The sequence below is a fragment of the Puma concolor genome, chromosome E3 (assembly GCF_028749965.1).
Source record: "Puma concolor isolate L17-30 chromosome E3, mPumCon1.1.hap2, whole genome shotgun sequence".
In the NCBI taxonomy this organism is placed as follows: domain Eukaryota; kingdom Metazoa; phylum Chordata; class Mammalia; order Carnivora; family Felidae; genus Puma; species Puma concolor.
In genome coordinates, this window is record NC_141682.1 from 18385886 (window position 1) to 18525015 (window position 139130).

Below are 139130 nucleotides of genomic sequence, written 5' to 3' on the forward strand. Positions count from 1 at the left end.
GAGCTGAGGGAGAAGGTAGGAAAAAGCAAGAAGTGAGTTGCAAGGCTGCGCAGGGACTAGGGGATTGCAGGCCTCAAAGGGCAGGCTGCAGAGTTTGGACTGTGTCCTGAGGGCACAGAGGAGTCAAGGGAGATGTGGAGATGGCAGGAGAGGGCAAGGTGACTCTTGCTCCTCCCCAACCTGTCATACCTCACCAACCACCAGTCTCTTTGCTCTCTCTGCTGGCCTTGATTGTTCCTGAAAACGGTCATGCCTGCTCCCACATGAGGGCCTTTGTACTTACTGTTCTCTTTGCCTGGAGAGGTAGGGGTACAAATGGGGTTGGGCTTAATACTGGGGTCAGGGTGAGGATCTGGTTTGAAGTTCACATTTATCTGTTCTGAATAGGTCTCATTATGTGACCTGCTGGGTGACACTAGGGTCATGCTTCAGTGTCCTGGGAAAAGGACAGGACAGATCTCTTGGGAGCATATGTATGGCCTGTGGGGACTGGCCTCCAAACATGGGGTTGTGCAGCATCAAGGCTTTTGCCATTGGTTGGAGGCTTTATGTGCCATTGGGGTAACCCTTGGAGGCCTGGGAGGAGCAGGGGTCAAGGCACTTGGTGGGTGGGGTCAGTGAGAGCCCAGGTGGTGGGAATTATTACCCCGTTTGCAGATGAGGAAACAGAGGCTCAGAGAGGTTGGGGGTTTGGCCCCAACTAGCAATGGACAAAGGCAGGACTCGCATCCACGTCTACTGGCTCCTAAGTTGGGGGGGATCCCCGGGCAGCAGCTTTTGGTGAGACCAAAACAGAGATGGAAACAGATGGCCTGTGAGGTGGGGCCGGACAGGGTGGCAGAGCTGATGACCTTTGCCAAGACAGACGCCTTGGGACAAAGCCAGGCCTGGGCTGGGGGCCAGTTCCTCCAGCTGCAAAGGGAAACTAGGGGTCCAGAGAGAGAAACCCCCAAGAGAAGCAGGACGTGATAAGGTCGGGTGAGGGTGAGCCTGCCTTCTCGAGTGAGGCCCAGCCCCACGTCCACTGTCCACCTGTGAATAGCACCAGATCGAGTATCTGCCTCCCTCTTCCCCTCCTCCTCTCCTGCCCTCCTCCTCTGCCACCTCCCCCTTCATTACCTGGCCTGGCCTACGCCTCAGTGCACCCACTCAAAGGGCCTAGGCTAATCCCCTGACATCACTGTCTGCCTAGCACAGGCCCCTTCTGGCAGCCCTGGCAGCTCCTGGCCTCAGAGACCCAATTTAGGATCCCCCACCCCAAAGCCCATCTTTCCTTCAACTTCCTCCTTCTTTCAGTTCACAGTTCTGAGGGGACAACCCAGATCTGGTCCCAAGTTGGGGGGCAGGAGTCTAGGATCTGTTCTGGCCTTGCTGTGTGACTCCAGGTAAGTAGCTGTCTCTCTCTGGGCCTCAGGCTCCTTATCTAAATCTCCTCAACCCCACCCACCCCCAGCCCCCCACTCCCCAAGCTAATCACATCAACCTATTTTGGCTTCTTCTTAGCACTTTGTCGCTTCAGGAAATTTTGTTTTTTATCAGTTCACATGATGTTGTTGTGAACTCTGGGCTGTGCACCCTGCGAGGTGGGTGTGCGGCCCATCTTACGATTCGCCCTGGTACCAGCACACAGTAGAGGCTCCATCGATATCTGCTGATTGAATGTATACATGAGTGAATGAGTAAACAGATGTATCTCCTGCCTTTGTAAGAAGGGTATGGGCCTTCTTCCTCCACATGAGGGAAGAAGGTAGAGCAATATTCCATCCCCCAACAGGATAGAAGCAGGGTAGGGGCCTGCCTGAACACTCTGACCCAGAGGGTGGGCAGGTGCTTAGAACTGAACAGTGCTTCCTTATGGAGAGACTGGGAAAGCTCTGAAGAAGGCCCAGAACCCAGCACCTGTCTGCCCATAGTCCTCTCTGCCACAAGGCTTCCCTAGCTGGAAAAGGCCTTAGGTATATGTCTATGTGTCTGGCATGCGCTGTGTCTGGGCAGAAGGCAGCCACTGGCCCAAGATCTTCCAGGACAGCAGAGACTAAAACGTGGCTAGATCTCAGGACTCCTGACCTCCCGCCGCATGTGTGTCTGTGTGCACACACGTGACCATGGTGTGTGTACACCCCATATATGTACATGTCTGCTCCACGCACGTGCCTCTGGTGGGGCCCCTGGGTGTGGCTATGTGTTCACCTGTCTGCATGCATTCGTGAGGACACGTCCGCACTTGTGTGTCTGATTCTCCCTGTGTAACGTGTAGGCCTGGCAGGATGTGTGTGATTCAGTATACGTGTAGCCATGTCCACTAGAGTGTCAGCTCTCTGAGGGCAGGGGTTTTGTTGGACTTGTTCCGGTCCTATCCTAGCACCTGGAACAGGGAGTAGCACAGTCGGTGTGAACACGTACTTAAATGAATGAATGTATGCAAGTGTGCTCACACGTCTGGTGTGCACCCGTGTGCCAGCCTGTGTGTAGACGTGCACATGTTCCTATGTCTAAGGGTGTACCTGGGTGTTGGCGATGCTGCTCACATGCCACCACTCCCATCCCTTTTCCAAACTCCTGGGGAGAGGGAGCCAGAGCGGGCAGCGCCCAGTCCCCATGGGGCGGGGCAGGAGGCCGCCTCCTCACGAGAAACTGGATCCCAGGACGTGAGGAGCAGCAGGGAGCAGGGCGGCCCCTTTGTCCCCCGATAATCCCCTCCCCGCCTTTGACCCCTCCCTCCCAGCAACCAGGGTTTAAGGTCGAGTTTGGGGGCTGTAGGGGACTAGGGTGTCACCTTAGTGTCCCCTTCCCTGCTGTCCCTTGCTTCTGGGGCTTCTGCACCTGCGCCCCCAACACACACCCACCCCAGGGTGTGACTCCTTCCCTCCCTCTCGGGCGGTCTCAGGGCTCAGCCCAGGTATAAAGCCACCTGAGGGGCAGGAGGATAGGTGCCCCAGAAGAACCCAGAGACTGGAGAGAGGAAGGAACCAAGGAGGGAGCATGAGCTATCTGCTAGGTGAGTGAGGGGGACAGAGTGCCAGGGCCTAGAGACCAGGAGGGAAGGGGTACTCACTGGCCCTCGGCCCATATGACTCATGCACCTGGCTGTCTGCATGCTAGGAGCCGCCAGATCCTTACATGCAGAAGGCTTTGTTCATCATTCATTCATTCATTCATTCAAGAAATATTTATTGAGCGCCTATTATGTGCTAGGTAGTTTTCTTAGCACTTGGGGATACAGCAGTGAACAAACAGACAAAAATCTATAATCTCATGGAGATTTCATTCTGCAGACAGACAATAATGTCCTAAGTAAGGAAATTATAATGCCTGTGTGATCGAAGGTGAGTGCTAAGATCCAAGCTTGTTGAATGAATGGATGAATGAATGGGCCTTCACTATCAGTCTTCCCTTAAGTTCTGAATTTAGGGGACTCGGGAATGTAGAAAGGGGAACAAAGGAGGCATCCTGATTTGCCTCTCCTCTCCATTGCTTCCTGCTGGTGACCTTAGGTAATTCTCCTCCTCTCCAAGCCTCACACTGGGAACAACTGGGCCTGCCCTTTAAGGGGACAATTGGCGGCATTTACTCAAATTTAAAATGAGCACATCCTCCAATCCAGACATTCCCTCTTTGAAAAAGTGCCCAAAGAGCCTGGGATAAGGATGTTCATGGCAGCATTCATTCAACAAATATTTATTAAGCTCTGTGCTAGATGCTGGGGAACCAGCAGCTAATGAACCAGGGGGAGTTTCTCCTTTCCTGGAGCCAACATTCTAGGGGGAGAGACAGTAACAAACAAGTAGACAAATAAATAAAGAGAAATAGCAAATCTCTGAAGACTATAAATCGGGGAGAGGGAAGGGGCTTTTGATATGCAGTCAGGACAGCTCATCTGAATTGAGGCCTGAAGAACAAGAAGGAGCCAGCCTTGGAAAGGTTTGGGGGTGGTCCTGCAGGGCCCAGCAAGGGCAAAGGCCTGAGGAGGAATGCTTAGAGAAGATAGGAGGCCAATACAGAGGGGCTAGCCCTTGTAGACCACTGGGGGCTTTGGCTTACACACTTTCACAGTGTGAGGTGGGAGCAGAGGGAGTGTTCAGGCAGAGGAGGGATTTAGCTGGACTGAGGAGTTGGAAGGGGTGGGGGGTGGGGGGGAACAAGGGTGAAAGCAGAGACCAGGGGTGAGGCTGCGGTAACAGTCCAGGTGAGAAGTGCTGGTGGCCGGGACTCAGGTGGTAGCAATAGGAGGGGGGAAGTAGGTAGATGCTGGATCCATCTTTTCAAGTTTTAAAACTTTTTATTGAAAATAACAAATATAAAAGTGTACAACTCATTAAGTGTACAGCTCAATGAATTTTCACAAAGTGATCATATCCTTGTCATGAGCACTCAGATCAAGAAACACAGACCTGCACTGGCTACCTTTTAAGGACAGAGCCGATAGGATTTACTGTGGGGGTGAATGTGGAGAGCAAGAGAGAATGACGCATCAAAGAGAGGACCCCACATTCTGACCTGAGCAACTGGAAGAACGGAAGCAGCTTTGCCTGAGAGGGGGAAGACTGGGGGAGGAGGGTAGAAGGGGAATCGAGAGTTGAGTATTAGACATTTTGAGTTGAGAATCTTATTGATATCCAAGGGAAAATGTCAAGCAGGAAGTTGAATACACAGGTCTGGAGTTCAGGGGAATGTTCTGGGCTGGAAATAATCTACTTACAGGGTGATTCTGTCCTGACTTGGATACACAAGATTGTTGCAGGCCACAAAGTCTGTGGCCACTTGAAGAGTTGTTACAAAGAGTGAGTGAACTGGGGCGCCAGGGTGCCTCAGTTGGTTAAGTGTGTGACTCCTGGTTTCAGCTCAGGTCATGATCTCATGGTTTGTGAGTTCAAGCCCCACGTCAGGCTCTGCACTGACAGGGTGGAGCCTGCTTGGGTTCTCACTCCCTCTCTCTCTCTCAAAACAAACAAACAAACAAACAAACAAACAAACAAACAATTTTTAAAAAATGAATGAACCAGCAGGCAGGCTCAGGAATTTGATCTGACCTCCGATTTTCTCTGACAGCCCCCCTCTGCCTGCTGACCCTACTGCTGCTACCCCTCAGTCTTGGGGCTCCCATCTCGCCAGCTGAGCCCATTAGTCAAGCCTACAGCCTGGCCCTCTACATGCAGAAGAATACATCAACACTGCTGCAGACTTACGTGAGTGACACTGGGCATAAGCAGGGGATGAGGGGAGAGGGAAAGTGCCCTCCTTGCCCAACTCTAAGTAGGAGAAGCAGAGCAAGGCCAGGAGAAGGCTCCCCCATGAGTCTGAGGGCACAGGGGCTCTGTCAACTAGAGACTCACTCAAACACTGTCACTGATAGCTGGTGACCTTGGGCTGTCATTCCTTCTCTCTCTCTCTCTCTCTCTCTCTCTTTGTGGGTCTCAGCTTCCTCATCTGCAAAATGGAATTTGTGATCCTGCTTTTGCTGACCTTTCAGGACTGTTACAAGAGTCAAAGACAGCACATACAGAGAAAGACTTTACAGGGTCATAATTATTTCTACAATCACCTCGCGCTATGTGCTTACTTGAGCCATGTGCTCGGGCTGGGCACTCTGCCCATTATCTTGCTGACTCTTCAAACAGTTCTGAGAGATAGAATCATAATCCACTTTACAGATAAGGAAACTGAGTTTTAGAGAGGGTGAATAATTTGCCTAAGATCACACAGCTAATCACTGGCAGTGCCAATCCTCCCGCAACACCCCTACACTGTCTAGAAGTTCAAACTAGCAGCGGCCCGCTAGCTGAATCTGACCTACAGATGTTTTCTGTTTGGGCCATGAAATCCTTGTTCAAATTTTGAACATGACTGCCTGTCTAAAACAGGCACAGGGACCCTCCTGGCCCCTCCTCACCCCATCTTGGTTCTGCCTTCTTCCTCCAGTTACACAATCCATCTGGTTCCTGGAGGCCCTAGGATTTGTGACTCCTCCCCTGTGCTATATTCCAGGCCCATGTCAAGTTTACTAAATCTAGTTTCTTATGCCATAGCTGCCATCATTCCCTGGGTGGCTTTGGGCACCGTGAGCCTCAGTTTCTTCACCTAAAATAGTGATGGAGGACTAGGTGGGCTACCAATTTGGGGATTTATCAGTGCGCACTAAGATTTTGTGGGTCTAGGTTTATGGAGGCAAGAACTTTAAATTTTTTTTTTTTCAACGTTTATTTATTTTTTGGGACAGAGAGAGACAGAGCATGAACGGGGGAGGGGCCGAGAGAGAGGGAGACACAGAATCGGAAACAGGCTCCAGGCTCTGAGCCATCAGCCCAGAGCCTGACGCGGGGCTCGAACTCACGGACCGCGAGATCGTGACCTGGCTGAAGTCGGACGCTTAACCGACTGCGCCACCCAGGCGCCCCTGGAGGCAAGAACTTTAATGGAGAAGGCACTCAACTAAATTTAATAATGTTAACAATTATTTATTAATGATTATAATAAAATTAATAAGCATAAACAACTAAATGCTATAAATAAAGATACATATAGACTATAACTACGTGGTCAATAATATATTTAGACTGAAAATAGTATAATAAATAACACAATCATAGTGTCATGATGTCATGATATTAATGTAATATAGTGGCCTATCATGCCCTTATTGTATGCCAAGTGCTGTGCTAAGTGCTTTATATATACTACTTCTTATCATTTTTACGCATGGGAATTACTGAAGCTGTGATTCAAAGTTGTACAATTTATACATGAACCTGGAACCTAACAGAGCCCAGGCTCTGTGCTAGGACATCCCACTAACTCCTCCCCCTGGGAAAATGTCAGTCTTATGGAAGGCAGATGTGAAGTCAGCACCACTTCCGTCCCCGCATTCCTATCTGTCTCTGTTTCTCATGCAGCTCCAGTACCAGGGCAGCCCCTTTAGCGACCCTGGTTTCTCAGCCCCTGAGCTTCAGCTCAGCAGCCTGCCTCCTGCCGCTGTCTCCTTCAAGACCTGGCATGCCCTGGATGATGGGGAGCGGCTGGGCCATGCCCAGGGGGCCTTCCTGGCCTTGACCCAGCACCTCCAGCTCGTAGGGGATGACCAGAGAGACCTGAACCCTGGCAGTCCTATCCTGCTGGCTCAGCTCGGCGCCGCAAGACTCAGGGCCCAAGGCCTGTTGGGCAACATGGCTGCAATCATGACTGCTCTGGGCCTGCCCATTCCCCCGGAAGAGGACACTCTCGGTGTTGTTGCGTTTGGGGCTTCAGCCTTTGAGAGGAAATGTCGAGGCTATGTAGTGACCCGGGAATATGGCCACTGGACAGACCGAGCTGTGAGGGACTTGGCTTTGCTCAAGGCCAAATACCCTGGATAGATGAGGCAGGACTTCCTGCCAGAAGCTGCAACACTTCTTTCCCAATGGACTCTTTCCTGCCTTGCTTCTTCGCTAAAGGAGACACATCTTGTCTAGCAGACAGGGCTTGTTTATTTGGGAATATTTCCTAGGAACCAGGCCTCAAGTCCCTGTTGCCTGGGTCTTTCCTGCCTAGGTCCTATACCTCCCTTCCAGATCTGGGTGGGACTCTATGGGTATCACTTTGTGGATTCTTTCAATCCAGTGGTCCTGGTTGCCCCCATCTTGGGTGGAAAGAATGCCAGGGCTCTCCCTGAGACCTTCCTTTTCCTGTAATTTTGAGGAGGTCCAGGGGCTGCCTTTTTGTTTCTACCTCATTTTCTGTATGAAGCTATGGGCTTTCTGAGCAGATAGGTCTCCCCTTCTTGCTGGAGTTCATTGCCTCCCCTAGTCTACTTTCCTGACTATAGCCACTGTTCCAACTTTCCATCTTGAGGGACTTCACTTCCCAATCAATGGAAGTCCAAATGAAAAAGTACTCATATAGATGTTTCCAGCTCAGGACACATCTACTTCCTGTTCTAGAGTGATGGACAATATCCCTGGCCTGGGGGCATTTGTTAATCTCCTATTTATACTGTAGCTTTTGGGTATGTCTGGGGGACCAGATTGTGCCCCAAGGATCCTCTTCTCCCCAAAGGTGTCTCCCCATTTTCGGCAACTGTATATACTGGTAACTTTAGTGTTCTTTTTTATTTTTAAACATTTTATTTACAAAAAATTAATTTATTCTCAGGAATAAAACTGTTTTAAGGTGTTGATTTTTTTTCTCTCCATAGATTTGGCTTGGTGGGGGGATGTATGGGGATAGGGCAGAGGAGGTGAAGGAGGCAAAGGACATCAAACGGAGAAGCAAGCAGGGGGAGTGATGCACTGTGGGAAGGTGGCTGAAATTTGTCTGGAGTAGCCCTCCCACCAGGGCTGGCAGCCAGGTCCCTGGCCAGGAAAGGACAGAGACAGGCAGTGAAAGAAACAGAGTTGATGAGGTGTCCCCTCCTTGAGATGAGGTGGAGAGGTACACCTGCTCACATGGGGCCAAAGGGAGACAAGAGATGGAGAAAAGGGAAAACAAAGAGACCCCCCCAGAGACAGGTGAAGGGGGAGACCAAGAGAGACGGAGGCAGGCCCAAAAAATGGAAAAGAGGGGGGAAAGCAAGAAAATGATGAACATGGGACGTCACAGACACAAGGAGATCCGATAGAGAAAGAGACATGGAGCGCTTACAAAGCACAGAGAGATGGCAGAGACAAGAGAGACGCAGACAGTCCGCCCTCATTAGGCACCGACAGAGACGGACTAGGAGGGGGTGACAGCAAGCTGCAGCCCCGCGCTCAGGCCGGGCCACTGGGCACCAGCTGGCCCAGGTCGCCCTCGGTTCGGCTCACCCACTCGCGGTAGAGGCCACACACGCGGAGCCCCAGAACCTTGGCAGGGAAGACGCCTGCGCCGGTGGCGGCGGCGGCGGCGGCGGCGGCGGCAGCGGCGGCGGCGGGCTCGGGCCGGGGCCCGCGAGTCTCGGTGCCCAGCGCGGCCAGCACGGCCTCCACCGCGGCGCCCAGGGCCCGGGCCTGGCGCGCCGCGTCCTCCAGGCGCCGCAGCAAGCGCGGCGCGCGCGGGTTCAGCTCCGCCTGGTGGCGCCGCACCACTTCGAGCAGCGGTGGCAGCGCGGTCAGCGCCGCCGCGTCCAGCCGCAGCCGCTCGGGCGCGGGCAGGCCCGCGTGGCCCGGTGCCGGGGCGCTCAGGCCGGCTACTGGCAGCCGCGGGGGCGAGAAGCCGGGCAGCCCGAAGGGGTCTCCCTGGTGCTGCACCTGCGGAGACACGGCAGTCAGGGGGGCCCCGCCCTTCCCCGAGAGGCGCCGCGACAGAATTCCTCCACTCTCCACTCCTCCCGCTCTCTGGGGCCTTAGTTTCCCCACCTCGCAAATGACACATTCCTCCCAACACAACTGTTGTGTTTGATACGACAACACGATCCCCCCCCCCCCCCAAAAGTGGGCTTTACACCAGTGCCTTTGTTTCCTCATCTCTAAAATGGAGATAACAGTATCCACTTCACAGGGTATTTCCGAGCATGGAAAAATGCTTCCAGCAGATCCTGGCCCACTGGAAGGGCACAATAAATGTTAGTTCTTTTATTAATGCCATCTTTCAGACCGGGGCGCAAATCCTGTCTCTGCCACTTGCTAGCAATGCAGTTTCATGCAATACCATTTCCCTTCTCTGAGTCTTACTCTTCTCATCTGTAAAATGCGGGATCAGCTCCCTGTCCTGTCTTTCTACTAAGGATTTCCTGAGAATCACACAGAGACTGCTGAAAACCGTCTGTTTCTCTCTCTCCCCCCATCCTCCACTATCTCTGCACCTGCAGGGGGCTCACTGAATAACTGTCATACAAATGAACAAATGAAAGATAAAAGAGATTTGTAATTTGTAAACATGCTACAACTGTACCATTTATCCTTTGCTGACACTTGTCTCTGGTTCAGGCACTGTTTGCTGCTTTAAACACACTATTTCCTAATCTTTCCAATAATGGATGTGATGATTATGATGATGCTGATTTTATAAATGAGGATATTGAGGCTGCTGAGGTAAATTGACTTGCCCCAGGTCATCTATCTAGGAAAGGACAGAGCTGGATTTTGAACCAATGTTCACAGAATTACAAAGCTAGTTCTCTCTCTGATTCCACTTTCATAATTGTTACATCATTCTTTTTTCATGTTACCATTACTGTCCAAGGTCACAGCAAGTTAGCAGACCTACAGTCTTTCTGATTCAAAGCTATACCCTCCTTCCACTACACCAGAGTAATTGGTGGAAATACCCTCCTTCCTTGGGTAGTGCCCATCTTTGCCTAACCAAAGATGGTGGCAGATCCCCCTCCTCTGTAAAAGTCCCTTCTTGGACTGGAATTTTTGCCCCATGTTGAAACCCCTTCTTGATCTCTCTGTATAGCACAGGTAGATGAGTTTACAACTCATCTTGTTAAACTGCCTCCTTTAATAGCTGGGGAGACCAAGGCCCATGGTGGTAAGGTGACAAGATCACAGAGAGCCTAGAACCTAGGTTTCCTGACTCACTCACTCAATTCTCTTTACTCTCTCTGCCTCTGTCTTAATGCAATGTGGTAGGGGAGCCTCCAAGCTGGGGCAGACACAGGGGCATTTGGGGCACAGAGAGGGGCCAGTTCCCCAATTTGCCAGCATGGCAAATTGTGTCCCATTTTTCTGCAGCTGGGAAATGAGGGTGGAAAAATGGGTGGTCAGGAACCTCTGTGATCTGTACTTCCCCACTCCTCAGGCCTCTGGCACCCCCATCCCCATTCCCACTCACATATTCCTGGAGCAGCTGCTCAGCATATTTGGTGAGGAGGCGGGCAAGGCTGTGTGTCTGACGGATCTTGGCCTCCAAGTGGGGAAGGAGTGAGATTGTGGAGTCAGCCTGTGGGTCTTCTGGTGGGAAAAAGGGGTAGGGATGAGGGCAGCCCAAACCCCTACGCCTTGACCACTTCTTGCAGGCTGGCTCTTCCTTCCTGAATCTAGAAGCTCTGCTCTGAATTCTCCAACTTTTAAGCCGGGCAGGGTATGTCCCATTCCCACCGATGGTAAATGAGGCACCAGACATTCGCCAAACAGTTGTCCTACCTGCAATGTATTCTCTGATGCCAAATCATTGTTGAAATCCTATTAAAGCCAAATTCAAATATTGCCTCCTCAGTGCAGCCTCTGGATTCACCCCTCTCTTAAATTAACTTTTTCCTTTTATTTTAGGCCATTTACTCATACTTCCAAGGTAGTTTTTTTAATGGCTCCTTTATTTGTGTGAATCTGCCTCAGTCTGGGAGCCCTTTGAGGATAGGTTTCACATATCTCGGTACCTCAGTGATGGTGAAGTTTAACATCATTGAAGCACAGAATTTCAAGTCGGAATGCTCCTTTAAGCCCATTCTACAGACTGGGAGACTGAAGTCCCATTTCCTCCCCAAAGGACCTTCTGTGCAAAAAGCTAGAAAGCCGCATCATCCACGACTAGCCTTTCCTAGCGTAAGCTAGAGGGTGGAGCCCCGGAAGCATGACTACATTTCCCGAGCTGCACAGCGCGCCTACCAAGGCATGCTGGGGAATGTAGTCCTGGCCCGGCAACTCCCGCCCCGCCCCCCCACCCCAAGTCTTAATTTCCCACCGCCTGTCCCTATCCTTAACAACCTCGACTTTCATCTCCTGTTGTCACTCACTGGTTCCTGTGGTCCAAAGAAACTTCCTTCCCTAACTCTATCTTTCCCTCTGGCCCTCAACTCTGATTCTTTCCCAATACTCAGAGGATCCAGGCGTCCAAACCCAGCTCCCAGTCCTCTCTCCCAGGGTGTACTCGAACCCGTGATCTAGAAACCCTGAGCCCAAGTCCCTGTGAAGGCACAGCCCAGGCCTCCGCTAAACTCTGGCTCTTGTCCCTTCCCACAGCTCACCCACAGCTCACCCGCTCGTTACCTGACACCGGGGCCCTGCTCTCCCCAGTTCAGGCCGCTCCCATCCCGGACCCGGGGTGGCTGGGACACTGACCCCAGCTTCCAGCCCTTCAGACCCCTGCTCCCCACGGACACTCGACATCCGGCCCTTCAGCCCCTTACCCAGACTTCCCTCCCTCCGGCTCATGCTGGCCCCTGGCTGATCCCGGTTGCCTCCACGCCCCCCTTCCGAAGGGGGGAGAAGGGGAAGGGGTAGGGGCGTGGCCCGGGCTCAGCCAATCAGGGCTCAGACCCCAAACAATCCCCCCCCCCCTCCCGCCCCAGGCAGGATTCCTTGGCTCTGAGCTCAGCTCCCTACTTGCGCAGCCCAGTCAGGAAAGGGGCCTGAGAAGGGTTAGCAGGTTGTCTGCGTGGTGGGTTTAAGACCTTGAGGCTGGGTGTGCCGGGGCCCGGAGGCAGCCCTGGTCCCGCGGGGAGGAGGAGGCTCAGGCTCTGACCTGGTGCAAGACTTAGGGCCGGAGCTTCTTTTCCGAGAAAGCTGATGGGGGATGGGGGATAGGGGTGCGGGGTGGGGAGGGATAGGAAAGGGTGGAGCTGGCAGGACAGGAATGTGCTGGTCCTACCTCCTGTTTGGGGGAAGAGGGGGAAACCGCGATGAGGGCCCTCAGGCTTGGGCCACACCTGCCCAGACAAATACCTTCTGGTCTTAGATATTTTCTCTGTCTCTCTCATTATCTCTCTCTCTCTCTCTCTCTCTCTCTCTCTCTCTCTCTCTCTCCCTCCCCCTCTCTCTCATTATCACACCTACTAGGAGTGTGACAGATACACCGGCTCACTTCACCTTACCAGGCCCAGTAAGAGAATCCCTCCCACTTACACACATCTACTGCATGTAGACCTTCATTCTCACCCAGGAACAAGGTACGGGGGGTCATACCGACATGTCCACCCCACTCACCTGATGCAGATAAACGATGAAAGGTCTGTACACACTTACAACCATAAATTGTTCCCAAGTACCTACTTGCCCTGGGCTCCGGGACCCAGGAATGATCCATATTTGGTCTCTGGCCCCCTGAGGAGCTCGGTCTGATGTGGGAGACCAGAGCAGGTGATGGGGTTTGTGAGTGAAGGGACTGGGAAGGAGGCCTATGTGTCTGTGAGGGTATTGCCAGAAGCAGATAATTGCCAGAATAAAAGAAGGCATTAACGGGCAGAAGCCATAGCAGGTACAATCGAAGCCAACTGTTGGTAGGGGTCACAATCACACACTTACTAACAGCGAATATTTATTGGGCATTTCCTATGTGCAGGCATTGTTCCAGGAGCTACATTACATATTAACTTACTCTCATGTTATAGCTGAGGGAATAGAGAGATAAGTGAGTTGTCTAAGGTCACTGGACAAGCAGAGCTGGGATTTTCCGCAAGGCAGTTTGGCTCCAGAAATTTGGTTATAATCACTCTCTTATACCTTTAAACCCTCTGGCCAGAGTCCCACCCTTGCAACACACACACATAGCAACCCATGTCATATCTGCTGGCAAACACAGCTTCAAATAAAATCAACCTAAACACACTCATTTGAAGTAAACTTTTAATTGAAGTATAATATGCATAGGGAAAAGTACATTCATCCTAAAGTGTACAGTTCAGTGAATATTCAGAGTAAATATGTTGGGGGGAGGGGACCAACATCAGATTAAGAAACTGAACATGACCAGTCCAAGAGCTCCCTTTTAGCCCCTCTCAGCCCTAAGGGTGACCACTATCCTGACTTCTCACACCACAAATCAGTTTTGTCTGTTTTGAACTTCATATAAAAGGAATCATACAGTGTGTGTTGTTGTATTTGATTTCTTTCATGAGACTTGTCCCTATTGTTGGATGTGTAGCAAGACATCACTCTGTGCTGTGTCCACTGTGTGAACAGGCTACAATTCATTTTCCACTTTCCTCTTGATGGGCTGTTTCCAGTTTGAGGACATTATCGACAGTACTATGAACATTCCAGTACACACCTCTTCGTGCTCATACCTGTGTATTTCTGTTGAGTGTTGATGACCTAGGAGTAGAATTGCTGGAACGTGTAAGTTCAGCTTCTCTAGAAAACTGCCAGTTTTTCAAAGCGTCTCTACCAGTTTCCACTCCCCCAGAAATGAGAGCTCTGCTTGCTTTACTTCTTTGTCTACACTTGATATGGTCTGTTGTTCTCATTTTAGCCATTCTGGTAGGTGGAGACCTACTCATATTTGCAGCGTCTGGCCGGTAATGGGCAGTCAGTGAAGAGACAGCTGAATGAATGGCTGGAGAAAAACAGTCTGGGAGCGAGAGCCAAGGGAGGCTGGACACATACTCTGCGCACAGCATTCGGGGCCGCCCCCGCGCAGCTCGCCGGGACCGTGACCCCCTCGCGCCCTCTGGCGCCCACGTGGTCTGAACGCACCGCCTCAGCCCAGCTGCGCGCGTCTTGGCGCCGAGCTGTCCCCAACCCTCCCTCTTGGTGGCGGGTAGGGGGCGCTGCGCGTCCGGGCGCCCCGAGGGGGCGGGCCCGGTCGGGGCGGGGCCGGCCGGCTTCCAGGCCTGGGCTCTGGCCGCCCGCGCCGCCCGGCCGCTCCGGGGACGGGCCGGGGCGGGGCGCGGCGCGGCGGCAGGAAGCGGGGCGGGGACTCGCGGAGGCGTTGGGGAGCGAGGGAGGGCGCGGCCAACTCCCGGAGGGACGGCAGGCGGAGAGAGCGGCGCCCGGGTCTGGCGCCGAGCCTGAGCCCGCCGGACGGGAGGCGGCCCAGCCGCGGGCTCGGCCTCGGCCCCAGCCCCGCCAGCATGGCCGGCCGGACCGTGCGGGCCGAGACCCGGAGCCGGGCCAAGGATGACATCAAGAAGGTGATGGCGACCATCGAGAAGGTCCGGAGATGGTGAGCGCTGCCCCGGGGCCAGGGACGGGACCTGGCGGGGCTACTCCTCTCCCAAATGCGTCTACCCTCCCTTCGCCTGCCGTGGCCCCCAGGTGTTAGGTGTACCCCCCAGCTGCGCCCTGGAGCTATAGGGCTCTGTCCCCCTTCTGGCTACACCCTAGGGTCTACAAAGCGTGTTCCCAAGCCTTACCCTCATTTATGCCCCGCCCCCTAAAGCTTTGCCACTCCTCCCTCAAGTATGCCCAGGATCTTCATTGGTGTGGTCCCCGGCTGGGTCATTAGTCTTGCTCTCTTGTATACCCCAGGGGTCTGCAGAGCTATGGCCCCAAGCCACACTCTCTTTCTAGAGGCACCCCCACGTAAGGCCTGGGGTCTGCAGGACTTTCTCCTTCTAACTATGCCCCATTAGCAAAACTGCACCACCCCTACTTCTGCAGGTCTCCCCAGATGTGTTCAGCTCCTGGGGGGGCTCTCTCCTCAGAACTTTGACCCAGTCCCCCCACCCTCCCACAGGGAGAAGCGCTGGGTGACTGTGGGCGACACTTCCCTTCGTATCTTCAAGTGGGTGCCAGTGGTGGACCCCCAGGAGGAGGTGAGCAAGCTCTCCCACACCAGGCCCTTCATCTGTGCAACCTCAGGCGAGCCCCTCCCCACCCTGGCCTCCACCTCCAGTCCCGCTCTGAGACCTCAAATGCAGCAGCCAAGACAGATGTTAACAATTATTAGCAACTCCACCCCCTTCTCCTTTTTTCCTGCTTCCGACCCCTGAGTTCAAGACCTAACTCACTGTGCCACACTCTGTCACCTCATGCAGGGTCTTTTGCTTCTCTGTGCCTCAGTTTACTAATTTGTACAGTGGGGGCTTTGCAAGCACTAACTGGAAAGCTGCCACTGACCCTCACCCCTTTAACCCCCAGGAGCGGCGGAGGGCAGGTGGTGGGGCAGAGAGATCTCGAGGCCGGGAGCGACGGGGCAGGGGCGCCAGTCCCCGAGGGGGTGGCCCTCTCATCCTGCTGGATCTCAATGGTATGTAGGGATCCTGGAATTTCAGGGGGAGGTGTGGGCTGTAGATGAGGGAGAGAACTGGGGCCCTCAGGCCCAACCCTCTCGGCTTTTGCTCCCACAGATGAGAACAGTAACCAGAGTTTCCATTCGGAAGGCTCCCTGCAAAAGGGCACTGAGCCCAGCCCTGGGGGCACCCCTCAGCCCAGCCGCCCTGTGTCACCTGCTGGACCACCAGAAGGGGTCCCAGAGGATGCTCAGCCCCCACGTCTGGGCCAAGAAAGAGGTAGGACCAGGTGCCTCCCTAGAGCCCTCTCCTCTGACTCTTGTCCTCTGCAAAGTTGAAGCCACCAGCTTACATCTACCAACACCTACTCCTCTCCTGTGTTACCCGCTCCTGGAAGTCTTCCCTGATTCTCACAGAAAGTCACCATCCTACCTCCAGCGACTGTCTGTCTCATTCCTCTGGCTTCTTTGGGTCTTTAGATAACTAATCATCGTCTGAGATTTTCATGTAAATTTTTTTTTTACTATTTCTCCCCCCAACCCCCACCTCATGTCAGCTTCCTGAACCTTGGGTCCACGTTGATCTTGTTCATTACTGAATTCTCAGAACAATGTGGGACACATAGAAGGTGCTCAATAAATATTTGTTGAGGACTAAATAATAGCGATATTCCTGAAGGTGGTTAATAAGTGATAATAACAGCCCATACCTATCGAGCTCTGACTGTGTGCCAGATGCCCTTCTGAATGTGTTGTAGGTCACGTAATCCTCATAACCCTATGGGGGCTATCACCCCCTCATGTAGATGAGAAGCTGAAACTCAGAGAAGTACCCCAAGCTCACACAGCCAGTGAGCCCATATCTTGGGCATAATTCCTCCTCACCTCCTCTCTCTTCTGTACAATCCCCTGTCTGGTCTGAACCATGTCCCAAATGTGTCTGCCTTCCTAGAAGAGCTGTCTCTTACCCCCACCTGGCTCCAGCCTCCTTATGGGTCTCCTCTCCCCCAGTCACCTCTGCACAGCTGCCAGAGCAACTTTTTCTAAAGTACAAGTTTGCCAGGCTCATTTTTCTGCCTCAAAGCCTTCAATGGCTCCCTATACCTTTGACTCCTCCACTTGGCATTCTGGGCCCTTCTTGAACTACCCCTGCTGGTCTCATTATTCCTTTCCAAGAATACCATGACTTAGGCTTATGGGCTATGTTTAGGTTGTGCCATGCACTTGTGCACCTTTACTAACATAAAAATAATAACAGGCATTTATTGAGCACCTACTATGTGCCAGATGCTTTACTAAGGGCTTTACCTGTATTATCTCACTTAATCCTCACAACTGTCCATGTGGTGATTACTTACACTTTACAGATGGGGAAACTGAGGCCCAGAGGAATTAAGTCACTTGCCCAAGGTCAGGATTTGAACCCAGGAGTCCAACCTCAGAATCTGTATTCACTAAATATATGTCCTGTTTGCCTAAAATGTGCTCCACTCCCCGTTTGTCTACCTGATGAAATCTTACTCACCTGTCAAGATCCCACTTAAATGTCCTTCCTGTGTTCTCTTCTGGCTTGCAGCCAGGTCCCCAGCTCCCTCCCCGGTGTCCCTCAGCCCTGGTCTGTGCTGTGGCATGGAGCACCTGCTCAGGGAATATCTGTTAACTTGATGTTCCAGATCCTGGGGGCATAACTGCAGGCAGCACGGATGAACCCCCAATGCTGACCAAGGAGGAGCCTGTTCCAGAATTGCTGGAGGCTGAGGTGAGAGAAGCCAAAGGGCTGGACTCCTGGGTCTCTAAGGCAATGGGGGCTCTGGGGCAGCCAAAGGCTTGGGGGCTGCACTGCTGAGGTCCAGGCAGGAAATGTAGACCTCAGACACAGCTCAAGTCTCAGAGGCTGGGTTCTTAGGGCTGAAAAGGAAAGGGTGTTTTAAGACAGAGTCCTGTGGGCTGGATCGGGGCTGATTTAAGACCATTAAAAGCCTGAAAAGATCGTGGTGCTCCTCCAAGTATTTTATTTTATCTTAATCTTAAACTATAAAATTAGCTTAAGAGATCCCCGACAGACTTCTGACTTTTTCCACAAGGACTACCTTGATGCATTTTCCAGAAATATCAAGTATCAGCTTCTTTCCCCCCAAACGATGTTGTTGTTTCCGGTGCCCACTTAATCTACTTCCTGGGTCCCTGGCCCTGGGCTAGACTCCTAGGTCCGGGAGGGGAGTGGAGTGGAGGCGCTGGAGAAGGCAGAGGCTAGGAGGCTGTACTCCTGGGTTTGGGTGGAGCTCACGCCTGTCCGCCCTTCCTCTCCAGGCCCCTGAAGCTTACCCCGTCTTTGAGCCAGTGCCACCTGTCCCCGAGGCAGCCCAGGGTGACACAGAGGACTCGGAGGGCGCCCCCCCACTCAAGCGCATCTGCCCAAATGCCCCTGACCCCTGAGAAGCCGGCCTGCCTGTCCTGTCGCCCCAGGGGCCCCTTTGGCTTTTTACAAATAAAGACCCTTTTGTAATTTTGTGTCATGTCATTTCCCCGTCAGGGCTGGGGAGGGTCTTTGGAGACAGTTTTGTCTCATGCTCTGTTTCTCAGATGGAGTCACTGAGGCTCAAAGAGGATCCTCCTATAGTCATACCATGAGTCAGACATGGAATGGGAGCTTGAGCCAGGACCCTTCCTCCCCAAAACTCCCTCCACCCTGCCCTGTCCTCCTTACCTTGGACCCTTCCTGACCTTCAGCCCTCCTCTGGGAATCCCAGGACCCCACTTCTTGTTCAGCTCTCCCTTGGGCCCAGCAATTACCAAAGCCCTGGCCCATGATTCCCATTCATACATAGGAACACAGAAGCCCAGAGGGACTTTGGGGTCTGAAATGACCCAACACATTCCTTGCCCTCAAGAATCTACAACTTGTATCTCCGGCCTCTGCTTAGCCATTTCTCCACCGGAACCCCTGCCTACACTTCTCATTGAGTCTTGCTTGTCCTCAGCCCAATCGCTACCTCCTCCAGGGAGTCTTCCCTGACCCCTGGCTCGGTTTCCCTTCTTTAGGGCTTCCATCACCCACTGTGCCTCCTCCCTTCTGTCTCAGCAGACATTTATCAGGCTGTTTAGGATGGCTGTTTTGTTTGTTTTGTCCACTAGGTTGTGGGTTCCTGAGTGCAGAACTTGGTCCCCAGTCTTATCTAGCACCACGTTGGGCATAGAGCAGTTATAGCAACTGTTTGATGAGTGACCAAATAAATGAATGTGCCGTGGTATCTGGGAAGGCTTCTCTGACAGGGCGGTGGCATGTGAGACATGAACCTCAGTGTGGTAGATCTGAAGTCAGAGGTCCTGGTTCAAACCCCGGCTCTGTTACTCACTAGGTGTGTGGCTGTATGCAAGCCATTTCCCCTCTCTGAGCCTTAGCTTGTCTATCTGAGCAATGGGGACAACAATGAGGCCTCATCTGCCCTAGTGATTTGTGGGAACCTTCAAATGATATACGGCACCTTCAGTCTGTGCCTGCAAAAGAGGTAGAGTCAGGTGTATTAGCCCTACTTTTATTTTTAACAAAGGAAGAGACTGAGGTTCAGAGGGACCACACTGGAACTTTTAAAGAACTATTTAAAAACAGAGGGATGCTTCCTGATAGCAGCTGAACTTGTGACAGTTGAGCCAAGGCTGGCCAGGGGAGCCAGGTGTTTCGTGATGTGGAATATTTGCTGCTTCTTGCTGCTGCGACAAATTACCACAGATTTACTTCGTGATTTAAAGAAACACACATTTATTACCTTACCGTTCTGGAGGCCAGAGGTCCAAAATTAGTCCCACTGGGCTAAGGCCAAGGTACCAGCAGGGCTGGTTCCTTCCAGAGGCTGCAGGGGAGTATCTGTTTCCCAGCCTTTTCCAGCTCCTCCATGCCACCCGTCCTATGATTTGGGGTTCCTCCCTCCGTCCTCAGCATGGCACCTCCTGGTCTCCCTGTCTCTTCCATCTTCACATCTCGGGTCCTGCCTCCCTCTCCTAAGGCCCCTGTGACTACGTTGGGCCCACCTGGATGATGCAGGTGACTCTTCCCATCTCAAGACCCTTAAACTTAAATCACACCTGCGAAATCTCGTCGGCCACATAAAGTAACATCCACAGGTTCTGGGGGTTAGGTTGTGGGCATCTGCGGAGGGCCATTATTCAGCCTGCTACCTGTGGTAATAATCTCAGCATTTTCTTGGGCATAGAGGTCATCTCATGATTCCCTTTGACCACCCCATGAGGTGATGGGAGTGCTCTGTAAACTGTGAAGTGCCTTGTTTGGGTTAGTCGTACAGTGTTAAAGCCCAGAAAATAGGTTCTGGGCTTGAATATCAGCATCTCCATTCGTTTGCTTGTGGCCTTGAGCCAAGTGACTTAACCTGTCTGGGCCTCGGTTTTTTCATCTGTAAACTGGCGATAATACTAATGTCAGCCTGGTGAGAGTGTTGTGAGGATTAGATGAGGAAATAATGGAGAGAGTGTCCTTGGCTTGACACATAATAAGTGCTCAATAAATGACAGCTGTTTTTCCTATTACTCCATTTTGCAGATGAGGATACAAGGGTGTAGGGATAGAGGCCAGAGACTTGCCCGTCCGCGAGACTGGGGAGGAGGAGTCCATATCTGAGCAGCCTTGAAAGGCTAAAGTTTGAGTCTCCCCCATTCTTGTTCCTCACTTGGCCCCAGACCCCAGGCATCTGTCCCCTATTCCAGGCCTGCACCCACCCTCTCTGTGGTCCACTCTGTGACCTGGTTTAAAGTCCACTTCTTCCACAGCCACACCCCCACTCATCACCTTATAATGTTCTCCCTGCCTCCCTGCCTCCCTGCTTCCCACCCCCTCGGGATGTCTACACTCTCTTTTTGGAAATTCTTCCACCCCTGACTCTTGGGTTCTGGCCTCTAGTGCTCCCCCGTTCTCTTCTGCTCTGTCACTCTCTCCTGATTCCTTAAATATCTCTTGCCTTGGCCTAGCTCTTCTCTTCATGCACACTCCCTGCTGGGTCCACCTACCCTTTGAATCAAGGGCTCCCAAATCTCTGCATCCAGGTTCCGCACCTACCTCTAGACTCAGCCAGATGCCTGCATGACATCTCCACTGGGATGTCCAGACCCTCAGCATCCTTCTCCTCCCACCCTGTTCCTACCATCACCTGTACCCAGAAATGGCCCCTCAATCCCAGACTGGAGCACCCAGAAGTCAGAGTCCCATCAACTATCATGTTTCATTGAGTCTCTGTCCTGAATAACTCTCCCATCTACCCCTTTCTTTAGGGCCCTTCTGTTTGCTAGGTTCCTCCTGGTGGGTTTCCTGCTTCACTCTTGCCCACCGCAATCCATTCTCCACCCAGCAGCTGGGCAGTCTCAGAAACTCACATCTGCCCATGATACTGCCTTTGGCGAGAACCCTGCAGTTCCCCTTCCTGGCAGGATGGGGCTACCTCCTGCCGCTTCACCCCACCCCTGCACTGCTTCCCTGAGAACTGCTTATAATCACTCTGCTGTTTCTGAGTCTAGGGTTTTGCTCATGCTGTTTATGCTGCTAGCAGATCTCTTCTTATCCTCTCTTCATCTGGGAGATGCATTCTTTTTTTTTCTAACCTTGGCTTCCTGGTGACTTCTTTTGTCATGCCCCCTGCCTCCTCCTCTGCCATTTCATGGGACATCAGGTGTTGCCTTGTGATGATCTGTGTTGACTTGGGTCTTTGGCACCAGACTGAGCTCAAGGAGGGAGAAGAATTCCTTTATTCCTAGAAACATGTATTTATTCCACCCTTACTGTTTGATGGGCACCATTCTAGGCCCTGGGGATAAAGCATAAACAAAATGGAAAAAAGTCTTTGCCTTCACAGAGCTTACCTTCAATAAATTGTATCATCTGTAGGAAGTTATAAGCACTCTCTAAAAAAAATAAAGCAAGGGAAATAGGAAAAGGGTGGATTGCAATTTTAAATAGGGAGATCAGAGGAGGCCCTACTGAGGAGACATTTGAAGAAAAGCTTGAAGTAGTGAGGGAGAGAGCCATGCAGATATCCCGGGGGAAAGCATTCCTGGCAGAAGGAATAGCCAGTGCAAAGGCCCTGAGTTGGAGTGTCCCTGGAAATGAGATCAGTGTGACTGGGGCACAGGGAAGTAGGGAAAGAGCAGTGGGAAGTGAGGTCAGCTCTTGTAGGGCCTCACAGGTCACAATCATAAAATGGCAATCAAAATCAATCCTGCTTGGAGGCCATTGTCAGGACTTTGGCTTTTATTCTGGGCGAGATGAAGAGCTATTGAAGGGGTCTGAGCAGAGAAGTGACATGATCAGACTTAGGGTTTTTTTCTCCTAATATTTTATTATAAAAAGTTTCTGGGTGCCTGGCTGGCTCAGTCGGAAGAGCAAGCAACTCTTGATCTCTGGGTCATGAATTCAAGTCCGCATGGGGAGTAAAGATTACTTAAGCAAAACAAAAAAACCTTTAAAAGTTTCAAACATGCAGCAAGTTGGAAGAATTGTATATATATGTATATATACCCGCCACCTAGATTCTGTACCATCTTACTGTATTTGTTTATCACGTATCCATATCCATTCATCCATCTATCAATCTATCTTATTTTCTTGATACATTTCAAAATAAGTTGGAGACACTGGTATATTTCCCTCTAAGTCCTTAAGCATGCAGGTCATTGACTAGAGTCCAGTATTTCTTTACAGGTTTGTCTTTCTTTGCCCTTGAAACAAAATATCTATATAGTGAAATGCACAGGTATTAATTGTATGATTCAGGGAGTTTCAATAAATGCACACATCTGCATAATGCAAACTCTTATCAAATACATCATTATCCTCCTGGAAAATTTCCTGTGCCCCTCTCCCACCCTTCCCAAGCCCCCAGAGGCAATCACTGTTCTGGTTTTGTTTTGATTAAGTTAACCTGTTCTAAAACTTCATATGCATGGAATTATACAGTATGTACTTCTTCACATCTGCTTTCTTTCACTCAGCATAATGTTTTTGAGAGTCATCTGTATTGCTGCTTAGATCAATAGTGTGTTCCTTTCTATTGCTAGGTTATAGTCCGTAGACTTGGCTTTGACTAAGCATGCTCTACTGGGTGGAGAACAGTCCTCTCCCTGTTTCTAGCTCCCTGCACAAGTCTGTCAAGCCTTGTGGGCTCAGAGCACTGGATGAGTGCATCCTAGGGAGACAGACAGCTTGTTCCCTAGGACCTTTCTAGGATGTAGTCTATGACATCAGTCCCCCAGAAATCTGGGGAAACATAACTATATCAGGGACAGGATGTAGGGTGACCAAGCAAGCATCCTGGTTTGTCCAGGACTTTCCCAGTTTTACCACTTCAAGTCCTGTTCCTGGGAAACCCTGGGAAAACTGGGATGGTTGATGGCCCTGGCAAGATCCCAACACTGCCCCTAGGGCCCCAGGCCCTTTCTGACCCCTTCCTCCTAAGGATTGATTTTCCGTAAACTAAACTGATCTATTCCTTCCCTGGTCTAAAACTTCCCAGGGCTCCCCATGGCTTTACCTGGCAACCCAAGAGATGTACTCAACCTATGTCACTGGTTCTCAATCTTTGCTGCACAATGGAATCGCTCGGGAAATTCTGATGCCTGGCTTCTACCTCGGACATTTTAATTGGTATAGGATGTGACTTGGGCATTAGGAGTTTTAAAAGCTCCACAGGTGACACTGATATGCTTCCAAGTTTGGGAACCACTGGCCTATGGATATATGATTTGCTTCCCTTATGTGGTATTGAATATGTTGCCAACATTTAAAATCAAATGATTTCATATAAAAATCTAGACTCCCGGCTACCTTTGACAAAGCAGAAGATCTGAGACACTGAGTGCCTCCAAGTATGGTAATCACCAGGGGGTGTGTAGCACCAGCTGCACCTGGAGACAAAACGTGTGCTCTCTGGTTACAACTCTTCACAACTCCATAGTTTCTTTCTCTGCTCATTTATGTTCATTTGCACAGCTTACAGGCTAACCTCCCAGCTTTGTAGCGAGGCATTTGAGGCCTTCCAGGTGCTGGCTTCTTCTCACGTCCTCAGCCTCTTCCGTAACTGTTCCAGTACATTCATCTCACTTCCCGCCCTCCAGCCACATGGGCCTCAGGGTACCTTTCATACCCACCTTTGCCTGCACAGTCCTCCCACCAAACTCCTTATCAAAACAGACAAGGCCTTGCTCCCTTTGGCCACTTCAGCCTCTGTCTGCTCTCTTTCCCAAGTTCATCTACCACACCAAACTTCTAACACACTGAGGCTTGCCAGGCTAGTTCCTATCCTAGCACTTGCTGCCTCTCCCTGGGAAACTCTTCCCTTCCTCTCTTCTTTCTTTCTTTCTTCCTGGTCAATGCCTACTTATGTTTCAGGCCTTGCCTTAGATCTCATCTCCTTCTTCAGGAAGCTTCCCTGACCGTCAAACTAGGTCAGGTCATTGGTTAGTCACTGCACTTCCTCTTTTGCCTGACATCTCGCTTCCCTTGCTAGAATAAGGCCATGTTGTTCACCTCTGTCCCCCTGGGGTCTAGGCAAATTATGAAGTGCCTGGGAAAGAGTAGGTGTTCATTAATGACAAAAGGAAGCACACGTCCCTTTCTCCACTGGCAAAACTTCTACTCTTCTGGTTGCATTTCTACTGTAATATTCAACTCGGTTCTCCTGGAGATCCCAAATCTCACTGAGCTCGGGTCTATCTCACAATCCAGTGGGTCCCCAAACCCATTTTCCGGTTGTTTCCCCAAGGTCATAATGCGTAATTGGAATAGGTATACTCAGCAATGGACAGAATCCCCACATCAGTTGACTGGGTCTCTGCATGCCTGTGAAGGCAGGGCTGTGCATGGTTGGCGACCCAGGGCCCCATACAGAGCAGGCACAAGGGTAGAGTATAATAACTAACTTTCTATTCCATTTATCTGTTGATTTTCAGCTGGCAATGGCCTTTCTCCCAATCCCTTCCTTTGTTTCTCCTGTCAGCTCTGAGAGGCAGCTGTGTAGCAATGGTCAGGATGCAGTCTAGGAATGGAGGTTTTTCAGATTCAACTGATTTGTCTTAACTGTGTAATCTTGGGCAAGTCACTTCCCCACCTAGACTTCAGTTGCCTCATCTGAAACATGGAGCCAATAATCGTTTCCTCGTCCTTGGGGTCTAACATCTTTAAACATGTCAGGAACAGTGTGAACCAAGTGCAGAGTGAGCACCTGAGAAGCTGTATGTAAACCAAATTTTTGTGAACAGTTATTTCCAACCTTTAATTTTTAGAATCACCGGTAGGATTGCAGGCTCTCTAGGATTTAGGAAATGCAGTGCCAAAGAAAAGTAAAAGCCCGTGGTAATCTGGAACAACCCGAGTTGAGGTTTTAACGTATGTATTTTTAAGATACAGTGAGGGAAGTGGAGAGAGGCGGTTGGGGTAAATGAGAACCGCTCCAAAAGGGATGCCTGGGCTCTGGTTCAGCTGCTGTGTGACTTAAGTGGCCTCGTCTGTAGAATGGGATCCCCAGGCCCTCTCCCCACAGAGCCTTTTGTGACGCTCCGAGGAAACAAAGGAGGGACGCGTGCCTCCGAAACGGCCCGAGCGCGGGCGAGCGCGCCGCGGGACCGCAGGGGTTAAGGGCACCGAGCGCCGCGCTGCCGTCCTAGAGCGGGCGCGGGCGGACTTCCGGCGTGGGGCGCTCGCGGTTCGGGGGCTGGCACGCCGGCGCTTCGGGAAGGGAGCCGGGCGGGTGTACGGCGCGCGGGGTCGCGGTTTGTTCCTGGGCAGCGGGCGCCTGGGTGGAGGACTGCCACTCTGAGGCTCGGCCCGCGCTGCGGCGGCGTCCTGGGGTCACCTAGGCCGGGCCCCTGGCCGACGTGACCCCTCCCCCAAATTCCGGACTAGCAGTGTTCCACGGTGGGCCGCGTTTGAGCCCCTCTGGCCTTGGGTTCCCCTGCTGTAGTGCGGGTGTGGGGATCCCGGGACTGGCCGAGGACAATCGGTTTCTTTAAATTACTTGCACCCTGGAATGCACTGTATCCCCATTGTTCAGTCCAGGAAACTGAGACTCAGGAAGGCCAAGTTACTTTGGAATAGCAAAGGCATGCTTTCCCACTCGCTTGTCTAGTCGGGGCAGAGGCCTACTTCCAGGCCATATCCCTTGATTCTTGCGCTGCCGGTGCTGCAGGTGGAGGGGGAGGACATCTGTGTGTGTCAGGAGCAGTACCCAGATATCTCCTCTCATCCTTATTACAACCTGCAGAGGCAGGTGCTGTTATCCACATTTAAAAGTAAGAAAAGAGAGGCTCAGAGCGATTTTCTTCAGGTGTGATGCAGGTCAGTGCTGAGTAGCGAGACGTATAAACTCAGGTTTGTCTCACTTGCCGGGCAGATCTGTTTTCGAGAATATTAGCTAATATTGAGCGCTTACGACTGAATCCTTTCACAAAGGAGCAAAAGCTGAGAGATGATGGGGGCAATGTCACAGACCTGGCTAAGTTAAATAATAGGGGTCTTGGGTCAAGTGTCTTTGTGTCCTTTCATTTTCCTCAAAGTGAAAGAATCAGATTTAGCACCTCTCTCTAGTAACAGTTTTATTAAGATAAGATTCAGGGGCAACTGGGTGGCACAGTGGGTTAAGCGGCTCTTGATCTCAGCTCAGGTCTTGATCTCATGGTCCTGACTCCAAGCCCCACATTGGGCTCTGTGCTGGGTGTGAGGCCTACTTAAAAAAGAAGAATAAGGTTCAGATATTGTGCAATTTACCCATTTAAAATGCACAGTTCAGTGGTTCTTAGTATATTCATAGAGTTGTACAACTATCACTATAGTGAACTCTAGAACATTTTTATCACCCTCCTGCTGCCCCCTAGCTCTAAACTACCACTAATCTACTTTCTGTCTCTGTCGGTTTGCCTATTATGGGCATTTCCTATAAGGCCATACATGGCCTTTTGTGACTGAGATAATCTTTTTATTTTTTAACTTTTTAAAAAATGTTTATTTTGAGAGAGAGCAAGCGTGTGTAGGCTTGAGTGGGGGAGGGGCAGAGAGAGAGGGAAAGAGAGAATCCCAAGCAGGCTCCACACTGTCAGTGCAGAGCCTGACGTGGGGCTCGAACCTACTAACTGTGAAGTCATGACCTGAGCCTAAGTCAGAAGCTTAACTGATTGAGCCACCCAGGCTCCCCAAGATAATCTCCTTTTTATTTTCAACGTTTATTTATTTTGGGGACAGACAGAGACAGAGCATGAACGGGGAAGGGGCAGAGAGAGAGGGAGACACAGAATCGGAAACAGGCTCCAGGCTCCGAGCCATCAGCCCAGAGCCCGACGCGGGGCTCGAACTCACGGACCGCGAGATCGTGACCTGGATGAAGCCGGACGCCTAACCGACTGCGCCACCCAGGCGCCCCAGATAATCTCCTTTTTAAAACAAAAGTCCAGGCTTTGACCTCAGAGCTTTGGCCTGAAGCCATAGCCAGCTAGAATTGAACAGCATTGTTTTGATTTTGTTGTATTTATTTTTACCACTCTAGAGCAAATGATAGGTATTTCCTGTTTGTGGTAGTGACATAAAGTTCTTTTTTGAATACATTTGTTTCCATAAAAAAACTGAGTTGATACTTCTAAAGGACAAGATTAAGTAAATAGTAGTAGAGATGACACATAAGTATGTCTCAAAGTTGGGAAGATAGGACATGAATGAAGTTTGGAAACCACTAGACTGTCTGATTTGAGGTTCTCCAGAATGTGGCTTGAAAACCACCCTCCTATTCCATTTCACTCTCTTCACAACTACTGTGAGGAAGCACATCATCTTACTGATGAAGAAACAGGTGCAAAAAAGTTAAGTATGGTAACCTGTCCAAGGTCACACAGCTCGTGACAGAACCTAGACTTAACCTATGTCTGTCCAATTCCAAAGACCACCTACTTACCAAGTCTGGACATAAAATTGAAGGTGAGGAATGGGCTAGCAGGCTTGAGGGAGGATTCTAGCCACTATAGCAAAACATGTGGGGACCAGGCTGGTTACATTGCTTTTGGTACCCCTTTAAACAAATATGCAGATATTTTTATAAACAATTTGTGACTTTATTTTTTATTTTTTTTTTTTTTTAAATTTTTTTTTCAACGTTTTATTTATTTTTGGGACAGAGAGAGACGGAGCATGAATGGGGGAGGGGCAGAGAGAGAGGGAGACACAGAATCGGAAACAGGCTCCAGGCTCTGAGCCATCAGCCCAGAGCCCGACGCGGGGCTCGAACTCACGGACTGCGAGATCGTGACCTGGCTGAAGTCGGACGCTTAACCGACTGCGCCACCCAGGCGCCCCAACAATTTGTGACTTTAAATAGAGATCTCATTTCAGTCATCATGGGGCTTTCTTCCTGTCTTAAGGGCACACCGGAATCCAGGAGGTGTTGCCTGGACAGCCAGGATGTATGTGTGCGTGTGTGTGTGCAAGCACATGTGTGTGTTGGTGCTGGGGAGACTAATCTCTGGTTCATCTTGACTGATGTTGGTATACCTGTCTACACCCACGGTGTTCCCTTCAAGTTCGTGACTTCTGCGCTATATCACAGGTGGGGCACCAGAATCTCTGGGTTGGCCAAGACTCCTCATAGGTAGGGTCCCGTGTTTCCTGAAACATCAGGCAGCCACCTGCTCTCAAGATTGGCTACTTTTGGGAGCATGGCTATGGGGCATGTACCAGGACTCTCTCTCCCCTTTTCTAGGCCAGGGACCTTCACTAAGAGCCTCTGCCTCCCTTACAAAACCTTCTTACTCCACTTCTTATTTTTTCACTCTGGGCTTCAATAGCACGTTAAACTCAGAGCCCATTTCCAATAAAACTAGTTTCCTTTTCCTCAAAGGCAGAGAGACAGCTTAAGTTTTAAACCTTAAGCAAAAAGTAGCAAGGGGAAGACAGAACAACTAAATCCTGCCACACTGTTGTCATCACCTTTGTAACTCAGTCCTCTCATCTCATAGATGTGCAATTCAACTTGGACCCAAACTTGAAGTTAACTATACCCGTCCTCCTTCAAAGGCAATTGGGGTCCATCTGTTGTTACTCAGTTTGAGTGAGTCTCAGCCCTAACTCCAAACAACTTAGATCTGAGAGTAATTTTGACCATGTAAAACAAAATAACTAACGTTGATCCACATAATATTCTAAGAGCTCTACATGCCATAATCTCACAAAAATCATTTCAACTCTGTGAGGTAAGTGCTATTATTGTGTCCATTTTACAGATGGGAAACCCGAGGCATAGAGAAGTTGAGTTTCTTGTCCAAGGCCACACAGTTAGTAAATAACAAAGGCAGATTTCATTTTTTTAATATGAAATTTATTGTCAAATTGGTTTCCATACAACACCCAGTGCTCATCCCAACAGATGTAAAGGCAGATTTCAATCCACATAGTCTGCCTTCAGAGTATGTGCTCTCAAACACAGAGCACACACTCTGAAGTCAGACTATTTCCTCCATTTACAGTAAGATTTCTGTGTTCCATATATATTGGAAAGTAGTCTGTAGCTACCTGGGAAGCAGGATTGAGGATTCTCCTTCCCAAAGAGGAGTCTGAGCACTCTCAGACCTGGATCTCTCAGGACACATTTCTCCCTCCCCAGCTCCTGCTTCTCTGGACATGAGTTAACTAATAGCTGTTCCCCTTACCCCAAAACTGCCACCCCAAGTTACTGTTAACGTGTCCGGTGTCCATGTGGGGCTAGGTACATGTATAATTTCTCTGTTTTTTGCTACAGCCCATCAAGGAATCATCCCCATTTTACAGACAAACAAATAGGTTTAGCAAGGCCAAGTGACTTGCCCAGGATCACACAGCTAGTGAATGGAGCAACAGGATTGCAACCTGGATGCTCATCTCTGAGTCTCATGCTCTGTTAACGCTTTAGTGACCTTACAGACCTGAGGGCCACATCAGTGAGTTCCTGGGAGGCGATGACTGGCTGTGGTGCCCTAGCGAGTGTCTCACACTCTGGCTCCGTTTCCGTATTTGCAAAATCTCTCTTTTTACCCTCCTCCTATTCCCAACTTCCTAATGAAATTTTGGGAAAAGTTTACGTTTTTGTTTTCAGTTTCAAAATTAGACTCAAAGACCACTGTAAAAGGGTGTTCTCGGGGTGCCTGGGTGGCTCGGTCGGTTAAGCGTCCGACTTCAGCTCAGGTAATGATCTCACAGTCCATGAGTTCGAGCCCCCCATCGGGCTCTGTGCTGACAGCTCAGAGCCTGGAGCCTGCTTTGGATTCTGTGTCTCCCTCTCTCTCTGCCCCTCCCCTGCTCATGCTCTGTCTCTCTCTGTCTCAAAAATAAATAAAAACATTAAAAAAAAAAAGGTTTTTTTTAATAAAAAAAGAGGGTGTTCTCATAAAGAAAGGAGTTTCACTTCTTTGGGTGAGGGGGGTCATACTGTCTGCTCTAAGGAGACATTTTCTGCCTAGGGTTATAGAACAGCAACTGGGCTGGGGGGCTTGGAGTTTGGGGAAAAGATGGGGACACTTGAGCCTGTGTGGGGAGCAAGGACATGATGGTAACAATGGCTCCTATTTACTGGGTCTTCATAATGTGCCAGACCCTGGGCTAAGCACTCCATTGCTTGCTGTCTCTCTCTCTGTCTCTCCACACACACACACACACACACACACATACATATGCTAGAGGTCACGTTTTTATTCTATCCACCACCTGACTTCTCTGGATTTTTGGATGGGAGTTTTGTTGAGATCACCTCATCCTACCTCCTACTTTGGAGGTGAAGAATCATTTCACTCCTTTAACAGTCACGGAGCTTCTATTCTCTGCTAGGCCCCAGGCCAAGCTCTAAGAATAGATAGAAAAGACCAATTCCAGGTGTCAGCAATAAGGATGGTATGAATACAGTGTTACTCTTATTTTTGCTTATCTGTATTTCCTAACTTTCTACAATGCGTATATACTGCTTTTATAATACAAGATCAATTTTCTTCCCTCATAGAATGCCTCTACTTGTTACAGTATTTTTTCTTCAATTTAAATGATTACATACCTGGGTGGCTCAGTCCGTTAAGCGACCAACTCTTGATTTCGGCCCAGGTCATGATTTCAAGGTTCGTGAGTTAGAGCCCCGCATCGGGCTCTCTGCTGTCAGGTTGGAACTTGCTTCAGATCCCCTGTCTCCCTCTCTCTCTGCCCCTCCCCTGCTCGTTCTCTCTGTCCCCCTCTCTCTCTCAAAAATGATTACATGCCTCTGAAAGTTCTGAAGTTCCAGTTAAAGAAGTCAAGCAAGAACTTGTATTAGAGAGGTGTCCCCTTTAATTCAAGTGACAGCCACATATGCATTTCCTTCTTGAGTAAAGGAACTAAATGTCATGACACCCCACCTTTGTCTCAAATCCACGCTAGGCCCAGGGATGGGCATCGGAACCCAACTTTCCATAGCAGGGATTCTTAACGGGGTGGTCCCTGGGCATGAGCATCAGGAGAGTTACGAGGGCAGACTCGATTGTCATAATTTCTCAGGACGCTACAGGCATGCAGGGAGCCAGGCCAAGGGATGCTGATCGATCATCTTGTAACTCACTAGGCAGCTCACACAATAAACATCCTGTCCAGAATGACACTGTACTCCTATGGGTGGCCTGGTGACCTGGTGAAGTGTTTGAGCCTGGAAATACTGCTTAATTGCATTGTACCTACCCAGCTGATTGGCTGATCTCTTGGGAACTTTGAAAAGCAGACCCACAAAAAGTGGACTGAAACAGGGAACCATGAGAGTCCATATCAGAAGTCTGGTGGGGTCACCGTTCTGTCAATGAATGTGTCACTTCTAATTTGGTTCTAGGGACCCCATAACTTCCGTGTGCCTCAGAAGGCATGGTCAATGTCCCAGGTGTCTGTAAGACTCTACCATGAGCGGGGCGCCTGGGTGGCGCAGTCGGTTAAGCGTCCGACTTCAGCCAGGTCACGATCTCGCGGTCCGTGAGTTCGAGCCCCGCGTCGGGCTCTGGGCTGATGGCTCGGAGCCTGGAGCCTGTTTCCGATTCTGTGTCTCCCTCTCTCTCTGCCCCTCACCCGTTCATGCTCTGTCTCTCTCTGTCCCAAAAATAAATAAACATTGGAAAAAAAAATTAAAAAAAAAGAAGACTCTACCATGAGCATTCAGTAGCTAGATGGTTTTTAGACCTATGAAAAATCCTGTAAATGTTTTTTTCTTTTATTGAAAGTCAGTGAAGAGGCAATAAGTGACATTTTAAATAATGTAAAACTACTTTGTCTATTAACGCGTATTCTGCATACCTTTCCTTATTTTCTTGAAATATTTTAGGATTCATTCTTTCCACAGGTTATTTTGGGACAGGTAACATGCCCTCTTTTTTTATTTTTATTTTATTTTTTTTAATATTTATTTATTTTTGAGACAGAGACAGAGCATGGATGGGGGAGGGGCAGAGAGCGAGGGAGACAGAATCCGAAGCAGGCTCCAGGCTCTGAGCTGACAGCACAGAGCCTGACGTGGGGCTCAAACCCACAAACCATGAGATCACAACCTGAGCCGAAGTTGGACACTTAACTGACTGAGCCACCCAGGCACCCCTATTTTGTATACATTAAAAACATTTTTGGGGCGCCTGGGTGGCGCAGTCGGTTAAGCGTCCGACTTCAACCAGGTCACGATCTCGCGGTCCGGGAGTTCGGGCCCCGTGTCAGGCTCTGGGCTGATGGCTGATGGCTCAGAGCCTGGAGCCTGTTTCTGATTCTGTGTCTCCCTCTCTCTCTCTGCCCCTCCCCCGTTCATGCTCTGTCTCTGTCCCAAAAATAAATAAACGTTGAAAAAAAAAAATAAATAAAAACATTTTTTTAATCTTATTTATTTTTGAGAGAGAGACAGCGTGTGAGCAGGGGAGGAGCAGAGAGGGAGGGAGACACAGAATCAGAATCAGAAGCAGGCTTCAGGCTCCAAGCTGTCAGCACAGAGCCCATCGTGGGGCTCGAACCCATGGACTGTGAGATCACGACCTGAGCTGAAGTCAGATGCTCAACCGACTGAGCCACCCAGGTGCCCCTTTAAGTTTATTTATTTATTTTGGTAATCTCTACACCTAACATGGGGCTCAAACTCACAATCCTGAGATCAAGAGTTGTATACTCTTTTGACTGAGCCATCCAGGCACCTCTTTTCCTGTCTTTTTAATTTTACTGCTTCAAGTCCCCAGGTCTCACAGTTGCCTAAAAGTAAACCCACATATTTAAGAAATTTGTGTAAGTAGACTTTGTGAATGGGGAAGGATTATACTCCTGAGCAATGCCTAGCTAAATATATATAGGAGCTAAATATTTTATTAAATATATAATTATAATCACAAATTCAATTAAAATAATTAAAGTTATAGGCTCAGAGAGGGAAAGCAGTAGGTTGAGTCACACAGCAATTTAGTGCAAAGCCAGAGCTACAACTCTGGTCCCTTAATCTTCAGCTCAATGCCTTTCCACTTGTTCTCTCCCCATGACTGCTGCCCCCCAAAGCTATGGCCATGAAAAAACTATAGATTAATTTAAAAGTGATACTGAGAAGAAAAGGAAGGTGAAACAGAAGTCACAACAGGAAGGAAAATTCTTAAAATCTTTTTTTTTTGTGGTATTAGTATTTTATTATGGTAACAAATTACCACAACTTTGTGCCTTAAAACAACACAGACTTATTATCTCACAATTCTATAGGTCACAAGTCCAACATGGGTTTCATCGGGCTAAAATCAAGATGTGGGCAGGACTGTGTTCCTTCTGAAGATCTAGGGGAGAATCCACTCTCTTGCCTTTTCCAGCTTCCAAAAGCCACCCACAGTCCTTGGCTCATGATCCTCTACCCCCATCTTCAGAGCAGCAATGTCACTTCCCTGTGACCCTTCTTCCACTGTCACACCTCCCCCTGTCCACGGCCAGAAAAGGTTCTCTGATTTTAAGGACCCATGCGATTACACTGGACCACCTGGATAATCCAGGATAATCTCCCCATCTCAAGGTCTTTAACTTAATCACCTCTGCAAAGTCCCTTCTGCCATGTAAAGTAACACATTCACCGGTTCTGGGGGTTGGGGCATGGGCATTTTAGGAATTAGAGCAAGGGCCATTATTCTGCCTATCCCAGTAATGAAATATCATGCAAATGCATAAACATTCATAGAAAAATAGTTTAACATAATATTATTAAAATACCCTAACCACCATCGCCCAAAGCAAGAAATAAACATTGCCAGAATCTCAGCAAACCCCCCACTTAATCATATTTTTTGTTTGCATTTGCCTGAAATTTTTTTGTCCATTTATTTATTTGAAACATTTTGTCATTTTATGTGTGTTTCTTATAAATTGCTTATAGCAGATTAAAAGTTTGTTGTTGTTGTTGTTGTTAATTTTTCTCTTGCTGGGTGCCTGGGTGGCTCAGTCATTAAGCATCTAGACTTCAGCTCAGGTCATGGTCTCACAATTCATGAGTTCAAGTCCCACATTGGGTAAGCACAAGCCCCACTTAGAGTGAATACAAGCCCCGCTTTGGGTAAAAAAACACAAGCCCTGCTTCTCTTTCTCTCTCTCTCTCCCTCTCTGTCTCTCTTTCTCTCTCTCTCTGTCTCTGACCCTCCTGGGATTCTCTCTATCTCTGCCCTTTGCTCACTTGTGCCCTCTATAAAAATAAATACATAAGTAAAAATTCTTTTGCTTATAGCAGATCTTAAAAGTAGCTTAGTCTGACAGGTTCTGTCTTATAATGTTTATTCAATCTGTTCATATTTATTGTGTTAATCCATACACTTTTTTTCTTTCCACCTTATTTTACATGTAGTATTTATTTTTTCATTAATATTCTCCTGTTTGCTTTTTTTTTTTTTTTTTTAACTTTTGTGGGTTTGGTCTGGTTTCTATTTATTACCTTTCCCCCTCTTTGTAAACTTGCTAGTGTTTATCTTCTTTTTCCTAACAATCACAATTTTTTTTTTTTAATTTTTTTTTTCAACGTTTATTTATTTTTGGGACAGAGAGAGACAGAGCATGAACGGGGGAGGGGCAGAGAGAGAGGGAGACACAGAATCGGAAACAGGCTCCAGGCTCTGAGCCATCAGCCCAGAGCCTGACGCGGGGCTCGAACTCACGGACCGCGAGATCGTGACCTGGCTGAAGTCGGACGCTTAACCGACTGCGCCACCCAGGCGCCCCCACAATTTTTCTTAAATTGTTGTATTTGTGCATGGTCATAATCCTACTCCTTCATCAAATATTTTACTTGCCCACTTCTTCACAAACCCCCAAAAGATGATAGCTCTAGAATGTTCCTTCCTCACTCTCCCTACTTCTAGAGTTTTACTATGATAGCTTAGTTTTTTTAATTTAATCTATTACTAGGTTTTTCATTAAAGTTAATCACTTATGCAAAGGAATCCTTATTTAACACTTAAAGCCCAAGTTCCTAGTCTACTGCTATCATTTAAACTGAACTCTCTCTCTATAAATACGGATTGCAAGAGTCATTGCTCACTTTGCTACGTCACGTCTTCATCTGTCATTATCTTGGCTCTCCGTCACTACTGAATTTCTTGAGCACTTCCCTCAGAAAGGGCACATGATATATGCACTGGATCTTGTATGCCAGATGTCCTCCTTTTGCCCTGGCTGGAAAGTGACACGATTGCTGCTTTTGACTCTTGGGTTACATTCTTTTCTGCTGGAGTCTGTATTCTATTGTCTCCTAAATTATAGTATTGCAGATGCGTGGCTTGAAACTGGTCTGATTCTCATTCCTTTATAAATAACCTAGTCCAGAAGCTTTTTTTGTGGGTTTTTAGGTTTTTTTTGTGTTGTTGTTGTTGTTGTTGTTTTTCCTATTTCATAAGTTCAGGAATTTCATCAGGCTATGTCTAGATACTTATCTTTCTTCATGTCAGTCCTTTTAATCTTCAGGCTCAGATTTCCCTTTCCATCTGTCACTTTTCTCTTCTTTTGGGACTCCTATTATTTGCATGTTAGGTCTTCTGGATCTGTCCTTAAAATTTACATTTAATGGCATGATTTCCTCTCGCTTATATGTTTGATGTCTTGTAAGGTTTCTTCCAGTATTTTTGAGTCTCTCGTTAGTGTCTGTGCCAATTACCAAGTGTATCTATTCTAACTATAAATTCAGGCATTGAAGAAATAACCACAGGATGGGTCCAAGAGCCATCTGGGCCCATTGAATTGGCCTGGACTAAAGACTCCATCTATCACCTGATTGTTGTAAGCCCCTACTTGGAATGGTGGACCACAGTGGCATTTTAGGTCCACAGGAATAAATCCATTTACAGCCAATGTCTAATAATCCCAGAAAGGTCTGGGTATGTCCTTTTATCCAGTGCACAGATACCCTACTAAATGGCTATAGGTCCCTTTGGAGAAGGCTTGCAGGAAGATTTATGATGAGTATTTGCAGCAATGATGGAGGTTCCTTCCTCTAGAAGACTCAGCATCACCTTCAATCAAGGGACTCAGGGTCTACGGGTCTATATTGTGTATGGGAAGTGATACGAATCTGTGACTGTCCACTTTTTTTGGCTTCCAGACCTAGGATTTGTACTATTGTGTAGATCAAGCAGGAGAGAAACACTTCCAGAATAGTAAAGACTTCCAAAAATCCACTCCGCCATAAAAGCGACAAGAACTTCTGGCAAAACATTGTCCAAATAAGTTTTTTCAGAACTCTGGAAACTAACTAAAGGTTAGTTACAATCCAAGGAATGTTTATTTTAAGAAAAAATAGCTGTATCCTACTGAGAGCAGTAAATTTTGTGGAATTTTAACTTGCTACAGTCCCATTCTCCTCTCCCCAGGTCTGCAGAAACCTTGAAAACTAAAAGCCTCATAACTAAGGAAGCTGTGAAAACCAGTGCCCTAGTAGCCACCAGAGGGGGCAGAACAGGTTTGAAGTTCTACAACTTCTCCATCCCCAAAGAAGTGTCACTATTTGACCCATTAGCTCTCTGAAAAGCCTATTCTCAGAGTTTGTCTTTATTTGACCTAAGTCAGAACTGTCACTGTGCTAAAAGCCAAAACCCTAGGGCATGTGTTGAAAACAATCAGTGGCAATTGTTTAACACTGCAGCTACGGAGGTGACAATATCAGTTGGTGGTAACAAGAGGCTGATAAAAAAACTTAAAAGGAAAAACTAGGGACTGAGATATTCTTAGGCCTTTGAAAACTTTTGACATATTTTGGGAATTCCTAGATGTTCACAAGCATATTTAGGGTTGTGTGCATACCCAGGAAAAATCTGAGGAGATCCTAAGTTCTCACCTCTAGCTGACCTTGAGGTTCTGTACAAGCAAGAAGTAAAGATCAAAGCAGTATTGCACACACAGATAGGGCCCACAGGAGACTTATTGTTTGAAGGCATTTAAGGAAATCTCTCCAACCATTAGCTGATCACTAAGCTAATTGAGTAGAGACTTCAATGGCCACACAGTAAAGAATATAATTTTTACAGAATTAGTCTAGGAGAGTTACTAAACAAACAGTAACAACAATGGAGTCTGGGGAGAGGTGGAATCTGATTTGCATTGTTGCCACATTACACTATTTAAGATGTCACTTTCAAAAAAATTATGACATACAAAAAAACAGGAAAGTATGGCCCATGCAAAGGGAGAAAGCAGTAAAAAGAAACTGTCCCTGAGAAAGTCTAGACATTGAAATTACTAGAAAAAGTCCTTAAGTCAGCTATTATAAATATATTCAAATAATTAAATGAAAATGTGTGAAAATCATGAGTATAAGAATGTCTTGGGTGGGGGGGGGGCGCCTGCGTGGCTCAGCTGGTTAAGCATCTGACTTCAGCTCAGGTCATGATCTCACAGTTCGTGGGTTCGAGCCCCATGTCGGGCTCTGCAGCTGACAGTGTGCAGCCTACTTGGGATTCTCTATCTCTCTCTGCCCTTGTCCCCCTCTCAAAATAAATAAACTTAAAAAGAATAAAAATAAAATAAAAAATAAAAATTATGGACTTAAAAAGTACAATAACTGAAATGAAAGATTCATTAAAGAGGCTCCATATCAGATTTAACCTAGAAGAAGACAGAATCAGCAAACTTGAAGACAAATCAGTTGAGATTATTCAGTCTGAGAAACAGAAAGAAAAAAGAATGAATAAAAATGAATAGCACCCCACAGACTGGTGGGACAACATCAAGTGTACTAAATATAATGAGAGTCCTAGAGGAAAGGAGAGAATGAGATAGAAAGAATACTGAAAGAAATAATAGACAAAAAACCTTCCAACTTTGATTTTTTTATTAGAGAGAGGGCACAAGTGAATAAGGGTGGAGAGAGACTGGGATAGAGAATCCTACAAGGGGCAGGGAGAGATAGAGAGAGAGAGAGAAATGAGGCTCACTGGAAGCGGGGCTTGTGTTCACCCAAAGTGGGGCATGAGCTCAAGCAAAGCAGGGCATGAGCTTACCTGAAGTGGGGCTCAAGCTCACCTGATGCAGGACTCAAACTCAGGAACCGTGAGATCATGACCTGAGCCAAAGTCAGATCCTCAACCAACTGAGCCACCCAGGCACCCCCAACTTTGATTTAAAAAAAGTTAATCGGGGCGCCTGGGTGGCGCAGTCGGTTAAGCGTCCGACTTCAGCCAGGTCACGATCTCGCAGTCCGTGAGTTCGAGCCCCGCGTCAGGCTCTGGGCTGATGGCTCGGAGCCTGTTTCCGATTCTGTGTCTCCCTCTCTCTCTGCCCCTCCCCCGTTCAAGCTCTGTCTCTCTCTGTCCCAAAAATAAATAAACGTTGAAAAAAAAAAAAGTTAATCTACATATCCAAGAAGCTCAAAATAGGATAAACTGAAAGAGATTCACATCTACACACATCATAGTCAAACTCTGAAAGACAAAGAATATTGAAATCAGAATACTGGAATCAGCAAGAGGAAAATGTAATTCATCACGCACAAGGGAGCCTCAATAAGATTAGCATCTGACTTCTTATCAGAAACTATGGAGGCCAGAAGTGGGATCACATATTCAAATTGCTAACAGAATAAACCCATCAACCAAGAAATGTATATCCAGCAAAACCATCCTTCAAAATTAAAGAATTAGGGGCACTTGGGTGGCTCAGTAAGTTGAGTGTCTGACTTTTGATTTTGGCTCAGGTCATGATCTTATGGTCATAAGATCAGGCCCTGTGTTGGGCTCCACACTGGGCATGGAGCCTGCTTAGGATTCTCTCTCTCCCTCTCCTTCTGCCCCTCCCCTGCTCTCACATGTGAGCTCTCTCCCTCTCTCAAGAAAAAAAAAACAAAAAGAATCAATTAAGACATTCTAAGATAAACAAAAACAGAGAATTTGTTCCTAGCAGACCTATCCTACAAGAAATATAGAGTCCTTCAGGCTGAAATAAAAGGACTAGGAAGTAATTCAAATCCACATGAAGAGGGGCACCTGAATGGCTCAGTAGGTTAAGCCTCCAACTTTGGCTAAGATCATGATCTCATGGTTTGTGAGTTGGAGCTCCACTCTGGGCTCTGTGCTGACAGCTCAGAGCCTGGAGCCTGCTTCAGATTCTGTGTCTCCCTCTCTGTCTACCCGTTCCCCACTCGTGCTATGTCTCTCTCTCTCTCTCTCCCTCTCCCTCTCTCTCTCTCTCTCTCTCTCTCAAAAATAAATAAACATTGGGGCGCCTGGGTGGCTCAGATGGTTAAGCATCTGACTTCAGCTCAGGTCATGATCTCACGGTTTGTGGGTTCAAGCCCCACATCGGACTCTGTGCTGACAGCTCTGCCTCTTCCCTGCTCATGCTCTGGCTTTCTCTCTCTCTCAAAAATAAATAAACATTAAAAAAAAATTTTTTTTAAAGAAAATAAACATTAACAAAATAATAAACATTTTTTAAAATCCACATTAAGAAATAAAGAACATTAAGAAACTATATATATATTAGAAAAGACGGTATAAATATTTTGCTTATAATTTTTTTCTTTTGCATGTTCAAAGACAACTGCAAAATGCAATAATTGTAAAACTGTGTATGGAGTTATATAATGTTAACTTATACGGCAACAATAGCATAAAGGAGTGAAGGAACAGAGATATATAGGAGCAAAATTGTTATATACTATTGAAATTAAGTTGGCATTAACATAAACTAGATTGTTTTAAGACATTAATTGTAATACCCAGGGAAACCACTGAGAAGGTAATTCAAAAGAACAAAGTAAAAGAAACAGGGAATTAAAATGGAATATTAGAAAATATTTCATACCAAAGAAAGCAAGAATGGAGGAATATAGGGGAAAAAGTGATGACACTTAGATAAATAGCAAAATGATAGGCATGAATCCTAGCCTATTAGTAATTACATTAAATGTAAATGGACTAAAAATTTGACTAAGTCAGAAATTAGCATAATGGATTTTTTAAAAACCAATATATCCAACTATATGCTCTTTATAATTGCAGACACAAATAGGTTGAAAGTAAAAGGATAGAACAAGAACCATAAGAGATGCAGAGTAGCTATACTAAAATCAGACAAGACAATCTAAGATAAAAGTCGTTCTAGAGACAAAAGAAATTTTATAATGATAAAAATGTCCGTCCATTAAGAAGACATAATAATTCTAAACCTATATGTACCCAACAAAAGAGCCCCCAAATACATGAAACAAAAGCTGACAGAACTGAAAAGATAAATAGATAATTCAACAATAACAGTAGGAGACTTCAGTACCTGACTTTAAATAGTGGATAAACTAACCAGACAGAAGATCAACAAGGAAATAGATCAAGCAATACTAGAGTAGGTTGCCTAACTATTTCATTCCTAGGGACACTGTGATCAGTTTCCCATTACCTGGGCACCTGGCTGGCTCAACTGGCAGAATGTGTGACTCTTGATCTCAGGGTTTTGACTTCAAGCCTCACGTTAGGTGTAGAGATTACTAAAATAAAAATATTAAAAATTACCCATTATTGGGGTGCCTGGGTGGCTCAGTCAGTTGAGTGTCCAACTTTGGCTCGGGTTGTGATCTCACAGTTAGTGAGTTCAGCCCCGCATTCGGCTCTGTGTTCGCAGCTCAGAGCCTGGAGCCTGCTTTGGGTTCTGTGTCTCCCTCTCTCTCTGCCCCTCCCCTGTGTGTGCTCACTCTCGCTCTCTCTCTCTCAAAAGTAAAATCAACATTAAAAAAATTTTTTTTTAATTACCCATTATCAAAGACCTCTGCAAGCCAAGAAATCAGATTGCCTGATAGTCCTTGCTGCCCTTTACAGTTGATGTGTTCACCTTGTCAGATCTCATCATATCCACTGAGATCAGGGAGCCTATCTCAATGTGGGTATTCATTAGTTATTAATGAATGTCTACAGCCATTCCTGGCCTACAAAGGAGAATAACCATAGAACTTTTCAAGGATGGAGATCCTCCCTTCAATGCCTTAGCAAAGGAAGTGTCTTCTGGATCCTCTCACAGAATACAGTTGACAGGTTGTACATGATAAACCAAGTCTATTACCCTAAGCCTTCAGATTCCTTCTTCCATGCAATGCCAGGAAAACTCTGGGGTCTCAACTTTGCTTACAGTAGGCCACCCTCAAATCCAAATTTCTTTCTTCTTCTTCTTCTGTTTTTTTTTTTTTTTTTTTTTTAAGATTTTTGTTTTTAAGTGATCTCTGCACCCAGCATAGGACTCAAACTCATGACCCCAAGATCAAGAGTTGCATGCTCTACCAAATGACCCAGCCAGATACCCCAGACCCAAATTTCAGTCAATGAATCACGTAACTTTTTAGAACCAACTTCAGGTACATGAGCTAGCCCGTTAAGTCTGGATTCCCTAGTAAATGCACCCATTTCTATGAATTTAGCCCTTTAGTGTCATAGTCTACTCTCATTGATTTAGCACCCTTAGAGTCCATTCTCACACACTCCCTAGGTTTCTGCCAACATATTAGCAACATATTGCAATTCTTTTTGATATATAAATTGTTTCCTCCTGGCCCATAGTGTGTACCTGTACACACTGTACCTGGAACATGCTGAGATTTAATCCTAGTTGAAGGCCTAATGGCAGGGCACCTGGTGGTTCAGTGGGTTGAGCGTACAACTCTCAATTTCGACTAAGGTCATGATCCCAGGGTTGTGGGATTGGGCTGCACACCAGGCTCCATGCTGAGCTTAATATTCTCCCTCTCTCGGGGCGCCTGGGTGGCGCAGTCGGTTAAGCGTCCGACTTCAGCCAGGTCACGATCTCGCGGTCCGTGAGTTCGAGCCCCGCGTCGGGCTCTGGGCTGATGGCTCAGAGCCTGGAGCCTGTTTCCGATTCTGTGTCTCCCTCTGTCTCTGCCCCTCCCCCGTTCATGCTCTGTCTCTCTCTGTCCCAAAAATAAATAAACGTTGAAAAAAAAAAATTAAAAAAAAAATATTCTCCCTCTCTCTCTCTCTCTCTCTCTCTCTCTCTCTCTCCCCCCTACTTGCACATGTGCGCTCTCTCGCTCGCTCTCTCTCTCTCTCTCAAAAAAAAAAAAAAAAAAAAAAGGTCTACTGGCAACAGGGAACTTGTGGTGTATTTTAAGGGGAATGAACGCCCTTTTTCAAGGCATTTGCCCTAAGTGAGGTTATCACAGTTTTCAAACAGGAAAGCTAGTCTCTTCAGACAGGAGGGTAAGCTACTTCCACTGGCAAGGGATAATGCAAAATAGCAGGGAAGTTCAATACTGTCCACTTCAAATGGGTCCAACCAGATGCATCATTCCCGATTTCTAGATCCTATTCCTTCCTAATCAATGCCCTAGTTATCTCATGACAAATTTGATAATACTGAATCAACTGCTATTATAATTTAGCAACCTACACAATCATATTTTGTGTTTGACTTTTAGCAGTGTTAGCTCTGGGTCTAGGTAAGTAAGATATGGTTTTAGGTCTGTCATGTAAACACCCTGGCTCTTAGACTGACTTGTGTTGGGCATTAGTAGACCTGAGCTTGTCATTTTCTCTGTAATCACTCAAATGCACTGAAAAGAATCCATGCTATACCACAGTCATTAGTCATTACTATTGCCAAAAGCAGTCAAGGGCAGCCGTCATTTGGGTTCCCAAGGCATGTGCTGCATCACAATGAACCACAGGTGACAGCTTTAACTGTGATGCTATTGCATATTGTGGGTTACTAGCATACCATTTCCCATTGGCAAAGAACTCAGCACTGCTGAAGTATGATCAAATCCATTGCAAAACCCCATCTTTGTGCGTTTGTTCCTAGGTCCACTCCCAGTACCAATTATTAGATCAGTTAAGCTCCAGTCAGGAGACAGAAGCCACAATGGGAAAGTTTAACATAAAGAATTATTAACAGAGGCTTGGAATATTAAGGAATAGGCTAATGAGAGCTAAAGAGAATTCTAAAGAATATCGAAGTAGCAGACATAAACAACAGCTACTATCCCTAAGGCTGAGAAAAAACACCCAAGGAAAAGTCCTTTTCTACCAGGTCTAAGATCCAGGCTCCATCTGAAAGGGTATGGTAGAGGGGCACCTGGCTGGCTCAGTTGGAAGAGCCTTGGACTCTTGATCTAGGGGTTGTAAGTCTGAGCCCCACGTTGGGTGTAGAGATTACTTAAGGGGAAAAAAAAAACTTAGAAAGGAAGGAAAGAAGGAAGGAAGAAAGGGCATGGCAGAAAATTCAGCCGTGTGCCTCAACAATGCAGCTTCCTGGAAAGCTGCCCTGGGAGTGTCAGGTGAAGTTGCTAATTACTGAGCACGGCTGGAACTAAGACTATAGGAAGTATATACTCTGCAGGAGCCCAGTGCTGGAGAGAGCTTCGCCAGTGCAGGAATCAAGTACTGTAGAGAGTCAAACAGAAAGTGCACTTGGTAAAGCACAGTGCTGGAGGAAAACCAGACCACTGTAGAAATCAAGTGCTAGAGGAAGCTTGCTTTGCAGAAGTCCAGTGCTAGAGAAAGCTGCATGAGGGTGAAGACTGGTGGGTGAGTGTGCAAAAGGAGTCCAAGTGTAAGGGATCCACTTACCACAAAGGCAGCATGTGGTCTGTGGTTTGTGGTGTTGGAGTCCAGGTATAGGAGGTGCAGTAAGGTGGTTGCAAGCTGGGATCTAATGAGCTCCCACCAAAGAACTCCTCACCCTGGTCACACACCTAAGGCAGAAGCCCACTGGATGTGCCCACATACAGTAGCCTTGCAAAACTGCGGCAAGAGCAAGAAAAATGAAACCTCAACTGGACTAGAACCAGGAAGGGCATCTCCTTGCTCTTTAAATGGCCCTCCAGCGCCCTCTGCTGACAAAGCTTAACATCATGCTCCGTACACTGAGAAACCCGTAAGTAGCCCAGCCTGTTATCTCAGAGCAGATACTGGAGGGTGAATTTGGAGCTAAGAGACAATACCTTGAAAACTGATGTAGTAGCAGAATCCCCACATAGGCTCTCTCACCCATAGCCTGGAGGCCAATGTGGTAGGAAGGACGAAGCGAAAGCCTCTGGAAAGTCCTCTCCCTAGAAAGACAACAACCCAGTAAAAATACATCCCTGGGAAAAGCAGAGATTCATGCCATGGTCAAAGAGTTGAAAGAAGCAGTTGCAGTGAGACCTATCACATACCTACTTAACTCACAGTCTGGCCTGTGCAGAAGTCAGATGGATCTTGGAGAATGGCTGTGGATGGTTATGAACTTAAATCAGGTGATGATTCCAATTGTAGCTGCCGTCTCCCAGATTTGGTATCTTTCCCAGAGCAAGTCAGTACAGTACAAATGCCATGGAATTTGGCATACAGCTATTGACCTGGCTTTCTCTCTGGGACAGTGTGCAGTGTCCACTAGAGCAGTCTCCTTTTAGCCGGCAAGGCCATCATGTATCTTCAGGTTGCTTCAGTGCTGTATCAGTTCTGCTCTGACATAATATAATCTGCAGAGATCTTGATCATCTTAACATTCCACAAAACATCACTCTGGTCCATTATATTGACAGTATTATTAGATCTAACGAGCAGGAAGTAACAAATACTTTGCTTGCCTTAGTAAGACATACACAATTAGAAAGTGGAAGATAAACCCCACAAAAAATTCAGGGGCCTGCCACCTCAGTGAAGTTTCTGGAAATTCCATGATCTGAAGTATATAAGGATGTCTCTTTCAAGGTGAAAGACAGATTGCACCTCATACAACCTACTCACCCCCAAGGAGGCACATTGGTTGTAGGTCCATGGATTTTGGAGGTAACATAACTCCTCAATAGAGTCACGTGTGGGGGCCAGTTTTGAGTAGGGACCAGAGCAAGAATAGACTCTGCTGCCAGTTCAGGCTGCAGTGCCCTACCACTTGGTGCTGATGATCTAGCAGAGCCAGTGATACCCAAAGTGTCCATGGCAAACAGGGATGCCATATGGATCCTCTAGCGGGAACGAGTATTCACTAATAGCAGAATTAAAGCACAGATTCATGGGATATTTGATAAACATAGGCCATTTTCTACAGACAACTATACTACTTTTGAGAAACAGTTTCTGGTTTGCTGTTGGGACTTGGCAGGGACTGAACAGCTACCTAGGTGACCTCAGGTGACCATGCCACCTGAGATTCTCATCATGAATGGGGTGTTGTCTGACCAACCTAACCATAAGGTTGGGCGTGAACAGCAGTAGTGTATTATCAAGTGAAAATGGCATATAAGAGACCAGGCTTGGAAATATCCAGAAGGTATGACCCATGTACATGAGCAGATGGTTCCTGTTGCATTGTCTTCTCTCCCTCAATCATCCTGAGGTGTCCCTTATTCCCAGCCGACTGAGGAAGAAAAAACTCAAGCCTGTATAGATGCGTCTGTCTGATATGTAGTTATGGCCTGACAGGGACAGCTGTTAGCCCCACGACCCCACTAGGGTGAACCTGAAGGATGGGGGTGAAGAAAAGTCCTTGCAGTGGACAGATCTTCAAGCAGTACAGTTGTTCACTCTGTCTGACATCAGAAAGGGCCAGAAGTACACAACTATACTAATTCATGGGCAGTTGCTAATGGTTTGGCTGGATGGTGTGGGACTTGGAAGGAACAGGATTAGAAAACCGGTAATAAGGAAGTTTGAGCTCTTCAACCTTTTTTTTAAAACAGCCCTTTTCAGGGGTGCCTGGGTGGCTCAGTTGGTTAAGTGTCTGACTCAGGTTATGATCTTGTGGTTCGCGAGTTCCAGCCCCACATCAGGCTCTGAGCTGTCAGCTGTCAGCTGGAGACTTCTTTGGATTCTGTGTGTCCCTCTCTCTCTCTCTCTCTCTCTCTCTCTCTCTCTGCCCCTCCCCTGCTCATGCTCTCTCTCTCTCTCTCAAACATAAATAAACTTTAAAAAAAAATAGTCTTCTTCAATCAATTTTACTTCAGTTACAGCCATTTCATTCAGGGGCCCAGCTTGGTTTCTGAGTCCCCTTAGATGGGCTGTTAGCTTTTCTTTAACTGTCCATGATTTTATTTACTCTTAGCAGTAAGAACAGGCTACTAGGCTCTTGCAAACAGGCAAATGATATAGGGAAACATTTTCCTCTTAGTGGGCCAGTGTATTAATTTGCAAGGGCCGCCATAACAAAGTGCCACAGACTGGTGGCTGTGGGAAATTTATTTTCTCACAGTTCTAAAGGCTGGAAGTCCAAAATCAAGGTGTCGGCAGGGTTGGTTTCTTCTGAGACCTCACTTCTTGGCTTGTAGATGGCTGTCTTCTACCTGTGTCTGCATATTATCTTCCCTCTGTGTGTCCGTGTCTTAATTTCACCTTATTAAGGAAACCAGTCATATTGGCTTAGGGCCCACCCTAATGACTTTATTTTTAACTTAATTTCATCTTTAAACACCTGATCTCCAAATACAGTCACATTTGGAGGTACTAGGGGTTAGGACTTTAGCATATAACTTTTTTGGTGGGGGGAGAACACAATTTGGCCCATAAGAACTGATACTGAACAAATTTGAAGGCCATTATCTGCTAAGACACTAAGAGGAAGCTTCACCTAGTACAAGCACAGGCAGTAATCAAGCAGTCAGGTGTAAGCAGTTTATGCATATAACTCCCTCCCAGGTCTGCAAAAGTGAGCAGATTAGATAGGTTCTTCCAGGGTTGCACATCAGGGGAGGGGGAGGGATGGCATATTTTTACCTTAGTTCTTGCATTCTGAGCCATGTTATTAAATCCCAGAATTAATTATTTATCTATTCATGGTCACTGGCAGCAATGGACAATGACCACCTTCCCAGGTCTGCAAAAGTGAGCAGATTAGATAGGTTCTTCCAGGGTTGCACATCAGGGGAGGGGGAGGGATGGCATATTTTTACCCTAGTTCTTGCATTCTGAGCCATGTTATTAAATCCCAGAATTAATTATTTATCTATTCATGGTCACTGGCAGCAATGGACAATGACCACCTTCCCCTTGTAAAACGTGGAACATGGAGGAGTAGAGCAGAACCCAAGTTTTAGCCAACAAATCACTCTCAAGGGGAAAGCAGAGGAAGGAACTGGTATGTGGATACATTTCTCCTTCCTAAGTAAGTCAGGAGATGGAGAAAGGCAGGAGTATAGACCCGTAGTCCTCCCTTTACATAAAAGGAAATCTTAGGGGTGGGAAAATGTGACCTCCCCACCAATGTTATGCAAGAGGGATGCTATAGCCTTTTCCTGAAGGGGTTCCCAGGTTCTTACCAGCTGAGCTCTTTCATGACACCAAGCATATTACAGTGGTTTTATCTTGCTCCACACCAAATGACCACAAATTTAGCAGCTTAAAACAACACCCCTTCACTATCTCATAGCTCTGTAGGTCAGGTCCTATGGACTTTGCCGGGTTCTCAGCTCAGGGTCTTGGCTTGGCTAGGTTCTCAGCTTAGAGTCTCTTAAGGTCAAAGTCAAGGTGTTGGCTGGGCTGGGGTCTTACCTAGAATCTGGGGGAAGATTCTACTTCCAAACAAATTCAGGTTGTTGGCCATATTCAGTTCCTTGCTGTGTAGGGTTGTGTTCGAAGTTTCCTTGCTGGCTGTCAGCTCTTTAGAGGCCACCATGTTCCTCATCACATGGCTCCCTTCATCTTCAAGCCACCAATAGCTCAGAATCCTCCTCTTGCTTCAAGTCTCTGACTTCTTTTTCTGCTACCAGCTGGAGAAAACTCTGCTTTTATTTTTTATTTTTTAAAGTTTATTTATTTTGTGTGTGAGGGAGAGAGAACAGGGGAGGAGGAGAGAGAGATAATCCCAAGCAGGCTCCTCACTGTCAGCACGGAGACTGACACAGGGCTGGAACTCACGAACCATGAGATCATGACCTGAGCTGAAAACAAGAGTCAGAGGTTTAACCGACTGCACCACCCAGGCACCCCAAAAACTCTGTTTTTAAGTGGTTACCGGATTGAGTGATAATCTCTGTATCTTAACATCAACTGACGTGGAACTTTAATTACATCTTTAGTTATATCTGCAGAATCTCTTAGTGTTTGAAAAACCACGGGGCAGGAGTTTTAGGGGGTTATTTTTCAAATTCTGTCTACCACACAAGAAATCCTCATCTTTGCCCCAGACCTTGAGAGAAGGCAGTTCCAGCCTGCTCCAGGTTTCTTAGATCCTTGCCTGGCACAAAAAACAAGAAAGTGTGTTACATGCTCTCTCCTCTGGAGAGACCACAATCAACTCTTCAAATGGTTCGCAAATTCCTAGCAAGATCGTGTGAATTTTAAAAAGGTGCCCCTTTCTTAAAACAACTTACCGCCATCTGTTGGAAATTTGTTGTAATAACTCTACGGATCGCTGTTTCCCAGGAAGGGGAAGGGCACAGCTGTGAGAGATGGCCCCAATCCCAGTGGGATCAGATACACCCTCTGCATTCCAACCCCTTGCCTGCACTGTTGTCTCTGGAGACATGTTTTCCCAGAACCTTCTTTCTGACATTCTTCATCTATTTTTATCTGCTGATGATTTGGGGGAAAATGTGAACTGGAATAGCCATCAATTGGCCTGAACAGGGTGATAAACTAATACTCAGAAAAAATAAACATTTCTTTGCCAGTGAAATCTAACCTGTTGGGTTATAACCATAAACAAATACCCAAGATCTTCCAAGGAGCAAATCCTGAAGTAACAACAATATTAAGGTAATAGTAGCAGCCACTAATGTTCCTCAGTGGCTATGTCTCTATCCACGTGTAGACATAGATGAGCTGTATATGTAATACACACACTCATACGCTCACATATATATGCAATCTCATTTAATCCTCAGAGGAACCCTGTCTAGTAGGGATTATTATTCCGACTAGGTAGACAAACAAACAAACAAACAAAACAGGCCTAGTGATGTTATATCACTTGCCCAGGGTCAAGGATAAAAGAGGCTGAGCCACCTAGCCAAAAAACAAAACTAAAACAAAAAACCCAGCTGAGTCAGGACTCAAACCTATATCCAAAGCCCAGGCTTCTAACCAGTTAGGTGGAAATTAGCTAAGTGCCTGTGCCCTGAATGGAGACCTTTACTCTTTGCCTCTTGAACAGAAGCCAGGGCTGCTCCTCAGTGGTCCGGAATGTCTTAGCTGTATTCACGGGAATGGCCTGAAGGGAGAAGTGTGGCAGGACTTGTTTGTTTCCTAAAGATAAGAATGGCCAGTGGGACTTGGAAGGAGGAAAAATGGTAGGGCCTGTCCTTTTGACCATAATATCTCCAGCGCTTGGCACCTTCTTGGTGCACAGTTAGCAGTTGCTGAATGACCGAATAGCTACCCTATGAACCAGACACACGACATGCCTGTGTGAGCCCCTCTCTGTGGCTCTGCCTGTCTGATGTCTGCTCTTGCCACCACCCCTTCCCTTTCCAGTGAATTAGCTCATCTGCACTGGCTTTGAGATCGTCCTATGCTGCAGGCCCTGTGCCAAATGCTGTACCTGTATCTGCTTGTTTAAGGTGAAGTAAGAACCCAGAGTAGGTGATTTCATATTTAAGAGGCTTCTGGGCTGGAGAAAAATATTGAATACGTTCTGTGTTCTGTTTAATGCTCAAATTATTAGACTCTATATAACAAAAAAGAAAAAATTGAAAACCATTTTTTTTAAATTTAACGTTTATTTATTTTTGAGACAGAGAGAGACAGAGCATGAACGGGGGAGGGTCAGAGAGAGGGAGACACAGAATCCGAAGCAGGCTCCAGGCTCTGAGCTGTCAGCACAGAGCCTGACGCAGGGCTCGAACTCACAAACTGCGAGATCATGACCTGAGCCGAAGTCAGCCGCTTAACTGACTGAGCCACCCAGGCGCTCCCGTAAACCATTTTTTTCAAAAGGGCCTTAGGCTTTGGTTACAAATTTGATCAATTAAATTATGTTCAATAATTTAACTGTAAATACAAAGTCAATATGGAGGATCCTTTTGACTACTCATATGCTTTAAGCATATACAAATAGAGTACTTACAGAATTTACTAAAATCCCACCATCAAAACTGGTTATAAAAGTGCTAAAACCATGGGTTTAACCTTCTCTTGTCCTTATTCCAACACCTTGTCCTTATTCCAACCTTCCTGAGGTTCTAATTTTTCTACTTTTCTAGGGTTTCAGTAATTCTACCAGTTATTATTTTTATACCTTCTTAGAGTTTTTGTAATCCTACTAGACCCAGAAGAAAAAGGAAACTGTCTCAGAATAAGCTTAGGTTACAGGTCTGGCCAGAGACATGGGATCCGGTTGCACAGTTCTGAGGACTGAAAACTGAGCTGCTGATCATTAGCCCCTGGGCCTGTTTGTATAAAGTTTTCTTGTTACCTTGTGTGGCTTTTAAGTTTCTTTCTTTCTGTTTCTTTTCCTTCCTTCCTTCCTTCCTTCCTTCCTTCCTTCCTTCCTTCCTTCCTTCCTTCTCTATTTCTTTTTCATGCTTTATAGAAAAACATATTATGGAAAATTACAAACAAATACAAAAGTAAATATAGTATATGTAATCTCCACGAACCCCCTACTCAACTTGAACAATATCAACTCATGGCTACTGACTCTCCTCCCTTGTCATTTTGAAGCAAATCTCATACATAATAGAATGTCATCTGAATTATTTCTGTATGATTCTCTAAAAGACTAAGGGTTTTATTATTTTTTTTTAAGATTTTAGTTTTAAGTAATCTCTACACCCAACATGGGGCTCAAACTTAACAACCCCAATATCAAGAATCACATGCTTTACTGAGTCAGCCAGGCACCCCAAGATTAAGGATTTTAAGCCACAGTATCATTATTATAATTAATTTTTAAAAATTGTTTAAATGTTTATTTACTTTTGAGAGAGAGAGAGTGTGTGCAAGAGAGAGCAGGAGAGGGGCAGAGAGAGAGGGAGACACAGAATCCACAGAGCCCAACGCTGGGCTTGAACTTGTGAACCACAAGATCATGACCTGAGCCGAAGTCAGACGCATAACCAACTGAGCCATCCAGGTGCCCCTACAACTAAATTTTTTTAATGTTTATTTATTTTTGAGAGGGGGTCCAGAGAGAGAGGGGGACAGAGGATCCCAAGCAGGCTCTGTGCTGACAGCAGAGCCTGATGTGGGGCTCGGACCCACAAATCATGAGATAATGACCTGAGCTGAAGTTGATGCCTAATCTACTGAGCCACCCAGGTGCCCCTACAACTAAAATTTTCTTTAAATGCTTATTTATTTATTTTTGAGAGAGAGAAAGAGAGAAGAAAGATGAGCGGGGGAAAGGCAGAGATAGGGAGATAGAGAATCCCAAGCAGGCTCCTGGCTGTCAGTGCAGAGCCTGACGTGGGGCTCTAATGCACGAACCACAAGAGCTGAAATCAAGAGTTGGATGCTTAACTGACTGAGCCACCCAGGCATCCCACAACTACAATTTTTTATAATCATTCCTTAATATTGACTATCCAGTATATTCCAATTTTTCAGTTTGAAAATGTCCCATAAATGCCAAATAAAATTTTTCCAGTTTGAATCAGAATCCAAATAAGATCTGATACATGTAACTGATTTTTATACAGATACGAATTTTTGAACCTTGATGTCTTTCTCAGAAATGGTACATTCAATTTTAGTATGGCCATTAATACCTGAGCTATTGTCCTTTCATTATGATGTATTGACCTGGTCTGTTGGCACTAATAAAATCCGTTATTAACTTATAATTGGTAAGATGGCCAAAGTTTCACAAATACCCGTCTGTGCCCTTCCCCTGACAGAGGATCTCAAACCTGACTGCACATTAGAATTTGAGAATCTTTTTTTTTTTTTTTTTTTTTGGTTGTGATAAAATACACATAACATAAAGTTTACCATTTAACCATTTTTAAGTGGACAGTTCTGTAGCATTAAGTACATTCACCTTGTGAAACCATCACCACCATCCATCTCCAGAATTCTTTTCATCCTGCAAAACTGAAACTCTGTATACATTAAACAATAGCTCCTCTCTCCCCTTTACCCCCAGCCCTCCTGGCCACCACCACTGCACTTTCTGACTCTGAATTTGACTACTCTAGGTACCTCTTATAAGTGGAATCATACAGAACTTGTTGTTTTGTGACTGGCTTATTTCATGTAATATAATATATTCATGGTCCGTCCATGTTGTAGCATGTGTCGAATTTCCTTCCTTTTTAAGTCTGGGTACCATTGTATATAATATCCCATGTTTATTTATCCATTCATTCATCCATTGATACTGGGTTGCTTCCATCCCTTGACTATTGCAAATAATGCTACTATGAACACAGGTGTTCAAACATTTCTTTAAGATTGTGTTTTTGGGCTGCCTGGGGGGCTCAGTCAGTTAAACATCCGACTCTTGATTTCGGCTCAGGTCATGATCTCATACTTCATGAGACTGAGCTGTTAGCGAAGAGCCCAGTGAGGGGCTCCATCTCATGCACCGTGAGATCATGACCTGAGCCGAAATCAAGAGTCGGACACTTGGCCAACTGAGCCACCTAGGTGTCCCTGCTGCATCTTTTTCGAGGGCCTGCCATACTGTTTTCCACAGTGGCACCATTTTACTTTTACACCAACAGCACACGAGGGTTTTAAAATCTTCATATCTTCACCAACATTTGTCATTTTCTGTGTTGTTGTTTTTTTATAGTACCCATCCAAACAAGTGTGATTTTTGTGGTTTTGTGGCTTTCTCACTGTGGTTCTGGTTTGCATTTCTCTAATAGTGATGGTGAGCATATCCTCATGTGCTTATTAGCCATTTTTGGTATTCTTTGGAGAAATGTCTGTTCAAGTCCTTTGCCCATTTTCAATTGATTTGTTACTTTTATTGTTGTTAATTTGTGAGAGTTCTTTGTTCTGAATATTAATCCCTTATTTATTATAGAATCTGGGGATCTTTTGTGATGGGACCTATAGCTTGATATTTTTTAGAGCTCCTCAGGTTGAGAACTATTTCCTTAGGAGATGAGGTAACAAATAAATTTATTTCTCATCAACAAATGGGTACATCATCATCTCAGAACAGTGCTGACATCTCCTTCTACCTGGCTACTACATGTATTTATCAGTGCTGTTCAGTCATGGTAATCCTGCTTTTCCCAGGGTCACTGGGCTCACAGTTCCCTGGATCTATCCTTCCCTCCTTGCACAGATAGAAATGAGTTCATATTTATGCCTTATAAATAGGAGTAGAGGAATAGGGGTACCTGGGTGGCTCACTCAGTTAAGCGTCCAACTCTTGATTTCAGCTCAAGTCATGATCTCATTGTCGTGAGATCAAGCCCCACATCGGGTTCTGCACTGGGCGTGGAGCCTGCTGAAGATTCTTTCTCTCTCCTCCTCCCTCTACCCAATGTGCTCGCTCTCTCTAAAAAGAGAGAGAGGGAGAGAGAAAAGAAAAGAAGTAGAGGAATAATGCAAGTAACAAAATACCACATTCACACTCTCCTATTTATAACAATCATCAAAATTCTACATCTCTATTCTCACACCTTTGTAGTACAACTACCTATAGTATAGTGTACTTATAGTACAAATAACTACCTTTTTGAAGATTTTGTGTTAACTTAATACTTTTGAGTAGTTTAGGGACTCACAGCCTTTCTCAGACATTTCCCTGAAGCATAATGATTGTTATATATTTTAGGTGCTCAAACACTTACAGCTTTGACAATAGTAGTCCATTCACTAAAAGCATATTTGTCTTTGTAACACTACCCCTGACATCCTTGAAAATATCCTTGTTATCTGGCATCAACAGGATGCTGGGAGCCCCATTCTGATTTTTCTTGTCTAAGAAATGGAATCAGCTACCCCCAAGGACTCTGGTTATTTTAATGGTAAATAATATAAGGCACCAATATCTGGGTGTTAGGGATATCCACGATAGTGGGCGGGGGGTGGGGGGGGGGTTGGTGCTGGACCTCACCCGGTAGTGACAGAGTTGGAAACATTTTTGTTTAAGGCACAAGTTTACATCTGATCAATGATTTAACATATCACTACTGTGCCCTGCCATCCTGATGGTCTGTAGACCCCCTGATCACACTGACAGTCCTTTGAGGCTGCCTTTACCACTATCCCCACCTTACAGCGGAACAAACAGACACAAGACGTTATGACACTTGCCTAAAATCACACCACAACTAATTGTAGAGCTGCCCAGCTCTGTCAGATTTCACCTGCCCAGTTCCCACAAGGCCCTGCCTCAACCTCCACCTGCCGTCAGAAACACACAACTTTGTCATTTGCAAAGATTTTCCACCAGGTTGCCCCGTTTAAGATTCCAAGCCAGGGTTTTCCTAGTCTTGGGTAGAGGGAGGAGAAAACACTACCCAGATTCTTGTTTTCCTCCTGCAGGATTCGGGAGTGAGAATGACCAGAAGAGCCCTCCACGAGAAAGGTCTGAAGACCGAGCCCCTCAGGAGGCTCCTTCCCAGGAGAGGCCTCCGGACAAACGCCAGGCACAGTTCCACGGTGCTGCCGGACACCAGAGCTCCCGGGGGAGGAAGCAAGGCCCCGAGGGCACCCAGGACGATCCCCCAGGGGAAGGGGAGGTGAGCCGGCTCCGCAGGCCAGGCGAGGCCTTTGGGTCTCTCTTGGCCGCCCCGTGCCCCGGGGGTGGAAAGAGCCTCCCGGCCCTACAGCCAACGCGGGACCTTCGGCGGCGAGCCGCCCTAGCCTGCCCCAAACCTAAGGTCACAGCACCCATCTTGCTCGCCAATGACCCTCGCACAGTGAGCGAGCCCACCGGCACCTCAAGTGTCAAGCGGGCTTGGGCACAACTCAGACCACACCCAGCACCTGAGGACACTTTGCCGCCAGAGGCCCGGGCCGCGCTGGGGTGCGGGGTGGGCGCCGGGGGCGCAGTGCCCACCTCCTCTGGCACCAGCGCCTCCACCCTGTGTCCGCCGGCCTCCGGCCTCCCGCAACACCCGGCCAGGCCCCGCGAGGCCCACGCTGGCGCCGAGACCCTAAAACCCCCTCCGCCCGCCACCGTACCCCCATCTACCCCAAGGCCTATCCCCACCCCTACCCCAAACCCCACTTCCCCCACCTTCACTCCACCTCCCCACCTCCCCAGCCCCGTCCACCGGCAGGCCCACGGATGCCAAACCTGCGGCAAGGTTACCTCAAGCGCCAGAGGACATGCCTCAAGAGCTCCTAGCCAGTGCCAACCTCGCCAGTCTCCTGGGAACCCACATGGGACAGAGGCCTTTCTGCCCTGGTGCCCGCCTTACAGCCTGCGGAAAGGCGTCCTGGGCCAGGGGGGTGGGCCCAGAGCCCTGGAAAATCCCCACCTGGAGAAGGCCCTGAGCCCATGGGCCCTGTGAGTGGTTCCAAGGGCTTTCACCAAGCTCTTCTCTCCCAACTCCACTGCTGGGCCTGTCATATTAGGGAATAATGTCTCGCGTTTATTGAGAGCTTACTCTGTGCCAGGCATTGTGATTTACAGTGATTATCACATTTAATCCTCACAATATCCCAGTGACACTGGTGTTCTCATTATCAGCATTTTACAGATGGAGAAACTAAGTCTCAGAGAGGTTAAGGGACCTGCCCAAAGGCACACAGCCAGTATGTGGCAGGACCAGCATACAGACCCAGGTCTGCCCGCCTGCTTCCACAGGCGGCCTTGCTGCACCACTTCTGCTGGCACAAGAGTTAAGGGTGCAGGTTTGACAGGGCATCCATTTATGGAGCATCCATTTTTTTCTCATGGTAATTAAATAAAACACTTTTTATGCTAAAATGAGCAGATACTCTCTGGAATGAAATTAACATTTATACCAATGATTGAGATGAAACTTGAGACTCCAGATTTTTCACGCTAAGGCCAATGCTTCAGGCTCTGCCCATGGATCCTGAAGTAACCTCTTCTAAGACCTCTGCCTTTAGAGGGATGTTGGCCAAGGAAGCTCTAGTCCAGGACCTGCTCCTGGGCAGAGCCTTCCTGGAAGCCAAAAGATGGCCACTCCATAGTTTGCCATCCCACTGAACTGCTTGGGAAGTTCATGCAGTTCCCCTGGGCTAAGGTTTCCGATTTCCCAACAGATATTAATCTTCAGGATTTGGAAGTGAAAAATTGGAATTCTTGGGAATTCCTGAAATCATGTTATTCTGTATTTTCATAACTTTGCGTATATTTTTAATAAGAGTAGTTACAAAGAACTGTAGGCTACAGCAAATATTCAAAAACCAGAAAATACCAACTACCCAACACAACTGGGTAGTATTTGAATAACAAAATGTTTAAATCTTCAGCAAGATAACTGTATTACACAGAAGCAGGTGTTGAAATTGCCAATTTGAGGACCTGTTTCCAAAACTTGCTTCTTGGAACATCATTCCTAGGATTTGCATGAGATACATGATGCATGTAAACAGATTAATATTCTATTTGTGAGAATGACTGTTTACAGCAGACAGGGCCACAGATACACTTGTAATATGGCAACGGCTATGAAAAAGAATGATCAGAACCACTTTTCTCCTATTTAGTGCTTCTAACCCAAGTTCCCAACATGTCTCCCTTAACCTGGGACGCCGTTTATCAGCATTTCCTTCTCTTGCTTTCTGCTTCATGTCAGTGGATTCCTTCAAACCAGGAATGCCTCTGTATTTATTGTTAAGCACGAATTCTCACAAGAGAGTTTTAACACTTTTTCCTGTTTTCCCAATCTCTTGACTGATTTTTGTTGGGATTCGGAAAAACATAAATTTCCCGGAAAACACCAGGAAGGACTTCCTGCCCAGATATACTATTCTGGGCTGAACAGGATTGGCAAGGCAAGTCTGTTACAGAAATAATTACTGAGGATATCATCAGACCCAGTCACTGATACTTCCTGCTTTCAGGGGCCTCAGAGCCAGAAGATCCAATTGTGGATCTCAGCTCTCCCAGTTCCTGGCTGTGAGACTTTGGGGAAGTCACTTTAACTCTCTGAGTTTCAATTTAATGAGTAGAATGCTGCCTGGAAATGATAATGCGTGTTTTGTGAGGCGGTATTGTAGAAAGGTTAAAAGTGTGGCTTTAGAGTCAGATGGGCTGAGGTTTAAATTCATTTACTTACTACCTCTTTGATTTGAGGCAAGTGCTAAACACTCAGAACCCCATTTTTCTCCTCTGTAAAATGGAAAAACGGAGCCCACTTCACAGGATTTGGGTGAGTTTAAATGAGAGCACATACGTAAATGCTTCACACAGTGTAAATGCTGGATAAACGTGGGCCAGTATAGTTATTATCTGCTGTATCTACCTCACAGGGCCATTGTGAGGATGAAAGGGAGGTCGTGTTGTGGAGTTGCTTTCCAAGCTGTGAAGTGGTGTCCACATGTTTGTCTTTCCTTCAGAGATAGGATGGTCAGAAGCTCCTTGGCAGACATTAGAGCTATCTCCAAGTAAAGGGCCTGGGAATACTTACTGATCCCCACAGAAGGTAGCGGTGTTGAGGAAGAGGTGTCACCATGGTTACCTGGAAAACAGGGTTTAGCTGCAATCAAGTAGGCGAACTCTGGCATCGTCTGACTTGGGGCACACTTGGGGGACAGTGGAAAAGATGATTTTCAAAAGATGCTTGGAGAAAGGACTGTGTTAGATGGAGCCTGCACACTATAGGTTTGTTTAATAAGGATTGAATCAGGGGCAGGGGGCGTGGTGGAATAGGGAGTGGTGAGGGGGCTCTTTGACTATTGTCTGAAGCCCTGTTATTGCCTAAACCTAGAAAACAATCCTATTAGCTGGAACCGGTGTATCCTGCTCCTGCTGTGCGTGCACCTACGATGTTCATTCCTCCCTAGACTATAGACCAAACACGATCAAAGGGCTTTCCAGAGATGAGCTCAGGTAATCCTGACAGCAGCCCCGTAAAGTAAATACTAGCAGTACTCCCATTTTGCAGACAGGGGCTTGGAGTCTGGGAAAGTTAAGACCATTGCCCAAGGTCATGCAGCCTATTTGTTGTTGAGTCAAGATTCAGACAAGAGTCCAAGCCCTTAGCACCCGCCAGGCCACCTCAACTCACGAGCTGCCAGATGCCGAGCTTGAACAAGGAAAAAGGAAACACAAATGTATGGAGTTGAGCACCTAACTGGCCTCCTCTCTTGCCTTCTGTGACCTCTCTCTCTCTCTCTCTCTCTTTCTTTCTCTCCCAATAGTATTCCTATTTAACATAAGTTTCCTCCTGAGTCTCCCTTCCTCCTTACCATGGCCTCTTAGTTTCAAGTACTGGTGTAGCAATCGAGAAGCCAAGAAGCCTTCCTAGACAAAGCCTCATGAATCCATTCCTGGAGCTAGAGGCGGACCGTAGAGTGTTCTGTGAGAGCTGCCAACAATTTGGGAGTAAACCTGGAGGGTGGAACTTAATCAACTGGCTCCTAAGTGCCCAGCAGTGTGCCAAGTCCAGTAGCAGGGGTGGAGGATACATTCAGGGGTGAAACAGGCAGGATCCCTGGCTTTAGGGAGCTTTCGGGCTACTAGAGAAGATGGACATTAGGAATCCTCCCAAAATATGAATTCTTGCAAACTGTGATAAGTATCATGAAGGAAAAGTTCAGGGAGCTATGAAAGAATATGGTGCCTAATGGTTGGAGTGGGTGGTCAAAGGCCACTTTGAGAAATGATAATTATTGTACCCCTGAGAACTGAGTTGGGGGAAGAGAATTCCATATTGAGGCAATAGTAAGTGCAGGCACGAAGACCCAAAGGTGGGCAGGAACTTGGTATGTTGGGGAAACTGAACGGCAGCCATGTTGATGGAGCGGAGTATGCTGGCCATGATAAGAGTGGTCAAGTTAAGACTGGACAGGCTGGCTAGGGGTGATGACAGGTGCCTTGTAGGCCATGGTAAAGACACTGGGTTTTTTGGTTCAACTTTTTATTTGGAAATAATTTCAAAGTTACAGAAAAGTGAATAGTACAGTGGAGATCCGTCTGTCCTTTATCCTAATTTCATCTGTTAAAATTACTTGTTCTTTCTATACGTGGAATGTTACATGTGACTTTTATTCTGAACTATTTGAGAATAAGTTTTACACATCAAACACACACCCTTTACCCCCAGACAGGTACAATGTGTACAAGTACAATAATCCACTAAATTTAACATTAATGCAATACAGTATCTCATTTACCACCCATTTTGTCAATGATCTCAATAATGCCCTTTACATAGCATTTTCCCTCTAGTCCAGGGTCCAGTCTAGAAATGAAGTAATGCATTTGGTTGTCATTTCTCTTTAGCCTCCTTTAATCTGGAATAGTTAGCCTTTGTCTCTTATAACACTGACATTATGGAAAATTCAGTTTTCCCCTTCCTCATTTTGGGGTTTGTCTGCTGTTTCTTCATTACACATTCCTGCTAGAAGACGACATAAATGTTATTGTGTCTTTGTGGTATGACAACAAAAGGCACACACTGTCTCCTCCTCCTTGGTGATTGAAATTTTTGCCTGGTTAATTTACTGTTTGTCCCTCGTAACTGATATGTGATCAGGGAGATAGTTAAAACCCTGCAGATATCCTATTCCAGAGATTATTGAATAGATAAAATGTAACATCCACTGAGGCTTTTTGCCTGAAGCACATCAGTCTGTGTCCGGAGGGTTACAAAATGACTTCAGCTCTCTCCCCTTGACATTCTTCTGCCCATTTATTTCCGTATTTATTGTTAGCAAGGACTTTGGGGTTTCTACTATTTTCCAATAATTTTAGTTATTAACCTTAATTATTTTGGTGCTCAAATTGTCCCAGATTTGGCCAGTGGGAGCCCCTTAAAACTAGAAGGCTGGGGACTTCTGGGTGGCTCAGTCTACCAAGCTTCCGACTCTTGATTTCTGCTCAGGTCATGATCTCACAGTTGGTGAGACCCAGTCCTGTGTCCAGTTCCATGCTGACAGCTAAGAGCCTGCTTGGTATTCTCTCTCTCTCCCTCTCTCTGCCACTCCCCTGCTCTCTCTCACTCTCCCTCTCTCTCAAAATAAATGAATAAACATTAAAAAAAAAAACAAAACTAGAAGGCTAGGTTTTATCCCAGCGTCAGTGGAGTGACATTGTTCAATTTGCATATTAGGCCCTGACTGTGTGTGAGAATGCATTCTAGGGGCACAAAGGAAGAAAGGACACCTGGCAGGTGGCTCTTGTGTAGTCCAGGTAGGAGATGTGGCTTAGACCAGGGAACTAAGTTGGATGTTCAAGAAACTTTGGTGATAGAATTGGCAGGAACTAGCAGTGGAGGGCATGTGCAAGGAGTCATAGAGGTAATGACCAGAGCAGCTGGGTGGATGACAGAGATATTTACTGATATGGGGAGGACAAGCAGAGTAAGGGCGTCAGTTGGGATATTTTATTTATTTATTTACTTTTTTAAGAGAGAAAGAGCTGGAGTGAGGAAGAGGGACAGAGAGAGAAAGAGAGAAAGAGTGAGAATCCCAAGTAGGTTCCACACTCAGCAGGGAGCCTGAACCAGGGCTCAGTCCCATGACCCTAAGATCATGACCTGAGCCAAAACCAAGAGTCGGGCACTCAATTGACTGAGCCACCCAGGCGGCGCGGGATGGGTATTTTAGACAGCAGCTGAGTCTGAGATGTCTTTGACATCCAGGGCAAGATGTCAAGTAGTAATTGGATATATTGCTCTGGAGAGAAATCCAGACCAGAAGAAAATTCAGGAGTTGCCACATATGAATGATTTTGAAATCCATGGTCCTGGATGAAATGCTATAAGGGGAGAATATGTAGTGAGGAAAGAGAGGGGCCAGACTGGGAATCCTAAGAGAGTTCACTGTTTGGAGGCATGGGGTCGTGGTGGGGGGTGGGGGCGCATCACACGGAGCCTACAATGTCAAGCCAAATCCTGAGGCTATGGGGAACCATTAAGGGTTCTGAGTATGGGAATGAGTGACAGGGTATGATCTGAGTTTTAGGAAGATGGTTCTGACAGCCAAGTAAAGATGATTTGGAGGGCCATGGCAGTGGCTAATGTTATGGTTCTTCCTAAATATTTTTTAAGGTTTATTCATTTTTCAGAGACAGAGAGAGGCAAAGCGTGACTGGGGGAGGGGCAGAGAGAGAGGGAGACACAGAATCCAAAGCAGGCTCCAGGCTCCAGGCTCTGAGCCATCAGCACAGAGCCTGACACGGGGCTCGAACTCAGGAGTCGTGAGATCATGACCTGAGCTGAAGTCGGATGCTTAACTGACTGAGCCACCCAGGCGCCACTATGGTTCTTCCTAAAATAAATCTGCCATCCTCTGGCCACTGAAGATTGCTCAGATGGATCCCTGTGTCTGAAATGCCCTCTCCTTGTTCACCTGGGCACAAAAAAGATGATCAGCCATCTGCCTCAGCTGCACTTCTCAGCCTCCAGTAATATGACTGCAGCCCCCAGCTCCCTGCTTCCTTTTAGCTGGAGCTGCACAGATGGTTTCCGGGACCTTTTCTCAGCCAGCCGCATCGTAGGTGGGAGTACACAGGAGCTGGTCTCTGAGGTTTGCGGGAATCTGGCCACTGTGATCCTCTGCCCTGGCATGCTTTGAGTTCAGTGTGGTCTCTGTCAACCATGCAACCTGCCATTCAAAGTACGTTGTCCCCTCCACACCCCTACCCGTGCTGAGGAAGACGAGTTTGAGTCTGGATGAACATCCTAGCGCATCCTTCACCTCCCAGGGGTGGTGCCGTACAATCCTGTCTAGAGGATGTCAACAGCCCACTGGAGACACAAATAAGCAAGGCAGAATTTTAAGAGACAGGAGGGAGGGACAGATGTTCTGGAAGTCCAGGAAAGCAAGATTGTTTCTGGTTGGAGAAATTAGGGAAGGTTCTCTGGAGAAGGTGGCATTTGAACTGGGCCTTGAGGACAGCGAGGACTATTTTCCATTTCACGAAGGAAATATTTGATTATTCAAGCAGGAAAGAAAAAAAAAATCAAAGCCCCCACTTCCTCATATTTTATTGACATTGTGCACACAATTAATGGTTATGTAAATACCCCATTAGGCAGCTACTTTATAGTTAGTCCTCTTACTGTTGGAATAATTCATTTCCGGGCCTCAAGACATTGGCCTGGGGTCTGTGGCTGGGCAGTGGGGACAGAAGCAACTAGGGACCAAATGCAACTCAGGAATCAGTGCTTGAGCCCATCCACTCATTGTTTCATTCAGCAAACGTTTATTAACGACTCGCTAGTCCCAGGCCCTGAAGATACAATGATGATCAGGACACAGTTCCTGTTCTAAAGACCTCAAGTCTAATAGAACAGCAGTCACAAGTGGAGAGAATTTATCGTAGAGCACGTGAAGATGCCACACTACACATTGTGTACCAGATGTGGTGCTGACATAGGGAAAGGAGCTGGGGTAACGGAAGCCTCGGCTATAGATGAGCATACCAGGCAGACCATGTGCAGTGAGAAGGGGGAAGCTTGAGGACGGGTCAGAGGAGCAAGTTCACTTGGAACATGGCTGCATACTTCTCTTTCCACAGGCTGGAAGGCACGTCTCTCCTACTCTTAGGCTTCTGGGTGTTTGGTTTTTTTTTTTTTTTTGTTTTCTATCTCAAATATTTCCTTTCCCCAATTTTTTTTTTGGGGGGGGGGGTACCTAGTTTTATGCTCTTTTCCAAAATCTCAACTTGTGTGCTGAATCCATTCATTTTATTTCTCTCCTCTTGACACTAAAAGCACTTAATGCTGTTAATTTTACCTCTGCGGATAGCTTGGACTGTATCCTGTTTTTAAAATTATTTTCTAAATAGTTTGTTTTTTACTCTTGATTTACTCCTTGTCCTAAGGGTGATTTGATATGCTATTGATGTTTTTCCATTTCTAAGTGGTGTGTTTTATATTATTGTTAGTTGTATTGCATTTTGATCAGAGACTGACTTTTAGAATTTCCACTTTTCAAAATTTACCAAAATATTCTCTGTAGCTTACTATTTATTGAATTTGTCACTGTCCACGGAACTTGAATAGAAGGTATACTATTTGTTTTCAGGTTAAAACAATTTATATGTTCATATCCTCCATATCCTTATTTATTTTTGGATTACTTGTTCAGAAAATGTGTTAGAATATTTCCAATAAAACTGTTTCTCATGTTTCTCCTAGTATTATTCAATATTTTATTTCATGGATCTTTGTTGTTTAACACATGAGAAATTAAATTCTTTTATTGTTAATTGAATCTTTTAGAAAGTGAGGTTAAGAGCTCACATTCTGGAGTCAAAACATCCTGGATTTAAACCCCAGCTCCACCGTTTATTAGCTTGGATTCCTTATCCAGAAAATGGAGATAACAATGGTAACTCCCTTATATAATTGTTGGATTAAAGGAGATGAACGTAAAGGATGGCACATGGTAAGTGTTGAGTAAAGCTAGAATTCGCTATTATGATCAGTGTTATTACCTCCTGGCTGACCGTTGCTGGCATTCGAAGCCTCTGCTGTGGAAGGAGAAAAGGTCTTGGAAAACCCCTTTCTTTTTCTCTATCTAGTACACATTTGGTAAACAGAATGCCTCATGTAGGACATTAGAAGTCATAATGAAAAACAGGAAGGGGAAAAAGCCAACAGCTAGCTTCGCAGCATACAAACACGAAGTGACACCCTTCAGCTTTGATGGCGGGATCCCTGGGTCAGCCGCATTAGCATGTGAGAGTTAGTGGCATGCTCCAGCTTCGCATGGGGGGAGACGAGGAAGAGAGAGAGGCCCACGCTTTCCCCAGATGTCATTTCAAACACCGTGTCCTCCACCTCAGATCCCTTTCACCAGCACCGTGTGCCGTGATGCTCTATGTCTCCCTGCCGATGGCTTACACCTGCAACGTTCAGAGGTTTGCCCTTGGACACTGGAGGCATATATCCCTGGGAACTTTTATGTCTTCACACCCTCCTGCTTTAGGGGGGCTTGCAGTCAGTGATCGGTGTGTTAGTGCCAAGGCCCAGCTCCTTTGCAGCAGGACAAAGTCCACGGTGCTATTTATACTTGAGAGCTGCTCACATACTTGCTAGTCTTCGTCACATGCCTACCTTGCTGACCTGCCCGCTTCACTCCCTTACTGGTTTCTCCCAGGAACGCTTCTTTAACAAATCACTTGCCCTTTAATCCTTGGCCTGGGTTAAGCTTCTGGGAGAATCTGACCTAAGACAAACTGCTTCATTCCTTCATGACAGGAGGAATTCTGATATGGGTTGAGCATAGTGGTGAACTTACATCACTTTTTTCTTTTTCCTTTTTTTTTTTTTTTTTTTTGTTTCTGTCCCTTTGGTTGCAAGAGACATAACTCCAGAAGGTACTGGCTTAGACAAGAAGAGGGGGCAGGTTAGAAGGATGCTGGAGTACCCCAAGTCATCACAACAAGGAAAAGAGTACACCTGGGCCACAGAGGCATCTGGAACCAGGGCATTCTCTCCCCCCAAATCTCTTGATGCTTTACTCAGGTCTGTTTTATTCCCTAAGAGCTGCATTTCCAATAGCTGATAGTAAGGCTGCAAACAGTGTGCTACCTCACTTTCTTCAGCTCTGCCCTGCTTTGTTCAGCTTGGGATCAAAGGGCCACAATCAAGGCAAAAGAGATATTTAGCACAGTTGGGGTGATTCCTGACTATAGATTCTCTTCAATTATTGGTGAAGGAGGGGCTGTGGCAGAAGGGAGGGATGCTAGACAGAAAAAAAGGCTGGTGCTCACCACATAGTTCCTTGGATGAAAAGAACAGTGGATATAAAAAGGCATGGCTTACCTGTGCACCCATGTTCACAGCAACACCATTCACAAGAGCCAAAGGTGGAAACAACTCAAATATCCATCAACAAATTGGTAAAAGGTGATATATACACACACAATGGAATGTTGTTCAGCCTTTAAAAGGAAAGAAATTGTAACATACGCTACAATGTGGATGAACATGGAGGAAGGACCTTATGCTAGGTGAAATAAGCCAGTCACAAAAAAGACAAATACTGTATAATTCCATTTATGTGAGGTACCTAGAATAAGCAAATTCAGAGACAGAAAATAGACAAGGGATTATGGCAATGGGAATAGGGAATCGTTTAATGGGTACAGAATTTCTGTTTAAAATTTTTTAATGTTTATTTTTGAGAGAGAGAGAGAGACAGAGCATGAACGAGGGAGGGGCAGAGAGAGAGGGAGACACAGAACCTGAAGCAGGCTCTGAGCTCTCAACACAGAGCCCTGTGCGGGGCTCGAACACATGAACCATGAGATCAGGACCTGAGCCGAAATCGGATGCTTAACCGACTGAGCCACCAGGCTACCCAAAGTGGTAAGTCTTCATGACCTTGAATTTGGCAACGAAATTTTATGTATGATACTAAAATCATGAACAACAAAAGAAAAAAATAGACAAATTGGACTTAATGTAGGCATTTACATCTGTAAATTTCCCTCTATGCACTGCTTAAGCTGCATCTTATATATTTTGGTATGTAATGTTTTTATTTTCGTTCATCTCAAAATGTTTTCTAATTTTCATTGTAAGTTCTTCTTTGATCCATTGACTAAGAGTATAGTTCTCAAATTTCCTGTTATTGATTTCTAATATCACTCTATTTTTGTCAAAGTTGTGTGACTCATTTCACAGTGTGTACAAATACAGAATCATTACATTGTACACTGAAACTAATATAATGTTATATGTCAATTGTATCTCAACAAAAGTCATATAATTCAATCCTTTTAAATTTACTGAGACCATCATAAATAAATAAATAAATAAATAAATAAATAAATTTACTGAGACATGTTTTATGACCCAAATTTGTTCTCTCCTTGGACAACATTCCATACACACTTGATAAAAATGTATATTCTGCCGTTGTTGTATGGGATGTTCTACAGGTTTCTGTTAAGTCTAATTGGTTTATGGTGTTGTTCAAGTTGTCTATTTCCTTGCTGATCTTCTGTCTAGTAGGTCTATCTATTATTGATTGTGGGATATTGAAGGCTCAAACTATTATTGTTGAATTGTCTACTTCTTTCTATTCTGTCAGGAAAAAAAGCCTGTAAACTCAAAAAAAATCTTCAAAAATTAAGAAAAAATTAAGAGATTTCTAGATAAACAAAAGTTGAGGGAACTCATTATTAGTAGATCTGCCCTATTAGAAGGGCTGAGGGCAGTCTTTGAGGTTGAAATGAAAGAACACTAGATATTAACTCAAAGTCAAAAGAAAAAAATTGAAGAGGAGTGCCTGGGTGGTTCAGTCAGTTAAGCGTCTGACTTTGGCTAAGGTCGTGATGTCACAGTTCGTGGGTTCAAGCCCTGCATCGGGCTGTGTGCTGACAGCTCAGAGCCTGGAGCCTGTTTCAGATTCTTTGTGTGTGTCTCTCTCTCTAGCCCTCCCTCACATGTGTACTCTTTCTCTCTCTCAAAAAAAAAATTTTAAAGAACACTAATAAAGGTAATTTCATAGATAAATATAAAAGCTAGCATTTTGTACTTTTGGTTTGGTTTGTAACTTATTTCTTTTTCCTGTATGATTTAAAAGGAAAATGCATAAAATAATAATTATAAATCTGTGTTAATGAGCATACAATGTATAAAGATATAAACTGTGACAATAACCATATAAAAGCCAGGAACAAAGATGTATGGGAGGAGAATGTTTGTATAGTATCGAAACTAAGTTGGTATTTTTCAAACTAGATTGTTACAAGTTTAAAAGGGTAATTGTAACCCCATGGTAACCACTAAAAAAAAATAATAAAATACATATGAAGGGAATAAAAATGGTGCACCATAAAAAACCAACTGAATAAAAAATTAGTAATGGAAGAACTGAGGAACAAAAAAACAGTAAGACACACATAAAACAAATAGCTATATGGCAGGAATAATTCTTTATCAGCAATCACATTAAATGTAAACAGGCTAAATCCTCCCCTTCTATAAAAATACAGAGCTGGCTGGGCTGATGGCTCAGAGCCTGGAGCCTGTTTCCGATTCTGTGTCTCCCTCTCTCTCTGCGCCTCCCCTGTTCATGCTCTGTCTCTCTCTGTCCCAAAAATAAATAAACGTTGGAAAAAAAAAAAAAAATACAGAGCTGGCTATATTGAATTAAAAACAACAACAACAGGGGCACCTGGCTGGCTCAGTCAGTGGAGCATGTAACTCTTGGTCACAGAGTTGTAAGTTTCAGGCCCACATTGCATGTAGAGATTACTTAAAAATAAAATCTTTAAAAACAACAACAAAAATAGCAGGATCTATCTGTATGCTGTCTACAAGAGACTCACCTTAGATATAAAGACATAAAGAGGTTGAAAGTAAAAGAATGGAAAAAGATATTCCATGCAAATAGTAAACAAAACAGATCTGAGGTGGCTAAATTACTATCAAAATAGACTTTTTATTTATTAGACAAAATAGACTTTAAGTTAAAAAAGAGACAAAGAAGGACATTATGTATTGATAAAAGATTCAGTGAAAGAAGACATATTGATTATAAATGTATACACACTTAATAAAGGAAACTCTAAATATATGAAGCAAACATTGACAGAATTGAAGGGAAAAATAGAGAGTTCTATAGTAATAATAGTTGGAGATTTCAGTACCCCACTTTCAGCTATGGAAAACAGTTTGGTGGTTCTTTAAAAGGGTAAACACAGAGTTACCATATGCTTCAACTATTTCTTCCTTCCAAACAAACTGAAAGCAAGAACTCAGAAGGTACTTGCATGCCAGTGTTCATTGCATCATTACTCACAATGGTGAAGTAATTCCACAAAGGTGGAAAACCCAAACATCCATCAACAGATGAATGGAGAAACAAAATTGTGGTGTATACACACAATGGGATATTTTTCAGCCATATAAAGGAATGAATATCTAACACATACTGCAACATGGATAAACCTTGAAAACATTATCTTAAGTGAAATAAGCCAGATGCTAAAAAGCAAATGTGTGATTCCACTTATATGAGGTATCTAGAATAGGCAAATTCACAGAAAGTAGACTAAAAGTTACCAGGGGCTGAGAGGAGGGAGAAATGAGCAGCTATTGCTTAATGGTTACAGAGTTTCTGTCTGGAGTGATGAAAACATTTTGGAAATAGATACCGATGATGGTTTCATAACATTGTGAATGTAATTAACTTTTTTTTTTTAAGTTTATTTATTTTGAGACAGAGAGCGAGAGAGAGGGTGCGCGTGAACAAGTGGGTGGGGGCAGGAGAGAAAGAGAGAGAGAATCCCAAAAAGGCTCCCCAGAGCTCAGAACCCACGAACCGTGAGATCATGACCTGGGTCAAAAACGAGAGTCAGTTGCTCAACCAACTGAGCCACGCAGACGACCCTCATGAATGTAATTAATGTCACTGAATTGTACATTTAAAAATGGTTAAAGTTGTAAATTTTATGTTATAACCAAAATTTTTAAAATTAATAATATCCAAAAAGTATTGAATTGTACACTTCAAATAGGTGAAAATATATGATATCTGAATCACAACTCGATAAAGCTATTTTTTTAAGTTTTAAAATTTGATGCTCAGTTTATTGCTTTTTCTTTTCTGAATCATGCTTTTGGTGTCGAGTCTAGGAACGCTTAGTTTAACTTTAGATTCTGAAAATTTTCTCCTACACTTCTCAAAAAAAGTGTTATCGTTTTTACATTTAATATTTATGCCTATAATTCATTTTGAGCTAATTTTTGTATATGGTCCTTTGGTGGTGGTGGGGTGCTATGGATGTCTGATTGCTAGACCACCATTACATTGCTTCTGCACCTTTGTAAAAAAATCATTTGGGGATATTTGTGTGTCAAGTTCCTGCTATATAAGTCTTGAAATCTGATAAACTGATTTCTTGCATTTTATTCTTCTTTTTTTCAAAATTGTACTAGTGATTCAAGTTCCTTTGATTTTTAATATAAATTTTAGAATAATCTTGTCTCTATCTTATATGATTTTTTTGTAGAGACTGGGATTTTTTAAATATATTATTATTTTAATGTTTATTTTTGAGAGAGAGAGAGTGGCAGAGTATGAGCAGAGAAGGGGCAGAGAGAGAGGGAGACACAGAATCTGAAGCAGGCTCTAGGCTCTGAGCTGTCAGCACAGAGCCTGACATGGGGCTTGAAATCACAAGCCATGATATCATGACCTGAGCCCAAGTTGGAAGCTTTACCAACTGAGCCATCCAGGTGTCAAGACTGGGATTTTGATAGGAATATAATTATTCCTATTATTCTTGCATGAATTAGAATTCCCATTATTTTGTTACATAAGAGAGTTGAGAATGGACATTGTTTAAATTTTATTTTCCAAATGTTGCTAATGCTATACAAAAATTACAACTTAAAAAAATATGACTGATTTCTATAATTTGACCTTGTATCCTAGACAGAGCTAAATTCATTTATCAGTTCTAGCAGCTGTTTTACAGATTCCTTGTAAATAGTGTCACCTGCAGATGGAGGCAATTTACTTCTTCTCTTCTCCCATCCAAGTACTAACCAGGCCCGACCCTGCTTAGCTTCCGAGATCAGATGAGATCGGGCGTGTTCAGGGTGGTATAGCCATAGACTACTTCTTCTCTTCTGATACTTATGACTTTCCTTTTTCTTGTCTTATTGCACAGGCTAGGACCTCCAGTACAATGTTGAATAGATATGGTAAAAGTGGTCATCTTTGGCTTATTCACAATCTTAGAGTGAAAGTATACAATATTTGACCTTTAAGTATCATCTTGGCTGTGGATTTTTTTTCTATATATCTTTTGTGAGATGAGGAAGTTCCCTTCCACTGAGTTTTTAATTTCAGTTATTGTATTTTTTAAAAGTTTATGTATTTATTTTGAGAGAGAGAGAGCGTGTGCGCTCGGGAGAGGGGCAGACAGACAGGGAGAGACAGAATCCCAAGCAGAGCCCAACTTGGGGCTTGGTCCTACAAACCATGAGATCATGACCTGATCTGAAGTGATATCAAGATTCAGATGCTTAACTGATTGACCCACCTAGATGTCCTATCAGTTATTGTATTTTTAATTACTAAAAGTTCTATTTGTTTGTTTTCAAATTTGCTAGGTCATTTGGTGGTTGTAGTGGTATGTTTTGTTTATTTTATTTTTTTAATTTGAGAGAGAGAATGGGTGAGGGGCAGAGGGAGAGAGAAAAAGAATCTTAAGCAGGCTCCACACTCAGCATGGACCCCAACGAGGGGCTCAATCCTACGACTCTGGGATCATTATCTGAGCCGAAATCAAGAATCTGACACTCAACTGACTGAGCCCGCCAGGAGCCCCTGTTTTATTTCTTTAAACATATTAATCAGGGGCACCTGGTTACCTCAGTCAGTAAAACACGTGGCTCCTGATCTGGGGGTTGTGAGTTCGAGCTCCATGTTGGGTGTGGAGACTACTTAAATAAATAAACTTTAAAAATAAACATAATAATCAGAGATTATAATTTTGGTGTAATAATTCCAATATATGAAATACTTACAGGTGTTAGCTTCTGCTTTTTTAAAAAAAATTTTAATGTCTATTTATTTTTGAGAGAGACAGAGCATGAGCGGGTGAAGAGCAGAGAGAAAGGCAGAAAGAGAATCTGAAGCAGGCTTCAGACTCCGATCTGTCAGCCCAGAGCCCTATGTGGGGGGTCGAACCCATGAACTGTGAGATCATGACCTGAGCCAAAGTCGTATGCCCAGCTGACTGAGCCAACCAGGCACCCGGGCTTCTGCTTTCTGTTATTTCTCTGTGTGCTGGGATATTTCTGACTGTATATTCTCTGAAAACTTATTTGAAAGAATTTGTATTTGTCCCTATCAGTTGCCTAAACACTGCCAATCTGCATTCACTTTAAATATATAGCTTGAGGAATTTTTTTTTTTCCCCTTGACCACACAAATGATGTGATTTGGAGCTACATATCCACTCCACGGCTGACAACTCAGAACCAAGGACTTATTTTGCAATTCCCTAGGGCAGGGGGCCTGGGTCAGGTTACTCCTGATTGACTCCTTTTCAAATCCAGCAGGAGGCATTTCTTCTGAATTACTGGGCGGGGGTTTAGATTTCTGTTCTGTGTCACCTGCTGACATTGACCTAGTTTGGCAAATGCTTTCAGGATGAAGGCAATTTCAGTGCTCAGGTTCCTCTGTGGGCTCACATTCTCACCTAGATTTTAGACTGGTAATTCCTTCTTTGTTCTTCAGGGCTTTAAAGAAGTTGTTTATTATTATTATTACTATCATCATCATCATCATCATCATTGTTATTGTTATATCTTTTATCCTGTATTTTCATTGTTTTTAGGAAGCAGATAGGTCTTAATAGCCTGCTATATTTACCATAAAGGATTCTCTGCTTTTAAGCTTAAAAAAAATGGGGTGCCTGGGTGGCTCAATTGGTTAAGCGTCTGACTTCGGCTTAGGTCATGATCTCACAGTTCCTGAGTTTGAACCTGTAATCAGACTCCCCGCTGAGAGGGTGGAGCCTGCTTGGGATTCCCTCTCTCTCCTTTCTCTGTTCCTCTCCAACTTGTGTGTGCATGCTCACACTCTCCCTTTCTCTCTCTCTCTCTCAAAAATAAATAGGGGCGCCTGGGTGGCTAAGTCAGTTAGGCGTCCAATTTCGGCTCAGGTCATGATCTCACGGTCAGTGAGTTGCAGTCCCGCGTCAGACTCTGTGCTGACAGCTCAGAGCCTGGAGCCTGCCAGATTCTGTGTCTCCCTCTCTCTCTCTCTGCCCCTCCCCCACTTATGCTCTGTCTCTCTCTCTCTCTCAAAAACAAATGAAATGTAAAAAAAAATTTTTAATAAAAAATAAAATAAATAAATTTTAAAAAATCTCTTATCAGCTCTCATCTCCTCTAGAATTATGTTTTTGTGTATTTAAACCTGTTAAAAAAATGCCTTCACTCTTCTTTTTTTTTAACGTTTATTTTATTTTTGGGACAGAGAGAGACAGAGAGAGACAGAGCATGAACGGGGGAGGGGCAGAGAGAGAGGGAGACACAGAATCAGAAACAGGCTCCAGGCTCTGAGCCATCAGCCCAGAGCCCGACGCGGGGCTCGAACTCACGGACCGCGAGATCGTGACCTGGCTGAAGTCGGACGCTTAACCGACTGCGCCACCCAGGCGCCCCGCCTTCACTCTTCTTTTAAAGGAGTTTCTGGAAAAGCTAGAGATAAGTGCCTGCAGACCACCATATTTAACCAGAAGTCTCCCGTTCATGTCTTGTTACATCATCTCTACAAATAAAAATGTGACTAAAAGGATAAGGCTGAACAGGATGCTTCTCTCTGGTCCTGTCACTTGATGGCTGATTTCCAACTTGGGGGAAATAGTTGTTCCACATGACGAGCCCTCTACTAAAGAGCAGATACCCTTTCCTCCCTCTTCATCATCCTCAGTCTCCGCTGCCAGACTGAGGGCACACGTGGCAGCAGCCACTGCTCCCACCACCCCTTCCAGCCCCAACCAGTAAACAAGATTGTCTCCGTGGGTTGAGATTGAAAAGATTTCCCAAATGATTCTGATATGACCCCATCACTCATTAGAGACTCACTGGGGTAACTCTTGCCCCTTACAGAGGCCATTGGAAGACCTCTTGACCCTTGACTAAGTTACCAAACCCTGTTCTGTGCTCTGGTAACATCTGTGCTTCTCTGATTGAAGCATTCCCCTTGAAAATGTTATCAACAATTATTTTCCTGAGACCCAAGGCTGCTCCACCCCAGCCTTTTCTATCTCAATTGATAGTAACTCCTCCTTCACTTGCTCCCGTCAAAAACCTTAGAGTGATTCTTAATTTGTGTCTTTATCTCATAACCCATTTCCAACCTTTTGAGAAATCCTGGGGGCTCTACCTTCAAAATCCATCCAGAGGACGCCTGGGCGGCTCATTCGGTTAAGCATCTGACCTCAGCTCAGGCTATGGAATCACAGTTCGTGAGTTTGAGCCCCGCATCCGGCTCTCTGCTGTCAGCACAGAGCCTGCTTCAGATCCTCTGTCTTCCGCTCTCTCTGCTCCTCCCCGACTCCTGCTCTCTACTCTCTCCAAAAAAAGTCAAACTTCAAATAATAATAAAAAATAAAACAAAATAAAATTTATTTAAAAAAAAAAAAGCTTTAAAAAATACGTCCGAAACCTATTTTTCACCACTGTCATTACCGCGCTGGGACACCCTACCATCATCTACACACTGTGGCACACATTATTGCAGTAACCTTCCAGCAAGCCTGCCTGCTTCTAGCCTTGTCCCTTTGGTTAATTCTCAACCTAGCAGCCAGAATGGTTATTTTTTTTTTAATTTTTTTTTCAACGTTTTTTATTTATTTTTGGGACAGAGAGAGACAGAGCATGAACGGGGGAGGGGCAGAGAGAGAGGGAGACACAGAAACGGAAACAGGCTCCAGGCTCTGAGCCATCATCCCAGAGCCCGACTCGGGGCTCAAACCCACGGACCGCGAGATCGTGACCTGGCTGAAGTTGGACGCTTAACCGACTGCGCCACCCAGGCGCCCCCAGAATGGTTATTTTAAAATACAAGTTAGATGATGTCACTCTTCTGCTTAAAACACTGCAATGGCTCCCTATTTCAGAGCAAACTCCAAGCATACAAGACCCTACAAGACGTGCACTCCCTCTCCCCTCATTCACGATGCTCCACCAACACCCTTGTTGTTCTTCAGTAACACCAAACACCTGTCCCCTCCACCTGGCACACTCTTCCACCAGATAGCCCATTAGTTAACCATCTTTCCTCCTCCAATTCTTTGTTCGGATCTCACTTTCTCACGGGTGTCTAATCTGGCCAAACCTGCTCCCTGTACCTTGCTCTACAGTAGTGCCCCCTGTATCCGTGGTTTCACTTTCCAGTTTCAGTCACACATGGTCAACGATGGTCTGGAAGCAGATAATTCTTCTGAACGTCAAGAGTAGCTTAACACGACATTACCATGCCTACGTCCTTCCCCTTGCTTCATCTCATGATGTGGGCCCTTTATCATCTCACATCATCACAAGAAGGTGAGTACAGTACAATACGATATTTTGACAGAGAGGCTACATTCATATAACTTTTATTACAGTATATTGTTATAATTATTCCTTTTTATTCTTATTGTTAATCTCTTACTGTGCCTAATTTATAAGTCAAACTTTATCATAGGTATGTATGTATAGGAAAAAATATAGCATATGTAAGGTTCAATACTATCTGGGGTTTCAGGCATCCACTGGGGGTCTTGGAACATATTCCTACAAATAAAGGTGGGACTACTGTACTTCACCACCACCCCCTCCCCCCCCCTCCCCCCCCCCCCCCCCGTCTTGTTCCATCTTCTAACACACTATAAAGTGTGATGTCTCCCTTGTTTAAGAATGGAAACTACAGGGGCGCCTAGCTGGTTTAGTCAGTTAAGCTGCCGACTTTGTCTCAGGTCAGATCTCTTGGTTTATGAGTTCGAGCCCCGCGTCGGGCTCTGTGCTGACAGCTCTGAGCCTGGAGCCTGCTTTGTATTCTATGTCTCCCTCTCTCTCTACTCCTCCTCCGCTCATGCTCTCTCTCTGTCTCAAAAATAAATAAACATTAAATATATATATATATATATATATATATATATATATATATATATATACTTAAAAAAAAAAAAAAGAACGGAAGCTACAAGAAGGCAGAGTCTGTTTTGTTCACTGAGACCAAGAACTTAGCATAGTGTCTGTCACAGTGGCAGGTACTCAATAAATTTAAACTCAAAATATTTAAACTTTAAATGCCTGTATTCCTCGCAATACTCCAACTAAGAAGTATGACTAACAGTATCAGGTGGTGGGACCCAGGGGTTCTCGGATTCCCACTACCTTCACCAGCACCCAGGAGGGGAGCCATTTTAATTGGAAACACTGAATTTTCAGTTCACCCAAGGCTCAGCTTCCGGAAAGTGTGCGTCCCAGGCTCACCACGTTCAACCTGGGCGATGTTCCCCTTCCCCCAGCGCCAGGGTCACTCATCCAATCAAAATCTCTGTCCTTTCTACCCCTTAAAGGACTTCGCTCTCCGAAAGATTGTGCCAAGAGGGGCGGGACGCAGCAAATTTAGCAGGTGGGCGTTGCCCTACGGCCGTCGCCTAGGTCACCGAGGAGCTGTACCCCCTCAGAGAGGGAAAATGGGCGGAGTGTGGAAGCGGACATCCCGCCCCTATCATGGAGCGGCCTGGGATTGGCTAGCCACTGTCGAGCCGCGCCCCCGACAGGGCTCGCGCCGCGCCCCCGACAGGGCTCGCGCCGCGCCCCCAGCGGTTAGGGTAGGTCGATCAGTTCCTACGCTCCCGCTTGGCAAGGAGCCCTCAGAGGCCCCGACACTTGAGCCCTTCCCGGAGTAATCGCCCAGGGTCGGCGCGCGGAGATGTGCCTCAGCCCCCGGAACTCTGAGATCCCAGGTTCCCTGGTTATTCTCGTTCAAGCTGCGCAGTAAGCCCAGAGATCGGGATCCAGGGCCAAGACATTCTTGAGAAACCTCGGCCCAGGGCCGGCACCTCGCCAAAGCCGCTGTTGAAAAGGGGGACTGGACTCAACAGGTGACCTCCAAGGAGCCTGCCCAGTCTGACAGGTCCTTTTCTTCACGGAAGTCCCTGGACTTCGACTTCCCCAAGTGTAAATGAATAGGCATCGGGGAAAACCAGAATTGGCCCCAGCTCTGGCACTCACTCGCTGTGTGGCCTCGGATAAGTCACATCCTATATCTAGGCTGGTTCCTTCATCCCACCCTGAAAGGGATTGGACTAGATGTCCTCTGATGTCCCTTTTTGTTCTTCCTAGTTATGAAGCAGCCTTGATAACACGTGTAAAGTTTCTTTTTAATGTTTGACGTGTATCCATATTGTGAGCGATTCACTCTGCTCTCTGTTCATCCACCTTCACTTTCTGTGCCCAGAAGTTCCAGGAATAAAGAGAAAAGCCTGGAAGAGCATCTAGAAATAAAATAAGGACTGTCAACAGATACTGAAGGGGTGATAGCTTGCAGTTCAAGAGGCGATGCTGAAGAGAGAATGAAATAATCCTCTACACTTTGACCCCCTCATTTTACAGAAGAGAAAACTATGAGTAGCTAAGTCAGCCTAATAGGAAGAACCCAGGTTTTCTAACTTGACTGCATGATCAGCCCCTTTACACATAGTGTAGGCAAACAGAAGGCATAAATATGTAAAAACAGATAAATTGTCCACATAAATAAAAACAATTTAGTTTATAACTTTCATTCAATATTTTTCAATTAATTAGAAACTTCCCACTTTCATTTTCTTAAGATTGTATCCTGCCTACATTTGGGGTGACCTACTAAGCAGAAACAGAGTAATAAAAAATAAGACAGAAGCACGTTATTTCCTCCTCCTGCTTTTCCTTTCTGTCACCATTATCTCCCCAGAGGAGCTTCTCAACTTCTGATGTTCCAAAACCTCCTCTGTAATATTCTTCAGAGGTCATCCACACACACACAAAGCCAACTGAAGCCAAAAACTAAATGTGACATTTATATGAAATGTCCAGATGAGGTAAGTCTTTAGAGACGGAAAGTACATTAGTAGTTGCCTAAAGTGTGTACGTGTGTGTGTGGGGTGGGGGGGGGGAGTGGAGATTGAGGGCAAACAAGAAGTGACTCCTAATAAATATGAAGTTTATTCCAGGAATGATGAGAATGTTCTAAAATTATGGCGACAGTCGCACAACTCTGTAAACAGATTGGAAATAACTGAATTGTGCACTGCACTTTAAGTGTACACAGTATGTGAATTCTATGTTGATGAAGCTGTAGCAAAAGAGACTGACCAGGACGCCTGGGTTGCTCAGTCCTTTAAGCGTCTGACTTTGGCTCAGGTCGTGATCTCAGGGCTCGTGAGTTTGAGCCCCACATCAGGCTCTGTGCGCCCGCTTAGGATCCTCTGTCTCCCTCTGTCTCTCTGCCCCCTCGCCCGCTCTCTCGCGCGTGCTCTTTTTTCCAAAAATAAACATTAAAAAAGAGAGAAACTGACCGGAAAGCAATAGCAGGGACACCTGGATGGCTCAGTTGCTGGAGCATGCAACTCTTGATCTTGGGGTTGTGAGTTCAAGCCCACACTGGGTGTAGAGATCACTTAAAAATAAAAGCTTCAGAAAGGAAAGAAGGAAGGAAGGAAGGGAGGGAGGGAGGGAGGAAACGTGTCTTTTCTTCTTCCCTGGGTTCTATGTGTATATATCCCCACATTCTTAGGAGAGCTGAGCGGCTATTCTGGGGTGTCTACTTCTGCAGACACTTCCTGAGTCTCAAAGTGTGTCACCCCCCAGGTTGCCTACCTCCTGCTCCAACCACCACTTTATACTGTGCCCAGCTCCACGTAACTGAAGGAAGCATGCTGATTCCCCTCCTCACAGGACACCTCATTTCCTGCCTACCCTGGATGGAATTGGGATAAAGAAGGGAAGGATATGGGGCATCTGGCTGGCTCAGTCGGTGGAGCATGTGACTCTTGGTCTGAGGTTGTGAGTTCGGGCCCACATTGGGTGTAAAGATTACTTTAAAAATCTTAAAATAAAAAAAAAGGAGGGGGAAAGAATACACATGGCAGAATAGAGGTGTCTCGGGGGAGATTGAAGAATTGAGACAAAGAGAAAATCAGAAAGAACAAAAGGGAATGTTGAGCAGGAAAAGAATGTGAATCCTTTGTGATTTTTCCCCCTCCTGGGCTACTTCGAAAGATGGCAGGTAGTGTTTGAGTAGCTTTCTCATGGTTTTGGTTGCCTTCTTCCCAGAGGAGTTCTCGGAGGGAGAATCATGCAGTAGATTGTATCACATCTCCTCCCTTTAAGTCTTTACTAAAAGTTCACCTTCTCAGAGAAGTCTTCCTTGGCCTCCCTATCCAAAACTTCAACGTCTTCCTTGTCCTTGACACTTCCTGTTATACCCCTTTATTTTTTTTTTATTACAGTCTTTGTTACCTGTCTTCCTTAGAATTTAACCTCTATAAAGACAGAGATTTTTGGTTTTTTATTTTAGTTTTTAGCTGTTTTGCTCACAAGTGTATCTACAGTGTCTCGAAGAGCCCAGAGTAAGCACTCAACTCTTATTTATTGAATGAATAAATTGATGACTGAACTACAGCATGCTGCTGGGCACTTTTTTTTTTTTTTTAATGTTTATTTATTTTTTGAGAGAGAGAGACAGACAGAGTGTGAGCAGGGGAGGGGCAAAGAGAGAGAGGGAGACACAGAATCCAAAGCAGGCTCCAGGCTCTGAGCTGTCAGCAGAGCCCAACGCGGGGCTCGAACTCACAAGCTGTGAGATCATGACCTGAGCTGAAGTCAGACGTTTAACTGAGCCACCCAGGTGCCCCATGGGCACTTTTGTAATAAAAAGGGAAAGTCTTAAAAGAGTATGTTGTAAATCTGACAGATTCATAGCTCTGAGGCAAAGACAGAAAGAGGCCTTTTTTTTTTTCTTTCCCATTTGGACCCATCTTAAAAACAAAACAGGGGCGCCTGGGTGGCGCAGTCGGTTAAGCGTCCGACTTCAGCCAGGTCACGATCTCGCGGTCCGTGAGTTCGAGCCCCGCGTCAGGCTCTGGGCTGATGGCTCAGAGCCTGGAGCCTGTTTCCGATTCTGTGTCTCTCTCTCTGCCCCTCCCCCGTTCATGCTCTGTCTCTCTCTGTCCCAAAAATAAATAAACGTTGAAAAAAAAAATTAATTAAAAAAAATAAATAAATAAAGCACACATAACATTTACCGTCTTAGTTTTTTTTAAATGTTTGTTTATTTTTAAGAGACAGAGCACAGGCAGGAGAGGAACAGAGAGAGAGGGAGACACAGAATCCGAAGCAGGCTACAGGCTCTAGCTGTCAGCACAGAGCCCAATGTGGGGCTCGAACCCACGAGCCGTGAGATCATGACCTGAACCGATGTCAGATGCCCAACCTACTGAGCCACCGAGGTGCCCCTACCGTTTTAATATTTTTAATGTACAGTTCAGTGGTGTTCAATATAGCCTCAGATGTTTAGAGGGAGCACAGAGCTAAGCATGAGCCCTAGATTCAGCCCACATGGACTTGAACTCCTGGTTCATCCTGTTACTATGTGGCCTTAGGCAAGTTACTTGGGCATTGGAGCCTCAGCCTTGTCATCTGCAAAGAGATACAGTATTGACTCCACAGCGTTGTGAGGCTGGAAGGAGGCCACGGGTATGAAGCACTTGGCAGCACTTGGCTCAGAGAGTGCCTCAGTACATGTTAACCATTGTTATTCTAGAGCTTGGAATTCAGAATCAGAATCAGGTTGGGTTTCACTCACAAGGTCACATGGATACAGCTGGGTCCTAGACGTAGCTTCGGCTGAATCCTGAGCAGAGCCGCCAGGTCGAGGGGTCTGTGAAGTGCTCCTGGCTTTCCGGACTGCGTAAGGGCTCTGCTCTCTGTTCTCTGGGGCTGCCTCTCCACCCCTCTGCGTCACTCAGGGTTGGGGGAGTGGGGGTGCTGCTTCCAGACATAGGACTGGACTGAAACTCGGTATCTACTGCTTCTCTGGGGCATTTCCTTATGGCACGTATATCCTCAGATGTTACCAAATGCCTGCTATGTGCCAGGCAGTGTGCTAGCTACCAGGGCAGTGCAAAGATGGATACGATTTGGACCCCTCCCTCAAAGATCTTATAACCTAAGGGGATAATACATGTGTGACTATGCCACTTACCCAGCTGGTAACTATTTCTTGATCACCTACCATGTGTATGTTGTGTAACAGGCCCAGAGCGCGGCCTCCAGACACGCTGATGAGATGCATGGGTGGATGGAGCTGGTTACTTGGCTGGTTGTCAGGAAATGTTCCACACAGCAGGAGATCTGGCCAAGGACTTGCTGAATGGAATTTACTAATGGAGAGGGTGTGCGAAGATATGGTCCTCAGGTTCATTTGAGAGGACTTGAGGTCATTAGTCTGGCTGTATGTGAGGGTTCTTGAGTGGAAAGTTCAAATGGCTATAGGGTCCAAGAAAGAACAGGAAATGCATGGAGGCTGGGTGCTTCCTCTTCTGTTGTCTGTACACATGAATGCCTCTTGACTTATGATCCATTTGTGCACTTTTGGTAGAGACACAAGAACCCATTACAGGAAAAACAATGCAAGCATGGCAGCTGGTACTCGGGCTCAGAGACAGAGCGTACTTGGGGGTGGAGAGTGAAGCCCAGGGGCACAGTCCTATCTGAAAGGGGAACCCACTTCCCAGTCTGAATCACTTGCTTAGTCTAAGAACATAAGCCAACTGTTTCCAGCTCTGCCGACGCATCAAAAGCTAGAAATCTGGTTGCTACTGTTTTTTAAATGAAATTTCCCAGTTTTAAGGTAAATAGCAACTCGAATTTTGGAAAGAAATTGCCCACCAGTTGAAATACGCTTTCAAATTGTAACTACCAGTCTGTAACTTCTAGTCCGGGAACCAAGAGAGAGATCAGGTTAGAAGGATGGGCTGAAGCCAAGTTTTAAGTGGCCTTGAATGCTGCGCTAAAGCGTTTTGATTTGAGCTTACAGACGGTTTTAGTTTTTGACCAAGAAAGTTCTTGGAACAGGGGCGTGGCTTGATGCAAGACCTTGGGGACCGGTGGGGTGTAGAGTGACCTATGAAATAAGAAGGAAGCATTCTGGATGTAAGGTGACTGCAGTAAGGCGGGTTTGCGACAATGAAGTTGAAAGATGGTGGCAGTGGGACTGGAAGGACAGAATGGACAATAAAAAGATGAAGTCTAAAAGGAGAGGATGCGGGCAGCGGAGGGGAGTGGCAGGAGAAAAGATGGCTCCAATGTGACCCACGTCTGCCTGCAGAAAGGGAAGGGCGAGCCAGGTCGGGTGCAGCTTGCTGAAATTACAGAAACCAGCCCGACGCTCCGCTACACCGCGGAAGGGGTCGGGAGCGCAAGGCCTAACCAGCACCGCGCAGTGCGGCTCCGCTCCGGGCCCGTCGAGCGCCTGGAACAAGCCGGTTTATGAAACAGGCCGTACAAGCGAGTCGCCTACGAAACGGGGATGATGCCTCCGGCTTCTCCGGGCGGCTGTGGGGATTGTGGAGAAGGCGGACGGGCCGGCACTCGGGAGAGGCGGAATGAGCGGGTGCTTTCTTACCCCGGGCTCTGCAAGGTTCAAGGTCCCTCGGGGGACCAGGCTGCCGGCCCTTCCAGGAGAACCGCCCGCCCGCCTCGTGCTTCCCCCGACCCGCCACCCGGCGGCCGCGTTCAGAGCCGCCGCCTCCCCTCCCGGCCCGGTGCGCCCCTGGGCTTGCGGCATCCGGCCCTCCCCGGCCCAGCGCGCGCGGCGCTCCTTTCCGGAACTCGCGGGGCAGGAGCGCCGGTCGGGGGTCCCCGCCCCGCCCTCTCCGCCCCGAGGCCCCGGCCGAGCGCCGCGAGCCCGGAGCCGGCCTGTGGGATTCCCGGAGTCCGGCCGCGGCCGGAAGTGCGCTTTCCTCCCGCCCCCGGCGGGGCCGCTCTAGCAGCCCCGGGCGCCGGCGTCTCAGTGGGAATAACCCCTTCGGCCCCAGCCGGCCAAAGCCGCGTCTGGCGGCATCCGTCCCCTTCTCCCTGCGAAGCGCTGAGTTGTCTTGTGTTCTCCCCGACAACGGTTGGAGGATTCTCGTGCCCCTATCAAGAGGACAGCGCCCAGCTCGCTGGGTTCATGTGCCCTGGGCGAAGGTGCTGAGCCACCTCGGACAGGTTATTAAACCTCTCTGAGCCTCGGCTTTCCTATCTGTAAAAAAGCACCGTAACTACCTCAAGGGTTTGCTGTAAGGATTCAGTGAACATGTAAACGACCTAGGAGAGGGCCATTCGCATAGTAAGTGCTCAGTAAATGCTAGTTGTCATTGTTTCGATTTTTACTGCTACCTTTGGAAAACGGACAGGTATTAAGAGGGTCAGTTTTGTGGCATGAGAATGAAGAACATGATAGAAATGATACTAAGAGCTACTATTTATTGAGAGCCTTCTTTGTGCTAGGTTCCTTATACACCTGTCTCTATAGCCTTAGGGCAATTCTGTGAAAGCAGTACTGTTATTCCCATTTTATGGATGAAATTAGGAAATGGGTGGATGTCAGCGTCACATTTGAACTCAAGGCCCTTCTGACTCCAGAGTGCATGCCTTTCTTCTCCACACTGCAGCTCTGATTTTGGAAACATTTTCTGGGAATTCTGAACTAAACCATCAAAGCCAATAGTGCTGTCAGACATGGATGTCCCATTAGTCCAGATTTGAGGAGGCTGTGCAAAACCACCTAACTCCTGCAACAGGCTGAAAATAATGAACAGTGCTGGGGTGCCTGAGTGGCTCAGTTGGTTGAGCATCTGACTTCGGCTCAGGTCATAATCTTGCAGTCCGTGAATTCAAGCCCCGCGTCGGGCTGTGGGCTGACAGCTCGGAGCCTGGAGCCTGCTTCAAATTCTGTGTCTCCCTCTCTCTCTGCCCCTCCCCTGCTCATGCTCTGTCTCTCTCACTCTCAAAAATGAATAAATGTTTAAAAAAATAAAAAAAATAATAATGAACAGTGCTGCCCCAGTATAGACGCTATCCTTGCTTAAAGAAAAGGATCTTGTGACCTTCCAAAGAAGCAAGTTGCAGGCATCCAAAGAAAGGCACTGAGTGTATGTACAAATTTTTTTTTAATTTAATTCATTTTTTTAATATTTTTAGTCATCTCTACACCCAACTTGGGGCTTGAACTCACAATCCCAAGATCAGGAGTTGCATGCTCTTCTGACTGAGCCAACCAAGTGCCCCTATTTGTTTAAGGATAAAACAAAACCATGTTTTCAGGTGCAAAAACAATTACCAAAGAGCCCAACCTTTGACACAACCTGTGGAAACCTCAGTGGCCGGTCAGACCGGCCATTTCTTCCTGCTTCCACTCTCAGGGTCCCTCTGGGCAGTTTCTAGTGGGCTCCAGCATTTGGTACTAAAGGTCTTTTGAGTTGGTGGAACCCTGGAGAATACAGTCAGGCTGTCCTTGTCTTTCATTCCCTAGGGATTTAGCAACTCTGACAGTCATGCAGGAAGGCAGGCAGCCGGGGGTGGGGGGTAGGGGGTGGGGGGGAGTGGGGGGGTGGGGGGGGTGCAGGCATGGAAGCTCTGAGGAAAAGGGCTGGCCGGCCACGGGAGATGAGGAACCAGAGAGTTTCTCACCTCCAGGCCCTTGGTCACACTGCTCCCTCTACCCGGTTTAAGCTTTGAGCGGGCAGGACATTGTGCATCTTGTATTCTGCACCCTAGAAATGCCAAGAAAGCTTCGAGTTTTCCCAGAGTCATTCTGCAAGTTAGTGGTTTAGTCACAACAGGGCACCGGGTGTCTCACACAACAAACCCAAGGGCGGAATGTGGAGTATGGGGCCACCCTGGTCTGATGACCATACACGCTTCCTCCAGTCTTACAACACAGGGTAGATGATTTCTAATCAGATTTCTTTTATGTTTTTCTTTTTCACTTCTTTTTATATTAAAAAAAAATTTTTTTTTTTTTTGAGAGAGACAGAGCACGATTTGGGGAGGGGAAGAGAGACAGAGACAGAGTGGGAGACACAGAATCCAAACTAGGCTCCCAGGCTCCAAGCTGTCAGCACAGAGCCCAACACGCGGCTCGCACTCATGAACCATGAGATCATGACCTGAGCCAAAGTCGATGCTTAATCAACTGAGCCACCCAGGCGCCTCAACTTCTTTTTGTATTCTGAAAAAAAAAAATCATGTGGTATAAAAAGACAAAAAGGAAAACAGGCTGTCCTCCTGCCTCTGCTTGTCCCCAGCCCCTACCATCATCCCCTGAGCACTGTGACCAGTTTCTTGTGCGTCTTTCTAAAGATAGTCTATGCATATGCAATTGTCTCCTTTTAGAAAAACACAAATATGGGGCGCCTGGGTGGTTCCGCTAAGCATCTGACACTTGGTCTTGGCCTCTTGATCTTGGCTCGGGTCGTGATCTCAGGGTTCATGGACTCGAGCCCAGCATCAGGCTCTGCACTGGCAGTGCAGAGCCTGCTTGGGATTCTATCTCTCTCTCTCTGTCTCTCTCTCTGTCCCTTCCCCACTCACACTGTCTCTGTCTCTTTCAAACTAAATAAATATACGTAACAAAAATCACAAAAATGACAACACGTTGTAGTCACTTGCTTTCCCCCCTGCTTCTTTCATATAACAACGTATCTTGGAGAATGTCTCATGTCAGTTTGTACATATCTGCTTCATTTTTTTCCCCCACAGCTACTGAGTATTTTGTTATATAGATATGCCATAATTTATTTAGTCAACTTCCCTGTTAGTGGACATGTAGGTTATGTTCAGTCTTTTGTGATGGAAACAACACTTTGCTGAATATCACTGTGCACACCATGCCTGTAGAATCTAGAAGTAGACTTGTCAGGTCAAAGGGTGTACGCATTCTGAATTTTGATCAGGGTTGCCAAATTTTCCTTTTCCCAAAGAGGCAGTGCAGATATATGCTCTTACTAATAATGTTTGAGAGTGCCTCTTTCTTCCACATAGTCCATAAGCAAACTATATTTGCAAGCCTCTTAGGTTAAAAATAGTATTTCATGGTTGTTTGTATTTGCATTATGAGATTTCTTTTGTAACAAACACTGGTAAGAGGGAATTGAAACCTACCACTGGAGGTGTAAACATTTTTTAAAGTTTATTTATTTATTTTGATAGAGCGAGCAGAGGAGGGACAGAGAAAGAGGGAGAGAGAGAGAGAATCCCCAAGCAGGCTCCACACTGTCAGCACAGAGCCCAATGTGGGGTTCAAACTCACAAACCATGAGATCGTGACTTGAGCCAAAGTTGGACACTTAATCGACTGAGCGACCCAGGTGCCCTGGAGGTGTAAAATTTTTAAAAAGCACTGTGCACCTTGAATTAATCCTCATCTCCTGATCTGACTTGGAGAAGGAAAAAGAAAATTTGCCAATGAACGCTTTAAGCCACGTGACCCATTGGAGAAAAGACACAAAATCTAGAGACAAATGAAGTCTTAGTTTTCAGAACAAGAGAAACATACTAATAATACAAGCCAAAGCAGAAAACTTGATGTTTAACTCAACGGGAATCTTAAATCACACCATTAAACAGATGATTGGTAAGGCACGGGGAAGAATAAGGGTCTGGAGTCCTAAGGACTGCATTAAATCACAGCTCTTACTAGCAGGGTGACCATGGGCAAGTTATTTCACGTATCTCTGAACTTCTATTTCATCAGCATAAAGTCGAGGCAGAAATAGCCACTGGCGGAGTTATTGTAAAAAGTTTAAAATAACTCACATCAAATGCTTGACACAAAAGATATTCATTAAAATGGAAGGAAGAAGGTCAAATCCAAGCCCTGTGGGGTTACAGGCCCTAGACCCCTGAGCAAAAGGAAGATCACCTGGACACAGAACAGCTGGAAGCAGGCAGAGCTTGATCGCCCCTGTAAAAAGCAGGCTTGTCCAAACCTAGTGGTCAGATCTCAAGGGTGAAAAACCAAACGACAAAACCTCCACGTATTATTCCCCTTACGATAATGTGAAACAGAGCCATCTTCTTGCCAGTTGTGTATATCTAGAGCCACGGGGTTTCATTCTTTGTGAATGCCTGCTGGAGCTGGCTAGGAGAAGATAATATTGTGTATCTACCAACCCGCTAAAGCCAAAAGATACATGTTGTAGGTAATCCCTTTACTGGGATTGCTTAAAGTGGGATGTGTGATTTGTAGCCGTGTCTTTAATTTTTTTAATGTTTATTCTTTTTTTGGGGGGTGGGTAGAGACAGAGCAGGATCGGGGGAGGGGAGAGAGAGAGGGAGACATAGAATCTGAAGCAGGCTCCAGGCTCTGAACTGTCAGCACAGAGCCGGACTCGGGGCTGGAACTTACAAACTGATCATGACCTGAGCCACCCAGGCGCCTCGTTAACAGTGGCTTTAAAAGCTGGATTGGCTGGATGTATGAACTTAGCACAGCCATGAAATATCTCCTACACCACTGGGGCTTGGTTTCCCCATCTGTCTCTGTGTTGGACTGGATTCAGAATTAGGGGATGGGGTTGAAGACATGGTCCTCCGCATCGCAAAATGTCATTTTGATGAGGACTCACAGAACTTTCTCCTTAGCCTCACATGGACTATGTACCCATATGCTTGGATCTCTAGAAAACTCAGCAAATCTGTAACACTTATAGCAATAGCCTTATGTCATGTGTTTTCTTTTTTTTTTTTTTTTTAATTTTTTTTTCAACGTTTATTTATTTTTGGGACAGAGAGAGACAGAGCATGAACGGGCGAGGGGCAGAGAGAGGGAGACACAGAATCGGAAACAGGCTCCAGGCTCTGAGCCATCAGCCCAGAGCCCGACGCGGGGCTCGAACTCACGGACCATGAGATCGTGACCTGGTTGAAGTCGGACGCTTAACCGACTGCGCCACCCAGGCGCCCCATGTCATGTGTTTTCTTACCCACCTGGATTCATGTCATCATTCTCTCCTTTTTACTCCCTTTAGCTTTTTTTGTTTGTTTGTTTTTTGTCTTGTTAATGACATTTACTACTTCCGCTACTATCAGTGATCATAGCCAATGTTGAGCAGCTGTGAGTCTTTTTTTTTTTTAAGTTTTTTTTTTTTTTTTAAGGTTTTTGTTCTGTTTTTGAGAGAGAGAGAGTGCAGGAGGGGCAGAGTGAGAAGGAGAGAGACAGAATCCCAAGCAGACTCCTCATTGCCAGTATGGAGCCTGAGGGGGAGCTCGAACTCACAAACCATGAGATCATGACCTGAGCCAAAATCAAGAGTCAGAGGCTTAACCAACTGACTCAGCCATCCAGGCACCCCAGGGGCTGTGAGTCTTACTAGATGCCAGGCACCTGTCATAGAATATGTGGCTATCTATAAATGCCTCAGGTTCTTTTCAAAACCAAGCAAGGTATAAATAAAGAAACAAACACAACTGCCAGATTCCCTCATCTCCTTTATGGTAGCCACTTAAAGATGTCTTTTTAAATTTTAATTAAACTGGGTTTCACGCCCCACATGGAGCCCAACACAGGCTTGAAGTTATGACCCTGAGATCAGGACCTGAGTTGTGATCAAATCTCAGATGCTTAAGGGCGCCTGGGAGGCTGAGTTGGTTAAGTGTCTGACTCTTGATACTGGCTTAGGTCATGATCTCACTGGTGATGGGATCGATCCCCGTGTGGGATCAAGACCCACGTTGGGCTCTGTGCTGACAGCGTGGAGTCTGCTTGGGATTCTCTCTCCCTCTCTCTCTCAAAATAAATAAATATAAACTAAAAAAAAAAAAAAATCACCCAGGTGCCCCAAAGGTATCTTTTTAATATTTGAGGCCGTATATATTAGAGAAAGGCTGTCCATCTTTGACTTCATGGTCCTCTTTATGGACCTTTATTTGTAAATGAACAAATCTACAAAGCAAAACAAAACCTCTTAGTAATCAGAAGCCATTAGTCAAGTGTTAACAACCTTACAAAACTCACACCCTAAGAGCCTGTGAGGAAAGCAGGGAAGGCTAGAAGGCCACAGAGAACTGCAGTCCCAGAATAGTCTTGCCTCCTTTACACAGTGAAAACAAGAATAGGGACTGAGTGCTCCCTCATGCCAGGCCCTGGTCTAAGACTTGTCATGTGTTAATGCGTTAATCCTCACACCCACCTATTATGTAGGAATTGTTTTCTATGGTTATAAGGTTACTAGGTTCACAGATGAAGGAAATTTTCTAGATTTCATTTATATGGATTTCAGCAAGGCATGGAATCAAATCTCTCCTCACATCCTTGAGACAAGATAGATATAGGCTGGAAATCCTGCATTTGGAGTCACAACTAATTACAAGATTATGGACCACCAAAGCCAGGGAAATGCTCATAGATTTGACCCACTGTTTCTTTTTCTGGGACTGTCTTTTAAGAAAATGATCGAGGGGCGCCTGGGTGGCGCAGTCGGTTAAGCGTCCGACTTCAGCCAGGTCAGGATCTCGCGGTCCGTGAGTTCGAGCCCCGCGTCGGGCTCTGGGCTGATGGCTCAGAGCCTGGAGCCTGTTTCCGATTCTGTGTCTCCCTCTCTCTCTGCCCCTCCCCCGTTCATGCTCTGTCTCTCTCTGTCCCAAAAATGAATAAACGTTGAAAAAAAAAAATTAAAAAAATAAAAAAAATTAAAAAATAAAAAAAAAAAAGAAAATGATCGAAATTTCAGAGATATACTCTCAGAGATGTTCACCAAATTTTATTTGTAAGAGCAAAAACTAAAGGCAGTGTAAATATTCAACAACAGGGCAATGAGTCAGAAAAATATGGTGTATCTAGCAGGAATCATACAAACAGCCATTAAATTTTTTTTTTTAATTTTTGAACGTTTATTCATTTTTGAGAGACAGAGAGAGACAGAGCGTGAGAGGGGGAGGGACAGAATGAGAGAGGGACACAGAATCTGAGAATCTGAAGCAGGCTCCAGGCAGGCTCTGAGCTGTCAGCACAGAGCCCGACACGGGGCCCAAACTCATAGACTGTGAGATCATGACCTGAGCTGAAGTCAGATGCTTAACCGACTAAGCCGCCCAGGCACCCCTAGACAGCCATTAAAATTTTGGCTGGGAAGACATTAAAGCACCAAAAACATAGAACTAAGTTTTTAAAAAAAGCTTAGAAAAAATATATAGGAAGGAAATACAGCAAGGGGCAAAAATAATTGAACTGGGAGCAGATGAAAAATGAGTAATTTCACTTTTTAATATGTTCATTAGTATGGTTATGTTATTTTTTATTTTATTATTTTTTTAAAAGTAGGCTCCTTGCCCAATGTGAGGCTCGAACTCATGACACTGAGATCAAGAGTTGCATGCTCTACTGACTGAGCCAGCCAGGCACCCCTAGTTATATTATTTTTGTTAAAATTTTTTATTTAATGTTTATTCATTTTTGAGAGAGAGAGAAAGAGAGACAGAGCATGAGCAGGGAAGGGGCAGAGAGAGAGGGAGACACAGAATCCGAAGCAGGCTCCAGGTTCTGAGCTGTCAGCACAGAGCCTGATGTGGGTCTCGAACCCAAGAACCATGAGATCATGACCTGAACCAAAGTCAGACGCTCAACCGACTGAGCCACCCAGGTGCCCCTATATTATTTTTCTAGTACCAAAAAAAAAAAAAAGTAAGCCAAAGGTGAAAGCTAAAGCTAACTACTGGGGGAAAAAACGAACAGTCAGTATGTACACACACTTCATTCAATCTTCACACTCTTTGGAGCGGTCGTTTCCCTATTTTACAGCTGAGGAAACAGATTCAGAGAAGGTCCGGTGATTAGAACAAGGTCTCACAGTTGAATGTGGCAGAAACAAGAATTGAAACAAAGTCTGACTGGCTTTCCAGTTCCTCGGCTTTCACTACCAGGGTTCTCACCATATAGGACAGCTGCCAATCTATGGTACCTTCGGGTGATTTACGGACGGGTGCCCCCTCGGGACAGACGGACTGCTGAAATTTTCCTTCTCTGGGCAGGCAGCCTCTACAACATGGCCTTTGGCTTTTGGATGAAGCCAGGGTTGAAATGCGATCATACCTGTCCCCGGCCGGCGCCTTTGTGTACAACGTAACTTGTACCAGCGTCTGGGCAGCACGCAAGGTGGTGCCCGGGTGCTGGGACAGCCCCGGGAGAAAGGTGGCCCTCCCTGTTCTCCTTCAGGCCCTTTGATTCCACCCAGGGGAGAGTCTCATCTTGGTGCTAGGCCTTTATCCCCTCTCAGCTCTCTCTGTGCCTCCGACTCTGGCACTTTCTCACATACACACAAAAGGAACCCCTTAGGGGCATCAGTTAAGTCTCTGACTTTGGCTCAGGTCATGATCCCGCAGTTTGTGAGTCCGAGCCCCACACCCGGCTCTGTGCTGACAGAGCCTCGACCCTGCTTTGGATTCTGTGTCTCCCTCTCTCTCTCTGCCCCTCCCCCCCTCAAAAATAAATAAACCTTACAAAATAAAACAGAAACAATGCAAAAACTGAGTCCCTTAGACCCAGAGTCTTCACCTAATTATGCAACAATATATCAATGGTATTTATTAACATAATTTAATATTGATTGAATTTTGTACTGTAAAATTCACATAACATTTATAATTTCAGCCATTTTGAGGTATACAATTCAGTGACATCTAGTACATTTACACTGATGTGCAACCATCACCTCTATCTAGTTCCAGAACATTCTCATCACCGCAAAGGAAATATTGTACCCATTAAGGTGCCACTCCCCAATCCTCCTTCCCCCCACTCCTGGCAACCATTCATCTGCTTTGTGTCTCCATGGATTCGCCTGTTGTGGATACTTCATAGAAACGGAATCATAAAATACGCAGCCTTGTGTATCTAGTTCCTTTCACTTAGCATAATGTTTTCAAGATTCTTCCGTGTTGTAGGACATATCAGTAATTTATTCCTTTGTATGGCTTAATTCATTGTATGAATAGACACCACATTTTGTTTATCTGTTGGACATTTGGGTTGTTTCCACTTTTTGGCTATTATGAATAGTGTTGCTATGAGCATTTGTATATAAGTTTTGATGTGGACCTATGTTTTCATTTCTCTTGGGTACAGACGTGGAATTGCTGATGGTTCTATGTGTAACTTTTTGCGGACCACTAAATTGTTTTCCACAGTGGCTGTGCCATTTTCCGTTCCCACTGGCAGTATATGAGGGTTCAGTTGCTCCACCTCCTCACCAACACCGGTTACTCTCAGGTTTCTAGAAAATATTATTATTATAACTGTTCTTGTGGGTGTGAAGTAGGATCTCATTGTGGTTTTGATTTGCATTTCCCTCATAGCCAGTGATGTTGAGCATCTGTTCATGTGCTTGTTGGCCATCTGTAGATCTTCTCTGGAGAATGTGCAAGTTCTTTGCCCATTTTTTAATTGAGTTGTTTGTCTTTATTGTTGAGTTGTTACAGTTCTTTATATGTGCTGGATATAAGTCCCTTATCAGATATATGGTTTGCTAACGTTTCCTCTCCCATTCTGTTGTTGTCTTCACTTTCTTGATAGTTTCCTTTAATGTACAATATGTTTAAATTTTGATGAAGTCCAATTTACCTATTTTTTCTTTTGTTGCTTGTATTTTTGGTGTCATATCAAGAAACCATTGTCAAATCCAAAGTCATGAAGATTTACCCCTAAGTTTTCTTCTAAAAGTTTTCCAGTGTTAGGTCTTTGAACCATCTGGAGTTACTTTTGCATTGCATTCATTTTTACACTTACGATTTATAAGGAGCAATTTCCTATTCATCACACTGACATTGAGTTTCCTTCTCAGATGTTTTTCTTTCAGTGAAGGAAAATGCACTGAACAGAGGAAAAATATCAAATAAATAACAGTGCAGGGGGTACCCGGATGTGGCCAAGATGGCGGGTAAAACATAGGAATCCCTGCAGTCAGATTGTGACAAAAGGTGAGGGAGGTTCTCTAGGAGACACTGTAGTTCAGGAAGGAAGGGGTAGGATTTAGCTGGATTTTGAAGAAGGGAAGCCCCAGACCCGGAGTCAGAAAATCCAAGACCTACAGATCCCAAGTTCTCACAGTTGCTCTGTGACTGGAACATGTTAACTGACCTGTCTGAAGTCCGACTGTTCCCTTATGAGTAAAAAAAAAAAAAAAAGGGTGAGAATAACTGCCTTGTATCAAGAGAAACAAATTCTTCAATGTGAATGAGAGTATACGTTATAAAACAGTCAATGGGGGTGGATATCAGGGCCGAGACTCACATTGGCTGGCATTTGAACAGGACCCTGATGACAGGTGAGACTTGCCCGTGTGGAGAGAGAAGGGGAAGCATTCTAGAGAAGGCTGGGGTGGAGCCTATGACCCAGTGTGTCGGTGGGATCACATTAGAGGGCTCTGAGAAAGGAGGCAGAAAGGCTGGTTTCAGACGGGACCCAACGCTCTGGGGGTTTGGGGCTTCATTTTTCCAGCCACAAGTCTAGGTTCCCTAGAGTGTGGCAGTGGTGGAATCAGGCTTCAAGTGTTTGAGAGCTTACTGATTTAAGTGTTGTAACCTTGTGTGACAATATAATCCTCTCCTCCATCTGTCTTCAATCTCCTTTCCCATGCTTAGGCTACAGTAGAGCATCTGTTCCAAGGGTGCTGGAGACCTCTCTGGAAGGTTAGCCCACGTGTCACATATGGGTAGGAAATCCTTTGAATTTGATTTAACGTGACTTGGATCAGGACAAACCTGAAAAGGAAATCAACGTGTTGTTTTAACCCCACGATCTCCATTCCAACCTTATACTCAATATTTACCATTTAAAAAGTGATTTTGAGGGGGGTCTGGCTGGCTCAGTCAAAAGAGTGTGCAACTCTTGATCTCAGGGTCAAGCCCCATGTTGGGTATAGAGATTACTTAAAATAAATAAATAAACTTAAAAAAATAAAAATGCATCCTTAAACAAAATAATATATATTCTGCAAGAATTATAATTATAATAAATAAACAAATAAATAGTAAAAAGTGATTTTTAAAAATTGGAAATCATCAAACAGAACCAAGAATCCAAAGGTAAGCCTTCCTCTTACCCCAGATCCTCAGTCCTCCTGCCCAGAAACCACTATCGTTTATAGGCACATATGTATCCTCCCCAAATAGTCAAACATACACAAAAGTATTTCAGAGAGTAATACCCTTACCATTGAGAACATTTGATCTGACGTGTCATTTTGCAGATGAGATAACTGAGGCCCAGAATTGTGATGACTAGAGCTATTTCAGCTCATACCTTCATGCAAATACTTGGTAACAAAACGGTATACATATATTTATGTGCTTTTATTTTTTATTTATTTAAAAAAAAATTTTTAAGCAGGACCCATGCCTAACACGGGGCTTGAACTCACAACCCTGAGATCAAGAGTAGCATGCTCTACCAACTGAGCTAGCCAGGTGCCCATATTTACTTTTATTTGTATTTAAATTATATATATCTACATTTACTTACCCAACTATATATGTGGTTTCCTATAGCTTAGTCAAAGTTATTGTCAAAATATAAAAATCTATTGGGGCACCTGGGTGGCTCAGTTGGTTAAGCGTCCAACTTTCGCTCAGGTCATGATCTCAAGGTCTGTGGGTTTTGAGCCCCGTGTTGTCTGTGCTCCAGCTCAGAGCCTGGAGCCTGCTTCAGATTCTGTGTCTCCCTCTCTCTCTGCCCCTTCCCCACTCACACTCTGCCTCTCTCTCTCTCAAAAATAAATAAACATTAAAAAACATAAACAAAAATAAAAATATAAAAGTTCTTAATTTTCAAAAATTAAAAAAAAACAAACAAAACCCGCTATTGATCATGAGGCCGGAGGAGAGGCATTCTGAGGGTGAACAAAGTGATGCTTTTCAGAAGAACCGTGGGGGACCAGGTGGGTGGGAAGAAGCCAGGGGGACAGGAGGCTGGAGAACCTGTCAGAAGTCACTGTGGTAATTCAGGGATGAGAACTAGGGGGTGACAGTGGCTTGGGGCAGGGGGGACAGAAGAAGTGGGCAGAGTCAGCAGGGGTGCCGTATGCCTGAGGACCTACTGAGGAACGGGGTTCACAGGATGGCCCTTCAGGCCTTGGGGAGCAGATGACTGGGTATCGTGTAGAGAAATGGAGCTGGTGAATCTGGATGACTGTGACGTGGACAGGTCTGGTAGGCAAATGGAGAGAAAGAACAAGCCTGCAATGACAGGAACAGGGCTAGCCACTGACACGAATGATTTTTGGTACTGACCACGTTGAGCTGGAGATTTTTGAGGAAGAGAACGTAAGGGAAGGTCGTGGCTCTGAGCCTTAGGGACATGGTGGTTAGGAGGCACCAGGAGGGTAGGACTTGATGGGAGCAGCCTTAGGGAGCCACTGTAGGTTCTTGAGCAGAGGATTGACTGATCCTGGCATCTCAGAGGTGGAAGGGATCTCCTAGCTCTGGGACCCTGCTCTTCTTCCACATTTGAGTTCCACACTCCTAAAAAAGCAGCCCCCAGTACACCCTGTGGGCGTGCACATCTCCAGGGAAGAAGCATTTCCTGCTGGCATCTGCTGGAGCCTCCCCTGCCTGTGGTTAGACAGCCGTCCTACTGAGCAGCCTTCTCAGCTCCACACTCTCAGCCTGAGAGTGGCCCCCTCCGTACAGCAGATGGTTGGAGCCTCTGCTCAAGGCCCTGGGTCGTCCCAAGTTACACACTCCCTGTGTCTCTTAGGACACAGTTTCCAGGCTCCTGATTCTCCTTCCTGCTGGGCAGAGGGCTGTGTGCTCTGACGAGAAAGAAGGAGGCAGCCCTGGCTAGAGTTGATCACCTCTGAATTCTTGTATCATCTCATTTACCCCTCCCGTCCCTTGGGGAACCAAGGCCCATCTTTCTAAGGAAGAAGCCAAATCCCCAAGAGACAAAGTGAGTTGCCCAAGACCACAATGAGCGGTGAGGACAGAGCAGGGTGGGGACCAGGGTCCACCTCTAGGACCTCACTGCTCTCACAGCAACTTGGACCTTGGGATACAAGGGCGTGCGTTCAGGGGCCATGTGGAAGGCTGCTGAGCCCTGACCGAGAACAACACGGCGGTGGGCTGTCCATGAAAGGCAAAGGGGGGTGGGTCATCCTCATCTTTCTAGGAGTTCCCCTGCCAGGAGGGTCTCCTTTCGGGCCGCTGTGCCAGCTGCCTGTAAGTAACAGGACAGCATACTGTCACCTACAGTCAGAGCACCTTTTGCTTTCCTAGGAGCAGGACAAGCAAACTGTTGCCGGAGGAGGACGGCTTGGACTGACCAGGCGTGCTCCACCCTGCAGATTCCTCTCTTCAGCTCCTGGAGCAAGATGAGGAAGAGGACAGCAGGGCTGATTGGTTCCAGACACACCTGAGCCATTCGGAGAGTTGCGGTTAGGGGCCATGTGACCCTAGAGTCAGCATGCTTAGGTGTGAAACCAGCTCTGTCCCTCGTAAGCTATGTGCAAGTGATTTCCTCTATCCTTGGGCTGATAATACTGGTTTCATGAGTTGTTGTGAAGTTTCATGGAGCCCTTGGAATAGGTCTGGCGTGCAGTAAATACTCAATGAACGTAACTACTCAGAGGACATCATCCTTGTATTTATTACTCTAAACCTGGCGGACACAGACCAAGGGGTACAGAATCAGTACCTACGGTCAAATGGGTGTTGGAGCATCCACAATGGATAATCATTGATAAACTGAGACCACCTCTCAGCTGCATGGTTGGAGTCACAATAGGAGCCACAGGGACTGACAAACTAGAAAGCCACTGGCCTTGTAAGGAAGGAAGCTACTGCCCAGCCAGTTGCTGTCATGTGAAAATTTGGGTCTTGTGGCCATATCTTTGGATTTTCCAAAGAAGTGGGAAATTTGGATTTGTATATGAAATGTACTGATTTTTAAACTTGTTGGTTTTTTTTTTTTTAAAGTTTTATTTATTTTTGGGACAGAGAGAGACAGAGCATGAACGGGGGAGGGGCAGAGAGAGAGGGAGACACAGAATCGGAAACAGGCTCCAGGCTCTGAGCCATCAGCCCAGAGCCCGACGCGGGGCTCGAACTCACGGACCGCAAGATCGTGACCTGGCTGAAGTCGGACGCTCAACCGACTGCGCCACCCAGGCGCCCCTTGTTGGGTTTTTTTTAAGGCATGTATTTATTTTGAGAGACAGTGAGAGCAATTGGGGAGGAGCACAGAAAGAGGGAGGGAGGGAGGGAGGGAGAGAGAGAGAGAGAGAGAGAGAGAGAGAGAGAGAGAGAGAGAGAATCCGGAGCAGGCTCCACACCATCAGTGCAGACAGAGACTGACGCGGTGGCTGGAACCCATGAATCGCGAGATCATGACCTGAGCCGAAGTCAAGAGTCGGATGCTCAACCGACTGAGCCACCCAGGTGCCCCTAAAAGTACTAATTTCTAAAAGTGGCAATTAATTTGGTTAAAAAACTGCACACATAACAAAAAGGGTGTAGGCCAATTTAAACTCTTCTGTGAGCCTCCAGGGCACAGCTTTCCCATAAACTTACCGCCCCCCAGGCCAGGTCAGGTTTCTGCAGCCCTTGGAGGGGAGGAGACGGTAGTGACAGTTGGATCTGCCCCGCAAGCCACTCAGATCCCAAATCCTCCTCTTCTGCACCTGTCTCAGAGCAAGGGTGTCTGAACTATGAACGTGATTGTGCGGCCAGAGCCCAGCTTTGCCCAACTTTGCCACATCTGACCCAGAAACAGCTGGAAGAGATGGGAGGATGACCATCCCACGTGTTGTGTGAATTGAGCACCTACTACATGCCTGTCACTGTTCCAGGAGTTGGAGACAGCAGTGAGTCCAAGAGGCCAGCCCCTCCCCTGGTGGCACGGACATTAAGGTGCGTGCGCACAGGAGGGAGGCACAAGTACAGACAGACGCAAACATGCAAATATTCCATCAGGGGTGATGCATGCTGTGCTGTGAGAAACGGAGCAGGGAAAGGGAGACCAGGAGGGGCGAAGGCCCCGAGGTGAGAGTGAGGTGTCTGTCAAAGGTGATGGGAGCCAGAGATAAGATGCAGACATGCCTGAACGGAAGGTGCATGAAGGAGTCAGCGCTGAGAAGTGAGCAGGGGCAGGGCCCAGTGGGGCTCTCTCTCCTGGTGACCACATTCTCTGAACCCCACATGTAGGCCCAGAGGAGCTGCCGTCCTCTTTAGCGATTTCTGACATACAGTTTGTTCCTGTGCTCGCTCCCTCACATCCCTGGGCAGATAACCCTGTTCACACTCTCCTGTGAATCTTTTGTGTCTATAACATACACACTATCAAACGTCTTGAGTTCTTGAGGGTGGAAAGCCCGATTCTTGTTCGGCTCTGAGATCTCTCCACCTCTATGTTCCCCACAGTACAAACGTGTGCAAGTGAAATAATGACCTGATCTTAAGCATGTTACCGCACTTCTCACATCTTAGTTTCTTTTCCTGCAAAATGGGAATAATCATGGACTGTGGTGAGGAGGGAGGAGATGAAGGCTTTAAAACTTGGGAGCCCAGGTAACCTGGGCCTTGGGAGGCCCCTAGTGTTCTCAGGTTTTTAAAGGTCTCTCTAGCTATGAGCTATGAAAGGCCCTCCTTGGTCAGGGAATCCCCATTGACTTCCCTCCTGCCACCAGGGCAGCTAAGGGGGAAAGAAGCATGCTAGAAATCCCTCCTGGCTGCGCTTGTCCTTTCAGCCCAAATTCTTGTTGCCATGACTTATGATTTCATTTAAGCCATTTTTAGTCTGTAGGATGTTCCCTCCCACACCACAACCCAGGCTCATCTGAGCCCCATCCCTGGGTCTGAGTCCCAACAAAGGCAGGCCCAGGGGACAAGCAGCCACCAAATCCAAGATAGGGCTTTCTGGGAGTGGCTGGCAGAGTCCCTTGGAGATGGAGAGTGGCCAGCAATCTGGAGACCCCCACTGGCATCTGGGTTCCCCCGAGATTCTCCCGCTAGAGACAGAGGGGCGTCGTCTCGGCCACCTCCCCGCTCCCCGTCCTCTTTTTTTTTTCCCAGGCTGCGGGAGGCGAAGGGTTAAATCCCATAGAGCTGATGCTCTGACTCCAGGCTAGAGGGGCCCGGGAAGCTGGGGTCACTTCCTGCTCCGTCCCAGTCACCCTGAACTGGTCCCCGGGTCCTCAGCCTGGGATCACCCCTTGAGAAGGACCCCAGAGTCCTCGGCGTCCAGCCCGCCCCCCGAGGCAGGGCATTCAAGGGGTTAAGTCCCCTGGGGCTGGATTCTGCCTTCCGGCCTTCCCCAGACCCCAGAGCCGTGAGTTGGGGACGCCTGGGTTCCTGGGGGGTGGCCCGGAGGGCCCGGGACGGCCGCCGGGAACAATGGGGCGCGGGAGGCGGGGGCGCGCGGGCCTGCGCCCCCTCCCCGCCCCGGGCGCCGGTGGGGTGGGGGCCGGGCCGGGGCCGCGAGGGGCCGAGGATTCTGGGAAGAGCGCGAGGGTCTGGCTGTGGGGGAGGGGAGGGAGGGCGTGAGCATTCTGGGAAGAGGGAATTGGGCCGCCGGCGGGCCGGGGCGCCGCGGAGCGCCGGAATCCTGGGGGCCCCGCGGGCAGGGGAGGCCGGGATGCCGGTCTCCGGCCCGGGAGCCGGAACAGGGTCGTGGGTACCGGCCCGAGCAGAAGTCCAGGGTCCGGGCTGGTGCGGGCGTTGGGGTGGGGGGGTGCCGGGGCCAGGGCGGCTGCATTCCCGCAGCTGCCTCCATGTCAGGGTCACCCTGGGCCGCTCTCCGCACCTCTGTGAGGCAGCCTCCTGCTTCTCTCCTTCCCTCTCTCCTTCCCTCCGCAGCTCGGCTGGAGCGGGGTCCAAGGCCGGTGCCCTGGGGTCTGGGCCTGGGTGGGCTCTCAGTACTTCTTGTCTCCCTTGGTGTTCCCACTTTCCTACTCCATGGCGGCCTTGGCTTTAACCCTTTCCCTTCTGCTCTGGACAGCTGAGCTTGAATTTCTCGGGACATTCAAGGTACATGAGCTCTTACCTGTCCTAGGCGAGCACAGCAGGCCTCTTCAGAATAGGCAGCCCCCAGCTCAGCGGAGGCTCCCTGCCTCCACCACTCCAAAGACACTTACAGATGGGGGAGGGGGCATCCTCATAGTCTACGTTGCTGCAGAGATGAAGAAATTAATTTACTTCCCAAAATCTAACTCCCATCCCTCCTGCTGCTGTTTGGCAGGGTCCGGCTAGCTCCTGCTTCACTTTGGTTGTCTCCCAGCTGCCTCCTCATGAGTCTTTTCCGCATCTTCTTGCACCACTGCCCCCATACATGCAGTGCCCATCCCACACAGCCACTCACAGCCCCGGGCCTCCCCAGGGACTCTGTTCAGGCTCTAAACATTGTGGGAACCTAGAATTTAGCTCCCGTGGCCTTATGCCCTCATCCTGGAATCCTATCACCCTTTTTGGAGTGATAGCTACCTATGTTTTACCTGGAGGCCACTCTGGACTCCTGTTCCTTTGCTGTCATCCCCTTGCAAATTGACCCTTAAAGGCATTAGGCCACCCAGGTTTTCCAGGAACAGGGGCATCTCATTCATTTCACCTTCATTCATTCAACAAAACTTAGCAAGCACCTCTTTATGTGTCAGGCACCGTCCTAGGCATGGGATACGGCACCAACAAAACAGAGCAAATGAAATAGAAGAAGGGGTGCCAGGATGGGCATGATAATGGCAGGCTTCGGTGGGGAGTACTGTTTTGAGATCACAGGTGCAGACTGTCAGGCCTAGTCACTGGATTCAGCAAGTCACGGAAACCTCTTGGTCCTGGGAATTTCTCTATCTTGTGGCCAGCAGGTTCTGTCTGAGCTGTCTTCATCACCATCTCCTGCCAGCAGCCCACATTTATGAGTTTCACGTGACTCCCAAGGTCATCTCCCTCTCGGAGGCCAGGGCAAGCCAGACACAGAACCTTGCATTTCTGGTCTTAGTGCTGCCACTTCCCAGTCTGTGACCTTGGAGAAATCTCCCTGCGTGTTGATTTCCTGATCTGTAAAATGGACAACCTGATTCCTGGGGCCCCTAGCAGGCCTGTGGGGAGGATTGGGAGAGATAACAAGGACACCACAGACACCGTGTCAGCTGCTGGGCACCCTCCACACACCTGTCCCTTCTCCCTTTGCCTTTCCACTTCCCTCTCAAGGTCATTCCTGCTGAAGCCCCCGATGGCTTTTAACCGCCACCACCGCCCCCCACCCCTCCTCCCCACCCTGGCTGCTCTACCCTTCCCCGGCTGCTTGACCTTCTTTCTGTGTGGATAACAGATAACGGGAAAATGCCCCAGTGCTTTTGGAGAGCCCCTGTCCCCTCAGGGAAATCTGATTGCTTTTTTTTTTTTTTTTTTAACTCTTCAAGTGTTGTGTTCCAGGCACTGTCAGTTCTCTGGGCTCATAAGGAAAGTTTATTGGTCCCAATTAGCAGCCCCATTAAGGAGGAAAATTAGAGTCTTAATGAGCTTCCTCTGATTAGCAAAATAACAGGTTTCTCAGCCTCTGGGCATCAGAGGGGTTGGGTGAGAGCCTCCTTCCCCTGTGGGTGTCAGATGCTTCTCTAGCCCCCAGTCTGGGTTCAAAGGGTTATGGCTGATGAGCTTTTAATTACACTCTTAAACTCACCTACTGGCTTAGTTGTGCACTGAAGATCTGGAGCAGGAGTCAGGCCTGCAGGGGTAGGGGGCCCACGGTGAGAACTGAGAACGTGAGAACGGATGCCCAGAAAAATGGGGAGGTGGGAAGCTGAAGTTCACACAAGGAGTAATAAGGCCTGGGGCCGGCAGGTGAAGGAGTGGGGACTTGGGGAGTAAAGAAAAGCAGATGAACTCCATTGTGTGTTCCTCTCTCCACCCCCACCCCCACCCCTGCCCCCACCAGGGTCCCTGGAACACTGGGCAGTCCTGAGCTCTGGGATGGAGCCTGAGGCGGCGCTGTGGGGCCCAGATCTGCAGGGTCCTGAGCAGAGCCCCAACGATGCTCACAGAGGTGAGGGGCACAAGAAGGGACTGCAGTCCTGACAAGACAGCGGCCCCAGTTCAGGGAGGGGCCCAGACTCTGGGGGAAACCCAGGGGAGGGAAGAGAGACCCGACCCCACGTTCTGAAAGGAGATGGGGGCTGGAGACTCCCTTTCTCTCTGTAGGTGCCGAGAGTGGGAACGAAGAGGAGAGCCCTCAGCAGGAAAGTTCTGGGGAGGAGATCATCCTGGGAGATCCAGCTCAGAGTCCAGAATTCAAGGACCCATCAGAGATGCCCCTGGAGAGACCCTCCCAGGATCCCGCAGTCCCTGGGGACCCCCCGACCCCACCGGGTCACCCCAACCCTTTGGACCACCAGACCCCCCTGGACCCCCCCGCCCCCGAGGTAGTCCCTACCCCGTCTGACTGGACCAAGGCCTGTGAGGCCAGCTGGCAGTGGGGGACTCTGACCACGTGGAACAGCCCCCCGGTGGTCCCGGCCAACGAGCCCAGCCTGCGGGAGCTGGTGCAGGGTCGCCCCTCCGGGGCCGAGAAGCCCTACATCTGCAACGAGTGCGGCAAGAGCTTCAGCCAGTGGTCCAAGCTGCTGCGCCACCAGCGCATCCACACGGGCGAGCGGCCCAACACCTGCTCGGAGTGCGGCAAGAGCTTCACGCAGAGCTCGCACCTGGTGCAGCACCAGCGCACGCACACGGGCGAGAAGCCCTACAAGTGCCCCGACTGCGGCAAGTGCTTCAGCTGGAGCTCCAACCTGGTGCAGCACCAGCGCACGCACACGGGCGAGAAGCCCTACAAGTGCACGGAGTGCGAGAAGGCCTTCACCCAGAGCACCAACCTCATCAAGCACCAGCGCTCGCACACGGGAGAGAAGCCGTACAAGTGCGGCGAGTGCCGGCGGGCCTTCTACCGCAGCTCGGACCTCATTCAGCACCAGGCCACGCACACGGGCGAGAAGCCCTACAAGTGCCCCGAGTGCGGCAAGCGCTTCGGCCAGAACCACAACCTCCTCAAGCACCAGAAGATCCACGCCGGCGAGAAGCCCTACCGCTGCACCGAGTGCGGCAAGAGCTTCATCCAGAGCTCGGAGCTGACCCAGCACCAGCGCACGCACACCGGCGAGAAGCCCTACGAGTGCCTGGAGTGCGGCAAGAGCTTCGGCCACAGCTCCACCCTCATCAAGCACCAGCGGACTCACCTGCGCGAGGACCCCTTCAAGTGCCCGGTGTGCGGCAAGACCTTCACGCTGAGCGCCACGCTGCTGCGGCACCAGCGCACGCACACGGGCGAGCGGCCCTACAAGTGCCCCGAGTGCGGCAAGAGCTTCAGCGTCAGCTCCAACCTCATCAACCACCAGCGCATCCACCGCGGCGAGCGGCCCTACATCTGCGCCGACTGCGGCAAGAGCTTCATCATGAGCTCCACCCTCATCCGCCACCAGCGCATCCACACGGGCGAGAAGCCCTACAAGTGCTCCGACTGCGGCAAGAGCTTCATCCGCAGCTCCCACCTCATCCAGCATCGACGCACGCACACGGGCGAGAAGCCCTACAAGTGCCCCGAGTGCGGCAAGAGCTTCAGCCAGAGCTCCAACCTCATCACCCATGTCCGCACCCACATGGATGAGAACCTGTTCGTGTGCTCCGACTGCGGGAAGGCCTTCCTGGAGGCGCACGAGCTGGAGCAGCATCGGGTGGTTCACGAGAGGGGCAAGACCCCAGCCCGGAGAGCTCAGGGCGACACCCTGCTAGGGTTGGGCGACCCTGCCCTGCTAACGCCACCCCCCGGAGCCAAACCACACAAGTGTCTTGTCTGCGGAAAGGGATTCAACGACGAGGGCATTTTCATGCAGCATCAGCGCATCCATATTGGAGAAAACCCCTACAAAAATTCAGATGGCCTCATCGCACACCCAGCCCCCAAGGCGCCTCAGTTCCGACCCCCCAGGCTCCCTTTCGGAGGGAATTCCTATCCAGGTGCTGCGGAGGGCAGAGCCGAACCCCCAGGACAGCCCTTTAAAATGCCTGAAGGGCAGGAGAGCTTTGGCCAAAGGCTGGGCCTGCTCTCCTCCAAGTCCTACATTTGTTCCCACTGTGGAGAAAGTTTTCTGGATCGGGCTGTGCTCCTCCAACATCAGCTCACCCACGGCAATGAAAAGCCCTTTCTCTTTCCTGATTATAGGATTGGTCTAGGGGAAGGGGCAGGGCCCAGTCCCTTCCTAAGTGGAAAGCCCTTTAAATGCCCTGAATGCAAAAAAAGCTTTGGCCTCAGCTCTGAGCTGCTGCTGCACCAGAAAGTGCATGCAGGTGGAAAACCCCAGAAGAGTCCAGAGCTGGGGAAGAGCTCTTCTGTCCTCCTGGAGCACCTCAGGAGCCCCCTGGGGGCCAGGCCCTACAGCTGCTCAGATTGTGGGGCCTCCTTTCTTGATCGCCTGGCACTCGTCCGGCACCAGGAGACCCACACCCAAGAAAAGTCCCCCACCCCCGAGGAGCCCCTTCCAGAGCCAGCCACCCTGCCCACAAGCCAGGAAGATGAGGGAGAGGCCCCCACCCGCACAGGGAGCAGCAGCCATGGGGATGGGGAAAACCCCAAGACCCTCTCAGAAGAAAAGCCCTATTTGTGCCCTGAGTGTGGAGACGGCTTCGCAGAAGTCGCGGCCCTCCTCCTCCATAGGAGCTGCCACCCAGGGGTCACCTTGTGAAATGAGTCTGGAGACCAGGGGCCTCTCTCTCCTGAGAGGAACACTGGCTCTCCCCAGAAGTTATGTGGGGAAAGGAGGAAAACCCTATCAGATTGTAGAGAAACGGAGCATAAAGAACCCTGGGTATAAATAGTGCTTTTACATCAGTAATGAGAAACCCTATAAAATTGTTGGTGGGAACCACTTATAAGAGGCAGTAGAGAAAAACTGTTGGGTTAGAAACCCTATAAATATGTAGGAAAAAAAAAAGCCCTTTAAGTCTGTAGCAGAAAAACCCTATAAACCATAGTGGATAAAAGCCCTATTAATTGTAGGAAGAGGTCCTAATATGTCTCTAGACAACCCTATAAAACTGTTATCAAAATCCTTGTGAAACTATAGGGTCGGGGAAGTGCAGGGAATCCAATGGCATTGACTCGAGAGGAGTGACCCTCAGAAGGTGTAGAAGAGCCTCCCATGAACTTGTTCCACAGTGTTCTCTCCCCCTGGAGTACGGGAGGGAGCCTCTCTCACCAGAAGACTTGGACAGTGACACTGAGGAAAATGCTCAGCTGGGGACTAGTGTGGGGAGAGGCGAAAAATAAGTGATGCGGAGCCCCCAGACCCACAGAGAAGAAACGACCCAAGAAACTAGGAAGAGAAAGTCCAGCTCGCTGCACTGGGGGTTCCTTGGGATATGAGGCCAATCTTAGGTGATTGTGTGTTAGAGGAAGAGGCCCATGGAATTCCTTATCGGGAAGAATCAAAAAATGGGGAAGGAAAAAAGTGATGGCAAGCCTTTTTAAAGGCTGAAATTTGGGGTGCATAGAAACTTTAAGAATACTGGGAAGCCACCGCAAAAATTGGGGGGCAGGAGGGAGATTTCTGTTCGTGCTTTGAGGAAAGCAAACCAAGGTGAAGCTGTGGATGGAACCCAGCCAATTCGGGGCTGCCCAGTCTTCTCTGTTTCCGGGAGCTTGTTAAACTACAAGTGCAAGCAGATCCCAGCTCAGGCCGCCGGGGCTCCCCGCAGCCAGGCAGGATGGGGAACTTCTAGTCTGAGAGGCCTCCGGGGCTGGAGGGTCCCTCCTGCCCATTCTCAGGTCTCACTGTCAGGAGGTTTCTCCTGAAATCTAACTGCCACCAGGTCTCACTTCCTCGAATTCTGTCCTTAGTGGAGAGGGGGAACCGCTGCTAGTCGACCTCCAAAGAATAAAGCCCTTCAGAGACTCAAGGCCTGTGTGTGGTTAAATCCTCCCTAGACGTCTCTCCTCCAAGTCAGTGAGAGTCATGTGTGGGTTCTCTGTGGCAACGGACAGCAAGTCGACAGAATAGAGCGCTCATTACCCAGCAACCTGCTTTTAAACCTCACTTATTCATCTGAGCTGCTCGCGAGGCTGCTGGCGGGATGAGCCAGCCTGCACGTAGTGGTGGGGGTCCAAACACCCTCCCAGACTGGGCCATGGGTCCCTGAAGAGCATACGGAGGCCTGGCCACCTTCCTCCCCCTGGTACTTGGAGCTCTCTGAAGTCGTGACGCCCCGGCCTGATCGTGGTCTTGGATGGGGACAGATCCCACCCACTTGGCTCCTCTCCTCCTCAGCCAGCAACCTTCGGAGGGAAATGGGAGGATGAGAAACACATTCCCTGGCCCGACCCATCTCCTGTCTTCACACACCACACAGTTCCACTCTTTCATTAACGCCGCCAGACCCGCTAATGTGACTGAGTGTGTGTGGCAGGGGAGAGAGACTGCTGCCCTATAAAATGGTTGAGTGAAAACTCTTCAAACATCTGTAACAAGAACCCCACAGCGTCACCCTGGAGACCCTTAAGGAAAGCGAGGACTCTGTCCAGTGCTGGGTCTAAAAGAAGTGCCCACTGACCCACGCTGATACCACTAATGCACTGTGGTCCTGGAGTCAGAACTGAGATGCCGGGTGAGGGGGCCCTTCAGGAGTCGCATCCCTGGAGAGGGCGACTGGACTCCTCAAAGCTGTGGAAGAGACCTCTAATTCCATTACCCAAAAGCTCAAAAGGTGAAAGCCCTTCACCCTTCATCTCTCCTGCCCCCAAAGGGATGACCTTGAATTCAAAGGATCAAAATCTAGAACACTGCAAGAGGAAAAACCCAGGCCTGCTGGGGAGAAGGAAAAGGCAGGTCTTGGATAATTGTGGGGAGACCCTTATGCCATTTGTGTAAAGCCCCACCCCACCCAAGTGCCAGGTCAGAAAGCACTACTGAGAGGGGAGAAGGAGCCTGCCTGACGAATCTCTACTGACAGAAGCGTCAACAAAGGGGGTGTCCCTATGAGACTGAGGAAGAGGAGACCATTCTCCAAGTCAAAGATTTTTTGTTAAGATGATAGTAGAAAGAAACTTCAGTTGTAGAGACAAACCCCTTGTAAAGCTAGAAGCAGCGCCCCTCGGAAACAGGTCTGAGGAATCTGTCTCCAGGAGAGTCCTGGAGAGCAGCCTTTGGGGCTCAGGGGCCGGTCCCGGGGGGGAGGGGAGGTGGTCAGTATGGTCAAAGGCCAACTGTAGGCCTATTGAGGACTAGGGTGTAGCACACGTAGTAGGATGCTCGCATGTTGTAGGGATGGGTGAGGGCCAGCGGTCTTGGCTCCGGTACTGAATGGATGACGTGGACATGATTAGGTGGGGTCTGGGGTTTCATAGCAGGAAAGGGGCAGAATCGGAGACCTCTGGGGGGTGACCTGTTCTCTCTTGCCCACCTCCCCAAACACCTTTACCCAGGTGCTTCCCTCCCAGAGTGAGCTACATCTTAGGAGGAACTAAGCAGGAAGCTGGCTTGGGGAGGTGGCAGTGTCCAGAGTCTCTCTGACCAGAGTAGGCAAAGGTCCAGGGGTCGGTCGTGGCACTTGCCACCAGAACTTAGTCCGGAAGGCGTGGTGTCCCCAAACCCTTCTGTCCAGCTCCACGCAGGCCTGACTTCAGAAGTGCCCTGGGGGAGGAGCCCAACAGACAGGGTCACAGAGTCACTGGTGAAAGCAAGGGGGGAGAGGGGACATCGATCTGAGCTTAGGGTACAATTTGGAACTGCTATGGCTATGGAGGTCACATGGGAACTCAACAGAAGCAGGCATGAATCCTGAATGGTGGGGAAACTTGAAACCATCACGACCAAGAGGTGGGATCCCATGACACCCGCTCCTCAGGTGAGCAGCCCCCAGACTCTTTTGCCCCATTAGGGAAGCCCCACTCACCTGACTTGTCTCCGTGGAGTGAAGAGAGGCCCCACTTTTGAGTGTTGTGTGTCAATAACAGTGTTGTGTCACCGGTGGTCATGTTGATTAGTTGAAGAGAATAAAGGGAATAAGATTTCCCGGGTGTTATTCTGTCTTCCCTTTCGAGCCTGGAAAGAGCTGAAGGAGCCTGTCCTCTCCCAGAGCCCGGGTCCGTTTGTAACCTCAAAAGCTCAGCCCATCCCAGGCCACCCTTGTACCCTTCATTCAGATGCCCTCAAATCCCTATCTGGTGCTTGCAGATAGGAGCCTGAGGGTTTGTGGATTTCAAAAATCCATATCCTTGGGAGAAAGGGGGAGAAATGTGCTGAGATGGTGGCAGAGCCAAGCAGGTCTTGGTGCCTGGCTTTGGCACCAGCATGACATGCTGACTCCTGGGTGGCTGCCTGGTGCGTCCGGCACTGGTGGGCTCCCATCCAGCCATGCAGCCCCAGGGGGGCCTCTCTGACCATGGCAACCGCGCTCCTCCCAAGACTGCCACAAGGGAAAGCTCCTAAGCTCTGGTTCCAAAAGCTGGCAGCCACCTCCCCTGGTTCACCTGGGGCCCGGTCAGCCCTCCTCTGGGCCAGAGCCTCCTGTCTAGGAGAGACCTGAAGAGACCTGGATGGAGACCTGGCTTGTCCTCTCATCCCCAGGAGGTAGCCCATAAGCCCTCACTGTGTGAAGAGGCTCAGAGAAGGGCAGCCACTTGCCCAAGATCCACAGGACGGCAGTGAGGGAAACCAGAATGACCGGGAGCAGGCTCTGCACCCAACCAAGCCTCTCCTCCCCCAGCGCTGGGCCTGCCTGGGCCTGGCCTGGGCTCCACATTGTCTGGCCAGGTGGGGCTGCTCTAATGAATCCTCAATGCCAGGCTTGCCTCAGTGCTATCTCCTGGGCCTAGGCCTGGCCATGGCTCCCCGAGCAGCCACCTGAGGTCAGCACTTGCTCTAACCTGTAGCCTGCCTCTGTCCCAGCCTGCAGGGAGCCTCCTGCCCCAGCCAAGAAGCTTTCTCTCCACTTTCTCCATGCCTCTCTGACCCTGACTCGCAAGGCAGGCTTACTGTCTCGCCTTCCCTTTCCCCATGTAGAAAACGAGGAGTAGAGTAGTAGGTAAGGGAGGAGGGTGAGGTGAGCAATGAAGGCTCTCCTGGATTCTGTGTTCCCTGCCCTGGTTCCAGCGCAGAGGTCTTCAGTAAAGTGAGGGGATTTCAGGGGAAAGAACAGGCACTGGAGCACAGTGATTGGTTCAGAGACTTAGCAGAAGGGGCTGTGGACCCAGATGTGGTGCCCGCCACAACAGAGGGTCAGGAAACTGGCTGGAGGAAGTGACCTGAGGCATGAGAACAGGGGCCAGGGGTGGGTGGGGTGGGGGATAGAGAGTATATAGCAGTTATGTGGCAGGGAGTGGGCGGTTAGATCACAGAGGGGGTAGAGATTAAGGTAAGGTAGAGAACACAGGCCAGAGTATAGAGCATCTTGTCTGAAGAACTTGGGGGTAGAGCACCACTGGGATCTTTAAGGAGATTTTAAGGAGAGTGACATGACCTCACCCCCCTCCTGCTCCCCAACAACTGGTGGTGTTTTTCTAGGTCTGGAGCTCAGGAAAGAGAATTGGGCTGGAGGATTGGGTCTTAGCAGCTTAGCTGTAGCCCAAACCATGGACGAACACACAGGAAGACTGGCAGAGAGAGGAGAGGATGTAGCTTAGGGGTGGAGGAACAGGACCAACAGAAGACAGTAAGTATAAGGCCAGTCAGGACAGTTAGCACCACAAGTCCAAGATTAAAGAGAGTGATTAGTGTCAAATGCTCCATTGGACCCTGTAGCCAATCACACAGCAGCCCCAATTCTGGTTAAAACAGGCACCTTCCCCACTGAGGCCAATATCTGCTCACCCCTAAGAGGCCAGCTAAGGTCAGTGTTGGTTCAGGAGGAACTTTGGCCTGCCCATCCCAGGGGCCCAGGGTTTCACAGCCACTGAAGCCACTTGGGGCTACTGGGAGTTGTAAGGGGTCAAACTTCCTGAGTGGAGAGACCTGACCAACCCCAAAGACAGAGCTTCCCAGCACTGGGCAGACTGATTGCAAACCAACATTCATGGGGAATACTCTTTTCCTCCCACCACATCAGTGCTTGATCCTGCCACTGAAATTCTGGCATCTTTATCCCACACATTGGGCTTGAGCAAGTGGTTTGGTACCTACTTTATTAAAGACTCACAGAGTTTTTACTTCTCAGGGTATGGAGACTGGTCAAGAAGAGACTTTTCAGAAAGTGATGTGTAGTTAGCTTGTATTTACTTAAAAAGCCCGTGTGGAGGGGACTCCTGAGAAAAGCCAGTAGTGCTCACAGAGGATTGGCTGACCCCGACCTCTCCCGGGCGCGGCCCTCTCAGAGCCGGCCCGCGTCTCTATGATGCAATATGCTGCGTTTTTCCCATCCTGGCGTCCGCTGCCCCTAGGCGGCGGACACTTCCTGGAAGGCCTGATGCCATCCCCCGCCGCGGCCCGGGTCTCCGCCAGCGTGCCCACCGCGGCCAGCCCAGCGCCGGAAGTCACTGTGGCCCGCGTCTCCGTCTTCAGTCCGACCTGGTCCAGCCACTGCAGCCCCACCGAGACGCTGGACGCCAGGTGGGGCCCAAAGGCTGACAAGGCCGCGAGCCCCCGCGAAGGCGGGACTGCTGCCAAGCCTGCGGCCACTACCGTCACCCCCCGCCCAACTCCGGCACCCAGCCCAGTCGGCACTGGCCCCGGCGCGAGCCCCGCCACAGCCGCAGCGATGGCCCCAGCCGCAGACCTCACAGCAAGCTGAACCCACAGACGCCAATCGACACACGGTTCCCGAGAACACGGCCAGCAGCCAGAAAAAGTTACAATGAAGGAAGTCATCCGCTGCGCTGCTCTCCTCTGTCCGCCTGAGGGGAGGGGCGGGTGAAGCCGCTGGGGAGCGATAGCCCGCAGATTGCGTCCAGGTCTGCCTTTGGCCGGTACAACCCTAGAACCGGCTCTCTCCACGGAGGACCTTGTTACCTGATGATTAAGGGACTACATTTCCCAGGATGCAGTACGAGACCCCCGGCATCCCAGCGACCAATTATTGAGAGGGGCGTGGCGAGAGCCTGCAGACAGGGCGGCAGAGACGCCGGGATCGTGGGAGTGTCAGCCCTCCCCCGTAGCAGCAGGAGGGGCAGGCCGGTGACAGTGGAGAACGATGCTCTCTCCCTGCAGACATGCTCCTCCCACGAGCCCAGTTTAGGATCCACGACGGCAATCCAAATGTAACTAGATGCTGGGGGTGGGAAACGCGAGGTTGCTGTGCAGGCCCTTGGGGGGGTTTACCTGCCAGGCAGGACAGCGCCGGAAGTGTAGCAGCTAAAATCTGGGACCACGTTTAGGGCAGGAAGCCTGGCTACTTGGACTGCAGGCTGAGGGTTGGATGTTTATTCATAACATTAACAGCCTATACAAGACATCTCCAGAGCAGGGCCTGTGGGTCTGAATGGACCCTTGCACCTGTCAGCAGCTCCATCTTCCAGGCCCCTGCCTGCTGCCTTCACAACCATGGGAGTTTGCTTGGGCAGACAGCACAGGTAGCATCATGGGGACAGGCTCAGTCACAGGGTGTTAGATGAAGCTCCTCTACCTGGAATGATCGGAAGTTGGCCCAGCCGCTAGTCTGTCCCTTCCCCTCCTGGGACATAATGCCTCCATGAAGTTAAGGCCACCAGGATGAAAGCAGGGTCAGAGTTTGGGAAGCATGAGGTGGGGGTAAGTGGGTTTGGGAGAGAAACAGATGGGTGGGGGGAGGCTGATTAGAATAAAGACTGATGATCTTGGTTCAGCACCCTTGAGATGAGGGCAAGGTGACTGCAACAGCCAGAGTTTCCCAGAAGAGGACAGTGCTCCCGCCCCCCCCCCCCCCTTTACAGGGGGGTACCTCCTTCAGCCAAGAGCCCAGTGAATCCACAGGAGGGAAGTCCCACCCAAGTGTGGAAAAGTCTCCGTGGGCCCAAGAGTTCAGGAGGTGGGGAAACTGGCCCACCCTTGGTCCTCACTTGTGGGTGTATAAGCAAGCAGGTAGTGAGCCTCCTCTTGAGTGGGAGGTCACAGCCTGGGGGATTTCACCCTTTGGACAGGGATGGGCCCAGGGAGACAGCTGGAGAAGGATTAAGGTCAGCTTCCAGGAAGCTCAGTTGAATGCTCTGGACCCTCAGGCCTCTCACAGCTGACCCTTCCTGCAGGGCAGATGCCCCTTAGGCTGTAGCTCTGTGTGGAAAAGGTATAACTGAGCTTGCCAGATCTCACTCCCACTAGCATGCACTGGGACCCCCAAACCAACTAGGTGGAGAGGGGCTGGGCCCCCAAGTTCCGGAATGGAGGGTAAGGGCCATGTGGGGAGGGGAAGGACTGGAGGCACAGCCCCCAGGGTCCATGGGTGTTCCAAAGTCCCCTGAGTTACGGGTTCAGCTGATGTAGACACGGTGGAAGTCGTGGGCACCAAAGGCTGCGTTGCACTTGGGGCACTTCCTCTGGCGGGCCTCATAGCGGCCCCGCACGCACTCGAAGCAGAAAACGTGGAAGCACTTGGTAAGGACTGCATCCTTCTTGCGGGTGTTACAGCAGGGGCAGGTCAACCGCGCCTGGGCCAGGCAAAGGCATCAGCTCGGGACAGTCCTGATGGCCCCCAGACCCCAAGCTGACAGCAGGAGGTGGTCCAGGCTAAGCCCACCACACAGCAGACTGCATCTAACTCTCACCATAACCCTGAGAGATGGGGATGGGCACTCTCCGGATGAGGAAACTGAGGCTCAGAGGCCAAGGTCTCAAAACCAGAAAGTAGCAGAATCTGGATTCTAACCCAGGCAGTGGTGGCCAGTGGGCAACATGTTCTCCCCGCCCTGCTCAAAAGCCAATAACCCAAAGGCCCAGCCGGGACTCCCCTGCCTTGGGGCTTTATCTCTTGCCGCTCTGGCCTTCTCTGGCAAAAGCCCAATCCTGGCTCAAGCTGACGATCTACCTTCTCTTCATCTGCACCTGCTGGGCATAGCAGTGCCACTAGAAATCTCCCAGCTCCACCCTCAACTGGGCCCACCCCTGGTGCTGCCCAGAGATCCTGCTGGGTCCCTGGACTCACTCTTCTCTACGAAGAGTGAAACCTCCTGAAACATCTACCGGCCACCAGGTCTCATGTCCAACTCCAGGAATTCCCTCAACTCAACATTCCCCGACATTCTTCCTCTGCCCCACTTGACAGCCCAGGCCAGCCCACACCCCAGCATCACCTCTTCCCTTAGCTGTCAAACCATCCTCGTCAAAGTCCATCTTTTCTGGAGAAACCCTCCTCTGCCTCCCCATGGCCTCCCCCAGCTACCCCTGCCCCTTCAAGGCCAAACTGCAGGCTTCTCTTCCTTTATCATTTAAGCTTTGAGATTCCTAAGGGAAAAGAATAACCCACCCCGTATCATATCACAGACCCTCCCTGGGTGACCACAGTTCTATTTGGCTTCCACCATTACCTCTGCCTGCAGACAATCCTCCAACCTCATCATCCAGAAAGTCCTTCTGCTTCGAATGCCTTGCCAGCCTCCCAAAGGCACATTTTCAACATCCCTGAGATACAACACTGTCCACCAACACCTACTCCTTTGAGGTCTTCCTAATCCTACCATATGCCACTAGTTTCTCCAATCAGGAACCCAGGAGCTCTCAGGATCTCCCTTTCCCTCACTCCATGAATCAATCCATCCCTGAGTCCAAGCACTTCTGCCTCCTAAATATCTCCTCACCTCTTCTACTTGTCTCTAACACCCAAGGCTAGCTCCCTACCAGTTTTTGCCTCAATGACTGCAACTGCTTAAGAGATTTCTCTGCCTCTAGTCTTTACCCCCTCTAGCCCAAATCCAGCCATATAACTCTCTGGTTTAAACCCCCTTGATGTCTCCATACTACCTACAGGATAAACCAAGCGTCTCAACCTGACTCACCACACCCTTCAGGATCTGACACTGTTCAAGACCCTCAGCTTTCCTGCTCATCACAAAACCTACATTCTGTCTTCCAATTACAGTGTCCAGCAATCTGTGCTCCAGCACACCGCTCTCAGTGAAGGACCTCTACCTTTCCCTTTGCTGGAACCCTCTCATCTTCATTACTCACAGTCAACTCTCATTCTTCAGGTTCCCTTGGAGGACATTCCTTCCAGGAAACCTGCTAACCCCCAGAGCTGCCGTGGGGTTAGCCATCACATCGCTCATCACTGAGAATATTGGCTGCTTCCTTCAACAGACGGTCAGTTTCAAGAAATCAAAGACTAGAGCTAGTTCCTAGCCCTCCCACACCTGGCCAGGCACTGTGCCTGGCATGAGCACATGTACATTCGTCAGCTGTTTGATTCTCCATAACTAGGGCCCTGCCCACCTTTTTTATCTAACCTTATTTCTGGGGTCCCCAGGCTATCCACTATAGCCCTCGCCAACTCCCCATCTAAGATTCCTGGGTTGTTGGGGCACAACTCAGCCCCACGGCCCCACCTTGTACTCCTTGATCTCCTCCTGGAGAATTTCATCGGCATCTGCGTAAACCTCCACCTTCCTCTGCTTCTCCAACTTGCGCCGCAGTCGGGAGATGTCCTCCTGGGGCAGGAGAAGGGCTAGGCTAAGTGCAAGGGTCCTCATCTTGAACCACCCGCCCCTAGGCCACATCAGTGACCCTGAACAACCCTGTCCCTACCCCATGCACACACCTGAGCCCTCTTGAGGTTGAAGCTCTCTTTCTCGCGAGCGGCCCGGCTCTCTGCCAGGCAAGGCTGGATCTCTCGCAGCCGCGTCTGTACGTGCTCCAGCTGCACCTTTAGGTCCTCGGCCAGCTGGGCTGCTTCCACAGCCTGGGGTAGGTGGAACAGGTTAAGGGTGGGCTCGCCTGAGCCTGGCGAGTCAGGCATGTGGAGCCATGGTCTACAGATGCCTGTGTCAAACATTCCAGTGATTCCTGCTCTTGGGATCAAGTCCAGGATCTTCACTGGAGCTAGTTCTGCCTCCTGACCTCTCCACCTTCACCTCTATCTCTGCAGTTCCTGACACGCTCACTTCCTACCTGCATAACTCTCTCTCCTATCTCTGAACCTCCACAGGGCTCTTCTCTCTTCTCCCCTCAACACCCCCAACACACAGGTTTCTTTCCAGTGGCTCCCTCAGCCCTCAGCTTACATGTCGGTTCTGGAGACAGGCTCCCCCTGTTTTTCTTTCACAGCACCTTAGTTTCCTTCACAAGATTTACTGGAATCTGCAGTAACATATTTTACCTGTGGGATATCTGGCTATCTACCTCCTCAAGACTGAAGTTCCCATTTCCGGTAGGACCCTCTTATTCCAGGTTCTCTCTAGCACTCAGTGCCGGGGGTACATGGCAAGGGGATGAATTATACTGCTTTAATGAATCAATTAAATGTGGGGGGGGGGGAGGAAGCACAGTAGGGAAAACAAACTAAAACTAACATTGATCTTAAGCCTTTCCCATGACCTAGACATTCCAGAACTTCAATTCAACTATGTGACAGGAACCAGCATCCCTACTTTACATCTAGCCAACTTAGTGCTCAAGATGCAAGTTCTGGGGATGCCTGGGTGGCTCAGTCAGTTGAGTGTCAGACTCTTGATTTTGGCTCAGGTCACGATCCCAGGGTCATGGGATCGAACCCCACATAAGGCTCCATGCTCAGCATGAAGCCTGCTTAAGATTGTCTCTCTTCCTCTGCCCCTCTCCCCTGCTCACGTGCTCTCAAAAAAAAAAAAAAAAAAAAAGGTGTGTTCTGGAGCCAAGGAGATCCAGGCCCCAATTTCAGGTCCACTCTTTCTTGAGCAAGTCAGTTGCTCTGCCTGAGCTTCAATTTCCTAAGTTATGAAAAACAGATAACAAATACCATCTTACGATTGTTATAAGACCAAAATGCAACCCAGCATAGACAGGCCTTAGCACAGGAACTAGAACACAATAAGTATTGGAGACGTGAGCTGGGCCGGGAGAGGAGGTAGAGCAGGGCTTTAGCTGTGAGCCACCATCCCAGGTTGCTTTCTGCCCTCGGGCCTGGCCTCACCTTCCTTTTGTTGAGCTCCAGGGCCTGGCTGCGCAGCGTCAGCTCCTTCTCTACACCCCCGAGGCTGCCCTGCAAGGCCCGCTCTTTTTCCTCCAGCTTCTGCACGGTCAGCAGCTGGGCATCCACCTGAGGTCAGGGGTGGAGACTCAGTGCTAGGGAGCTGGTGCCTCTCCAGCTCCACCCTACAGCCCAGGGCTGCCATACCTGGGACTTGAGGCCAAGAACTTGCTCGCCCAGCTCATCCTTCTCCTCCCGCAGTAGCTTGTGAATCTGGTTGGCCTTGATCCGTTCTGACATCAACTTAAAGTTGGCATCATCCTTCTCCCGTAACTGCTGTAGCAGCCTCCCATTTTGTTCCTGCATGTCCTCAAAAGCCTGACCCGTCACATCCATCTCCGACAGCAAAGCCTCTTCTTCCTGCAGCAGGTGGACAGGGACAAGATGGAAAACGGAAGATGGACACGATGATCGTGGGCAAACCACAGGAAAAAAGGACTGATCACAGAGTGATCCCAGAGCATCTGCTAGGAGTACCCATCAAGGAGTTAAGGGTATCCCAATATTCAGAAGCAGGGGACCACAAGGGGGTCATACCTGCTTGGTAGCACCCAACTTGCGCTGCAGGTGTTCGATCTGTTCCTCGGCTTGCCGAATGCGCCGCAGGGCGTCCTCATCAGCAATTTTCTTGCTCTCTCTTCGGTCCCTCTCCTCCAATTCCCGAATGCGGCCTCGTAGTTCATCGACCTACAGCCACCAGAAAGAAAGAGCTAGCTCTTCTCACTGCTTCCTGCTGACCTAGGGCCCTGCTCTAGTCAGAACCCCCCAGGGCAGCCTCTGTGTATGCCCCACAGGCCCTACCTGCCCTCACCTCAGCCTTGGCCTTGCGTTCGGCTGCCATGAGCTGCACCTTATCCCGCTGTTCCTTGGGTGCTGACTTGTACATGTCCAGCAGCAGCTTCATCTCCTTCTGGCTTTCCTGGGCCTTCCTGGAGAAGCACAGGAGGAAGGCTTGGTGACTGGGGCCGGAGGCCACTTTGGCAGGGGTGGAAAGGAGACAAAAACAGGGTCTCACTTGAGCTCTGCTCGGAGACCTTTAAGGAGTTCTGACTCCTTCCTCTTGGCCTCCTCCACCTTGGCCTTCTCCCGATCAGCTCTTGAGAGAGCTGAGGCTACAGATGGGGGTCCCAGGCCAGGCCCTTCCCGCTCCCGAAGCTCCCGCTTGGGCCTGGCCTCAGGTTCTCGGCTCCGGGAGGAGGGGCCCTGGGACCCAGGAGTTAAGGCCTGGGAATCTTCCTCAGAGGGGGCCAGCTCCTCTTTCTTTGCTGAGGAGGCAGCAGTGGTGGCACCAGGCACTGAAGCCACCTCCTTTCTGCTGTCAGGGGCACTGACAGGGCCTGGCCCACCCTCTTCTTTCCCTGGGGTTGGGGCACTGAGGCCAGAGTCCTCTGGGTGGCCCAGGTTCGGAATGGAGTGGGTTGAGCCACTGGCCTGGGCCCGGAGCTGCAAAGATAAAGAACAGGGCTGAGGTGAGACAGTGCTTACTGGGGTCTAGCCAAGGCTTTTCCGAGGCATCCCCTTCCTCACCTTGCCAATCTCAGCCTGCACTTCCCGCAGCTTCCGCTTGTATCGCTGGGCATCCCCCTTTAGCTGGTGGTTGTGGTTTTGGAGGCTGCTGATCAGGTGGCGCATCTCACGGTTGATGGGCCCTGGGGAAGGGTTGGAAAGTAAGGGGTTAGACTGGCCTCTGGGCTAAGAGCCCAACTCCTCCGTGGTGGGAGAAGGGGAGCCAAAGCCATCACTCCCATTGTGAAGGAGAGGGAAACTGAGGCCCTGTACGGAGTGTGACCTTATCAAAGTAATAACCTAGGCTTAGAAGAAAACTCTCAAACCTCCTGTTTATGTTATTTCTGTTAATGTAGACTTTTGGTATTTCCAAATTTCCTTCAAAGGAGCACACGACTGTAACATTCATCGAAGTAAATTAGTCTGATTCTTTCATATTTTTAAATAGATGTCATCTTCTGAGTTTCATTTCTCTGACCTCCCCATCCAAAACCACAATCTTCTAACACTTCATATCTTTCTCCCCTGCTTTATTTCTCTTGATATATTTGCCACTATGTAACATACACCTTCTATTTTTTACTTTGTTGTCTTTCCCCACTACGCTACTAGGCCACAATAGCAAACATGCTTTGAATTTTGTTTACTAATATAATCCCAAAGCCTGGAAGAGAGCCAGATTTAATACATCCACAAATGAACGAATACCTCCAAGAGAGAGACACTGTAAGGCCAGAGAACCACAGACAGGGCCAACAGCTCATGTTCTGGCTGTGCCTGCTCCATCAGCCACCTCAGCTGGTTGTGACCCTCACTGTGCCCTTGAGCCAGGTGCTATGATCCCTGTTTTGGCCAGGGACAGGAGGCTCTGCAAAAGGAAGGGGCTTAACCCCTTGCATCTGGATAAGCAGTAGCCCCCCACCAGGGACCAGCAATCCCAGATAAGGCCCCACCTCCACCCCGTCTTCACCACATACCCGCCTGCTCGTTGGCCGCCAGGTTCTGTTCAAACTCGATGCGCAGCATCTCGTACTCCTTGCGTACCTGGGCCAGCGTGTCCTCCAGCTGGATAACCTCTGTGCGCAGCTTCTTCTGTAGCCCCAGCTCATCGCTCTGTAGGTTGAGGTGTTAAGGACCCATACAACCCTTTAGCCCCTGGCAAACCCCTCTCTTCTTCCCCCCCACCTCAGGCCTCAGTGGCTTAGGAAGAATTTATTCCCAAGGGATCCCTGGTAGCACACAAGGCCTCCAAAGGCCCTGACCCTAAGGTCTGTTCCAGGGCCATACCTCCATGTGCTCAATGTGTCTCAGGTGGGAATTCTTGGTAGCCAGCAGCAGACCCCGGGCCTCATCAAGCTGGGTCTTCACTTGCAGAGACTCATTATAGAGCAGTGAGAACTGAGCCTGCAACATCCGGTACTCCCCCGTTTCCCGCACCACCTCCTCAGGAAGGCTCCGCAGGGCTACCTAGGAGCAAGGTGCCCAAAAGTGATCAGCAGGAGGATTCAGGGCCCAGCAACTACCTGGCAGGCTCAGGCCCTACCAGGCCTAAATACAGCCCACCTTGAGGCGCTCATTGGTCCGCACAGCCCCCTGAAGCTCGGCCTGTAGCTTCTCCAGCTCTGCCATTCGGCTGTTGGCCAATTCCTGGTTTTCTTCCAACTCTGCATTCAGCATCTCAAACTGTGGAGCGGGAGGGACTATGGCAGGTAGGGCCAGGCCAGAATGCATGCTTCCCTCCCATCCCCACCACACGGGGACAATGATGGATTCTGAAGCCCTAAGGACAGGCCAAACCCAAGCACTTTCCTAAGGGCTCCCAGGTAAGTGGGAGAAAATACTGCACGGTCAGTGCTGGCAACCAAGGCTGACAGGGAGTCAGGGAAGGCTTCCTGAAACACCTGAAGAAAAAGCTGAAATAAAGAGTTCACAGGAAACAATGACCCTCACAGGACCACAAAATAGTGCAACGACCAAGAAGTCATAGAGCCCGCTCAGTGAGGCCCTTCTTCAGCTACCCAGCTAAGAACGCCAGTCAGCTCCAACATATTTCCATTGGTCTCTTTTCTATGCTTTTTCTTTGAGGCACTTATCGCCACCTTATGTACTACGTACTTATTTGCTCCCTCAACCAGAACCCAAACTCCAAAAAAACCTCTGATTTCTGTCTATATTGTCCTCTGATATGCCTGCTTCCTAGCAGTCTCTACCATTTAGCATTCAACAGTATTTACTGAATATGTAAACGAATGAGACAAAGCAGCATGAGTACAGGCAAGGGCCTCAGAGACCATGTGGGTGGTCTGTCCTTAATTCTGAGGGAACGTTCATGGGTAAGGTAGATAAAAGGTTATGGAAGGGGCTGCCAAGAATGGCGGCTGCTCACCTTCTGCATGCTGAGTGTGATCTGGCCCCCCTGGAAACCTGAGGAGCTCCCAGACACATAGTAGCCAGAGTTGAGCTGTGGAGAGACAGATAGATGGGAGTGGAGGAGAGAAGCAAGACTCCAAGTATTTAGCCCTGGCTCCATCTGACCCAGCACCCTAGCCCCACCTGCTCCAAGGCCTCCGCCAGGTGCTTATTGAGTTTCTGCTCACGCTTGCGCAGCTTCTCGATGTCCCACTGCAGGTCCTCCACCGTCGTCTCCATCTCTAGCACCTTGGTCTCTGCTGACGTCACTTTATCCTGGAGCTCAGAATACTAGACAATGATAGGGAAGACGCTTAGAGCAAGGGACTTGGCTCCCTGAGATCCTGGGTGCCCATCTAACCCAAATCCTGCCCCGGTTTTAATCCCACCTCCAATGAGATGCGGTGGTGCTTCTCCTGTAGCTGGGTGGCCAAGTCCTGCAGTCGCCGGTTCTCACGACCCAGCTCCCGGGTGCGCGCCCGAGCCACCTCACTGGGGGGCTCGCTGTCCCCTGGGAAGGCAGGGCTCGGGTAAGAGCGAAGTCCAAGGCAATGGGGCAAAGTACTAACTCATTCTGTGAGCGCCCATGTGATCCACCAGCTGTCTTGCCAATCTCTCATGACAAAGCCAGGAGTCTTTATCCCCACTGTACAAAGGAGGAAACCAGCTCAGAGAAGAGAGCCATTTACTGAGAACGCCCAGGCTAGAACAACAGGACTAGGGCTGGGAGAAGCCTGTCAACCTGCAAAGCCAAGGCACTTGCTACTATGCCTTGCGGATCAACAACCGCCACCAAAATTTGCGCAAAGTGTTCCAAAGAGGTCTCCAGCTGGAAGGCAGGGGCCCCATAAGCATCGACAACTCCTCCCACCCATCTCTCTAGAGTTCAACCCCAGGAATCAGAGCCAGGGCCCCATCTACAACCGACCCCTTTCCCTGAGAACGTGGCTGATTTATTCCTTGGAGAATTATGGCTGCCTCTGGGCTTGGGGCATTGAGGGGATATAATCAAGATGCAAATGGGGGTAGACACCCATGCGATGGGGAAGGAAGAACCAACCTCGGCTATATACTCGCTGACAGAGTTCCTCCACCCGGCGTTGTAGGCGGTCTGAGGCCTCTACGACCCGGGACACAGCTGCCTTGGAGAACTCCATCCGGCCCTGCAGCTGGAGCTCCACCTCCTCACTGCTGCTGGCGCCCAGTGCTACCACAAAAGCCAAGGCTGGCTCACTGAGAGGGGGCCGCGGCTGCACCGGCAGAGGCTCTGCGAGGGATGGACAGACCTTTGTGAGGATAACAGCAGCAATTACCACCACTCCATACGATGTTCCAGCCTGAGCCCTTCACTCTACGGCTCACTGAATTGACACACGCAATGCCTGTAATACACTGGTATCCCCATCCTCAAAGTGATACAACTTTATTTCAGAGAGATAACTTATTCAAGGCCACAGAGCTCCCAAATCACTCTTCAGGGAAGCCTTCTCCATCTAAATTAGAACCACACACATGTGTGCATACACTGATTCCCTCTCAAGGGCCCCTGTACTTTTTACTCATGGCTTAAAATCACTTCCTCCCTGAGGTCAGGGCCAACGTTTCTTCCTGTCTTTGTTTCTTCTGAGGCTGTACCAGTACTCAATGTTAATAGTTTTCAACTAAATGAGTGTCAAACATGACACGCACTATGAACCAAGTCACTCAGATTCCAAAGCCCGGGGCCTGGGGTCTTATCCACTGGACTTTTGCCACCCAAACATGAAATCAGGTGTGTGTGTGTGTGTGTGTGTGTGCACGAGTGAGAAGACAGGCGGGAAATTCGAGAGACTAATATAAAAGTCCCCTCCATTCCAGGACCTTTCTTAGCTTAACTAAGCTCCCCAGATCCTAGGGCTCCGGTCCTACCCCTCAGCTCCAATGTCCCTGGCTCTGTGACAGGGGTCTCATCACGTGTCGGTCCCTCCTGGGTCCCAGGCGCCTCTGTCCCTGAAGACAGTTCCCCCTGGCTCTCATGGTGTCGGAGAAGAGCTTCCACGGTTTCATCCAGCTGAAGGGAGAAAGCACCAAAAATGTTACAAATCCCTCAGGTGCTTCCCAGCATGATACCCCTTTTCCCAGCAGAGGAGTCTGAGGATTGGCAGCAGGATCAAGGCCAGGTCTTGGAAAGCAGAGGGGCGTCCACCTGGGCCCAGTAGCGATTGACAATGAGAAGTGTGGCATCGTCTGTGGCCTGCCGCTTCTCCAGCTTCTCAATTCGTTCTCGGAGTTCATCTTCACAAGCCTGTCGCTGTTCCAACCGCTCTGCTAGTTTCTTGTTCTTGAACTGCAGAACCTTCAGGTCCATCTCCTCCTACCAAGGAAAACAAAGGGGCCAAGGAGAGGGTCAAGCAGGGCCCAAGAAACCAATCACAGAGAGAAACAAAGGAGAGCAACTGGAATGGAGAAGAGAAAATCCCCAGACTAACCGCTAACAGGATTTAAAGAGGCTCAGACACCCACAGAGAAAGCATCTTGGTTGTGAGTTCTACTACTACCTCTTTCTAACTCTCAAGTCTTTGACAAGTCATATGCCCCCTGGGAACATGTTTCCCTTATCTGTAAAAGGAAGGCAAAAATCGTGTCCTCCGTTTCCTTCAACAGTGTGTTCTGTAAAGTGAACCGTGCCAAGCTTGGGCAACTGGGAGTAAAATTCTGGACGATTTGGACGGAGAACAAAGATGGGAGTCTGGCAAGTTGTGAGGACTGGGGCAGGAGCCACGAACCGTGGAAGAGATGCCCCCAAGACGAATGGGCTCTATGAGCGTGGTTGTGGTCTTCTCTTCACGGCTCAGCTTCTTCTCTGGGGGCCCTGAGCCCCCGTCGCCGGCGGCGCGTTTGTTGCCGGGTCCAGACATGGCCGCGGAGACGAGGAGCGGCGCAGGGTCTCCCGAGGGACGTCGGGCAGGCGTGGGTGGCACTTCTGTCACCTGCAGAAGACAGAGAGCATAGATGTGGAGGCTGCCAGCGCTCCGCAGCCCCAAGCACCCCCGCACACACCTGCTGGATCTCGCCCCCGCCAGCCCCGGGCCCCTCACCTGCAGCAGGATCAGCCTAGCGCCATCTTGGACTTCACCGGACGTCACCGGCCTCTTCAGCCCAGAGCGCAAGCGCCGCAGGCAATGCCGGATGTGGCGAAACTTCATTTCCTGTTTCTATTGGTCGCGTTTTGTCCCACCTCTAGGGTCCCGTTTGGTTTCTTTCTGAACACCTCCTCTTTCTCTCGGCGATTGGCCAGTAAACAGTTCCCGTGGTAACTGACACCGCACTTACATTCCCTAGTCCTAAGGGCATCGCCTGCCTCAGGTCAGCCACTTTGAAGGGAGGGCGCGGGGGCGGGGCTTGAAACTTATTGCGCATGCGCATTCTCTTCTTACTGATTGGCGCGCGCCCTACACTTCCTCCCTCCCTCCACAAGCTCCCTTAGCAACGGTCGCCGTTGAAACGGAGGGAGACGCCCCCTGCGGATTGGCTGCACCCTGTCTTTCTACGGCGCCGATTGGCTGAGGCGTCGCTAGAGAGCCAGGCCTTGGCAGTCGCTGCCCGAGGACCGGCGTTCCCAGGACCTGGGCGGGACAGAGCCAGTGGTGACCCACGGCAAAGAGGAGCGACGAGATGATCCGTCAGAAGTCCAGCCAATTCCTAGGACTGAAGATGCCGTCGGAGCTTGAACAGTCCTCCGAACTGCAGCGGGAACCCGAGAGGGAACTCACTTCATTGGATGAGTCCGTCATGCGGGTAGCAACAGGTGTGCGGCCTGAGTCCGGCACCGCGGCCTCGGTAGAAGCGGATGAAGATCCTGCAGCCAACTTGTTCCCGGTGAGGGCGGGACAGAGTGGTCCGCTCATGAATGTTTGTAAAAGGGCTCCCCGGCAGGGCGCCACCCGCTGTTATGTTTATTAAAGTTCAAGACGTTTCCTGGGTGCCTTGGTGAAGAGGCGGGGGTGTGTAACTCCGACTGTTAAATGCTCATGAATGGTACTTAGGGCCTATCAAAGCCTGGCCTGCCGGCGTTGCTCGTACATAATCTTTAAGATGAGAAGGCAAGTTAGCGGGTTCTTAGGCCAGCTGGAGATCCGCGACAGGTCAGGGACTGGGGCCAGGGACAAGCTCTGCCTGCCCAATCCGCTTTCTCTCCGCAGCCGCCGCTGCCCCGGCCCCGGATCTGCATGTGGTGAGTGTGAAGAGCCTTGGGGAAAAAGTTACACTTTACATTTGCATTATTCTTCCCCCAAAGTTCTGTCAAACAGCTAGAGCATTACCCATTTTACAGATGAGGAAACTGCAATTACCCAAGATGACTAGATCTCCAGCTTTCCTGCCTCCCCAGTCCAATGAGGGAGGATGGGAAGAAGGGAGCCAAAGACTAAGGATGTAAATGGAATATCAACTGCTGTGGAGCACTGTATAAATGGGGACACTGAAGCCACATGAGGAGTGGCAGAGACAAGGGCTTAAATTTCCTAATCCTTGGCTTTATAAACGAAGAGGACCAAAGGAGTTCATTTAAGCCATATTCCTTATTTGAAGGTGGAGAAAGTTGGATCGAGAGAGAGTAGTGGAAGGGCTAATCCTCAAACTCAGGTCTCCTGATTCCCAGTTCAATGCTCTAGCCATCATAGCCCTGCCAGGAGACTAATGCACAATGGCAACCAACACCTTTTCACCTCTTTTCTTACAACAGGAAGTACCTGGACATCCATTCCATGCACAGGCTGGAGAAGACCACCAACACTGAGGAGATGAGGGAGTATGGGGGGATGAGGGAAGGGCAGAGAAGCTGTCTCCTGGGGAGATTGAGAGGGCTGGGCTGGGAGGGCGGGAAGAATGCCCAACTCCAGAGCATGTGGTGCATCGGTGTGGGGAGGCTCGCTCATTCCTTCCTCTCTCCTAAGGGTGCTAGCTGAGCTGTTGGGGCTAGGCTCTCCTGAGCAGAGCCTGCGGGATGCCATCATCCTGGACCTTTTCTCCCATGCACTCATCTTCTGCCGCCAGCAGGGCTTTTCACTGGAACAGACATCAACAGCTTGTGCTCTGCTCCAAGATCTTCACAAGGCCTGTGTGGGTGAGAGGGTCAGGCTACCTAAGGGTTTGAGCCCAGGGGACAGAGGAGACTGGGATGGCAAAAGTGACCAAGGGAAGCAGTAGTTCCCTTGGAATCTTTGGATTCCCTTGGAATCTTTGTTCTGTCATTACACGCAATATGACCACACACAAGTTGTTTCAGCTTTGAAACCGTCCATTTCTTTATATACAGCACCAACTTCATGAGACTGTTCTGAGAAATATTGTAATAGATGTAAATATACACACAGTGCTCAATAAAACAGCTCCTCCTCCACCACCCCCCCCCCACTTTATTCTTAGAACTGTGTTTTTCTGCACAATGTTTAACAAGAGGTGAAATTACACTATTTCTCATTTTATCGTATGTCACTTACAGACAGGACCTTGTTTGTTTTGTTCAGTGCCCTAGAACAGTGCACGGGGTACTCGGTATTTGTTGAGTGAATTACTGAAATAAGCCAGGACTTAAACCTAGATTTGCTCACTTCTAAAGTGCAATAAGTAGCTGGTGAGTGAGTGAAATGAATGAATATCAGGGAGGGGACTCACTGTCACATCTTGCTTTCCCCCCTCAGCAACCCCCTTGGGCAACGTGGAGGAATGTTACCGCTACTTCACCAGTGTTCTTTTTTGCCATGGAGTCAGGGTCAGTTCCTCTGGAATGGAATCTTCAGTCTCCCCCCAGATAAAGTCTAGCCCAGTCTCCTACCCTCTCTCACACTCATCACCCTCATCTTTCTCTGAAGGCTGCAAGGGGCTCTCCCTGCTCCTGGACTGCCAGGCACTTGGAGAAAAGGTCAGGGTTCCTGGGGGTGGTCAGTCCCCTAACTCCCAATCATCCCCACAGCGGCCTCCCTTCAGTATCAACCTCTTTAGGGAGGAACAGCTGCTTGCCCTGGCAGATTATGTGGTCAACACCTACTTCCGCCACTTCAAGCTCTACAAATATGTCTTCACACCCCAGGTACAGAGGCCACCTCTCATCTCCCCCTTTCACTCAGTGCAGATGCCCTCCTCTCAGCCTCCCTCCTCCTCCCTCTTCCCAGGTGAGGCTGGACCTATCTTTGACTTACATAGGGCTACAGCCGTCTGAGCTCTGGCCAGAGGATGAGACAGGTGAGGAAGAGGGCTGGGGCTAGGGCTGGGGCTGGGGCTGGGGCTGAAGCTGAAGCCTCTTCCTGCTTCTGGCCTGCAGAGAAAGAAGGCGAGGAGGTGGGAGAGCAGGCAGTCACCCCACAGGAGGAGGAGCTGGAAACAGTGGTCCAGCCAGAGCAAGAGCCAAGTGAGGAGCTGGAAGGGTTAGGTTCCCCTGTGACTTGGAGCAAGTATAAAATGAAGGGGTTAGACCACATCAGGACTTCAGGTCTGTTTTAGGCACAGTGTCCTTTCTCCAAATGATTCCTTACGCAGAAATTCAAGATGACAAACCAGGTAATAAAAGTGCAGCTGCGGGGGCGGGGGGGCACAGAAGAGGAGCTCCAGAAAAGGATAATTATAAAACCAATGACAGTAACAACCAGCACACATTTAGCAGTAACAGGGTGCCAGGCAGGCCCTGTGTTAAGCATCTTACATTTAACCCTCCCTCAGTCCTAGGCACTAGGTGCTAGCACTATCTACATTGTACAAGGAGGAAACAGAGATATGCAAAGATTAAATCACCTGTGTAAGGCCACTTATCTGCTCATCAGCAATCCAGAGAGTCCAGCATGACCAGTCCACCCACCTCTCTCCACAGAAGGGCTAGTTGACCTTTCCTGAACTGAAGCCTTTCCTGATTGCTACCTGTGTAGCCCCAGGTGCACCTTGGAGGTTGTGTTTGCCCAGCTAGGGGCAATCCCTCAGCCCCATGGCATCTCTGCTGACCTGCCCCTTCTTCCTTGCCCTGCAGGCCAGGTCTCCATCCTGCGAGCCTACATCAAGACCCAGATGAGCAAGGAGCTGGGGCAACTCCAACAGCTGATAGAGGAGCGGCTCAAAGCCAGCGAGGAAAGGCTCAACAGCAAGTTGACCATCCTAGAGCGGCCCTTCCAGCTACCTCCTGGCAAAGGCAAGAACAAGACCAAGTGACCCCCAGCATTTTCCCCAATAAAGGCCTGGGGCAGAGCAGCCCCATCCCCGCCCCCCCACCCCTCCTGAGCACCTTCTGGGCTTCCCCGCTGAAGCCAGACAGCAGACATAGGGCACTGGCTCTCTCGGGCGTGCAGCAGATTTTATTGCAGGTGCAGCACAGGCAGCATTGACAAGGCTAGGCATGGTGTTGTGAGCAGCAGTGCCCTTCCACCTTAGCTCTGATCCCAAAGCCCTGGCTGGTGGGGACAGGTGTACAGGGCTGGTCTTTATGGTCATATATCAGTGGCGGCATGGCCAGGCAGGGGGGCCTGAGGCCAGAGCCCGTAAGGGCTGGAATGATAAAAATCCTCCTCCCGGAGAGTCCTGCTTTCTGGGGGTCCCCTGGGCTGAGGTGCTAGCCCAGTGCCAGCATGGTGTCGTCCTCGGCGATAGCAGCAGAGTCCCCCTCTTCTTCAGGGCCCATGATGGGAAAAGGCCCAGGGGGCTGGTGCTGGAAGAGGGCTGCTCGGTTTTGTTGCTCACCCTTCTTCACCCAGTGCCCATAGAGCCGGAAGGCACAGTTGTCGATGAGGCGCCGCACCGGCCGCAGTGCGTAAGGGTCCCTCAACAGTGCACTCTTGGTCAGCGGCCGGACACGCTGGGTGCTTAAGGCCACTCGTCCAGCAGCCAGCACTGTCCACACTGCCACCTGGGAAGGAGAGGCAATGTGAGCTCCAGTGGGGCATCCACCATAGGAGAATGATCATGGGACAGAGGAACAGGCCCAGATGCTGACACTCTCAGGCTTACCCGGAACCGCTGGCGGGGGGTGAAGTTCCAGGGTTGGCTGCCTTCACAGCGCTCAAAGAAGGGATGCTGTAGGGCTTGCTCAGCTGTCAGGCGCTCCTCAGGATCTACCTGTAGCAGCTTTGAGATCTAGGGGAAACCCCAGAGCATGAGAGGCAGCTCTTGGGCCTCCTTCCTCACCCTCTCATGGCCCCAGCTCACCAGGTCTTTGACGGTGTCCGAACGGTCATCCCACTCAGGTGAACTAAACTGGTACTGGCCCTCCATGATCATGCGTAACATCAGGATCTGGCGTCGGTGCCAGAATGGTGGCGAGCCAGCCAGGAGTGTAAACAAAATCACCCCACAGGCCCAGCTGGGAAAGAGACCAGAGTCAGGCAGGGCTAGGCAAATGTGTTGAAGGACAAGACACAAAGGAGAAAGGAAGGCGGGGGAGACCATAAACTCACAGGTCGACCTCCTTGCCATAGCCGGGGTGGGTTTCATCCATGGAGCATTTAAGGATCTCTGGTGCTAGGTACCCTGGGGTCCCACACAACTCTGGGGAGAGAGAGCTGAGATTGATGGATGCCACCAGACCCCTAACTCAAGGGCCTGTTCAAGGGCCCCTAACTCCAGACCTCTGCTGGAGCCTCAACGCTGCCAGGACCATAAGTGTTCCCATTCTGCTCCTGCCTGCCCTCCACTGAGGGCAGTACTAGACCCGAACCTTGCTGCACAACCCAAATACCCACCAAGGTTCCTTCCTGGGGAAAACCTCATTTTTGGATGGACTTCAAAGTCTTCCCCAAGCATATCATTTGCCACCTGCAACCAAACCTACCCACTCCTTACACAACTTTGTGCCACGTTTTTACATGTATAACATAAATGGAAAGCAAAACTTCAATCTTTTCTACGTTCCTTTCTGCCCAAGTGGACTCCTCCTCCTATAAACTCTATTCTGTGTGGCAGGATCACCACTCAAACCAAGGAGAACGAGTGGGAATATAGGATTTCTTAAGGCACATACTGAGTAAGTCCCTTGTTTTTTTAAAACCCTTCCTTGGCTCCCCGTTGTGGTCTCGGGCTCAAGTCTAGACTCCTAAAGCACAGCCCTCCACGACTTGATCCTATTATTGATCCTAGCTGCTTCTATCACTTCAGGTACCAATTCTTTCATCCCAGCAACTGCCAAACTGTATTCCATGACATACTTCCAGGAAATCTTAGGCCTACCTCATTTGAAAATGACTCTCCACCCATCCCCACCCCAGATCAGGAAGCCCACTGTGAGATACATACAACGCTTTGCACCTAGAGGATACTTGGCAAATGCTCACTGTCTTTTCCTCTTTGCTTGGTTACCTGGGTACTCAATTATCAGACCCAGCTAACCAGCCTCAGGTCTGGGTGTCCTTCCCTCCCAAGCCTTTTAGGGCACCAGGACCCCTCACCTCGAAGCTTCTCGCCAGGTTCCAAGTGGCAGGAGAACCCAAAATCTGAAAGTCGGATCTGCATATTGTCATCTAGGAGAATATTCTCAGGCTTCAGGTCTCGGTGCACAATGTTGTTGGCATGGAGAAAGCTCACTGCTTCCAGCAGAGACCTCATGATGGACCTGAGGGAGGTGCAGTCTCCTCCTCTGCTTCTCCCTGCCCGGCCCCACCCCGCCCCCTGCTCACCCCACCGGCCGCAGGCTCAGCCATTACCTGGTTTCCTTTTCTGAGAGGGCCACCTTCTCTGTGAGATAGTCAAACAGCTCTCCCTTCCGCATCCTAAGGGATAGGAGGGATTGGGAGGTAGGTGTACCTTACAAGCGGCTGAGAAAATAAGCCAGTGGCTCACAGAAAATACCACGGAAGAGGCCAGTAAAGAGATTCCTCTTAGACAAACAAAGGGTCTTGAGACAGAGTGCTCCAAGAGTGAACTGGATGCCCGGGGCAGCTTGGCCCAGGGTATTGGTAGTTGAAATATATGCACTGTGCCATGAGAGGGTTATTTTAGCAAGAATAAGTACCTTCTTGCAACAATTATTTTATAGGAGGTCCTTATTATGTAAGAGTAAACTCGAAGAAGACCTTTTAAAGTGAATCTAGACCATGACCAAAATTTTACAGTTAACAGTAGTAAAAAGTTGAATAGGACTTTATTTTGAATTTTGCTTATTTTATATTGTCTTTAAAAATTGAGGTTATTAACTGCAACTCTGCATCAGTCCTTGAAATCCGGAGTTGACTGGGGGCATATCAGTGTTTTGCAACATTGTGTGATGAGGTAACAGACACTTCCTACCTCCCCCCCCTCCCCGCCGGCCAACTTTTGCAGAGGGTCATTTCTGTATGAAGACTTTGTGAATTTTTTCCAAGGGTCTCTCTTAAATATTTGCTATTTAAACCATTCTCTTTTGAGGTACCTTTGCACTGCTTTACATTATATTTTCTAACATCTCACACTCAGATTCAGACTACCCAGAAAACGAATTGACGGGCAGAGTCAAACACCATGTAAGGTGGTAGGGTGTTAAACAGCGAGAGACAGATGAGCAAGAACCTGCTGATAAGTGGCCAGCTCTTAAAACAGCCTTTTCTTCCCTGCTAACGTTTCGACCATGGGGGACTGGGACAGTGGCCCCTTGGGTCATGAAGACCCTTTTTAATTGGCTGGTCACTAACATTCTGGAAGAACCTGCCCAATCAGGGCACCCAGGGAGAGGGGCCAAAGCCAGGAGCACAGGAAGGTGTGAGCAAGGTAGTCTTAGCCCACTGCGCTGTCAGGCTGGGGCCACGCGTGCAGGGGAGGAGGAGGCTTCTCAGATCAGGGCAGGGAGATACTCACAGATCAAACACCAGGAACATGAAGCTAGAAGACTCGTAGGAATCGATGAGAGTGACTGGGAAAGAGGCAGAAAGGTAGAAATACGGAGATGGAAAGGAGCGGATGCATGTTATAGGGGCTTTCCACCCCAAGGTGGCAGTGGGCTGTTACTGGGAAGGAAGGAGAACCAAAAGGAGGCAGTAGGGACCCAAAGGCTGGCCACACTTTGAGGTGGAGCAGAGCCATGACGAAGGGAGCAGAGGCATGGAGGCAGTGTGGGGGGAACGGGGCTATGGGCAGGGCCAGCAGGAGGTGGCTGTCAGCTAACAGGAGCAGGGAAGGCAGCCTCACTGATGTGGGGGTGGCCGGCGACCTGGCGAAGGATGTGCGTCTCTCGCCGCGTGGCTTCTCGCACCTCCTCTAGCTGTTCGGGGCTCAGTCGCTCAGCTGTCACCTCCATGATCTTCACCGCAAACTCATGGCCAGTAGCTCGATGAACACAACGGCGCACCACGGAGCTCACTCCTCTGCCAGAGTAAGACAGCACAAGAGTCAGGCCTCCTGCTCTGTCATTTTCACGCAGAGTGGTGCCTCGGCATCCTCTTACCCACTGCACCAGATTCCGAAGATCCATCTGGGCGACAAGGCTGCCTCCCGAGGAGCTCGCTCTGATCTACAGTAGCTTCACAGTAGCCTCAGCAAGCAACCTGGATACCCAGCAAGGTGCAACACAAATCTCACAGAGAAGGCAGGTGGAGGTCCTGGGTTTGAACCCAGTTTCTGCCACTCCCTCCGTGGATAAGCCTAGGCAAGTCTTTTCCACACTGAGCTCCAGAGCCTGCCTCTTGCTTGCCCTGGAACCCCACAAGGAGAAAGTGGGAAGAAATGACCTAAACTTCACTCCAAATTTTACTCACACTTCGCTGATTACCCCACCCAAATCCCAAAGTTCTCCTAAAATACATCAAGTGCAAGGGGCTCCAAATAAATATTGGACCATTGACTGGAAGACCAAAGTTGTGAATTAGGAGACCTTGGTGTAGGCCCCAAATTTGCCACTAATTAACCTCCATGTAACCTAATGACCTAAGGTCTCTGGGCTTCCACTTTGCCGGCTCTGAAACGTGGCCAAAAACATCTTGAAGAGATGTTGAAAAACATTAAGGAGATAGAAGCAGAAAAGCCCATTTGGCATGGTGAAGAGAAAGTCTTAGACAGGTATTTCATTGCTGGGAATCTGTCACCAATTGCATATGACCCTACAAGTACCTCAGGCTAAGTGCAAATCTCTCCAAGATCGGCCCTCACACCACATTTCCTATGTTGGTTCCCTGGCTGCCCTCCACATAACTTTACTGCCGTGCTCTCAAGGCTTCCTCGCCCTTATGTAACTCCCTTTGCTTAGAATGCCTGTCAACCACATCTCTAGTTCCATCAAGAGATATAAACTATTGACCCTCTGGCCAGGTGCGCTGTTTGGTCAGCGTATTCTTGTTCTTTTCAAAATGAATTCCCATCTTAAGTGGGACAAGACCCGTCCAGCTGCCGCAGTGCTCCCCACACCTACTGCCTTACTCTTGGCCACTTCACAGTTTCACTTTCCTGATCTCCACTAAATGGCAATGCCATTCAACCAGACTCCCAAGCTAGAAATCTTGGTACAGTTCTTGGCTTCTTCCTCTCCTTCACAATCCACCACATGCAACCAGTCCACTCCATTCTGTGTTTTTTTTCAATTCTGTTTCCTACTTCTCCACCCCCATAGCTGTTAACAGCCTCCCCACCGATCTCCCTGCTGCCAGTCTCAGCCACTGCAACCCATCCACCACATTGCTTCCAGAATGAGCTTCTTATGACAGTCCTGTCATAAGAATCATGTCATTCATTGCTGAAGTTTTCCAGCTTAAATTCCCTAACAGTTCCCTCATTCCTTAGTGGGACCCCCTAGAACAACTGTGCTCTTTTGAAATGAGACCTAAGAATTCCAACCTTATAGTTAACTGTGGAGTGCACTTAAAATTTTTTTCTCTCCATACTGCATCCCTATTACCTGCAAGATAGAAGTCAAATCCCAGTCCCTTCACCCATCACTCAGAAATGGTCTCAGTTTCTGTTCAGCCTCATCTTTGGCTATTACTCTGCTATTCAATCTTTATTTCAGTGACTTACAACTTATCAATTTCTAGAATGCATCAAGCTCTTTTAAAGCTTCATGCCTGGGGCGCCTGGGTGGCGCAGTCGGTTAAGTGTCCGACTTCAGCCAGGTCACGATCTCGCGGTCCGTGAGTTCGAGCCCCGCATCGGGCTCTGGGCTGACGGCTCAGAGCCTGGAGCCTGTTTCCGATTCTGTGTCCCACTCTCTCTCTGCCCCTCGCCCGTTCATGCTCTGTCTCTCTCTGTCCCAAAAATAAATAAACGTTGGAAAAAAAAAAAATTAAAAAAAAAAAAAAGCTTCATGCCTTTATACATGAATAGACTGGTACTCTGGGAAAAGTCATTCAGTAAAAGTATGCAGGTAATTTACTATGCAGGGAAAAGACAGTGGAGACCAGGGATGATGCTACTACTGTAATGCCAGAATGAGATGACAGGGGCCCTACCCTCTGACCTGCTTTCTCCAAAATGGGTCTTTCTGTACCCTGTGGCAGTGGAAACACTGTCCTTCCCTAAGGGTTCTTCCCAGCCTTGGTGAGTCCTCCCTTATCTAGTCCTGAAACCCTATGTCAGCTTAGGACTTGGATTTCAGCTCACTTCTCTGCCAGGCACTCTCTCCCCACTGATGACCTCCAACCAGTCCCAGGGGACTTAAATACCAACTGTGCAATTGGCTCCTGCTGCACTGTCTCAAACCTTGAGTCCTCTCCAGAATTCCTGATCCCAAAGGCCTTTGTGACATCTCCATGTGATATATTTTAAAAGAGTCTGAACAAATCTAATAGCCACACCCCTGTCTGCTTTCCTGGCCTGGGCAGCATGGGTCACAGCAGACCATGCCAACCTTCCAGAGGCACATTCTTTTTGTGCTTTTATTTCTAACTCACAGGTGCTATCTTGTATCTTAGTCTCCCTTACTGACTCCTCCTTCTGTAACCCCTTAATGGTGACAGGCCTCAGGGCCTAAGCCTAGGCCCCCTTTCATTTTTATTTTCTCACCAATTACTATCTATATGCTAACGCCTCTGATTTATTGCTCTAGCCCAGCTCTCTCTCCAATTCCAGACACATGTACCCACTTGACAGCTCCAGGTAGATATCTCAAAACTTAGTATTTCCAAAATGGAACTCCTGACTTGCTTGCCCCTGCCAGAAATCTGATCTTTCTCACACTTCTTCATTTCAGTAAACAGTACTCAGGTGCTCAAATCCAAACCTGAGACGTTACTCTTGTTTCTTTCCGTTTCCCTCATGGTCCGTAACCAGTCTTTCAGGAAACTATCAAGTCTCTCTTCAAATCATCACCTAAATCTATCCACTTCTCCCCATCTCTACCACCGCTCCTCTATTCTAAACATCACCATCTCTAGCCTGAATCCATCAGTAGCTTCCTAACTGATCTCTACACATCTACTCTTGTCCTTTTCCTATCCATTCTCTACACAAGAGCCAGAATAACGTTTTTTAAATGTAATAACACATTTGTGTTGAGCACTTACCATATGCCAGGAAGTGTTCTAAGAGTTATCATATTAAGGGGCACGTGAGTGGCTCAGTCGGTTGAGTGTCCGACTTTGGCTCAGGTCATCATCTCACAGTTCGTGAGTTCGAGTCCTGCATCAGGCTTGCTGCTGTCAGCACAGATCCTTTGTTCCCCTCTCTTTCTTCCCCTCCCCTGTTCGCACACTCTCTCTCAAAAATAAATAAAACATTTAAAAAAAGTGTATCAGGGCACCTGGGTGGCCCAGTCGGTTGAGCATCCGACGATGGCTCAGGTCATGATCTCACGGTTAGTGGGTTTGAGCCCCACATCGGGCTCTGTGCTAACAGCTTGCTCAGAGCCTGGCACCTGCTTCGGATTCTGTGTCTCCCTCTCTCTCTGCCCCTCCCCCACTCACTCTGTCTCTCAAAAATAAATGTAAAGAAAAAAAATTTTTTTTTAAAGTGTATCATATTCTTTCCATCCTCACAGCAAGGTAGGGTCTATTTTTATAAACCAATCTAAATGCAGAAACTGAGGCATGGAAAGTTTAAGTTCCTACCCCCAAATCAAAAATATGTAAATCAGATCATGTTACTGCCCTGTTTGAAACCACCAATTTCACTAGAATAAAATCTAAATGTCTTATCATGGCATAAATCCCTACATAATCTAATGTCCATTTACCTCTCCAACTTAATTTCCTCCACCTTGTGCCACTCTTACTACATTCTAGCCACCATGATCTTCTATCTATTGCTTGAACAGGCGCTTTCTAGCCTGAGCCTTTGCATGTGCTGTTCCTTCTGCCCCAAATATATCCTATTTCAGCTCACAAGCTGTTCATTCCCATCCTTCAAGTCTCAGTCCCATTAATTACTCTCATTCCATCATCCCAGCATATGATGACGTTTATCTTGTTTTTGTGTTTATCCTCCATCTCTACCACTAGCATATACTCCAGGCAAACAGAAAACCTGTGGGTCTTGTATTCCTAGTGCCTCAAAAAGTGCACCCAGCACACTATACATGCTTAGGAAATCTTTGATGAGTAAGTGTATCTGCACTGTCTCTACAAGTGAGGCCTTCCTTCTATTCTCTGCATGCTGAACTCCTATTCATCCTTCAAGACCCAAATATCCCCCTTTAGGGGGAAGCTGTGGTTTTATCAGCCCCATCACACTATTTACACAGCCTGATACTACTTGAACGTTTTTTGTGTCTCTTTCAGTCACTTCATTTGGAGGACAAACAACTCTTCTACCCTCCCTGTGCTTAGCTTCATGTCTGGCCGACAGTAAGTTACTTCAACTATGCTTGCTGAACACATAAATGTGTGAATTTGGAAAAAATGGAGGTTGGCTCAGAAAAAGAGTTTAGTCACCAAATGTTGCTCCACTAACCACTGTTCCTTCCCATTTAGAACTATCCAGCCCTCAAATGGAATCGTGTATTCTGGCTAGGACCTCATCTCTCTGGAACTCTGTCTCTCTGGCTGAATGAAGCCTCACCTGCCAATGACGTCCTTAGGGTCGTACTTCTGGTAAAACTCCTTGGCCGCTGCCCAGTCGGGCAGCTCATCCTCCGGCCCCACGTCCAGCGTCATTCTGAAGGTGATGGGGGCCTGTGTCGAGGAAACGGAGGGTAGGGAGGGCAGTGAGGCCCACAGGCTCTGGGAGGACACACATCGCGGCTCGCGGAGGCGCAGCCCTTGCGGCTGGGGCGCCAGGATCCTGGGGGATAGGGACGGGGTGGGGGAAGGATCAGGACTGGGGAGACCCTTCGAAAGGGCCTAGGGGGCGGGAAGGGTGGCAGGGCAGGGAGGGGGATTGGGGAGGGGAAGGGAAAAGGTGCTAAGGAAGAAAGGAAGGGGCACACGGGCAGGTGGCTGTTGCTGCGCAGGCGCACTTGGGCGGGCACTGGGAGGGGGCGTGGGGTCTCGCGCAGGCTCACCCGCGGGTGATGAGAGAGAAGCCAGGGTCAACGCGAAGCCTCTCCGTCCCGGGTTCGCCTCCAGTTCCTTACCTTACTCCCAGGGCGGCGCCGGCAAAGACCTCAGGCCCCGCCCCCATCCTGTCGGCGAGTGGTCAGAGCCGCCTGAAGACTGAGCTTCAAAATCCCTTCCGATTGGAAGTTCGTAGTCGAATAGGAAGTGGGGAGTCCCTAGGCTGGCGCGGGCGTTGGAGCTCGGAGTTACCGAAAGCTGCGACGCTAGGGCGGGGCTTCAGATGCAGCCAATTAGTGCACAGGATCTGCTGGGGACAGCAGGGGGCGGAGCTCGTTGTCTAGAGGGCTTGGAGGCTTCCAACAGTACCCGGAAGTTAGGTTTACCCGGAAGCGTGGCTTCTGGGTATCTGGGTCGCGGGACTAGCTGCGTCTCAGGTTCCCGGACTTGGTCATGGCCCCTTCCTTTCCTTCTAGCATCACTATCTGAATTTGGCTCTTTTTTAAACTTTTATATTGGCAGCCTGGCAGCAGGAATGCCTGCTTTGAGAAGTCACTTCCCTGCTTTTAAAAGGCTTGGAGTGGGCGCCTGGGTGGCTCGGTTGAGCATCTGACTTCGGCTCAGGTTATGATCTCAGGGGTTTGTGAGTTCAAGCCCTACATTGGGCTCTCTGCTGTCAGTGCAGAGGCTGCTTAGGATCATCTGTCTCCTTCTGTCTCTCCTCCGCTTGTGCACTTGCTCTCTCAAAAGTAAACACTTAAAAAAAAATGCTCAGAGCATGCAGCTTGGACCCCCACGTGCCGCTGGGTGAGGACTTGGACGAGTCAGAGCCTGTCAACCAGAAGAGGCTTCCTAGTCCTCTGGTTGCTGCGCCTCTTCAGTATCTCCAAAGCCCTCGTGCTCACCATTTGGGGTTATACATTTCCCAGTCTTCCACCACCGCCTCCTTAAAAGCCTTGGGGGATTATCACACTCTGTTCTAAGCCTGCCAAATTGTGTGTGATACTGCCCGGAGCAACTTACTTCATAAGCCTTTTCAGTGCATAGCTCAACCCTGGCATTCACTTACTCATTCAATATTTGCTGAGCGTCTAAACGCTAGACTATCAGCGGGGGGGGGGGGGGGGGGGGGGGGGGGAGTCCTCACCCTTGTGGAGGTTATGTTCCAGCAAAAAAAAAGGCACATTTAATCTTTAGCAACTATCTTAGAAATGTCACTTTGGGATCACAACCATAGAAGAGAAAAACGAATCCAAGTAACTCTTTAACTGAGTACTTTGACTTTATACCATCAATCTGAACAAAATCGCAAAGAAACCTTGAACTTAACTTTAGTAGGCTGTTTGGTAGCATAATGGGATAATTATTCAGAAATTGGGCAAATGAATAAACATGTTGATGTAGTTGGCAGCCAAGTTTCTTCCTGTGGGAATTTGGGATGGTGAAAGGGGAGAAAGAACCTTATGACTGATTAAAATCGTATGACTTAAAAAACAGATTTAAAACAGATAAAATTAGATGTGTTCTAGCTCTAATCTCTAAAAGGGCCTAAAAGCAATAACATCCCAGAAGAATGAGTACAGCTACTCTAAGTCGTTTTAATTTTTTTAAATGTTTATTTTTGAGAGAGTGTGAGTGGGTGAAGGGCACAGAGAGAGGGAGATGCAGAACCTGAAGCACGCTCCAGGCTCTGAGCTGTCAGCACAGAACCTTACATAGGGTTCCAACTCACAAACCGTGAGATCACGACCTGAGCCAAAGTCAGACACTTAACCGATTGAGCCACCCAGGCACTTCTACTCTAGTCATTTTAAAGTAATAGTCCTCAGTTCAAGGAACCAGGACTCCTTGGGAGAAATGGCCAATTCCCAGGCTTGGGCCAGAAAGTAAGTGAAGAAATGTGGAGACATAGCAGGACACAAGAACCAAGTTGAAGGAATTTCCACTGGTCAAAACCAGGAACACAAAGATTAATGAGGCTGAGAGGAACATGGGGGAGCCTTCTGATGTGCTAGAAATGTTCTACTCACCTAGGTGGTGATTATATAGAGGTCTTCATATGAGGTGTTCACCAAGCTGCACACTTAAGATCTGTGTACTTTACTTCATATAAATTATACCTCAACCAAACATTTTAAGGATGACAGTAATGAATCTAACAAATTGAACTAAAAAACAATCTGGGACCATACTTACATTAAAACTGACACTGGCTCCTGAGTGGCTCAGCCAGTTAAGCAACTCTTGATTTCAGCTCAGGTCATAATCCCACAGTTCAAGAAATTGGGCTCTAAACTGACAGCAAGGAAACTGCCTGGGATTCTGTCTGTCTCTCTGCCTCTCCCCCACTCTTGCTTTCTCTTTTTCAAAATAAATAAGCATTTTTTAAAATTATAAGTATTTAGGAAAGAAGGGCCTTCAACTTACTCTCAAATGGTTCCACAATAACAGTTTGTGCATTTAGAAAGATCTAAAACAAATGTGAAATGTTAAAAAAGTATAAACCTAGGTGAAGAGCACATGAGTTCATTGTACTATTCTTTTGTTCAGTAGGCTTGAAATTTTTCAAAATTGAGTTTAAAAGTAGCAAGACCTTGGGGCCCCTGGTGGCTCAGTCGGTTGAGCGTCCGACTTTGGTTTGGGTCTCTCAGCTCATGAGTTCGAGCCCCATGTTGGGTTCTGTGCTGACAGCTTGGAGCCTGGAGCCTGCTTCGGATTCTGTGCCTCCCTCTCTCTCTGCCCCAACCCACTCTCATTCTGTCTCTCTCTCAAAAATAAACATCAAAAAAAAAAAAAAAATTTTTTTAAAATAGCAAGACCTCATTTAATCAGTTTGGGGGAATGGGATAGTTTCCTCTAGAAACTGAAAATGATTAATGAAATATTACCTTTAAAAAAGTTTCTTTATGAAATCTAAAATGTGTTATACTGATGTGCAGGCAGCAGCTTACACCAATTAAATCAGAATCCCTAGGGACAAAAGTCCAGGCATTAAGTACTTTTTAAGGCTCCCCAGGCAGTTCTATTGTGAAGACAAGATTGACCACCAGTGCCCTAGGTATGGCTTCTATCCATTGCTGTAACTCTAACCTCTGGGACCAACAATAGAGTCTCTTCACTTTTATTTCCTGGAGCACTTCAGAACACTGAAGACAACCATCATGTGCCTCTTCTTCTCTTTAATCTTCTCTCTTCGGTGTGCAACAAGTATCTCTAATTCATTTACGTGCTCTGCTGGTCTCTAAATTATGGTGAAATAATCCAAAAATTCAATTCCCAGAGCACATGTACTCCAAGAGACATGTACAAGGATGTCCACAGCAGCATGATTCATAATATCACGAAACTGCAATCATCCCAAAAGTCCACCAACAGGAAATGGATAAAATGTAATATATTCATATAATGGAATACCATACAGTAATGAAAACTATAGCTGAATCAAATATTAATGAATCTCAGCAATAATGTTAAAGAAGCCAGATATGAAAAGAATACATGATTCCATTTATACAATGCTTAAATGCAGGCAAGACTAAATTCCATTGTTAGAAATCAGAATGGAGGGTGCCTAGGTGGCTCAATCGATTAAGCGTCTGTCTCTTGATTTCAGCTCAAGTCATTAATCTCAGTTTCATGAGTTTGACCCCCACATTGGGCTCTGCCCTGACAGTGCAAAGCCTGCTTGGGATCCTCTCTCTCCCTCTCTCTGCCATTCCCCCCATTCATGCCCTCTCTGTCTCAAAATAATAAACTTAAAAAAAAAAACACAAACTTATCAGAATGGTAGTTACCTGTGGGAAAAAAGGAAGGGAGTGGTATTGGGAGGGATATAAAGGAGGTTTTGGAGTAAAGGCAATGTTCAATTTCTTGACTGAATGGTGATTTTCAGATGTTTGCTTTGCGTTAGTTTATAAACTCTATTTGTTTGGGATATTTTCCTGCATGTATACTTCGAAATTTGAAATAAAATATGTTTAAGATTACCATGAGGCCCAAGATATGAAAATTCATTATAATCCTACAAAGCTTCACACACAGGGCAGAGACTTACCTG

The 139130-nt window shown here is 48.2% G+C and overlaps 7 protein-coding genes and 1 long non-coding RNA gene across 26 annotated transcripts; 5 read left to right on the plus strand and 3 right to left on the minus strand.

The window, feature by feature from the left end:
- Positions 1-5036: 5036 nt before the first annotated feature.
- LOC112856221 (cardiotrophin-2) lies at positions 5037-8147 on the plus strand (the record flags this gene model as incomplete). Its single annotated transcript, XM_025919784.2, has 2 exons — positions 5037-5186; positions 6891-8147. Coding segments are annotated over 2 exons (609 nt in total), but the record flags the coding sequence as incomplete, so codon positions are not given.
- On the minus strand, positions 8057-12120 carry LOC147573005 (cardiotrophin-1-like). 3 transcript variants are annotated; one of them, XM_086692355.1, is made up of 3 exons: positions 12020-12120; positions 10726-10844; positions 8057-9197 (listed from the first exon to the last, which is right to left on the minus strand). In XM_086692355.1, exons 1-3 carry the CDS (start codon positions 12042-12044, stop codon positions 8721-8723), a joined length of 621 nt encoding a protein of 206 aa, XP_086548481.1. In that variant the 5' UTR covers positions 12045-12120; the 3' UTR covers positions 8057-8720. The 3 variants fall into 3 exon arrangements, 2 of the variants coding, with proteins under 2 accessions (XP_086548481.1, XP_086548483.1); XM_086692357.1 differs by having other exon boundaries at positions 10726-10841; positions 12020-12074; XR_015245532.1 differs by lacking the exons at positions 8057-9197; positions 12020-12120 and adding exons at positions 9206-10008; positions 11880-12017.
- Positions 12121-14420: 2300 nt separating this feature from the next.
- On the plus strand, positions 14421-63367 carry BCL7C (BAF chromatin remodeling complex subunit BCL7C). 4 transcript variants are annotated; one of them, XM_086692359.1, is made up of 7 exons: positions 14421-14772; positions 15286-15364; positions 15690-15798; positions 15899-16060; positions 17454-17539; positions 54625-54821; positions 55349-59584. In XM_086692359.1, the coding sequence occupies exons 1-7, from the start codon at positions 14681-14683 to the stop codon at positions 55596-55598; spliced, it is 975 nt and encodes a 324-aa protein (XP_086548485.1). In that variant the 5' UTR covers positions 14421-14680; the 3' UTR covers positions 55599-59584. The 4 variants fall into 4 exon arrangements, with proteins under 4 accessions (XP_086548485.1, XP_086548484.1, XP_025776152.1 ...); XM_086692358.1 differs by lacking the exon at positions 55349-59584 and adding an exon at positions 61671-63367 and having other exon boundaries at positions 14422-14772; XM_025920367.2 differs by having other exon boundaries at positions 14425-14772; positions 54625-55481.
- Positions 63368-79432: 16065 nt separating this feature from the next.
- LOC147573006 (uncharacterized) lies at positions 79433-95346 on the plus strand. The gene is made up of 2 exons (XR_015245533.1): positions 79433-79656; positions 94998-95346. It is a non-coding gene; the product is annotated as an uncharacterized LOC147573006 (long non-coding RNA).
- Positions 95347-97855: 2509 nt separating this feature from the next.
- Positions 97856-106767, plus strand: ZNF629 (zinc finger protein 629). Of its 3 annotated transcripts, none has more exons than XM_086692362.1 (3): positions 97856-98046; positions 100648-100755; positions 100911-106767. In XM_086692362.1, the coding sequence occupies exons 2-3, from the start codon at positions 100683-100685 to the stop codon at positions 103442-103444; spliced, it is 2607 nt and encodes an 868-aa protein (XP_086548488.1). In that variant the 5' UTR covers positions 97856-98046; positions 100648-100682; the 3' UTR covers positions 103445-106767. The 3 variants fall into 3 exon arrangements, with proteins under 3 accessions (XP_086548488.1, XP_086548492.1, XP_086548489.1); XM_086692363.1 differs by lacking the exon at positions 97856-98046 and adding an exon at positions 98283-98744; XM_086692366.1 differs by lacking the exon at positions 100648-100755 and having other exon boundaries at positions 97857-98046.
- A 4069-nt stretch (positions 106768-110836) lies between these two features.
- RNF40 (ring finger protein 40) lies at positions 110837-122068 on the minus strand. Its single transcript, XM_025920118.2, has 20 exons — positions 121811-122068; positions 121499-121702; positions 120919-121086; positions 120642-120783; positions 119794-120000; positions 119123-119244; positions 118878-119024; positions 118711-118785; positions 117888-118007; positions 117612-117791; positions 117302-117437; positions 116346-116467; positions 115834-116261; positions 115630-115747; positions 115356-115505; positions 114966-115178; positions 114762-114887; positions 113412-113552; positions 113200-113301; positions 110837-111309 (listed from the first exon to the last, which is right to left on the minus strand). The coding sequence occupies exons 1-20, from the start codon at positions 121916-121918 to the stop codon at positions 111133-111135; spliced, it is 3186 nt and encodes a 1061-aa protein (XP_025775903.2). The 5' UTR covers positions 121919-122068; the 3' UTR covers positions 110837-111132.
- A 117-nt stretch (positions 122069-122185) lies between these two features.
- On the plus strand, positions 122186-127587 carry CFAP119 (cilia and flagella associated protein 119). 11 transcript variants are annotated; one of them, XM_086692378.1, is made up of 9 exons: positions 122190-122591; positions 122915-122946; positions 123457-123522; positions 123668-123837; positions 124415-124485; positions 124687-124803; positions 124886-124955; positions 125035-125137; positions 125731-127587. In XM_086692378.1, exons 1-9 carry the CDS (start codon positions 122388-122390, stop codon positions 126080-126082), a joined length of 1185 nt encoding a protein of 394 aa, XP_086548504.1. In that variant the 5' UTR covers positions 122190-122387; the 3' UTR covers positions 126083-127587. The 11 variants fall into 11 exon arrangements, with proteins under 11 accessions (XP_086548494.1, XP_086548500.1, XP_086548495.1 ...); XM_086692375.1 differs by having other exon boundaries at positions 122191-122591; positions 123668-123833; positions 124716-124803; positions 125035-125121; positions 125731-126036; XM_086692371.1 differs by having other exon boundaries at positions 122192-122591; positions 125035-125121; positions 125731-126034.
- Positions 126033-135294, minus strand: PHKG2 (phosphorylase kinase catalytic subunit gamma 2). 2 transcript variants are annotated; one of them, XM_025919595.2, is made up of 10 exons: positions 135154-135294; positions 134640-134752; positions 129846-130021; positions 129516-129570; positions 128390-128455; positions 128135-128298; positions 127148-127238; positions 126900-127053; positions 126702-126827; positions 126033-126600 (listed from the first exon to the last, which is right to left on the minus strand). In XM_025919595.2, the coding sequence occupies exons 2-10, from the start codon at positions 134732-134734 to the stop codon at positions 126307-126309; spliced, it is 1221 nt and encodes a 406-aa protein (XP_025775380.2). In that variant the 5' UTR covers positions 134735-134752; positions 135154-135294; the 3' UTR covers positions 126033-126306. The 2 variants fall into 2 exon arrangements, with proteins under 2 accessions (XP_025775380.2, XP_025775372.2); XM_025919587.2 differs by having other exon boundaries at positions 135082-135283.
- Positions 135295-139130: the final 3836 nt, after the last annotated feature.

Coding starts and splice junctions, on each gene's coding strand:
- LOC147573005 (XM_086692355.1), bottom strand. CDS start 12,044: ATGAGCCGGAGGGAGGGAAGTCTGG. Junction 10,845..12,019: donor CCGGAGGGAGGGAAGTCTGG/GTAAGGGGCTGA, acceptor TTTTCCCACCAG/AAGACCCACAGGCTGACTCC. Junction 9,198..10,725: donor AGCAGCTGCTCCAGGAATAT/GTGAGTGGGAAT, acceptor GTGTCTCCGCAG/GTGCAGCACCAGGGAGACCC.
- BCL7C (XM_086692359.1), top strand. CDS start 14,681: ATGGCCGGCCGGACCGTGCGGGCCGAGACCCGGAGCCGGGCCAAGGAT. Junction 15,799..15,898: donor CATCCTGCTGGATCTCAATG/GTATGTAGGGAT, acceptor TTGCTCCCACAG/ATGAGAACAGTAACCAGAGT. Junction 17,540..54,624: donor CAGAATTGCTGGAGGCTGAG/GTGAGAGAAGCC, acceptor TTCCTCCTGCAG/GATTCGGGAGTGAGAATGAC.
- ZNF629 (XM_086692362.1), top strand. CDS start 100,683: ATGGAGCCTGAGGCGGCGCTGTGGGGCCCAGATCTGCAGGGTCCTGAG. Junction 100,756..100,910: donor CCCCAACGATGCTCACAGAG/GTGAGGGGCACA, acceptor TTCTCTCTGTAG/GTGCCGAGAGTGGGAACGAA.
- RNF40 (XM_025920118.2), bottom strand. CDS start 121,918: ATGAAGTTTCGCCACATCCGGCATTGCCTGCGGCGCTTGCGCTCTGGG. Junction 120,001..120,641: donor AGGGACATTGGAGCTGAGGG/GTAGGACCGGAG, acceptor CATCCCTCGCAG/AGCCTCTGCCGGTGCAGCCG. Junction 116,262..116,345: donor TGCAGGCTGAGATTGGCAAG/GTGAGGAAGGGG, acceptor TTATCTTTGCAG/CTCCGGGCCCAGGCCAGTGG.
- CFAP119 (XM_086692367.1), top strand. CDS start 122,388: ATGATCCGTCAGAAGTCCAGCCAATTCCTAGGACTGAAGATGCCGTCG. Junction 123,838..124,414: donor TCTTCACAAGGCCTGTGTGG/GTGAGAGGGTCA, acceptor TTCCCCCCTCAG/CAACCCCCTTGGGCAACGTG. Junction 124,804..124,885: donor AATATGTCTTCACACCCCAG/GTACAGAGGCCA, acceptor CCCTCTTCCCAG/GTGAGGCTGGACCTATCTTT.
- PHKG2 (XM_025919595.2), bottom strand. CDS start 134,734: ATGACGCTGGACGTGGGGCCGGAGGATGAGCTGCCCGACTGGGCAGCG. Junction 130,022..134,639: donor CCTAAGGACGTCATTGGCAG/GTGAGGCTTCAT, acceptor TTACTCTGGCAG/AGGAGTGAGCTCCGTGGTGC. Junction 128,299..128,389: donor CTCTCAGAAAAGGAAACCAG/GTAATGGCTGAG, acceptor CACCTCCCTCAG/GTCCATCATGAGGTCTCTGC.